General features: G+C 45.0%; 3 protein-coding genes across 3 annotated transcripts; all 3 read right to left on the bottom strand.

Moving 5' to 3' along the window:
* Window positions 1–13,241: 13,241 nt before the first annotated feature.
* Window positions 13,242–31,137, bottom strand: Spp2 (secreted phosphoprotein 2). Its single transcript, XM_051190756.1, has 7 exons — window positions 30,964–31,137; window positions 30,747–30,871; window positions 26,686–26,805; window positions 25,430–25,537; window positions 23,219–23,273; window positions 19,777–19,872; window positions 13,242–13,350 (listed from the first exon to the last, which is right to left on the bottom strand). The coding sequence occupies exons 1-6, from the start codon at window positions 31,028–31,030 to the stop codon at window positions 19,787–19,789; spliced, it is 561 nt and encodes a 186-aa protein (XP_051046713.1). The 5' UTR covers window positions 31,031–31,137; the 3' UTR covers window positions 13,242–13,350; window positions 19,777–19,786.
* Window positions 31,138–45,304: 14,167 nt separating this feature from the next.
* On the bottom strand, window positions 45,305–126,782 carry Trpm8 (transient receptor potential cation channel subfamily M member 8). Its single transcript, XM_051190755.1, has 26 exons — window positions 126,740–126,782; window positions 116,719–116,840; window positions 114,266–114,339; window positions 109,859–110,015; window positions 108,877–109,054; window positions 105,938–106,110; window positions 103,957–104,131; window positions 102,486–102,553; window positions 99,087–99,284; window positions 94,629–94,731; window positions 93,268–93,386; window positions 89,035–89,325; window positions 87,486–87,581; window positions 85,457–85,586; window positions 84,885–85,030; window positions 82,126–82,238; window positions 81,353–81,569; window positions 76,196–76,287; window positions 75,265–75,406; window positions 73,963–74,134; window positions 70,935–71,112; window positions 62,003–62,193; window positions 56,308–56,407; window positions 55,044–55,077; window positions 50,664–50,752; window positions 45,305–47,594 (listed from the first exon to the last, which is right to left on the bottom strand). Exons 2-25 carry the CDS (start codon window positions 116,833–116,835, stop codon window positions 50,702–50,704), a joined length of 3,315 nt encoding a protein of 1,104 aa, XP_051046712.1. The 5' UTR covers window positions 116,836–116,840; window positions 126,740–126,782; the 3' UTR covers window positions 45,305–47,594; window positions 50,664–50,701.
* Window positions 126,783–136,425: 9,643 nt separating this feature from the next.
* LOC127226670 (eukaryotic translation initiation factor 1) lies at window positions 136,426–136,997 on the bottom strand. Its single transcript, XM_051190754.1, has one exon. The coding sequence runs from the start codon at window positions 136,872–136,874 to the stop codon at window positions 136,533–136,535; it is 342 nt and encodes a 113-aa protein (XP_051046711.1). The 5' UTR covers window positions 136,875–136,997; the 3' UTR covers window positions 136,426–136,532.
* Window positions 136,998–144,179: the final 7,182 nt, after the last annotated feature.

Here is a 144,179-nt window from a genome sequence, read left to right as displayed (position 1 = left end):
GCTATGACCTGGAAGTGTAAGCCACGTAATTCCTTTCCTCACCTAAGTTGCTTTTGTTCAGAGTGTTTTATTAGAATAGTGAAGCTGAAACTAGAACTTAGGGGAGGCCGGGTCAGAGGAAGGACAAAACAAGCCACAAAGAGAAGAAATGGAAACAAAGAGTGGGTTATGGTATCCGAAAGTGGGTCATGTGTACAGGAGAGGTCTAGCATCCCCTGCTCCTTGAGGCTCCCTGAAAAACACAGCTAGATCAGGAAGGGGTGAGTGTAAGGGACCCGCACGAACCAGAAATTCTTTCTAGGCATGCCACAGCAATGAGAAAAATCATTTTGCTTAAAAGTTAACTAATGTGGGTACAGGAATCATGGCTCACACCAACTGTTAGTATCAGCCTCCTAAAATGTTACTGACCAGGCAAGCATCTTAGGGCTCCTTAAGCATCAAAGGGGAGCTTGATAAGAGAGGTCGTAAGATATGGTCATTCAAACACTGCTCATTGATTTCCTCACTTTCTCTGAACATTAAAGATGCTCAGAAGAAAGCATCTTGGAAGTGACTGGGGAGCATCTGCCTATGGTCACAAGGACCATGAGGTAGAAAGAATGCCACATTAGTCACCAGGAGTCAGGGCACTGGCTCCTGATCTTGTTCCACACACCCCAGGGTCTTGGGAAAGTAATTTCTACTTTGCTTTGGGCTTGTAGACTCTTTTTTGTTTGGTTAGTTTTGTTTTTGCTTGAGATTTGTTAGACATGAGATGACACTCATGCCATGAACAGCAGCCATCCCCAAATGATGGAAAGGATAAAGACTACAATGGCCCTAGAAGTACAGATGTCAGATAAACTGAGTCCAGGGCTCAGATCCCAGGTCTCATTCTCTCGGCTCTGCCCTCTGCCACAAATCAACTCCTTTTTCAACTTTGCAAGGAAGGCAATACCATGAAAATTATGGGAGTGTGGAATAATTCAATGGCCTCAAGCAAGCTCCCCTTGGCCATGGGGTGAGGTGGAGGTCTAGGTATCTATTTCTGATCTGGTGGGAGGAGCTTATCTTCCTACCATTGTTTCAACTGTGAGAGAGGCTGGAGAGGCCCCACATTCCACTGCAAGGATTCTCTAGAGCTTTACCTAACTCTAATGAGTCAACAGATTTTATGAAAAGAATAAATTAAAACTCAAAAACTTAAGGACATCCAGCTAAAAGCATTTAAAGAAAAATAAAAGCAATTCAGCTGAAGTATCCTTGAGTAACTTAATCTCTGCAAATGTGTAAAGGATGCTACGAATGGTCATCCATGCCTATGCCGCTTTTATTCTGACAAGGAAAGGCTTGCTCTGAGGAAAAAATTTCCCTCTTCCCAAAAAAGAGACATGGAGAGGCAGAGAGAGAAGGTGGAATGCTTATCTGCATCTGTCTCATGCTTGTCAATGTGTACGTGTGTGTAAGTGTGTACATGTGTGTGCATGTGTATTCCTGTGCATGCATGCATGGGTATGCCTGTGTGCACGCGCATGTGTGTGCCCAGTGTGTATCCTCTATGTGCATACATGTGTATGTACACATATGTTTTATGCATGTATATGCTGTTGCTCAAAGTAACAGCGAACCTCCTTTGTCACAATATTATTCACTTATTCCTAGACTAAGAATTTTAAGTCATTTTCAGACTCCATAATCAAAATCGCAAACTCTTATTATGAGTTTTTGTGTGGCCATGGAGGTTTTATAGGCTTTCCATTCAGATTTTGCACCTCTGTTCAATATCTAGTTCAGTATGAATGCTAAGATTTTATTTACTGCTTCTAATTATAATTTTATGCATGATAATAATAGTTCGTGTACCAACCAAAAATGACTTGTGTATAGAGTGTAAACATATGTATAACTGCTCATGTACATTTGGGAAGATCAGAGGTCTCCACTGGGTGTCCTCTATTTCCCACCTCACTGCATCTTTTGAGACAAGGTCTTTTACTGAAGCTGGAGCTCACTGATTGGCTAGCCAATTAGTTATAGGGATCTACCCCATGCTGAAACACAGACATGAATATCACCATGCCACACTGCCTTTTTATTACCCATAGGTGCTGGGGATCCAAACTCAGGTCCTCACACTTGGATGGCAAGCACTTTACACAGTAAGACACCTTTCTAACCCATCATTCAAAACTTTTATACAAATGAGGAAACAAAACAAAACAAAATGTTTCTGGAACAATTGCATGTGTTTTACATAATCGTGACCTTTTGGTTGCTCTTTATTAAAACCTTGACTCCAGATACCACCTTGGAATACCATGGTTAGAAAGGCTTGTTCAATGATGCAGTTGGGACACGTTGCTGAGGTCTTAGAAAGAGACATGCAAATGCCTTTAAAGGGGCCCTTTGACCATCAGCACGAGCAGCACATTGAGACATGCTTAGACTCTGCTTAGCCCACAATATGTCAGCAAGCTTAAGTGACACAAATATTCACAAGAAAAATATAATTAGATGTCAGCCAAGTACACATCAAAGCCCAGATCCTCAGACTCCAGAAGGACAGTGTCTTCAGGGTGTCTATTGCTGTGATGTAACACCATGACCACACAGCAAGTTGAGGAGGAAAGGGTTTTTTGGCTTCCACTTAAGCATTGCTGTTCACCACTGAAGGAAGTCAGGACAGGAACTCACACAGGGCAGGAACCTGGAGGCAGGAGCTGATACAGAAGCCACTAAGTGGTGCTGCTTACTGGCTTGTTTTCCATGGCTTGCTGAACCTCCTTTGTTATAGAATCTGAACCCACCAGCCCAGGGATGGCAGCACCCATGATGGGCTGGGTCCTCTCTTATTAATCGCTAATTAGGAAAACGCCTTACAGCTGAATCTCATAGAGACACTTCCACAACTGAAGCTCCTTCCTTTCTGATGATCCTAGATTATGTCAAATTTACACATAAAACTAGCTAGTACAGACAGTTTCCTGGTCTCTCTTGATTATTTCTTCAGGATGGAGATGATGGAAGCCCATGTAGGCTTTCAGAATGGCCAGCAGAGATCCTTTTACCTTACCACAGTGGTTCTCAACCTTCCTTCTACTGCTACCCTTTAATATAGTTCCTCATGTTGTGGTGACCCCAACCATAAATTGTTTTTGTTGCTGCTTCACAACTGTGATGTTGCTACTGCTGTGAATTGCATTGTAAATGTGGATATGCAGGATATCCGATATGTAACCTGCAAAGGGGTCATTTGACTCCAGGGGTCATGACCCAAGGTTGAGAACCACTGCTTTACAGATCTGTTAAAAGCTGAGGGTGAGGTCATCACAGCACCCCTGTCCTAAGTGTTTAGAAGTCATTTTCTGTGTTTCAATATTTGCTTTCAGAGCTCAGAAGAATAAAAGAAAAAAGTCACAAAGAAACACATTTTAAATTCACACCTGGCACCCAAACCAGATGTGACAGATGTGAGCTCATGATGACTAACACACATAGGAAGGGGAACCCAGACGGCCAAAGTACCAGGTTGTGCCTGGCTTACGGAAGGCCCATTTTTACACTCACAAGGATGGCTCTTGTCATCAATGCTGCAAGAATGAGTCACAGAGTTATTATGTCTTGTACCAACTAGTGTAAAATAATATTTACAGAAATTACAGGCTTTTTGAGTGCTAGGCTTCAAGCAAGAGTGGTATTCGTGGTGCCGAAGCGAAGGGTGTGGCCCTTGTTCCCAGAATTCCACTCTCAGAAGAGATTCTCAAAATGTGTGCCTAAGTGCATTTAATTCATATTTATCGTGGTTCCATTTGCAAACATTAAATAGTTTATGAGAGGAGGCTGGCTGGCTTTTTATACCACAGAGTAATATGCTGCTGCGAGGGAAAATAGGTATGACATAATTAGAGTTATTAGCCTCCTGTCGGAACAAATCACCCTGACCTGAGTGGCATAAAACAGTCAGGATGGAGCTGGGGTACACTCGCCGGCTAGAGCTGTGCTTAGAGGTAGTGTGCACTTGCCCGTTAACGGTGGCCTGCTTGACAGAACCCACTGTAAACAGCAAGCCCTACTCTTCATTGCCACACAGCAGGGAGGGCCCAGGCAGCAAACCCTGCCACCCAGAGCCTTAGGCTGAGCAGGGCCCAGGGTGGCCAGGGAGCAGCCCTTTGGTATCAGTCTTGTGGCCCCTTTTCCTAGGTGACTCACAGGGCTATTACCTCCATAGCACCCTGTTCAGAGACAAACAAGGCTCAGGTTTCCTACCTGTCTTAGTTTTGTTTGCCCTTCAGAGACAAGACTATTTGGCCTCTGGGGTGCCGGTTCTTTGTTGAGTGGGAGCCAAGGGAGTGTCTGTTTGGATAGCAGGAGAAAGAACGCCAGGGTCATGGGCAGAGGAAAACCCAGAGGTTTCCCAACTCCGTGTCTGATGAACCACGGGCCTTCCCACTAGAAGAAAGCACACATAGCTGTGAGGTTTAACAGGGACTTTGGGGGCTTAAGTCCCCACCCCTCCTGCAGGATGCCCCTATGGTGATCACAGAGGGCCAAGGGTGGCAGGGTTGGCTGAGGAAGCCTCTCAGTGGGCCTTCACTGGAGGAGTGTGCAGGGTGTCACGTGAGCCTACAAGGGCTTTGAAGGAACAGACACAGGAACCTGGTGGCCAGAGAGGCCCGTCCAGCCCTCAGAGAGGCTCTTGTCTCCTTTTCTTCATGTTTATCAGAGGACAGCAACCCCACTGCCACTAGCATTATTATTTTAGACTTTTGTTTTTGGTTTTTAGTTATGCGTATATATCTGTGTGTCTGTATGGGAACGTATGCATTGGATGGAGGCCATACCTTGCAGAGGCCAAAAGAAGGTGACAGATCCCCTAGAGCTGGAGTTAAAGGCAGTTGTGAGCCACCTAGCATGGGTCCTGGGAACCAGACTCTGCCTGAATAGTATATGCTCTTAACCACTAGGCTATAGCTCCTACCCACTTGCTCCCTACCTTTACTTTTTATTTTCTTGAGAAAAAGGAAGACATGATGTAGATGCCTGAGACATTGTCCCTGATGTCCCCTCTCACTGTAATGAAAGACGAGGGCTTCTCCAGGACATCCTCATTGGTGATACTTGCTGACTCATATGGCTATTTTAATAATGACATGATATGGCCAAGGATATAGATCGGTGGGTAGAGTGGTTGATTGCCCAGTGTGCTGGTTTGAAGAGAATGGTCCCCAAGGCTCGCGTGCTTGACTGTTCGGTTCCCTGTTGGCTCTTTGGGAAGGGTTAGGAGGTGTGGCCATGTTAGAGGAGGGTATGGCACTGAGGGTGCAATTTGCATTTCATGCAAAGGTCCAGTGTCCCTCTCTCTGCCTCCAACTTGTGGATCAGGATCTAAGTTCTTAGCTTCTGTTCCAGCACCATGCCTGCCTGCCTGCTGGCATGCTCCCTGCCATGATGGCCATATATTCACCCTCCAAAGCCGTAAACAAGTCCCCAATTAAATGTTTTCTGCTCAGTTGTCTTGTTCACGATGTCTCTTCACAGCAATAGAAACATAACTATGACACCCAGCAAACGTGACCCCATAGCACTGCATAAATCGTGCCTGGTGGTACATGCTCAAAACTCCAACCCGAAGGAGTGAGGTGAGGGGATCAGGAATCCAAGACTATGTTCAGCATCACAGTGAGTCAGAGGCCAGCCTAGGCTACATGAACCCCTGTCTCACAAAGGAAAAAAGAGAGAGAGAGAGTGGCTTGCTATAATAGCTATAAAGTGCTCCTGTGGCCTGCAGCTTTTAATAAACTGAGCTGTCTGGGTGGGTTCACTGTAGTTGTTGTGGTAGGCTAAATAACTGTCTCCCAGGCCTCCAAGACATCTGCGTGCTCAGCCCTGACACTGCAAACACATTACCACATTCATTCTTTAGGGCTGGCATAACAGAACACCACAGACTATGTGACTCAAACAATAGCCACCCATTTTATTATAGAGCGAGACTAGAAGTTCAGGGCCAGGGTGTCAGTAGGTTGGGGGTTTTTCTAAACCCTTTCTAGGCATGCAGCTGGCAGCCCTCTCCTTGTGACTTTGCAAGGTCCTCTATGTGTGCCTGTGCCTTAGCCTCCTTTTCTTAAGGACACTGGTCCCTCTGCCTCAAAGACCTACCTGCATGACGTCATTTTGACATCATTGTTCCTTCAAAGACCATGTCAAGTCCAGTCATAATCTGGGAAACTAAGATTTCCATGTAGAAATTTTAGCTGGAATAGAACCCAGTCCATGATAGTTGTCTTATGTGATAACTGGGATTCATGGTGTCATTAAAGACCTCAAGGTAGACTTATTCTGGATTATTCAGGTGTCCTGATACAATATTGAGGTTCTCATAACAGGAAGAGGAGATGGTTAGTGAGTGAGAGGAGACTGTGGGGGACAGAGACAGAGGCTGGAGCTGGCATTGCATAGGTAGCAGAAGGCCCATGGCATCCTGATTGCAGGTGCCCTAGAGACCCTGAAGGGACAAGGCACCTGAGTCTTCCCTGGAACATTCCATGTAGAAACCACCCTGCCAGCACTGAGATTTTTTTTTTCACACAGTGGGTCCCATTTCAGACCATTCTTATCCAGACATGTAAGCGGATAAGTTTGTGTTATCTCAATACATCATCTGCATTATTTAGCAGCAACAGAAAACTAATATAATTATAAATTCTCAAATTCTCTGGTTCAGTCATGCCATCTTACATTGCCTAATTTTTCTACTAAAGGCTTTGGTATATTAATATATGGTAAACTTTGAAATCTGTGGTTTGTTGTAGTTTGAATGCCCCATTTAAATTCAGATCAACATTTAATTCTCATTTTGATGGTGTCCACAGTCAGGTTATAGAAACACATTGCTCATGTGTGGAATAAGGCCACAGATGTGCGAACAAATCACTTAGCATGGGAGTTAGTTGCTATGAGCTCTTTGTCTCTTTCATGTGCATCCTTGCCATGGGATGTCATCTATTGTGTTATAATGTAGAGAGAGGACCCTCACCAGAAGAGCCCTGTAGTCTTAGACTGCCAGCCTTCCAGAAATACTAGTCAATGCAAATTCTATCGCTTATCCAGTCTCAGGTATTCTGTTAAGGAGATAGAAAACTAAAACACCCAGACACCAATGTAACAATTCATACATTCCTGCCATATTTAACTGTGGCTTAGATGCTTGTTTGGTCTCTTCATACTCTGTGTTTGTGCCTGTGTGTGTGTGTGTGTGTGTGTCTGTCTGTCTGTCTTTGTCTCTCTGTGTCTACCTCTGGCTCTTTATCTCTCTGACTTTCTTTCTGTGTCTCTGTCTCTCCCTATGTCTCTGTCTCTCTCTGATCTCTTTTATACTTAATAAATTGTGTTGTGAGTTAGACATGAGTACTGGCAAAGGTGTGTTCTTGTTGTGGACCTTGTAGAAGGTCTACAGGGAGGTATTTGAAGTGTGCTCATGCCTATGATGGGTCCCCACGGAGTTTTGGATTCTCAAACTTAACTACTTCAATCCTATAGAAATTTGCTGATTATAGTTCAGGTTTTTCTACCCCAAAATGGTTTCTTCCTGGATTTCTGTCTGCTTAAGTTCTGTATCTGTCTGCCGCTCCAACTTCAGAGGCATCCATTTGTTCCGTGTGGTCTTCTGACACAAATCTAAGGGGAGTTCTTGACTTGGGTTCTGTTTAGCTTTCCATTGTTTTTTTAAGGACAGGGTTGGGTTTTCTAAGACCTCTATATGCTTGACTAGAAACACAAAAGTTCCTTTTAAAACAAAGCATTTCCTCCTGGCCAGTGTAGACCCAGACCTTGGTTGCATAGCTGACCACTATCTGTGCGGGGATGTTCCACACTCAAATGCTAGTTAAGAAATGAGGAGCATGAGATACACCAACATAACAGAACAGGACAGCAAGGAGAAAGCCCGCATATCAACACCAACTTAAGAGAGAAGAGACTTTCTGTTGGTTGGCAGGGTTTGACTCTCTAGAGGACAATGCTATCACGGAAGTAAAGCATGGAATTCCAAACAGACATCAGGATGCACGCCACATTGCATGCTGGAAGGGCATGGAAGTAGGACAGAGAAAAACCAGCCTCAGGCAGGCAGGGGGAAGTCAGCTATTAGGGGCCCACTCAGGGTGGCTTGAAGAGGCTGGGTGTGGAGGGAGGAAATGAAAGTGGAGTTGAAAGAAGGAACTAGGACGGACATGGTTCTGTGGTGAATAGGTAACTCAGGTGCGTGCGTTTGGGAAGTCTGGCGATCCCAGAATGGTGGCTCATTCCACTGTCCCACTGTTCTGTACAGGTAATAGGAAGGTCAGCCAGAATGAACCGGTTTGAATGGCTGCTATATTTTCTATGGTGTTGTGGCATCTCCAGGAGGACAGAAGGGATTCATTCCTTTGCAGAGTGAGCTGAAGAGTCAAGTCAAGACTGTAGACACTGTGTCCTCTATTGTGGGGATGAGACCGCACAGGGCAGGGACACGGGGCAGAGTAGGTGGCGGTGGCGACTGCTCTCAAAGCTCCAGGGATCTGATTAGCATAATGCCTCGTGATGGTTGGTTTTTGTTGTTTTTGCTTTTCAATCTTGTTTTATTTTTTACAGGTATGGCTGTGCACCACAATGTGCCTTGTGCCACAGGAGCCAGAAGAAGGCACTGGATCTCTTGGAACTGCAGTAACAGAAGGTTGTGAACCAACAGCAGGTGCTGGGAATTGAACCTGAGTCTTCTTAAAGAGCAGCCAGTGCTCCTAGCCACCGAGCTGTCTTTCTAGTCCCATGATTGCCTCTTTTGAAATGAATCTTTGTTTTCCTCCCATGCACACACTGATTTCTGGTAAGATGGTATTTGGAAGATGAGCTGCCTTAAGTGATGTCATGAAGACCAGACTGGTGTCCTCTAGGAAGGAGAAGTGAAAGCAGGGCTTGCTCCCCACTGTGTGGAGCCCTCTGTAAGCCCTGAAGAGAGCACGCACAGGCATTGCGATCTTGGACTTCCCAGACCCAGACCCACAAGAACAAAATTTCTGCTATTTAAGCCTCTGTCTGTGGTATCTGGTTATAGCAGCCCAGACAAAGATATTTCTGGTTCTCCCCTATTCCTAAGTCATTCTATAAGCTCCTGGGATGCACTCCAACAAGAGATCATGTGCTACTTGGACTGGTGGCTGCAGCAGTTGCCATAGCAACCACAGCTGGGCCCTTGACCACACTGCACCTCTTGCAGACTGTGCTTAGACTTCAAAGGTCAGTGGGCTCTGCTCACACACCACTTCCTCACTGCAATTCTCCTGCCTCCTCTACAGCATCCAATGGAACAGGCATGTTGGGAAAAACAGAGGAAGGAGGGGAGGGGAGTGGAGGGGAAGGGAGGGGAGCACAGAAGTAGTTTTGAAAACTGAGAATCAATCACTCTGTTCAGATTTAAACCTAGCTTCACTTCGAAGGGCTAGACTAGAACTAGGCCCCATCTGCAGTAGGGAACACTGCAAAAATTATTCTCACCTTAAGACTTTTGCATTTCTCTTACATGTATTTTCTACAGCTACAGCCATAGCCCATAACCACTGAAGAAATGAGACCCCCCCTTATTATGAGACATGCACAAATTATCCTCATGATCAGAATTCCATCACTTATTGCAAATCTGGAAAGGAAAACAACATACAACAAAAAGTCTAAGGACAGATGTTCCCTCCAAATTTAAGACGTTGACTGATATCCAGGCTGAGGAAGCCCTCAAAAAGATGGGGTGCAACTAGCCAGCTTTTTCCCCCAGGAGGAACCATTGAGGGACAATACAGAACATAACATGTTGTCAACAGGCCATACATTCCAGGGATGGGACACAAAAAAAGCACTAATCATTTGAACCCTGAGTGGCGTTTAATTCCCAACTGTGAAATGACAAGAGAGTAAACACTGTCTACAAAGTGGTGTGCATATTCCCAGGACCTCCAAAGAAGGCAAAGTATCATGCCTGATGTGACTGTTGACTCTGTGATTTAAAAAAAAAAAAAAAAAAAAAAAAAAAAAAGTCACTTTTGGCAGGTGACTCTCGGCACACTTGAGAAGCCAAAATTTCTCTGCTGAAAGCCTTATAGTGGCACAATGACAATTTTGTGGAGAGGGCTGTCACTGTTTGTCTTGCACTGTGGTTTCGACTGAGGTCAGAGCCAAGAGAGAATCCTGTACTGACCACATTCCTCAACCCCTCCCTGGAGAGCAGCTAAAAGGCTGTTGCTTTTCATCAAAAATGCCTCCTATCATGCTGGTCTGAAGGGGAATGATCACATGAGTTAGCTCTTTAAAAAAGGCCAGGCTGAGCATTCTGAGCCTATGGATCTCACCTGCTCAGGTCATCTTCCTGATGTCTCCATTGTTGGCAGCAGCTGCCGAAGCCACCAACTGTGTTCATACTTTAGCTTGTGGCACATGCTCACCAAGGAAACTACCCTTTAAAAAGGCCTGAAATACTCGGCTGTGCATTTAGGCACAATCAGCGGGGGTGTTGGCTCCCACTTTCCCAAGGCACAGGCTCACATGGGTCAAACAGTTCTGCCTACAGCTATTACTCACGCCCACCTCCAGCTTTCTCCAGTGCCAATGACAATTGCTGAGCAAGGACCAGCCGTTTCACACATGTGTATTCATTGCTGTTTTCTCCAGAGGGATGTAGAAGAAATGTGTAGATAATTTAAAGATTGGTGAATTACCAAAATATATAAATTAATAACTAAATTGTGTGTAACTTTTATCCTACTTTGGCCATAAAGGAAACCACCGATGCCCAGCACAGGTGTTTATGGGTAAAGTGTTTGGCGAGTCCAGAGTGCAGTGGTTTACTGAGGCCAAGGAAGTCATTGGATTTATGTAGAGGCAGAACAGAGTTTATTATTTATGAATGTTGTGGTAGATATTCATAGTAAAGCAGGAGCGTGTTTATAATCTCTGCCTCCATTCTAAAAACATCCTCACACACCCAATTAATCATGGTTCCTCCCTCCCTTCATCAAGGAAATATCCTTGTGAAGCAGGTAGGGTCTATCACAGAAAGCCATAAATGATTAAAATGCCAAGAACAACAGACTGTGGAGTGTCCCGCCTGGACCCCTACACCTAAGGCTCAGGAGCATTGCTAACGAGGACTGGGACAATTGTAAAAGCCAGAGGACCAGGATGTCTGATGTGATATAGTGTCTTCCATATGGGACAGAGAAACTGCACTCAGGAAATCTTAACAAATGTTATCACCTGAACAGACCCGCACAATGACAGTATCAGTTGACAGTATCAGTGTGGACAGGGGAAATCTAACAGGGCACCCTCCCATGAAGAACCATAGGCAATTAATTAATGGTTTCAGAAAGAGACAGAGAGACAGAGAATTAGTTTCCTCCTGGGGTGAGCCCCCTGATAGGTTATTCAGTACCAACTACTCAGCCCTAAACACACACACATATGAGCAACACTTAAGTGGTTTATATAACAATAACAATTAAAGAGGAATAGGTCATGAACTTGAGAGGGAGTAGGGAGGATGTGGGAAGAGTTGAAGAGAGGACAGGGGAAGGAGGAACAGATGTGAATACAATATGAATGCAGGAAAATTTCCAAAAACATGTGTTTTAATTAGTAGAAGGGGTAAGTCCAGTTTTCCCTATTGGGGAGATGATGAAATCTAAACAAACAAATAAACAAAAATATATAAGCATTGCTCCAAGAACGCAAAGGCGTGAAATCTCTTTCCAGAAAGTAACTTCCTTTTGGTTGGTCCCAGGATTCAGCCTTTTCCATTTCCCAGTGTGATATTCCTAGAAGAAACACCAGTTCCCTGAAGTGCCTTGTTTCACACTTTGTTAGCCAAAGGGAGGGGCATGCATGCCTCTTTAGAATACCTTCATCCCTGCCTGACCAGTTCCATTCCCCCAACACCTTGTTTTAGTTCTTCTGTCTTGAAATACAGTATGTCTGTGTCTGGGCAAATACCATGAACAGAATACAAGTAGGAGCCAAGGTTAAAATGCCAGGTAGCTGTGCTTAAGAACTGTTCCTTTATAATGTCCCCGACTTTTAGTAGTTTTTGGAAGGTGGCACCAACAACTCTATCTTTGTTTGAGACAAGGTTTCACCATCAAGCCTAAGCTGGTTTCAAGCTTATGATTTACTTGTTTCAGCTTCTGAAGCATCACAGGCAAGCACTACTGTGCCCAGCATGCTAAATCCTTAATGGTGGAATGGGTGCCATGTCATGATCACGAATGCCTGTTCTGAAAGATATTTCATTCTGCAGCTGATTAATTAGATAAGAAATCCTAAGGAAAAGAGTAGTGGGGTGGGGTACATTTCTGTAGGGACAGTGGTTGACTACAATACCTATTACTCCTTAGCCACTGAATGGCTTTCTTTTATTAGTAAAATGTGTGTGCAGAAGCACACAGGAGGATGGCAGGTGTCGGGCCCCTTCATTCCCTGCCTCATTTCCTTGCGACATCATCTCTCATTGAACCCATAGCTCTCCATTTATGCAAGTGTGGCTGACCAATGACCGCCAAGGGTGTGTCTGTCCCTGTCCATCAACACAGTTACAGGCATGCATGGCCATAGCAGGGGTCTTGGTTTCTTTGTTTGTTTGCTTTGTTTGTTTGTTTGTAGATGGGATCTGAGGATTCAAACTCAGATCCTATGCTTAGGCATCGGACAATCTCACCCACTGAGGCATCTGCATAGCCCACTACACTTTATTCTTCCAGCAGTTTTAGGTCTGCAGAAACACCGGACACACATTACACAGTGGCCTGTTCTCACACCAAGGGATGCTCTCTGTTACTGGAAGCTGGTATCTCTGTCAGCATCTGCCCCTCCTGATGGCCCAGGCTGCTGTGATGTTGTCGACTACAACCCGCTGCAGCTGCCTGGGTGTTTGTTGCCTCCTACAGTCTCTGGGACTGAAAGAGCAAATGGTGCCATGTGCCACCTTGGCAGTTTATGTGGGATAGTTTTCCTACCCTAAAAGTCACCACGATGACTTAAAAGGAGAGTCAAGAGGCTGCTTGAGCCCCCTTGCTTAGAGTAACAAGGCATTTCAACTGTTGTATATTGGCCAAAAACACGTGAAACACAGCTACTTTGTGAGTCTCTATCCCTAACATCTTCCTTGTGACATTAGTTTCTCATCTAAAATTGGATACTAAATGATACTGTTCTCCGAACCAGACAATGAGAGTACTATGGGAAGAGAGAGACATTTATTGCATAGTGGAGCTTATCAGGGGGAAAATGGCATAATTTGCCACACGCCTTTCTTCATTGTCGCTTCTGCTTCTCTTCCTTTCACAGATTCTATTCAAGAGAGAAGGAGGGGCAAGTTAGACCATCATGGTGTGAATTAGCATCTCTGCATCGGAGGCCTGGCCTGGGATTCCTGAGAATTGCTCAGAATGTGATCCAAATGACAGAGGAGACCTCAACAGCTACAAAAAGCAGCCTGCTTAGAACCAAAGACAGAGTGAGAGATCCCACAGGAAGATGAGGTAGGCTGGTCAGGGGACAGAGACACAGCCTCAAAAAGGGAACTCATTTCTCAACAGGAAGGACCACAGAGACTCCTTGGAGAGGCTCTAGCCAGGTGCTGGCCTGTGATTGGTGGATGAAGGAGCCAAGGAAAGCAGTGGCTGGCCAGAGGTGGTAGTAATCTGAGATGGGGCTGGAGACCAAATTTTCACAAATCCACCCACTCACTCATTCGTTCATCCATCAGTAAATCTGTGTGGTAAGCAAGAATACAGGAAGCATACATGGAGGACTGTGAAGATAAAAAAGGACAGTATTGACATCCAGTAATATTTAAAGTCATAGACTAGTGGCGAAGATGGGTGTCACTGAGGTTTCACATGCCTGACTATGGAGACCCAGGACAATCAGCTCCCTAAGAGGGTGGTGAGTGAGGTGCTCTTGGGTGAACTGGACAGGGCCTGGGGCTGGAGGTGAAACCCAGGGTCTAGTGAGAAATACCCACTGTGTGAGACTTCTGTGTGAGGCAGGAGACAAAGGAAACCAGGATGCCAACAAGGTTTCAGTCAGGGAACACACTCCTAGGGGCATTGTCCAGAGGCCACAGCACTTGGGAGCTCAGACTGCATCCTTCAGGCTAGTAGAACTTGTTTTAAGTGGCCTTGGTGACTGAGCCTTCGAGAATAACAGGAAGAAACTGTCAGGAAGATTTAGTACACATTTGGCTAAAAAGGAAGAGGAGCAGAGAAAGAGGAGAGGGGCAGAGCCATGGAGCGCTGCGGAGGAAGGGCTGGCAGAACTCACCGCACCTCGGGTGAGGAAGGGGGGAGGCCTGAACTTCATGTCTCTGGTGTGCTAGCCTCAACGAGGAGAGAGAGGAGCCGGTCTCTAAGGAAGAATTTTGGTTTAAATTTGCAGTGGAATAATCAACACAAGTGGGCGGCATGCTGTTGCTCATGAAGCCCAGAGTTCGACCCAGAAGGATGGATCAACCCCAGACAAGCACATCAAAGCATAGAGGATGCGTGGAGCCACCAGACGGGAGGAAGGGCTGACGTCCAGGCCCTAGGGAACATGACCATTTGAGGAGTGGAAAGAAGAGCGTTCTGTGATGAACAGGGAGCTCTGGCCAGAGAGGGGAACCAGGGAAAGGAGGAAGTCTCGGCAGCAAGGGGGTCTCAGGACAGAAGCGGTCACCATTATCCAAACCAGCCATGGGGTTCAGTGAGGGAAGAGGTGGATGCCCAGGTGAGGAGGGAGATGGCAGGGCGAGGAGAGAGTGGATGAAGTCCATAGACAATATGGACTACAGTTTTAAGAGGATAGGATGGGCAGAGAGCAAGAGATGTTTAAGAGGAAGCAAGGATATACTAGAGATTTTGTTTATGTGTTCACTTGCTCACTAATAAATATTTGCTTGTACCTGAAAGTCAATTCTCATGGCTTCTTGTTCATTCGTGTACAAGCTTAGTGTGATCCAAACCATGGACATCCTATCCGTGTGTTCTCCACTGAGGTCCCTCGAGGAAACATCCTGTCTTTTGTCTCCATTTCATGTTCTAAACAGAGCATCCTTTTTGAAGTTTATTTGCTATTATGGATTTCCCCCCATATTTTGGCTTTGTGCTAATAAGTTACTGTTTAAAATTTCTTGCCAGTGCAGTATAGTATCCCTAAGTCCAAGAAGGCTGGGCCAGACTATATGGGCAAACCTATATGTGCTTTGTGAGTATGTGATGCGCTGTGTGTTTATGCCTGAATACTGGTCTCTCTCAGATGTGATGCAAGGACTCTACCACTGAGCTATAGCCATAGCCTTCCTGTGCAGGAGTCAAACTCGCCATTGGAAGACCCCAATGGCCCAGAGTCTATCATCTTAACCACTTGGCCATAATCATGAGTCAGCCATAGCCTTTCTGATTGTTATTTTTCATTCTGAGAAAAGGTCCCACTAAGTTGCACATGCTGGCTTTGAACATTCTTTGTAACCCAGAAGGTCTTGAACTTGTGATCCTCTGGCCTCAGCCTCTTGTGTAGCTGGGACCACTGCCCTGTACCACCAGGTTCGGATTGGATGTGTTGTTCTCTAGCCTGAGTTACATCACATTGGGTATGCATTTAAATATTATTTTTTAAATGAAGAATCAACAATTCTATACATTCTATAAGGCCTCTAATCAGAAGCATACTTGAAACAATGTTGCATGTCAGGAACACAGCTCTGAGTCACCTAACCTTATGCTTCTTCTAGATGCAGTGGTTTAGTAATTCCATGTCTTTATGTATATAGACCATAACTACTGCTGATCATGGGAGCTCACTTTACCTGGCAAGACAATTGTTAAGAGATGCAGTGTGCAGGAATGAAAGCCAGGGGAAAGTGGAAAATGGAGAGTGGTCAGGTTCTTGCCTCTTGGGCCCCAGTGCCCCCCCCCCCTTTCTTTTGAGTCCTGGCTTCCTTTGCTAGGTCTGAAACCTGAACAATGAAATCACTCCCCAAGAGGTCAGGTGTTAGGGAACAGTGCCCCCACCTGGTTGTTGTTGGTAGGTATGCTGCTCACATTTGAAAAGTTACTGCCAGTTGGCAAGAACACACACAGGGCCTCTCAGCACATGATGAATGGATCTCAAACACTGAAGTTTCATATAGCAATGTATCACAAGGGGGGAAAACAGAGGTATAGGAAGCAGACCTCAATCCCAACAGCATCTGTGCAAGCAGGGCCTCTCTGAACACCTTGCCCCCTCTCTAAGAAACAGGTGATCACTATATAATTGACGTAGGCAATGGGTGTGAAGGGAGTAAACACACTTGTGAGTGATGGTCTTCTTGGGTGCAGTGGCTGGGTGCAGAGAGGACACTTGATAACAGTGTCTGCAGGAATGAGTGGGAAAAACCATGGGGCTGATCTTTTCACTACTGACTTATGGAGAAAAACCATCAAACCTGCCTCTGCCACTGTTCTTGAGTACGAGTCAACAATCCTATGGACAGCCACAGGGCAGCATAAGGAAATATGCCCCAGCTCAGGTCCTGCTGGCCACTCCACAGCTCATAAGACAGAACTTTCCTGGCTACAAAGATTAAAAAAGTGTGGACTCTCAAGTAGACCCTTTTCAACATGAGAACTGGGCCCTGGTTTTCCAAACTTGCTATTATAGAGCCCCACTAACAAACAACATCATGGCTCTTGCATTAGATTGCACATTTCTCTCTCTACTCATGTATTAAATCATTTCTGGCAACCTTAAAGAAGCCAGGACAGTATTTACTAAATTATAGACACATTTTCTCAGCTTCTATTTTAATCCAGGGACTGGGGCAGGCTCGTGATAAAGTGAGAAAAAAAAAAAAAAACATGATTCACAATTTTAAAATAGTAATCTCACTAATGGTCAACGGTCCACTCATTCTATCCTGGTTATCTAATGAAGTTAACAAGGGATAATTTTCATAAATAATTTTATATGGACATTAGGGATATCTTCACTAGTCACCAAACTAAAATAATAAGGATGGCCGGGTAAGGCACCTGCAAAGAGCCCACCGTCTAATGGGCAGAAAAAGAAATGAAGCCTGACAAGCGGTGCTGAGGTGGAGCTTGGAGGTGCTGAGTCCTGCTCTCAAGGCTGGATGCCTGGTGGAGGCCACGCTGGAGGGTTAGAAAGAGGCCAGATTCCAGAGCACACTGGGGCTGCCTCCTCACTAGACCCAGTCTGTGGCCATTGCTAGCTTCATTTTATGAGTCTAGGCAACATGGTGGGCTGTTTCATAAGATGCCCAGCAAAAGGTCACACGAGGGCAGAGATTTAACTGGGACACTAGTAAGAATCAATGTACAGGCCAAGGCTTCTGCATTTGGTCTTCGGTCCACGCTGCACATAAAAACGCGTGTTTTGGGTGAATCATGTCTCTGCAGATGTTAGGTGATGCAACTGTATTGCGACACATGCGTGCATGCACACTTGAGGTAACCATATCATTAGTAAACAAATCATAGCCAACCCACTGAAAATTCGACCCTCACACCCTGCCCACACTCCAGATGTTCTATGGGGCGGGCAGTTTTGCATGTATGTAAAGAGTATGATGAGTCTCTTTCTTCATAATGAATAGTTTCTTGATCTCAGTAAGAAGATGGCTTTTATTTTTAGATTAAAAAGAAAATCTGCCACTCGCATCTTTCATCGATAGTGAATTTTCTCTCTATTTTAGTAAAATGTCAGTTGACTTCTTTCAAATTGTAAGTCATTAAAATTAATTGTGCCATGCTTAGCTGTCTTTTAGGCAAAAGTCTCTCAAGAGCCCGATGTGAAAGATCCCAGCACTAGCTCAAAAGACACTGACTGAGCGTGGATGTGCCCAGTGTCGTGGACTGATTACAGAACTCTGGGACAGCAACCCTGAGAGTGTTTGTCTGTGTGCATGGATGTGCACTGCATGTGTGCCTTGTTCCCTCAGAGCCCAGAAGAGGGAATTGGATCCCCTGGAACTGGAGTTACAGATTATTGTGAACTACCATTTTAGGGCTGATAACTGAACCTAGGTACCATGGGAGCTCAGGGGTGTGGTGGGTGTGGGCAGGAAAAAGCCAGAGGTGTGTGTAGAGCTGAAGCAGCAAGGCTGTTGTGATCCATTGGGGCATTCAGATCATGTTTGAAAGTATGCAGTCTTGCAGACACGATAAAGTGAGCAGAGAGCTGCAGAGGTGGCCCAGCAGTTAAGATCATTTGCTGCTCTTGCAGGAAACCCAGGTTCAGTGCCTGGCACTTGAGGGCACCAGGCACACACATGGTGTATATGCATACATGCAGGCAAGCATTCATCCACATAAGTTAGATGAATAATTTCCTTAAAAATTTAAAGTGCATGAATGCTAAGGTTTTGTTAGTAATTTGTGTTTGCACCTGTGAACGTGGCTGCCCTAGAATCCACACCTGGAATTCCAACTTTTCATTTGTTTTTAACTTTTAAGACCTATTTATTTTACTTGTATGAATACCTGCCTGCATGTATGTGTACCACATACATGCCTGGCCTCCACGGAGGTCAGAAGAGGGGGCTGGATCCCCTGGAACTGGAGTTACACATGGTTGAGAACCACCACGTAAGTTCTGGAAACCATGTCATCTGCAAGAGCAGCAAGCACTCTTAACCACTGAGCCATCTGTCCAGCCTCTGCATTGTAGTTTAAGCTTCCTTTCCACTGCATCCTTCCTGGAATCCCTGAGATACTTGTGAGTTTTCAGAATACTTATTCTATTTGCTCTCATGGCTGCTGATTGAGAATGTGTATAGTGGTGAGAAGACTCCACCACGCTGGGTGACAGGTTAGCAGACCAGAGCTCAGTCTACAGTTCCCCAAAGCACCAGGGAGAATGTAAAAGCCATTGTTGTGTTTTTCTCAATGTCTGGGTTTTGCATATCTCTGTTTTAGCCTGCAAGTGAAGTCAACATCAGAGGGCAGCTGTGGAGGATCAAGGTCTCCTTATCTTTTCAGGATAAACCCAAGGGCAACAGGCAAGGCAGGCAGTGTGAGATGAAGTCCTGGGCCTGGAATGCAATCAGTTCTTCAGTAGCAGAGGAAGGACAGGGCAGGCTGAAGTCAGACACATGTGCCTGTACAACAAGCAACCTTGCATCCCATAGATAACAGGAGAAGAGGAAGGACAGAAAAGAATGTTCAGTGATGCTCCCCAGAACTTTAAGTTGGGAAAATTAGGTGGGTAGCAATGGCATCACAAGAAAGGACTTCCTTCCGGACCCAAGGCCAGTGCCTCCTGCAGGCAGTGAACCTAAGGACCCGGATCTTGGGAGAGTGTGATGCATTTGATGATAGCCTACACATCAATGACACTAATGGACAAGTAAGAGGAAGAGATAGAAGAGACAGAGAGCTAGGCTGAGAGAGCACAAGTGGCCTGTAGGGCTGAAACTTGACAAAGAAAGAAAAGCCAAAAAGGATTCCATGAAAAATGGTATGGAAGGAAGGAAGTGTTGGGAGAGAGGCTGGGTAAAGCGGGGCTATTCTCTTTCTGGTTTGTAAAGTAGAGAGACTTGATCATGGCAGTAACAGAAGACGACATAGGGGAAAGATGGGGGTCCACAAGTGGAGGCACAGTTGTTGGAGGAGGCAGGCAACAGAAAGCCAGAGTGGGCATTAAGGAGCACGGGTAGGAAAGCTGGGGAGCCATGGCATTTACTCCAAGTTCCTTCTGCTTCTAAAGGGTCATAATGTGAGTGTTGACCCTTACCTCTAAGATGTCACTCTAAGCCAGAATTTATTCTTGCTCTGTGTTGGAGGTTCTGGAACCTTCTATGTGCAGGAGGATGTCCCCTTCTCACTTTCTCTAAAGATGGACAGGAGAAGCAGAAGCTCCGTCAGGCATAAATTATTGAGAACAAGCCAAGCATAACCAGAGCCCTCACTGCCCACAGAACACCCAAGGCACCATTTCTTGTTTTCCTCAACGGGCCCCAGGCCCACTCATGCCGCAGCCTCACCCACAGCTGACTTCTCACTCTGTAGCCCACGTGACGCCCTCGGCCGCAACTGCAAGTCCTCAAGGGCAGGAACTGTCACGTCTCTCTTTCAGTCCTCCATGGAAGGTCTCCCATGCTTGTCACACACATTTGTGGAATTAAATTAAATCATTATGTTCAAAGGCATCTCTGAGACAGCTGTACATCTGCATTAATGATGCTCCAAGGCCCAAATGTGTTTAAGTGTTGGCTTAGAGATGCCTTCTGACACACACAAGAGGACTGGTCACACGAATTTACATCTGAACCACATTTTTCACCTCTTGTTCTCTCTCTGCATCAACCCCCTTTGTGTGTGTGTGTGTGTGTGTGTGTGTGTGTGTGTGTGTGTGTGTGTGACTATGTCCCTGTCTCTGTCTCTGGGTCTTTCTGTCTCTGTTTCATTTTGTTCCTCCAGTGTTCTCTGTCTCTTTGTCTCTATATCTCTCTCTTTCTCTTTCTCATTACTGGGGAAATCTGGCATGTTTTAGGGGCACTCACACATCTCTCTCAAGATAGCCATGTAGTAAGAAACTAGTTTTCTATTCAAAGCCCATGGGGACCTAAGACCTTTCAACAACCAAGTCAGGACTTTGAATACCAATCCATTGGCCCCAGTCAATGTCAGCTGGAAAGCACCCATCAACAGCCTATCTGCCTAATGTAGAGACACCCTACTAAGCTGCTCCTGTGTTCTTAGCCCCAGAAACTCCAAGATAATTGCGGCTTGCTGGATATGGTAATGCATTGGTATGTAACAGTAGCAATTGGTAGTAAAGCCCCCACATAGATTATCCATCTGATTCATCAGATTTATTTCTTGCTTTCCACCATTTCCAGAACCAAATCCCAAGAGCTACCAGTTCCTACTGTGGTAGACATTCAAGGAATAGGCTGCAGATTCTGAAGGCAATTCTGCAGGAAATATCCAAAAGAACACTTGAGCAGTGGTCATGGCATGTCAACTCTGTGTGTGTGTGTGTGTGTGTGTGTTTGTGTGTGTGTTCCCCCAAAAAGACAAACCATGGGGAGGGGATTAAAAACTTAAGTTTCAGATTTAATTACTAGCACTTGGGATCAATTGGAGCATGAAGATGAGACCTGGAACTTCCTAATTTGTGATTATCAGTGCCACTTAATATAACAGGGCTCTGGACAGGGTGGATTTCCCAATGCTAGAAAGAAGTGTGGAACATGCACAGGCCTGGGAGATAGATAGGTTCAAAGTCCTGGCCTCTGTGCAAGTCACATGGCTGGGGACAACAGGGTGCATCCTGACTACATAGAAGAGGTTGAGTCCTGACTCTAAGGGGAACACTGCCACACACTGGACCCTATAACTCAGATAACGCATGCAGAGGGAATAAATGTGTACAAGTATGGGATCCTCTTATAGGGAAACTGCTCCTCCCGCCTACAGAGGTGTTGGGACCATTGAATGGAGAAAGAGCTGCAGACAGAGAGAAGTACCTTACCAAAGCCTCCAGGGAGGGTGAGAACACAGTGCAGCCAGAGTCTGGTGTGAGAGTCAAAGGGGGAAGCCCTGGTAAGCAATAAGTGTGGGGTATGTACTCTGTGTTTGCCAATAAACGCCACGTGCTTTCAATACTCAGCTCTTCTGGGTTTAAGTGGAGAGCACAGGGCTGACAGAGCCACCCAGAAACTGAATAAGGAAACTGTACAGGAAAGGACTATGGGTCCAGTCTCTTCCATTTGCTGAGAAGTCTGGTCAAGTCTGGCAAAGGAAGGAGATAGTCAGAGGGAAGGTGGCCCAGAAAATGCTCTGGCTGGATCAAGAAGAAAGGTCAGCAATGACTTCCCAAGTTGATTTAACATTTGATTTCTAGTAATTTTATGTGAGGTAGTGCCTCCAAGTTACCTTCTCCTGGTTTACAGAACAAGTTTATATATTAATATTCTTGTTTGTGGAAATGGTTTCCTATTTCAGGCTCTGTCCTTGGTGCAATGGCCCCATTGATGAGCAAAGTTTCTAGTGGCATTTCACAGAAGGAAACAGACCACTTACCAAGTGAGCGCTCCTGGAATCGTTCACTTCTGGATTCATCAGAAAGAAAACCTGTAACACATTAAGAACCATCAGGCCAGATCTCCCCACCCACTTCCAGAGTCATCTGTAATTGTAGAGCTGAACCTTAAAATATGTCTCTTAAACAGAGGAGCAGTGTATGATGGCAGAGAATTTTACTGACATTAACGCCAATAAGAAAACTCATCAGAAACATAAAGGAATGGCTTCTCAATATTAGAGCATGAATCTGATGCCATTTATAGTTAAACATGGCACAGGGAAGGGGAAATGAAGACCCTTCTACCACCCAACCAAGACACCTTGACAGACAGTGACATGAATGCCAGTCACATGACTGGAGATGACTGAATCTACCCTGATTAGACACATAACCAAACATTACACCCTACAGCATGGGTGGAGCATGAAGGGGGAACAAGCATGTCCATGTGGGAGGCACTCATAACGTTTGTGTGCTGGTTAGTTTTTTTGTCAACTTGGCCTAAACTAAGTCACCTGAGAAGAGAAAACCTTGACTGAGAAAATGCCCTTACCAGGTTTGCCTGTATGCATTTTCTCCAGTGATGTGGGAGGGCTCAGCCCACTGTGAGCAGTGCTACTCCTGGAGAGGTGGTCTTGGGTTGCATTAGAAACCAGGCTAAGCAAGTTACAGAGAGCAAGCCAGTGAGCAGCATTCTTCCATGGCCTCTGCTTCAGTCCCTGTCTCCAGGTCCCTGCCTCAAGTTCCTTTCATGATGGGCCAGTATTGAGATGTGTAGGCCAAATAAGCCCATTCTTCCCACAAGCTGCTTTTGGCTGTGGTGTTTTATCCCAGCAACAGAAACAGACTAGAACAAGAGGAGGCTGACATTGGCCCTACTGGCCCACAGTTGGGACCACTGAATGCAATCCTATATGGAGAACTCTGTAAAAATATTTAAACAAATGGTTGCATCATTGCCCAGTGAGATAAGAAAGGAGCAAAAGTAAAACCAAGTGTTTGCTTTTTGTAATGACTTTAATTGTTCAAAGGTTATCTGTAGAAAAACTAGTTATACCTAGCTTTAAGTGATTCCCAGAGAGCTGTAATTTGAAGTTCATGAAAGAAAAACAAATAATATTAAAGGCCATGAATCTCAACTTACCAAGCAGATAATTGTTTCTCCGTCTATAGGATCTTGGCATGTCCTCAAAAATCATCTAAAGAAGTTTAAATATCAGGATGAAAAACAAAACTGTAAATGCTGCATAGAGGACTCAGACATATAGTGCATTCAGAAAAATAAGAATAGCTCTCTGTGGTATCTAATGTGTAGTATATTCAAGAGAGCACAGTAAGAAGCTGGGGAGATGGCTCAGTGGTTAAGAGCACCGCTGGTCTTCCAGAGGACCTGGGTTCAAGTCCCAGCATCCACATGGCAGCTTAAAACCATCTGGAACTCCAATCCCAGTGGATCTGATGCCCTCTTCTGGCTTCCTCAAACTCCAGGCACACATGTTGTGCACAGACATACATGCAGACAAAATACTCATTTACATGAAATAAAATAAGCAAATAAATTAATTAAATTAGTTTGAAAGGAAGACAACACAGGAAAAACAGGTGGGATGATGCATACCTGGATCCAAGACAACCCTGGGCTATAAAGTGAGACTTTGCCCTCCCCACAAAGAAAAGAAAGGACAGAAGCAAGCAAGGAAGGAAGGAAGGCAAGAGGAAGGGAGGAAGGGGCAGGAAATCACATAGAGAAGAGTAAGTTCTATGAAGTTTAAGTCGAAGCCAAAGCTTTCACTGGCCCAGTATGTGCTTCTAAACACCGCAGAGCAGGAATGGAACTTTATAATTAGACCAAGTTTCAGTCAAAAGGTTCAGAAGAGAAGTCTCTATAGAATTCCAATTTACATCCATGAGATCAAAAGTGCCCCAAACTGTTTGTATAAAATGCCAAAGTCCACAAATAGTCAAGAAGGGAAGCCTCCCGCCTTTCTGCCTGCCAGCTCTATCCTCAGCAGCCACCATGAGGCTCTGGCTTCCAGTCCTGGCGACAGATCAAGGGGTGAGGACTTAGCAATGCAGTGCAGTGAGCAACACTAGAACAACCAGAAGCCACATGCAAAAGAATGGTATTGGACCATTTCTCCATACTGTGTATAAAAAACTGAATCAGAGTAGATCATCAATATAAGGCCTTAGTGTTTGTAAGTGTTCACAAACAATAAAAGAGACAGGAGTTGGATGTAATAAAAGGCATCACAGGGTAGGGGGACATGCAAATTGAGGGGAAATATTCACCAAGAAGTCCATGATAAAAAAAGATAACTAGAACACAGGAACTGACATTTTCCCCTAAGACATACAAATGAACAGTCATGAGAAAATGCAAATCAAGAAATAACAAAGTAGTTCTTTGCACATTATAACATGGCTAAAATATAGACAGGCAGGAATCAATGGAGAAGATGTAGCAACAGAAGCTCTCAGCCATCTAGGATGCTGCTAGACTGCAATCCCAACACTTGGGAGGCTGAGACAGGTGGATCAAGGATAATCTGGGCTACATACTAAGGCCATTCTGTGCTACATAGTAAGAGCCTATCGAGAGAGAGAGAGAGAGAGAGAGAGAGAGAGAGAGAGAGAGAGAGAGGGATATTACCTATTCTGTTTCTCTGGAGAATTCTGACTCAGAGACTCATAGATTGACTGGTTAAATTTTGGTGATTGTGGAGAGCTTGAAAGTTTCAGGTTTAATCAAATTCTCTTGGGCTATCATAGCCTCCAGTGGCCTTTTATTGTCCCCTTCTCTGTATGGCCTAACATTCTTGTGATCATCTAGTCAAATCCGTTGGGAACGTACAGATAGATCCCTAGATCCTAGCAACCCCAAAGCTGAAAGTGGCATCAGATATATGTGAGGCCTCTAGCCGTTACCCCTCTCTTTGCTGTAACCTACATGAAATTTGCACAATGGTATTTGAAAATCCCTTGGTTGTGTACTTTAATTGTTCTGCTCCTATAGAAACGTGAAATAAAAAGCAAACTATCATGCTGGGACATAGCATTTGGGGTCCACTGAATCTGTGCTCCCAGGCCATGGTCGCACATATTTAACTCCCAAAGGAACTACTTCTTATTTCCTTTGAGGTAAGAGTTGTGTTGCTGTATTTTGTGTTGGGGGAGTGGGGTGGGAAGAAGTAGGATTGTGGGGAATGAGCCAGTAGTTGTTCAAGGGAGAATCCAGCTGTGTGAGCAGAATTCCATCTACTGGCATCTGGACGATGACGCAACTATCCCATCAAATAGCTCAGCTTCCACAGACCATGCCCAGAACCAGCTGGAAGAGAGCCCTCCGTCATACCTCTTCACTGCTGTCGGACTCAGATGTGGAGGCCCAGCGGCAGTGAGCCCACACATCTTGTGCCTGTCCCTTGGACATCTGCACGGTGCTCCTGCAAGCAGCTGTTGGCTGGAAAAGATGGAGTTGTGAGTTGCTTCTTTAGCCCCCTGTGGGAGGAGTTAGCCTCTGGACAATAAACTAGGAAATACTGCAGGGTTTGCAAAATGAGGCAAAAAGGAGAAATTCACAGAGGCTGTTTAATTTTTCAGAGTGAACCCTCCGCAAGACCTCAACAGCAATAAGCGGAATGTTTAAATATCTCTATAGGCTTAATACCAGTCTCCAAGAAAAGTCTGCCCTCCCTCGTGAGTACGAAGGGCTGTCTGATATCTATTCTTGCTTTAACAGAAACAAGTGATAGAGATGCCATACATTTGCCATATAGGCATATACACACAAACATACATGTATATATCTCTATAGAGATATAGTCAAATGCCATATAGTCAAATTAAAATCTTAGGGCCAAGTCACACACACACACACACACACACACACACACACACACACGCACGCACGCACGCACGCACGCACGCACGCACGCACACATACACACACGGCCTTAAGATTTAATTAGAAGTGCATGCATGTGACAGTCCTCTGCAAGACACAATCCCACTGAAGTTTCAGGAGATAAATAATGAGGTCTCAGGAAGTTACTCATTTGGCTGAAAACATTCTGGGTCTGGACTGATGGTTCCATCCTGGTTAGAGAAGGTTCTGTCCCCCAACAGCTGACTATTCCGGGCCCAGGGAACACAGAACTAAACAGGCCATGCGACCTGAATGAGAAGGGGAGACACACGGTGGGCAACACTGTCGCGGGCAGTGCGCCCAAGTGAGGCTCACTCATGTGGGGCAGTTTCAAGTGTGCTGGGACCTCCCTTCGCTGTAGGCCCCTTTACATCCACTGTGCCTGGTAGAACCCTCCCCGCATGTGAGACTGGCATAATACCTACTGGAGATTTCATCTGTACTTTAGCGAACAGGACACTGGGTCAGTAAGGGTTAAAGAACTGACCAATAACACCAAAGACTTCAGATCCCAAGCTCAAGAGCCACTCCCTTATCACAGTCCATGGCAGAAAATGCTGCAGTGACCCAGTGTGTGGCTGAGTGCCAGACAGGTAGTGACCAAAGTCCTTTGGTGACCCCTGACCCACTCCAGTCATGGAAGTAGTGAGGGTCTCCCTTGTATTACTTCCTGGGTCACTTACCACGTAGTAGCCCCTTTGGAATGTACAGTCAGAGGTATCATCAGACTCTCTCAGGCATGTAGTTTCCTGAACACTGAACTCCAAGGTCATGACTAAGGTGTCTTCATCCAGGACATTGACCTTCACAAAAGCAAAGCATGGGTTTGCAATAGACATATTTCTGAGATTCATGGGGCTGGCATGATTCTTGCTGCCCAGTGAGAAAATGTTGGTAGAATCACCTACTCACTGGGAAAGCTATGTGTTGTCATAGCAGCATCCAGCAGCAGCATGCAGACATGCACTCACGCTGAAGCCCACAGAGAAAAGCCGTGCAACGTTGACAATCACGGAACTAAAGAAGCTGAGTGTGGTGAGCACCCCTTGAATGCCAGCACTCAGAAGGGCTGAGGCAGGAGGTTTCAAGCTTGAGGCCAACCTAGCCTATATATAGAGAGAGATCTTATCCCAAAACCATAGTAAATGGAAGGAATGGAAGGAGGAGGGAGGGAGGGAGGGAGGGAGGGAGGGAGGGAGGGAGGGAGAGAGAAAGTACAGAATGTATGCCTTCACACCAAGGCCAACATTGCTTGTAAATGTGTTGCCGAAGTGAGCACCAACATTGCTTCTAGAGAAGTACATTGACAATGCTTTCTATGTAGAGTCCATACTTGTGAATTCACCTAGTCACCAAATATTATTTGCAACTCCTAAATTAGTCACCTAGATTTTGCCATTGTTCATGAACACATGCAAAGTGGCCAAACTTCAAGTCACCCAGTGTGCGTGTCCCCAACTAAAGGGAAGGAGGAGGTAAGGTGCTCTGCCTTCTTCCAGCCTGTGCCCTGTGAACATGGTGCTTGTATTCCATTGGGAAACTTGTGATTGTCAGTTTGGGGCTTTCTTTGGGTTGTCTCAGTCCCCAAGCTAGTGCTAGGGGCTGTCTGGCATCAAGAATAAGAGACTGTGATGTGCCTTATGTAGAAAACACATATATTCAGTAAGACTTCTTTGGGTGGGAATCCTAGGTTGCTGGACAGTGAGTTCAATGTTAATGTATCTACACTGTATATTATGTTAGGTACCAATAAGCTAAAATAAATAAATAAATAGCCTCACAAAATAAGGCTATACATTGAATGTGTCAATGGAAGTATTGTGACCCAAAGCTCTTGGGAACCTCACTCTGACTCTTTCCTAGGAGCCATGATCTAGTCTTTGCCAGTCCAGTCTGGAAAATAGCAAGAATAGACTTATGGACTTGAAGTGACATTTTCTTAATGAAGGTACCATACATATTCACCAGTTCCTAAAATAAGTCAATGAGCCACAGACTGTCTCCTGGTTGACACTTTTGACCTATGACTAAATCTGCATTGTTTTCTAATTCTTTCCACCAACAGTGGCATACCAGGGAACCTTTCAAACCTCCTGAAGAACCTGTGTGATCTGAGGACAGGGGATGTTGTACTATACCAAGCTCCTCCTTTGCACTGGGCACATGAGGCAGGGCAGTAAAGATGTTAGGCAGATGTGATTTCAGAATGGGTACCATCCCACAAATGTTTGGGAAAAAAAAAATGAACAAGACCATTATGTAAGTTTGTGCTTGAAGAATGACAGTAAAAACGTGATAATGGGGGAGAAGGGAGGAAGTAGCTGTGATATTTAAAAAAGAAAAAGAAAGAAAGAAAGAAAGAAAGAAGGAAGGAAGGAAGGAAGGAAAGGAAGGAAAGGAAGGAAGGAAGGAAGGAAGGAAGAAAGAAAGAAAGAAAGAAAGAAAGAAGGAAGGAAGGAAGGAAGGAAGGAAAGGAAGGAAGGAAGGAAGGAAGGAAGGAAGAAAGAAAGAAAGAAAGAAAGAAAGAAAGAAAGAAAGAACCTTCCAGAAGAGGAAAGATGTAAGCAGAGTCTCTAAGGACAGGGCTTCTTGTCTAAGGAAAGAGCAGAGTCCAGTGTCCCTGGACAAAGTTTGACCCTTGCTGCCAGGGAAGTGATTACTGCAAGGTTGGGAGATAGGGAATGTGAAACAGTAGTCTGTCAGCCGTGGGAAGCCTTTACAGAGCAAAGAGGCGACCCAGGCTTCTCTGCCCACCCACAGTAATTTCTGTTGCCAACGTCCACTTAGGATTCTATCTGGAACACATCTTTTAATTCTTCCCACAAGCAGGCTAGAGGGCTTGGTTTCCAGGACCTTATTTTCTGCTTCTCTTCAAATTACATACTCTGTCTTTATACTAACCAGCTCTCCTCCCATTTGAATGCAAGTGGCCAAAAGAAGCCATTGGCACTTGGCTACATGCTGTTCCTTCGTCAGACACCTTAGTTTCCTGATGGTGTGTAAGGCCATCTGACTAGTGAGGAAGCCTGAGGAGGTCTTCCTCACAGATGAGGGACATGATACTGAGGAGTAGTGTAAAGGCCACTTCTGTCCCATCATTTTACAGGACCTCGAGTGGTCCCGTGTGTAATTCCTGTTACTCTGTACAATGCAGAGTCCAAGGAGAGATCAAAGGGAATGCTGACTGACCAATATATTCAAGTGATGGGAACAGCAAAGGAGTGGCGGGAACGGGCAGGTAAGCTCGAGGTGGGAGAGCAACACACTAACACAGCAAGTGTCAGACTAAGTTCTGTTGGAATCTCATAAGTCACCTGTAAATGGCTTATCTATAGGTAAGTGAGGCTGAAGTCAGGCCTACGTGGCTATAGGCCATGTATAGGCTATGTGGCCACCTTTCTGCATATTCTGGGTTAGCTGTGTCTCACGGGCTAACCTGTCCATGGTGTTATGCTCCTATTTAATGAACTGCTTTGTTCTGTAGTGAGCAGTAGCTAAATTACAAGTGAATTTAAACTGTTGATCTGCAAGTTTGGCAAGAGGATGTGGGTTCTACAGCACTCTAAGAGAATTGCATCCAGTGCCAATGGAACATGGCCTGGATGCCAACAAAAGCAGGGTTGGAGAAATAGGCAGTTTCATTTTGATGTAGCTCTCTTCCAGAAGCAGTTTGGCTGGCAGCTGCCTACACCCACCTCCAAGTTTCTCCCCACAATAGTGTTCAGTGCCAACCTTGACAGTCGGGTCCTGGGGCTGGCGCCTCACTATAGCTCAGCCCGCATCTTCATGACCATACCCAACTACAAGAGGCAACTGAAGCTGATCAATGAATTTGCTTTGCATTTGGAAAAGAAAACATGGAGCAAGTGTCTGAAAAGGGGCGGGGGCAAAGGGTCTTGTTCTACATGAAGGCAAGCTGGGAAAGCAAAGGGTGTACTCTGTTGAGTAGCAGAGGAGCATGAGAGGTAATGGGTCTAGAATAGGATGGAGAAGAGAGAAAGCCATAGAGACAGTGGTGGCAGTGTGGCCTCTACATGCTGGTAGTGGCTGCCTGACCACGTGGCTGTGTGGCCTCCACCCTTGTCTCTATGAGCCTGGCTGCCCTCATTTCAGCAGAACATCAATCGCTTGGAGGACATTTCTGTCCCTACCTCCCCTCGAACTCCATCAAGCATATAAGACAGTGAAATCCTTGTGGGGGAGGCAGGAATCAGAGAGTTTCCTCTGCCATATTGCTCCATTTCTGCCTCATCCTTGCTACTCCGAGTCACAGTGAGCCCATGTTAATGTCACCTCCCCCAGGTCTCCAGCGATCAGGAAAGAGCACTATGAAGTTGACAAAGATGGGTGGGTTTCTTCGGCTCCGAAGCCAGTGTCCCTTTCCTATAAACACTGAGTGGGAAGAGAGGCTCCTCATTACAGCAGCTCCTTCCAATCCAACAGCATCCTAGGAGCCAGGGGCCTTCAGGACTCTTCACCCCAAATCAGGACACACACACACACAGGGAAGCCAAGGTCACAGGGAAAACACAGAAGGAAGAATCAGATGTCCCAAGAAGCCTTGAGAACCTCGGGGCACAAACTATAATTAAAATCTCTCCTCTGAAACAGTCAGCATGGAAAAGGACTGGCTGTGATCTTTGTAAACAGAATTAAAAAAAAAAAAAAAAAAGATCTATTCAACAAAGGAAGCAAAGGCAAGACAGAGGTAGTAAAGGGTGGGGACGGATCCCCGATCACTCACTCTCTTCAGGGAGTTCCGGGTCGCCTGAAACAGGTAAGGACTCAGGGATTGTGCGTTCACCTTTGCCACTGAGGCCTTGAGGGCTTCCTGCAGGGACGAAGGGTCGAAGTCATACACCGGGAAACCTGGACAGCAAGAACATAGGCCACGGTGAGAGGCGATGAAACCCTGAAAGACCTGCGGTCACCTAGAGCAGGTGGCTAAGTGTGTCCTTTACCTGAGGCACACCGGTGGTGCATTCCCAGGGCCAACAGAACAAGCATCTGCAGCATTGCCTGATCCATCCTAAGAAATGGGACTCAGAGCTAGGAGAAGGCCTCTCTACAGCTTCGGGAGGACAATTCTTTCCGAGGGCAGCTGTCTTATCCTTGCCACCTGTGACCTGGCTGGAGCAGTCCGGAACTCAAAAGAGATGACTGCCTCTGGTGTCAATATTTACTGCTGACTTGTCCTATGGAAAAGTTCCAGGTTGAGGCCACTTTTGAAGTTTGGACCTTTCCAAGGGACTTTAGCCCACAGCAGGGGACATTAGAGAAGCTTGGGTCTCCCTGCATGATGTTTATTTTCTCTCTTTGCATTTCATTCTTGCGAGGAGATATAACTGTAGACTGAACAAATGAGGGAATTTAAAGACATTGTGTATTTATTCCTCACCTGGTCCTCAAAATCCTACACGCTCATCTTTCATCCTCTCATCCCCGCTGCTTCCTAGAGACTGTACACACGCAGAGTGATTTTGCCTGCCTGCTTAGCTCTTCCTGTCTCCAGTGCATGACTGGGGCCATGATTCAGAAACCGCAGTGGCCATGCTGGTGACACAGAGCATAATGAAGTATGTGTTGAATGAGCGAGCTTGTGAATACACCGGGTCTCACTGAACTGTATTCCAGGTCTTTCATTTGAAGCTAGCACTAACTTCTGGTGTCCAGCAAGTACCCCGAGCACGCTGCTGGGAGACAATGATCACTAAAATTTGTAATTCCATTACTTTTAACCTGGTTTGAACTCAATTCCATTAGAGTCTTCCAGATTGAACTAACGTCACCATCTGGCTCCAAACACCCTGGTCTCATTAAATGAACTGCAGTAATAAAAGCAATTGCAGATGAGCGAAGGAGATGAAGGAGGCAACAATAGCATCGTGCTGCCAGCACAGGGCTATTGATTTTTGCTTGACGCTTGCTGGGGTGAGGAGGGGACACTGGGTTTCTCAGATTCTCTTGGCTATAATTAAGTGTTAGCACCAGGCGTGCAGGGTGGGCTCTGATGAGAGCTAAAAAGCGATGATTTTTAAATGCCCCTGCAGAATCCCATCATGTCTTGTAAACCCAGAAGATTAAATGTAAGCCATCCAGACACGCTCATGCTATGGTGATTTCTTGTTCTTCCTCCAATCTGCAGAAATGTGGGCCACATTCATCTCTACAATTTTCTGCTGCTCTAACCCCAAATGCTTGGTCCAAGGTATTCCGAATTGGGTGGCAGCAAGTGAAGCAGTGAATAGCTTTTTGCACACAGTCCCTGGAAAAGCATATAAAGGGCATCACAGACCATTTAACAGGAGCACCTGGAAATGCACCGAGCAAGGACCAGTGGGCGGGTGGCTGCATCATAAACGAAGATGCATTACTCTCCGTTTTTTTTTTTCTCCCAAGGACATTTTCATTCTCTCATCTCTACTGTCATATTATTTGCATGGGGGATGGATCACTAAATTTAGAACAAATGTAAAAATGGAATCTTCCACTGATCCCCAAACCATGAACTTCACAGCTGCCTTCTAATTTCTTATGGCAACGTGATTTCTAAACTGAGCTCCATGGCCCAAGAGTCTGCTTGCTAGCCTCGTCTCAGTATTTCTGTGGTCTGGAAATGCCAGTGGTGCAGTCAGGATGGTGTTCACGCCGCTCTCCCTCCCTCTCCCTCCCTCTCCTTCTCCCCCCAACCCCACTTCCTGCCTCCTCAATGCCCTATCAGTTCTTAAGAAAATTAAGGATTTGAGAAAACTTCCTGCTGTTTGTTTACACGGCAGCCACAACATTTCTGCCTCCCTATTAAGCATGTCCCAGAGGGTCCAATGTCCCCAAATCTTAACCAACACTTGTTGTTTTCTCTTCTCCAGATAATGGCCATCCAAGAAATGTCAAGTGAAACTTCACTCTGCCTTCAATTTGCATTTTCCTTGTGACTGGTGGTTGTTGGGCATCTTTTCACATTCCTGTCAATCATCTATACATCCCCCCCCCCCCGTTTGATTCATTTGAAGTTTTTGGATCAGCTAGCTGAAGACTTAGCCTTTTGCTGCCTTCCAGTGGTGGCTTCCAGTGTGGCTAGTTCCCTTCTATTGTTTTTCTAGTCTCTAGTTTTGTTTAGGTCTACCCTGGTCTTTATCACTTCATTTCTTCAACTGATCTGGAACATAGTCTTTTTTGTTTTGTTTTATTTTCTAGTTCCTTGAACTCTAAATTTCAGCATTTAGAGAGGGATCGGCTTCATCAGAACCCCAAGGTGAGCAAAACCCCAACAATCCCCTGGTTAACCACTCAAGCAGCCACAGTGTATGCTGTTCTTTCCCACTCTGAATCCCCAGGTAGAAGCTGGCAGGTGGGTCTCTCCTCCCATCCGTTTGTTCCATGTTGTGTAGGGGACAGGACTAGGAATGAGGGTTTCCTACTACTTCCCTACTGAGGGGCCAGACCCCTTCACTAGCTCTTGACATCTTTATGTGAGGGACTCACTAGGAATGAAAACTGAAAAGGAGCTGTGTCTGCAGAGACAGACTGACTGATTGGGAGTTCAGTACTGTGGAGAGATGAGAGTATTATAGGTCTGGAAGCTAATGACCTTGTCTTAGGCTAGCTTTAGGCCCTGGGATGGCCATTCTTTGCCCACTGCTGTGTCTGAACTAACATCTTGTGACTAACAAATAGAGACTTTTTGAAATCTCTTGACTTAGCTGCCACCCAACCCATAAGCCAAGAATGCCATCAGATAACATCTTAGGCCTACAGAAAAGCTTCCCCCATCTTGCTGTAACCACCTCTCTGATGTTGCCACCAATGCATTTTAAACTCACCTTGATTTATGACTTTCTTTGTTCTGTAGAACTAAAAAAGCTTCATGAAAATGCTTCCACACTGGAACATGGAATTCAGGGTAACCTAAGTCTGTGTTCCTGAGCCATGGTTGCTGGAATGGCTCCGGAATAATCTCTTGTGGCTTTTGTGTTGATTCTGCCCTAAATTAGTATCTACTTTGTGGGACGATGACTCTGAGGCTTACTGTCCTATTGTGCGACATCACAGTCATCTTGTGCTCAGAGGTGAGAAAAGCCAGACAGAGAAGGCTCCGGAGGGTTTATACGCATGAAGAAACTGTCCTGCCTTTAACTCATTGTCTAGGGCTGGCTACGCGGCTCTGACTCACTCCAGTTTTGAAGCCCTCAGAGAAGCAAGCCCCATTTTATACTGTATTGATGGATGTGCTGGTCTGAATGAGAATGTCCCTCAGAGGCTCATGTATTCAAATGCTTGGTCACTAGGAAGTGGCACTACTTGAGAGGAACTAGGAGGTGTGACCTTGTTAGAGTAGTGGGACCTTATTGGAGGAAGTGTGTCACTGGGTCTGGGGGTGGCTTTGTTGTTTCAAAAGCCCAAGACAGTACCAGTCTCTCTCTCTCTCTCTCTCTCTCTCTCTCTCTCTCTCTCTCTCTCTCTCTCTCTCTCTCTCTTCCTGCTATCTGTATTCAGCATGTAGAACTTTCAAGTACTTCTCTAGCATCATGTCTGCCTGGATCTGGATGTAGCCATGCTCCCTGCCATGTTGAAAATGGACTAAAACCTCTGAAACTGTAAGCAAGCCCCAGTTAATTGTTTTCTTTGTAAGAGTTGCAGTGGCCATGGTGTCTCTTCACAGCAATAGAACACTGACTAAGACAGAAGCAAATGTGAGTCACCGGGCACTAGTGACAACCATGAAAAGCCAATATAGTTAAGGTCACAAACTGACCACACCTCATTGGCTGTGGAACACTAGGGGAAAACTGTGATGTAGCTTTCCTGGAAGGATGAAGAGTTGAATAAATTTAGTTGTACAGAAGTGAGGTTAGAGTTGGGACAGAAAAGAGCCAAGGGCCCACTCTGGACAACAAGGTACTGAATAGCTGAAGATTCAAGAAATAGCAAGAGAAGCCTGCCATTTTGAAGTATGGAAAAAAGAGCAGGAGGAAAATCAAGCAAAAGAAGTTTTTTTCTTTTCAAAAGTCATGAATGGCATCTTCAGTTCTCAGTTAACATGTGGTAGTCAAGGGTTACTACTTTTTAAGAAGCCCCATATTTGCCAGACACTGGGGCTGCACACCTTTAATCCCAGCACTTGGGAGGCAGAGGCTGAAGGATCTCTGAGCTTGAGGCCAGCCTGGTCTACAGAGCAAGTTCCAGGACAGCTAGGACTACACAGAGAAAAATCTGTCTCAAAAAACAAAACAAACAAACAAACAAAAAATAGCTCCATATTCTTGGTTTTCTAAAATAGGTCAAATGTTTTGTATGAAACAAAAGTTTTGCTTAAATATAGAATTTAAGCATCAGAATTAAGACATGGGGAGAGACATGGACAACAAAGACAATCGTGAACATGTGACAATGACCCATGGCTTCTCATGAGTCTGCCTCAAATACAGCTGTGAAAAAAGAAAAAAAAATAAGCTTGCTGTCTCAAGACTTAAGAAAAATACCCCAGATATTTAATATAGATGACCTATTTCTTTTTAAAATCCCCAATAGTACCATGTATCACCCTGTAACTGGCATGCAGAATCTGGTAGCTTTGCCATCACAAATGCCAATGAACAGAGACAGAAATTCAGTCCTTCAACTGTGTTTTATTTTGAGACCTGGCAATCCGAGAAGGCAGTGGATTAACACCCTAAAATAATTCTGCCTTGCAGCTCATCGGCCAGCAGATTATATAGGGAGAATCAGGAGGCTGGAGAAAAGGCAGTTAGGCATCCTGGAGCTCATTCTTGGCCTCCTAATCAAGTCATGTCTCTGAGACTTGTGATGTCTGGCTGTCTGGCTATCATTATCACCCCTTTCACTCCTCCCCAACTCTCTGGATGTGTGGGCTCAGGCACTTCTTAAATTGCCTAGTCTAGTTAATGTACGCTGATATCAATTTGTAGTCCTCCAGGGACATCTGGGATGGAGGTGGGTTAAATCAAAACAGACACACCATTAACGGTGTTGGTGCTGAGCTATTACTGTGCCCGTGCTGACTCCAGTCTCCAATAGGGAATCTATCCATCCCTCCATCCGCTATCAATACTTTGGGGGAGAAAGGGAGAGGATTTGGGGAGATGGCTCCCCGACCCTTCCATTCTGTGACATTTCACGAAGCATCAGACAGAAGGCCTAAAGTAAGTCCTGTGTCTGTTACATTTTCACTGTGGCCAGCACTCTGTCAGGGCAAGGGAAGGAGGAACTGCATGACTTCCACTGAAGAACTGAATGGCCTTCAACTGAAGATACTCTGCAGCCTTGCCACTTTCAGGGCCCCAGTCTGGTGACGGGTCAACCTCTCTGTGCACCATAAGGTCACGTGCCTTCATGCAAACACAGCTTTCATCTCAAAGGGAATAAGGAAGAGTTTACTCTGGAGACAAATGCAAATGACTATTCCCTAGGAACATCCATGCAAGTTGCCCAAGTAACACGTCCCAGATGCAGAGCCATTTCATGAAGTTTTTATAGTTATAGAACAAAAGAAAGACCCAAGTCAAAGGATTTTTAAAAAATACCTGAGTGGAGACGTCAGGTTGACAAGGTTCTAGGGAAACAGAGGAATGTGCATCTGGGCTTCAGATGCTATTTGAAAAGAAGCTTAGCTCTTGGGTTGGTGGAAGCTGGTAATCATAAAATGACTTACCTGGCAGTCACAGGGATGTTCGGTGAGACATGGAGGTAGGCAATCAATGACTATTCAGAGGGACACACACACACACACACACAGAGAGAGAGAGAGAGAGAGAGAGAGAGAGAGAGAGAGAGAGAGAGAATAAAGACAGATGGTCACAGTGAACATGCAGAAAACCTGGGGTCCAATTTTCTAGCACCACATTAACCAATCATGGCAGCAAACTCCAGGAATCCCAGGACTCAGGAGGTAGAGGCAGAAGGATGGGATTCAGTCACATTCAGTCACATTAGTATACGTGAGGCCTGGCCTACAGAGAAAAGAGAGAAGGAGGAGGGAGGGGAGGGGTGGGGAGGCTGTTGCTTGCTTCAGATTATCTCAGAGTGGTGGTCCAGGAGCGAGACTCTTGTCAGGCATGAAGAACACCAGCGCCTACACTCAACGTGCCCATATGGTTCACTCTGTGCACCTCGCTACTGAACTCCAAACACACAGAATAATCAAAGCCCATTCATTCATGTTGAGACCTGAGACCAGTTTGAGGTACAGATGCTGGAAGACACACACTTCAAGATGAAGGACAGGTTAGCCCTCAGTGCAGGTTTTGCACTGAACATGAATAACAGGCAAAATTCTACATTGTACCCATGTGTGCAGCCAATTGTGTTACAAAACACTGATCTCACAGAGCCCGAAGCATTTATACAGCACACTGGCCTTTCCTTCTGCAGAAGGTGTTGTCATTATTAAATGGGAAAACTCCTGTGTTCTTCCTTTGTTCTGAGGTATCACTTCTGTCTTCCAAAGCTATATTCATTACACAAAATCCTTGATTAATGAGACAGAAACGATGCAGTCATTGAGTCTTTCACATCAAGAACCAATGAATAACCATTTCCCAGAGATGATCTGATATTCTCATTGACTCAGGCACCAACTTTATGCTGGAGACAACATGTGAGCAAGGCCCAGCATAGTTCCTGACTGTTGAACCCTGTAATGGAGGGGAGTGAATATCAATCAGTGGGCTTCATAAATACAGGGGTAACCACAGCAGCAATGGAGACCCTCCAAGGAACAGTCAGTCACATTAGAGGAAGGCTTCATAGAAGATTCTAGAAAGGTATACCATGGGTGAACTTGAGATAGTTATGAAAAGCTCTTTGGAAAAACAAGTATTGATATATGAGCTAAAGGATGATTCAGAATGAATGAGAGAAAAAAAGCAGGGCCAGAGAGACCAGACAGACTAGAGGAAGAAGGAGTTCTGGGGAAGGAACAAATATGTCACCCCAGAGACAGTTTGCCCAAGATAATTCCTCTCTATTGCTCTAGACCTCTAGACTAATCATTAATAGCATCCTGAGCCCTGGATGGAGTCACACAGTTTGCCTAAGTTAGTTCTGATGTGTGTCTGCTGTTCTACAGTAATCATTAATAGCATCCCAAGCCCTCTGAATCCCAAGTGTCTCATGAGAAACTGAGAGACTCAGAGTTCAGGGTAAGACACAGAGCCCTGCATCAGATAAGGCTGGGAAGTGAGCAGGAACAAGCCAGGCTGAACCACACTGACTCTTAGCAGCATCCCTGCCCATGCATCCCATGGCAACAGGAAACCATTAAAGGGTCCTGAACACGAACACTATTCCGTCAGATTTTGGTTGGTCTCATCTATAGAGATGTTGGGGGCGGGGGATGAGCACCAGAGATGCTTCAGAGATTTCATGTTATTTCTGTAGATGAGGCAGGCATTAGATGAAAGAGACTGGGAGTCCTCCCACCTTCCCCCTGCTGTCTGAGCATGGCTCTTTGTTCTGTTATTCATCCGTCTTTGGGGATGGGGATGAAGTTGCTGTTTCTCAGTTCTAGCTAACAGTCCAAGGTGGACTAGAGTGGTGGCAGAGGAGGAAAAAGAGAGGTAGTACTTGGATTTTAAAAGCATTATCAGGTACAGCTTGGAGGGCAGAGAGGGAGAGAAAGAGAGACAGAGAGAGAGAGAGAGAGAGAGAGAGAGAGAGAGAGAGAGAACACTGAAGATGTCTCCATATAGCTGGCCGAAGCATTATAATCTAAAGATAGTTCAGATAACCATTTGGGTAAGCTCACCCAGAATTCACGTGGAGATCCAGGCTGGAGCTAAGGGTCTGAGAACACACACACACACACACACACACACACACACACACACAGAGAGAGAGAGAGAGAGAGGGGGGGGGCAGGTCCTTCCATGGCTCCACCTCTCATACCCATATATCCATCCAGATCCAGCTGGCCTGGCCTCCTTCCCCTTCTGCCCACCTGGTCTCAAACATCTACACATCCCATCATTTCCCCACCAACAGCAACTTCATCCCCACCCTCAAAGATGGCTGAATAGCAGGGCAACAGTCCCTGCTCTCTGACTGAAGGGGGACGGGTGGGAGGAGAAGGCTTCCCAGTCTCTCTCATCTAACATCTGCCTCGTTTACAAAACTAACTTAGAGAAACCCAGTGACCAAGAAGAAAGAAAGCATGGATGTTCCCACCAAAGGCTTTCCTCCTTTCCCTCTGTCCAGACATGAAACACCAGTGTCCCAGAGAGGGGACAGCCTGAGTAATTATTTCATTCACGGCCTCCATTTTCTAATGAGGCAGCTCAAACCCCAGGAGGTGTCACAGTCCAACCCACCAGAAGGGACCTTGCATCCTGGAGACCATGAACTACCAGGGAATTAATCTGCACTCATCTAAGCCTCGGGCACACAGTGCGTGCTGGATCAAATCGATGGAAATGAACTCACCTCCCTCTCCAAGTTCAAGCCATGTGCACTTCAGCTCTGCTAATGAAAGCCTCCTGGCTTCGAATAGGCTGTGGAACTGTGCCACTTAATTACAGAAGGATCAGAAGAGCAAGTCTTAAAAAAAAAAAAAAAAAGAAAGAAAAAGAAAAGAAAAGAAAAAAGAATCCAGGATTCAGAGCTGGAAGGCAGAGGCTCTCGGGAGCAGGAGAAAAATTCTTTCCTGACCTGAAAATGGCCCACACTTGGAGTGAGAGCTTTGCAACCTCCAGAGCTATCAAAGCACAGCAAGGGTCAGAGCCATGAGCCTAGCTGGGGTGGGGGGTGAAGGGCATGGGCTCGTTTTAGAGGATATAAGCTGTTGTTGTGTACTGTTTCCCTCGAGTTTTCTCTTAGGGTAAGCTTCTGGGGACACTGAAGTCCCCTTCCTCTCCTGTCCTCATGCCACAAACTCCAGAGTTTCATCATTTCCAGGTCAGTAAGGGTACACAGCTCAGAATAAAGCACGAAGACATTGCCTAATGCATCTGAAAACTTACAGCTGGCAGCCTAGGATGCCCATTTCCCAAAGAATACTGGAGAGCTGCAGTCTCAAAGTGTGTTAGTCAGGGTTCTCTAGAGTATATTCTATAAGTATGTATACTTATAGAATGAGTATGTATAAATATATGTATGTATATGTATATATATGTATGTGTATGTATATATGTGTGTGTATATGTATGATATACATATATATATATGTATGATGAACTTATAGGCTATGGTTCAGCTAATTCAATAATAACTGCCTATGAATGGGAGGTCCAAGAATCCAGTAGTTGTTCAGACCACAAGGCTGGATGTCTCAGCTAGTCTTCAGTATACACTGGAATCCTAAAGAAGTTGTCCCCAATGCCAGTGAAGGGATGAACTTTCCAGCAAGGCCAAGAGCAAGCAGGCAAAGAAAGCAAGCTTCTTTTTCCCAGTCCTTAAATTGGCTGCCAGCAGAAGGGGTGGCTCAGATTAGAGGTGGCTTTGCCCAGCTCAAAATCTGAATTAAATATATGTCTTCCCACCTCAAAGATCTGCATTAGAAGCAGATCTTCTCACTTGAAATGATTAAGCCAAAGTCCCTAGCAGGTGTGCCCAGCCACTGTTGGGTTTCCGTTCATTGCAGATGTAGTCAAATGGACAACCCAGAACAGCCATCACACACAGTAAAATCAAGAAAGCCCCAGGGATATTGCACTTGGCAGTGGCACATAAAGGGCATTACAGGCATTTGCCAGCATTGAAGTAAAAGGAGGAAAAGCAGAGGCTGGGAGAGGACCACAGCCAACAGGGACAGGAACATCTCACCACTGAGGGTCAAGCGATTGAGAAACATCAGTTAGTGGTGGTGGTGTGGTTATTAGTAGTCGTAGATTTTACTGGAAAGCAATAGGCCAGGTGAGCATGTGGAATATTTTTCTCTTTATTCTTCTGTCACATGGTACATTACAACTGCCGCTTCCCCTCCCCCACGCCTCCCTGCTTCCCCCATACTTTCTCTCTGCCCCAGACCCACTGCTCCTCCATTTTCCATGAGAAAGGTGCAGGTCTCCTAGTAACATCATCTGACTATGACATAATAAGACGCAGTAAGACTAGACACAAACCCTCATTTCTGGGCTGGAATAGGCAACTCAGTGGGAAGAAAAGGGTCCCAAGAACAGGCAAAAGAGTCAGAGACACCCCCTCCCACTGTTAGGGCTCCCACAAAACCCCAAGCTAAACAACCATAGCAAGTATACAGAGGACCTGGTGCAGGCCCAGAGCATGTGGAACACACTACTCCTGGTCTCCTAAGTTAGAAGTGGACTCTTTCTTAATGTAGAGGCCTGACGTTCTGTTATTTTTTAAATGCTAATGAAGCCTTCTGCTGCATGAAGAACACACTCCAAGCTGAGGGTTAGGAGATGGGCTTCAATACCCTCACACTTGGACAGTGCTCTGTGCCCCGTGGGACCCTCACACCCTATACAGTTCCTTGAGAAGTTGCTTTTATTTCTCCTGGAAAAACCACCCATGACAAGTGAAGGCTGATTGAACAGGCCCTCATCATGAAACATTTACCCAGAACACAGAAACTTCCAAGTCTGCCAGTGACCTGTAAGCTCTAATAGCTGACATAGTATGAGGGCGGCATTTGAGCCCAAGAGAAAGAATGAGGGCTTGCTTTCTCAACCACTGGCCACCCTGCATTCTTCGTTCTCCAACCCTTCCTCATCAGTAAATTTTATTCTGCCCATCATGGGTTCTGGATGTCTCCCTGCCTTCTTCCTCAGGGCTAGTGGGGAGCCTTCTCTTTGCTTCCAAGTCCCATTTACTAAGGCTTCATCCTATTTCATGACTGGGTGGCAGCTGTGGTAGACAGCTGTTCACTACGGATTCAGGGCTGTATCCAACCCAGTGATGTATACAACTTACATATCAAGTGCATGGATTAATATATAAATGAAAAAGTCCAGGTCTTTATCCTATAAAAACTCCCAATCCAGAGGAGAAAGAGACTGCAATAATGATTTTTTTTTCTGTTTATGGTTGACTGGGTATTATTTCTGGGTATTTGAGAGTTTGCAGGATAGGATTCATATACACATTGCTGTAATCAGTAAAGACATTCTTTCCCCAGGGTGGAAGGTATCATCTGTCCTCAGAAAATCTGGACATAGGAGGAACGGGGAGAGAGGTTGCACCCCCTCTCTGACTAGTGAGCTGCATCATAGACTTTTCCTGGCCCCTGGACTAGGAATTGAACCCTCTCAGTCCCACAAATGGTGGGTTGTGGGACTTCCAAGCCACCTAATAAACTCCATTCTTCAGACACCTTCCATTGACTCTAGAGAATCCTGCCATAGCTTCTCCACAGTGACCACAGTGCCTCACAGACAGGCTGCCAGGGTTGTCATCAAATCCATGGACTGACGTCTATCCTTGTGTGAGGAAGAACTAGTGGGCTGAGAACATGAGGAGATTGGGTGTGCTTAGCTAGGGCTGAGAAATATTTCAACCAGGCAAGAAAAGAGAGGGGCAGGAGCCTGGAGGGCACCTCGGGACATGGTGAAGAATTGAGCCATTCAACCACACAGCCCTCACTGGGCACCTGCAACGGCCACACAGAATGAACGAGATAAACCAGCTGGACTCTCCCTCAAGAACTCCAGGGCCCCATCAGCAACCATTCTAAGCAGAGGATGGCAGATAAGGAATGGGTTATAGGTCTAAAGAGGCACTGAAGTTTTCATCTAACATGAGTGACCCTGAGTGAAGGAGTCAGGGAGGCTCCACAGGACAGAAATGCCAGAGGCTTCTCTAGGAGCAGAGAGGTTCTCAAGGTAGGCTGTCCAGAGGCAGGGACTTTCAAGATGGGCTCTTACAGAAGCATGAGAGTTTGCCAGAGAGAAAAAGAGTGAAGAAGACACTTTAGGTGAGAGGAATAGTAGCGAAGGTGGAAGCTATGGATCCTGACAGAAGCTATAACAAAGTGCCATGCTAAGATCCCAGAACTTCCCAGCAACCTCATCAAATGCTCTTATCCCTCTGAGGAAAGGAGGCCATTCTATGAACAAGCAAATCGAGCTCTTGCATGGTCTCCTCAGGCACAGAAGCTCCGCGTGAAGGCATCTTGTCATCACTAAGAGAGCATCTAGTTTCATCTACAAGATCCACCAAGCTGTGAAACAAAGGATGGGGAAAATCCATGAGGAGTAAGCTCAACACTAGGTGTTTGATCTTCTTCCTGGGGGGATGGAGTGCTTGGGCAGCCGGACATCAGTTCCTGCTGGGAAGACATGCTGCTAAGCACAGGGGAAGAGGCCTCTTGGACCACTATCATGACATTTATGCCCAGACAGCTGCCTTGCCATGAGATAGCCAGGAGCTGTCACACAATGAGCCTACAGAGATAAGGCAGGGCTACTGAGTCCCCCAACACTCTGTATTAGGACACAGGGCAGGACAGTGAGGAGCCACTGAAGGCTGGAGAGAGAAGTGAGGCTCCACCCCGAATCCCAGCAATATGTCTCTCAGCATGATGGAGACATAGGACCTTGCATCATGGTAAATGTGCCCCATGTTCTAGAAGATTCTGTGTGACCTCCTGATCTGATCATATTGTGTGTGTTGTGAATATATGAACGTATAAATGCAGTGCTAGGGGTCAAACCCAGGACCTCGTGCATATTGGACAAGTGTTCTACTCCATGTTTTAGGTCATCCCAGATCTGCATACATCTTCAAAAAAAATATTTGTGCTGTCACACAAATGCGAGGCGCCCTAAACATACTCTCCTCAACACCTTCCTCTAACTTATTCTTTTCCAGCTGTTCTCTCTCCTCCCTGCACTCACAACAATCCCCAACATCAAATACCCTGCCACTGTCTGATGCCTGGCAGTCACTACCCATCACACACCCTGTCCACACCTCACCCTGTTTCTTGAAGCATTTCTACACGACAAACACCAGATGCTCTCCTTGAGGGGAATTTGGAGGAACCCAATCTCATTGCTACAGCCAGGCTGCCCCCTAGAGACCTCTTCATCCTCCCTCCCTCATTCTGGGTCCCCTGTGCTCGAGTACACCCCTGCATTTCATTAGTATTCTGCCCTTTGGTGTTGTTTACTCCGTCTTAGATTCACTTCCTCTGCCTGAGAAGGTTATAAAATGGTAGAGAGCAGAGCCTGCCAATTCCTCCCAATTATTTTAAGCCATTCTCTTCCCAAAGGTCTCATAGGAGACCTTTAAAAACACGTCTATGTATGAGGAGCAAGGGGAACTTGACAAACAAGACTTCTATGGGGAAAAATGCAAACTGATCAAATGCATGGGTGCTGTGTGGGTGTTCTGTGCATGGTCCAGCTGGGCCCAGCTGAACTTCGGGGGTGTCTGCTCAGAAAAATGGGGTAGGTCACCAACCACTGAAATTTTTGTCTTTAGGAGAGTAAAGGACCATGTCTCCTTGCTTGGAGCAGAGGATAAAGAAGAATGCCCAGTTCCCACACAGACCAAGGGCCTGACTTTCTGAGCAGCTTGTTTTTAAGACAGAGGCTATAGGCAGCAACTGTCTCCATGACAACCACATGCTCAGTCTCCCATGGACCACAAAGAAGCAGGTGGGAAAATATGCATTCCCTGATTCCTCTTGGAAAAAAACAGTTGTGTCTTTAGAGCAGAAGGACTCAGGAACACTAGCAGGGATATAACAATATCAAGCAACACTAGCCCCATACTGGCAGTGGTGGCTCTGTCGTGGATGAAAGACTCCATGTTAGCCCAGGGTACTCTGCCAGCCTCCTGACAAGCCTATATCTAAACTCCTGCACCTTCACAAGACATGGGTAGCACAATGTCGTCCCTCTGGCTCAGTAGCAGGAGACCCTTAGGATACAGATGGGTGCCTAAGCACAACCTACTGTGGTGGTTTCGAACAGCTGGTGATGTTGTTTGGGGAGATTCAGGAGGTGTGGCCCTGCTGAAGTAAGTACAAGCCAACCTTAAGATTAAAATTTCCTTGCCTGCTTTCTCTGATTTGTGTCTATGGTTCAAGATGTGAATTATCTGCTTTCTGCCCTTGTCACGATGCCCACAGCCCACTGCCTGCCACCATGATAGGCTCTTATCCCTCTAGAACCATGGGCCCAAACAGACTCTTCTACAAGTTACTGTTGATCATGGTGCTTTATCACAGCAATGGCAAAGTAGTTAATACACTTACCAAACAGTGGATTACGGAATCTAAATCCGATGCCAAATGCAGCCACAGTGCACTTGCTTCTGCTTGCAACCAGAGTGGTCCAGTTATCCACCCTGCCCAAATCCCTTCAGGAATGAGCATAACCCAGCTAATGACTTTTATTTCTCATTCTCACTAGGATGACACACACATAATCAAGACAATTCCGCCACAGTTTAAAGCTCTCACACACTGGTTGAAGCCACGTTGCAGTTGTGCACAAGTCTACAGACAGTACCAGACCAAGGGATGTAGCTAGCACCTTTGATTTGACAAACAGCAAACACATGTGATATTTATACAGTAGGAACAATGATGTCACATGAGCACAAAGCCTACAGAGTAACCATGTGGAGTAACCACTTGGAAAGCTTGACCATCCCATGTCCCATGCAGAATGAGAAAAAACTGAGCATTGTCTAATTCTTTAGGGTCAACTGGAGCAAGACTGTTTTCTTTCCTTAAGCCAGCTGAGACACAGCATGAACTACGAACACATGGACACATTCATTAAGTGGGGATTGGCAGGTAGACTAGGCTAACTCAGTCTTACAGGGAATTTTAAATTTCATTTACTTCTTTTATTCGGGTTCCTTATTTGAATTGAAGGCAAGGGCCTGGGACTTTGTCCACACAGTCTGTGTGCTGTCATGGATTTTAGTTTTTGCAGATCCCTAAGTAGAAGACAGACCCTTCCTCCTGATGGCATCAGCCATGGCAAGCACCTTGATCATCAGGTGAAATGGAAAGTGGAATGCTCTCTCTCCATCCATTGGCCACTTTCATTATGCATATTTGGCCCATCTACTCTCTGCTTCTGAAACCCTGATGAGAGAGCCCTGTGAGGCCAGGGTGGGTTTAAGTAACTGGCATCCTTTATTCCTCCAGTCTCTGCTAACATTACACAGGGTGTGAATAGCCAACCAGACCAAAATAAAAATAAATACATCTATCTGGGTTAATGCTTCAGTTATTCTGTCTAAATATTCATTTAATGACTTCCTGCTGAGGGTTCCTCCTTCAGCTGCTGAGTGTACGATCTATGAAAAAAGCTGAAAAGCTAATTACAAGTGCTCAAGTGCCTTCTGTCCTCCTTGTGTATCACTTTTGGGCATAGATACCACCAGCTCAAGAAGGCTAGGAGTGGAGTGCCCATCAAGATGGCCACTGGAAGTCTGTACTGATGCCCACACACTCCACAACGCCTAACCGAGAACACTAGCTTCTTCCTAAAGCGAGGGTTAAATATAATAGCATGTCTTAATTGAGAGAGCTCCACATAGCCTATGCCTTATGCATAAGTCAGTAATTCCTATTTTACTATACACTGATGAGAAAAAGCCTTGTAAGTGGTGTGATAAACAACAGATATTCCAAAGACTCTAGTGTCCTAGATAGGAGGCTTCTTGATGTTCTTAATGCAGAAAGAAGACAAGCTCAGAGATGTCCATTTTGATGGCCAGGTGGAGTCAGCTATCAGTGACCTACATTATGGAAATTTCTAGAGGATTGAATATTAATGAATTTCTGATAATGTTTGTGAAGACTGTGAAGAAAACTTCTTGGAAGAAATAGCTGATAAAAAAAAAGGCCTACACAAAATAGTATATGCAGGTGATGATGTTATATACGATTTTTAAAAGTGGAGTATACCATGCATAGGAAAAGCCAGACTTGAGCAAACACACAAAAGTGTGTTACACTAGGGAGATTGTTTATACAGGTTTTTGCTGTCTAATTCCCTATAATATCCATTCGCTATTTTCAATGGGGAGAGTAGAGGAGGGTTAAACCCAGTGACAACAAAATGAGCAAGAATGTCTCTCAAGGGTTCCTCCTGGGTGGCATTTTCACACTGGTAACAAGGGGAGTCGTGGTAACCCCAGGAGAAAATCACTGCCTCGGTGGCTCTCCTTTGACTGTGAGAAAGGAGAAGTTGCCTCTGGGTATTTTAGAATCTGGCCTGTTTGGGGGCAGGAGTAGGACTTTTTAACAATATGTCAATGAATTCATCCTACAGTGCAGAAAAGAGGAAAGCGGAAAATAATAACAGTACAGGTATAAAATCAGGGGTCATGTCGGGGGAGATGCATGGGACAAAGGTGGGAAAGGTCAAGGGACAAAGAAGGTGTGCGAACACTCCAACACTCCACTCAGAACAAGGCTCTGAGATGCAGACGTGCCGGCACCCTCACACAGGGACATGTGATCCCTTATAGTCCTCCCTTATAGTCCCCTTCATGTGCAAAGTCCTCCACACACTTTGCTCCCTGACGTCTGCCCTTGAGGGTGATCATCCGCTCTGTGTTTAGGGATCTGGAAAAGTCTCCTTCAGGCGTCAATGGCAGTTACCGTCCACCAGTGTCCCATGAGCCTCCCAATACAAATGGCTGATTTTACCTGTGAAAACAAAGAAGATGTGAACTCAGAATAAGTTTCTCACCTGCACTCTCTGATAGCAGAGGCTTGCTTCAAAACAGGCTGGAAAGAGGTGTGAGCATGCCACCATAACCAAGAGGTTAGCTTGTGACAGACACTAGCTGTGCTTGTCTGGGAATCAGCCTCTGTGGGCTCTGTGAGGTTCACCCAGCGAAGTCCAACACATCCCATCTAAGTTAAGTCTCAGAGAACCAATAAGGACTTTATTTGCTCAGCAATTGCTCCATAAAATCAAAAATACAGAATTAGGAAGTTGAAAACCAGAACATGTATTAAAATGCAGTTTCCAAATGACTCGCAAAGGATGTCAAAAGCTTTCCTTTTCAGAAAGAAAGTGAAACAATGCAGCCAGGAGCCAGCTCTCCAGAAAACAGGCCATCTCCAAGGACCCCCCCCTCTCCCACCCCCCCCCACCCTGCGGTGCTGGGAGAAGCTGCCTCCTCCTGAGGTACAAAAGCAGAGGAAACAAATGGTGAGCCTTTCTCTGCAGTCTTTCTTACTTCCTGCAATAGTGTAGGACAAAAACAGGGCACAAGGGATTGGACCAATCGGGACACAGGGATGAAGACGGGGGGGGGGGGGTGCTAAACACCTGTCTGCCTACCCAACCCCAACCTATCCCAGCTCTCAGCCCCCCCCCTCAGCCCCCCACCCCATCCCTGCAGACTTTCTCTGCCCTGTCACACCTTCCCAGGGGAAGATAATGACCTGAGCCCTCTGAAAAAGAAGCACCAAGAAGACACTTGAAGACTAGAGTCTGAGATGCTCAGGGCTGGCGGCCAGTAGAACTTTTTCTTAAGGGTATCAAGAAAGAACTCACCTAGAAGCAAAAAGTATGCAAAAATGCATTTGTTATTCTGTTAAGTGTGTATGTTACTGCACGTTAGCATGTGTGTTCGTGTGTTAGCATTTTGTCAGTGTTTGTTAGGGTATTATTGCGTGTGTTAGTATGTTAGTGTATCTGAGTACGTGTTAGTGTGTATGTTCATGCATATTTGTGTGTCTCAGTATGTGTATCAGTATATGTGTTAGTATGTGTGTCAGTGGATGTTACTGTACTAGTGTGCGTTAGTGTATCGGTATATGTGTTTTAGTGTGTATGTTAGTGTGTCTGTCAGTGTGCATATTTGTGTTAGTGTGTGGGGGCCTGTGAATGTGGACACCAGAGGACAGCCTCGGGTGCTGTTCCTCAGATGCTGTCCACATTCTTTTTGAGACAACGTCTCTGATACCCTACAGCTCTCTGATTGGGTGGGCCAGCAAACACGGAGATTCACCTGTTTCTGCCTCCCCAGTAATGAGATACAAGTGACGCTTGTTTTCTCTTTCCATTCTGTCTTTCTTTCTCATATGCACACACACTGTGCACACACACAAGCACATGGGGCACACATACAAGAGTAAATGTCACACCCTTGGAAGTAATTTTTATCCACCCTTCATTAACTCTGAGCATATTGACAAAGGCCAAAGCTAAGCACAGGGCAGGTGAGTCAGAGGTCAGTCTGTTTGCCCATCTCACGGTCAAACAGCTGAAAGGAAGAGATCAGAGCTTTCCTGGTAGGTAATACTAGTGTGGTTTTTAATCTTCTGTGGTTATTTCAGCTCTTTAATCACATTTAGATTTATTTGTATCCTTTGTTTTGTCTGTTCTTTCCTGGGTTTTTTTTTTTCCAGTTCGTGCATTAAGAAAAACCGTTTCAAAATCCAAAGTGCAGTTTATTTTAAACTTTAATTTTTAAAGTTAAACATCATTGTGAAGGTGTTGAAATGGATTCCTCCTGAGTACTCAAGGCCTGGGTTCTTTAGCACACTCAGGAAGTGGCACTCAGCGTTCAGACTCTATCAGGTGCAAGTCTTCCATAATGGAGGTCTGTAGATATGAGCTGTGATTGCCAGTACTCAAGGAACACAGACGACAGCAGGACTTCCCCGCAGCATAACCACTCTGCAGAGGGAAACTCTTTAGTCCAAGAACTTACTGCAGGTAAGGGTCAGGGCAAAGGGCAACACAGGAGACCAGTGCCAAAGAACAGCACAGGGCCAGCACGGTGGGTCAGTGCAAGGGGCCAGCATGAGAGACCAGCATAAGAGCTCAGTGTGAGGGACCCGTATGAGGGCAAGCTCAGTGTGAGGGACCCGTATGAGGGCGAGCTCAGTGTGAGGGACCCGTATGAGGGCGAGCTCAGTGTGAGGGACCCGTATGAGGGTGCCAGTGCTAGGCGTCAGTGTGAGAGGTCAGCATTAGGAACCAGCGGAAGAGGACAGTGCAAAAGGCCAGCACACCACAGCCCTAAACCTCTGTCACAGTCTGCCAAGAAGGGAATTCTTCACTGTTTCTATTCCTTACAGTTTGCTTGTAGACCAATGGAACACATAATTGTGTTCCTCTCTCCCTTCCTCTCCATGCTCCTAACATTTTCAACATTTGGCCTCAGGATTTGGACAGGTTCTAGGAAAACATGATTAAAGCAAATGGCAAGTTGCTGGAGCAAAGCCCTTGAGTTCAATTTTGCCAACTAATTGAATTGCACATTATTGTGCAAGTGAGCTGTTGCTAAAACCCTCCCGTCTCCTCACCGGAACCTTTTCAGTTAGCAAAAATCCACCTACCCCACAGCAACAGACATAAAAAACCATGGGAATAAGGAACATTCTAGGCATCCTTCCACAAAGAATATCTATGATAGAGTATTAAGAAAGAAAAAAAATAGGAAGTGTTAAGGAAGAAAAAGAGTATTAGGACAATATGACCTCATTTCACTATGTGAAAATGGCTATATGGCAAGCGTTACATGAACTCTGTAGGCTAAATGTGCCTTAGAGCCACCGTCAGGGAGCGACATACAGAGGGACTTCCACTCTTTGTATCTAGACCATGACTTATTTGGCTTTTATTAGAAGTACAATGCTTTATTGTCAAAGCTGATAACATATAAAGGTAAAATAAATAAGAAAACCACAATTTAAAAATATCCTTAAAACACGAAAATTTTCAGAATAAAGAAAAAAAGATGATAGCCAACTCACCTTGTAATTTGATTTCTCTCCATGAGCGTTCATCCACCTTATTTGATTTTATTAGCAATCTCCTTCAGAAGGCCTTTGAGATCATTAAGCTTAGGAAGGGGGAGAAAAAGAATTTGGTATTAACACAAATTTCCAACATTCCATTTTAAATGACAAGCACTTTAAACAGTAAATGTAACACAGGGACAGACCCTGCTTGTTGCTTACTTATGGCTAGCAGTTAGCAAACAAATCAACATCAGCTTCACGAAATGCAAGTCATAAAGGTTTCTTTCCTCCTAGACCCAGCAAATTATGATGGCACAGGAGTAATGTATACAAGTATACATAAGTTTTGCTATTTAAAAATATAAAATTAACAAAAATTATGATGATACTAGTAAGATATGATTGTATGCCTCCTAAACACACACACACACACACACACACACACACACACAAAGTGTAAACTCGAAAATGTAACTTACATAACTTATACATAAGATTATTCTGCATGTTACATGAGATCTGTAGCCTTGTAAGAACAAAGAGAAACCATGATGGCTGCCAGCTGCCTCAGTGAACACCACACAGTGAGAAGCTACTTCCAGGCTTCAGGTCAGCTGTGAATAACTTTGTTTTTGGTCATAAGGAGATGGAAAGGGGTTTTGTGCCCCTCCCCCCCCCCCCCCCCCCCCGCCTCACCAGGGGACTTGTTACTAGGAAAATGGTATTAATAAACCACTTCAAGGAAAGAAGAAGACTCCCAGGATAAAATAAGTGGCAAAAATAGAAAAAATAAGCAAAACTAAAGAGCTGGTTTTTGTGAAAAGATAAAACCAACAAACCTTTAGCTAGACTGCAATAAAAGCTGTTTCTGTTGTATTGGTGTGCTGACGTAGGAATCAGGTATTGCTCAGGCCTGGAATTTCCATGGATGTGATGAGAACAGAGTCTAACTGGTTCCTGCTACTAGAGTGATGACCAGGCAGATACAACCCACACCTGGATATGTTTCTTTTATTGGTTAATGAATAAAGCCCTGGTGGCCAATAGGAAAGCAAGATAGGCAGGACTAGGAAACAAGGAGGATTCTGGGAGATGTAGTAGGAGAAGAGTCAAGCTGTAGGACTTGAGAGAAGAGGTCTGGAACCTTTCTCCGGTAACATAAGACCACGTACAAACACTCAGATTAATAGAAATGGGTTAATATTTAAGACAGAGCTAGCCAATAAGAAACATTAGTAACAGGCCGACAGCTTTATATCTGATACAGCATCTCTGTGTGTTATTTGGGGCTGACAAGACTCTGGGACCAGGCTGGCGGGAAAACTGCTCATAACACAAAGACACCTGCCAGCACATACAAAACTCCTGCTCCAGGGACAGCCTTGTCACAGGTCATTAGGCCACATGCCAGATAAAACAAGTGCCTCGTGAAAGCACCTCCATCCTGTCCTCTTCACCTCCCACTGGGCAGGTTGCTAGCCACTGTGGTTCTGGAACCTTACTTAGCCAGAGCCCTCTCTACATACTACCTAATGAGACTGAATGAAGAATACAGAACCCAGGGCCTGTGAGATGGCTCAGCAGGTAAAGGTACCTGCCACTAAGCCTGGTGACTTGAGTTCAATCCCCCAGGCCTACACAGTTGAAAGAGAGAACCAGATCATAAGAGTTGTTCTCTGACCTCCACACCCACAGTGTAGCATGTGCACATGCACACACACACACACACCTAAAATGTAATAATTATTTTTAAAGAATACAAAGCTTAGACAAACTACGAGCAAACAAGGAGAAAGAATCAGCTTCAAAATGTTCCTAAGGAGGAAAAGCTCAGGAACAAAGAGGTGGCTTCATGAGTGAATACCATTCAATATTTAGACTTTTAACATCTTTTCTTTTTTTTTTTTTTTAAAGATTTATTTTTATTATGTATACAGAGACTGCAGGCCAGAAGAGGGCACCAGAAATCATTGCAGATGGTTGTGAGCCACCATGTGGTTGCTGGGAATTGAACTCAGGACCTCTGGAAGAGCAGTCACTGCTCTTAACCCCTAAGCCATCTCTCCAGCCTGACTTTTAACATCTTGTTTAGACTCTTCCACAAAATAGAAAAGAGACCACTTCTAGGCTTCTTGTATAAGGCCAAAATTACTGTTCCCCAAGGAGAACTACAGGCTAACATCCCAGTGAATAAAGATGCAAAAACATCAATAAAACAATAGGGAGTTCAATTCAAGGATATATTAAAATGAACATACCCTAAATAAGTGTAATTTATCCCTGGGATATAAGGATGGTTCTGCATGTAAATAGTGGTATCATGTGCCTTTAATCCAAGCATTCAGGAGGCAGAGGCAGATAGATCTCTGTGAGTTCAAGGCCAGCCTGGTCTACAAAGTGAGTTCTGAACACTCAGGGCTACACAGAGAAACCCTGTCTTGAAAAACAAAAAGGATAGTTTATCATATGAAAACCAATGAGTGTGGTAAACTAAATGAACAACTAACTTATCCACCATCATGGAGCCCTCATCTAGTACCTGTTGGAAGCAGAAGCAAACACCCACAACTAAACATTGAGCTGAACTAGAATCCAGATGCAGAGAGGGAGGACAAGACCAGGCTGCAGAAACACATACAGACAGCTGACCTGAACAAGGAGGAGCTAACGGCCCCCAGACTGATAGCTTGGAATCCAGAATGGGACTGACTCAGACCCCCTGAAAATGGGTCTCAGCTAGAAGGCCTGAGCAGTCTAAGGGACCTCAGACAGTGGAACCAGGATGTATTCCTGGTGCACAAAAGGACCTTGCGGGCACATCCCCCATGGAGGGATACTGCCTTAACCTATAGACAGGAGAGAAGTCCTAGTCCCTACTTCAAATGACTTGTCAGATTTAGATGACCCCCTCCTGGATGGCATCACCCTACATGTGGAGTGGGGGGGGAGGGAGGTCGGGGTGCATGTGAGGGGGGGAGAGAGGGAAAGATGAAGGGAGGGAGGGAGAGTGAACTGGAATCTATATATAAAATAAAAATAAATATATATAAAAAAAGAAAAGGCACAGATGGGTAAGCCCCTCCCACATGATATCACTCCCATGTACAGCCTAAAATAGTCAAAAGGGTTAAGGAAGGGAGGAATGTCAATGGATCTACTATACGTTGAGGTGAAAATGATTACTATTATAATGTATTCATATGTTAATATCAACCTAGACATTAATATGTCTATATACATGAGATGTACTGAGAATCTTAAATTGATCCTAGAACACATGCAGATTGTAACTATGTAAGTATGTAAAATAGCTGGGCTGGGTTGTGATGATAATTTTGCAGTGTATACATGAATCAAAATATCTAACTGTATGCCTCAAATATATTGAAATTGTGTCAACGATATCTCAATGGAGCTGCTTAAAAACAAAGTCAATTTAAAAAGAAGCAAAAATATGCTAAATGCTTTCTCTAGAAACCAAAATTCAGAACATGATCTCCAACATTCTATGAATGGAAAAGAAGGAATTTTGGTTGTTCAGAGTGGGAAGCGAGAGGGCAGAGAATGTGACAGAAAGGGAGGTGGAGGCAGAGAGATGGCTCATGGGATGTGGGAGGCGCTGTACTGCATGCCTAGGGCTTCCAATACTGGATTGTGGCAATCATTTTACAATGTATACATGCATCAAAATGTCCAACTATATACCTTAAATATATTCACAGAGGCAGAAGCTTGAGGGAGTTAGTTGTATCGCATCCACAATAAGAGCAGGGGAAATGAATACATGCATACCTAAACTATACTCTATGCTTATACACTGTAGGACCCAAACTCAGGGAATGGTGCCACCCACAGTGGACTGGGTCTTCCTTCATCCATTAATGTAATTAAGACAATCCCTTACAGACATGCCCACAGGACAAACTGATCTAGACAGTTACTCACTGAGACCCTCTTCCAAGGTGATTACAAATTGTGTCAAGTTGACAGTTAAATATAGTGGGAGTGGCACTTCTTGGCTATTCTACAGGAGGGCTGGGAGCTTAAGAAGTAATTCTGGCCAGGTGTTGGTGGCACATGCCTTTAATCCCAGCATTCAGGAGGCAGAGGCAGGTGGATCTCTATGAGTTTGAGGCCAGCATGGTCTCCAGAGCTAGTTCCAGGACAGGCTCCAAAGCAATACAGAGAAACCCTGTCTCAAAAAAAAAAAAAAAAAAAAAAAAAAAGTAATTCTGCTCTAGGTCCAAGGCCCCAGCTCATGCAGACAGTTGAACAGAACCATGTCTAATTTTTAACAATGCATGTCTTCTGTTTTCTGACCCTCCACACCAGCCTACAGCTGAAAACTCAAAAGACATTAAAAATAAATCATTCCGGAACTCTGAGCCATACCTTTGTATCCAGTTGTCTAAACCGATGCCTCATCCTGCAAAGGAAATTAGAAACTAAACTAAGAGAAAGAGTCTGAGGGAGGCTCTTTGGCCCTGTTTCCATCTCTCAAAGGACAGAAGGAAGATTATGTATGCCAAATGCATTGATCTCTCTGATTTCCTTTCTCATCCCCAAGCAAAGCAGAATTCCTTCCTCAACCCAATTAGAAAGACAGAAGTTATGCTATGTCTGCTGAAGGGTGGTGAGAGTTAACTCAGGAGATCTACCCTGCCCATTCAGAATATGGAATCTAGAATGCAGGCATCCATGCTGTCTCAGGAGAAAGCATGTTGTACCCTTTGGTAGCTGTGTTGATTCTAACAAAAATTAGTTGTACTCATATTTACTCCTACTGGCTAGAGTATATTTTGAGATGTGTTTAAGCTCTTAGGAAAAGTAACAGCTGTCACTGAGGAAGGTCAACCTTTACAACAGAAAGAGCAGGCTTTCAAAGACTCCATAATACACTACTTATATACCACTGTAGACTTGACTGACGTCCCTACTTCTTCAAGAAATTTGATGACTAGGGGGCTCACATAGAGATTTATAAAAGCCCCACACAATTTAAAAATAACAGTCATCACTTGATAGATAGCTTGTAACAAGCCACCTTCTACCTCTGCTGTTCAGCATTCCAGAGATCAATGTGCCAGTGGCCCCTGTAAGATAACGTGATTACCCGTGACCGTGACCTCTAAGTCTTCATGGAACTCCCTTCTGCAATTGTAGCTCTTGTTTCTTGGCTCTGTGGATGCCAATAGCTATCTTTCTTCCTCCTCATCTTCTGTTTGTTTGTTTGTCTGAGTTTCTCTGTGAAGCCCTGGCTGTCTTAGAACTCGCACTATAGACCAGGCTGGCTTTGAAATCTGCCTCCTGAGTGCTAGGATTAAGAGCATAGGCCACTGCCACCTGTCTTTCCTTCTACACTCAAGATCTCAGCACTTTGAACACAGGAGGTCTCACTATCCCAAGAGAAAGTATAGCCTCCAAGGACTTTCTATCCCATGTTCTTTAGGGGAACAATCATTTTAACTAAGGTGTGATCTCTCCCTGTGTTGAGGGGGTAGCATATGTCTAAGTATTCGTCATCTACAATTGCCTCAGTAGTATTTTTGAGGTACTGTCACTCTCCAATGAAAAGCATGCTCAGATAAGCTGCCTCTGTCCTTCCAGTTTACATATACAAAAGGCGCCTTGCCACAGAAGTGAGTGACTGACATACTCCTCTGAGCTGTCGTTGGCTTTCGTGTTGATCTTGACAAGGTAATTCTCCTTCATGACACCCTCCCACGCCAAAGTCTCGTTGTCCTCATTTCTGAAACCTGAAATAATGAGAAAAGGAAGGCGTTCAGGTTGCCTGTCTGCCTCCATTTCCAGAAGCAATGCCTGCCAGGCCTTGGAGAGACTCTGGAACTAAGACAATTAGATTTGTCTGCACCAGCAGATCTGACTACCGTTTCTTACTGGTGACAGGAGCAGGGTGATGGGTTATTAATGGATTTCTCAGAAGAATGAGGGTGGGAGCTGCCTGTGTGGACTGAGAACGCAATCCTTATTCTAAGCAGACTTAGATCACTAAATGATTAGGGTGCCCACATTTGGTGAGTCCTGCTCCTCTGTTGGATGACATGCTAAATCATTCACTTGGATACTCACCACAGGTTTCCTGACTTTCAATCTAACCAGGAGGTCTTTAGAGGAGGGTAACCTGATGACATTGCTTCTACTCTGAAACAGGTGGGCTGGGAGAGAGGATCATGAAGAGAGTCTTACTCTCTTTCTTCTAAGGCAGCACGAACTGTACAAACTGGCCTGGAACCTGTTTCAGGGAGATTCTTACTTCAATTTCTTATGGTGTTTGGGCCTTTCAGATGGAGGTCAAACAAAAAAAAAAATCACAGCATCAAGATCATTAATGTTTGCAGTGGACACCAAATCCCAGGAATTCATGGGAACAGGAAAGAGATGTTTGTGTAGGTAGCCACTTGAAATAGATTTGTGGCTTGTTTGGTTGGTTAGTATTTTGGGTTTTTGGTTTCTTTCCTTCCTTCCTTCCTTCCTTCCTTCCTTCCTTCCTTCCTTCCTTCCTTCCTTCCTTCCTTCCTTTCTTTGTTCAAGACAGGGTTTCTCTGTATCTGCCTTGGCTGTCCTGGAACTCACTTTGTAGAGTATACCAGGCTAGTCTTGAACTCACTGAGGTCAGCCAGCCTCTGTCTTCCAAGTACTGGGTTTAAAGGTGTACACCACCATGTCCAGTGATTTGTGTGGGTTTTACCCTAACTTATCATTTAAATGCGTGCACTCTCATGTTAGAGTCTATAAACTCTAATGCCTTACTGGATTGGAAAAAATTAATTGGGGATCAAAATAATATGTGAGTGACTGGATTTGAGAAAATTCCATACAGCAAACCTGCCTTTATCTTTAAATGGCTGTTATTACTTTTCAAAACAGTTCCTAACCTATTTCCTTTCAAGTGCATTTTGGAGTAGTTTCCAATGTTTTTCCTTCAAACTAAATCTTAGAACAAATCCTAGACACAGGCAGCCAGAACAAGAATGACAAACAGCCAAGAAGAATGGCCTGCTTCTTTAACAGCCAGGAAGAGGCTAGCTGAATTGGTGGCCTGGCATTTTCACCAACTGTACTGAAAAATTAGCAAGCTCTAAAGTACATATTTGTGCCAGCATAAATATGGAGAAGTGCCTACTCATCTTCTAGGAAAAGTCCATCCATTGTTACAGCTTAATAGAGGACAAGAGGATTATGGGAGACATTACCCAGTGAACTACAGATAATGCCTATTCTTTATCTACACTTTTCTCTTCTGGAATTGACATGAAAATGATTCACAAGCTCAAAATGCACATATATCACTTTTTATCAAGGCATCATATATTACTAAGAGTCAAACCAGGGTCTGGAGAGATGGCTCGGTGGTTGTGAAAGTTAGCTGCTCTGCCAGAAGATCTGAGTTCGGTTCCAAGTACCCATGTCAGGCAGCTCACACCTGCCTATCATTCCAGCTCCAGGGGGATCAAGTGCCTTGTTCTCTGCAGGAACCTGAGCTTTTATACACACACTCACATGGAGACACACACAAACACATAATATAATTAAGAATTAAAAATAAGTATTTTAGGAACCTAACCAAATTACATGCTTAACAATAAGGGCTTGGTTAAATTAACTATGGTACATCTATACACCAGAATATTTCATAGTTGAAATTCTTAGCATAGACATTATTTGTTTATAGTATTAAACATGTTTGTGGTGCATTGTCAGCTATATAAATGAACCAATTATTCTATGAATGTGTATGCCTACTACATTCCAGGCAATATGCATTCCCACAGAAATCAAATCAATGACAGCTGTTGACATTTATCTCTGGATGGTGGTCATATCTGCCCTCAATCCTTACTTGTGCTCTTCTGTATTTTTCAAATGTTCTATAAAGAGTATATATAGCTTTCCAAATCAGAAGAGAAACAATATATTTTCTAAAACTGCAATTACCAGGTAGCATATATATATATATATGAATGACTTGAAGATATTGCCAAATAAAGGAGAAAAAGAAAGAAATAAAGTTTGAAGCCTGACTTTCTGAGCATTATTTGGGGGAAAAAATCTTGTAGTTTTTCCTTCAAAGGAGGGCAATTTCAAAATTAATGACTCCCCATCATTTGAAGGCAAACACATACGCTTAGGGAATGAGCTGACAGCTGGAGTCCCGGGAAAAGGCAGAGAGAGTGCTGTGGTCTCTAGTGACTAATTCTAGTGAACACGGAGTGACTAAGCTGGCTACCAGACCCTCTGGTGAGGGATCTGGGCCCTGGCTCCCTCTCCATCATCACCACCACCACTGAGAAGAGGGGCCTGTCCTTCTGTTTCTTCATCTCCTCCTGAGAGTAAGATCTGTTGGAAGAGGGCAGGTACCATTACTTTTTCCAACTGTCTACAAAGCATCTCTCTCCCAGTGTCTCCCTGGGGAGATGAACAAAGAATAGACATTCTGACACACATGCTTGCTTCTTTTTTTTTTTTCAGGGTTTCTCTGTATAACAGCTCTGGCTGTCCTGAAACTAGCTTTTGTAGACCAGGCTGGTCTCAAACTCACAGAGATCCGCCTGCATCTGCCTCCCAAGTGCTGGGATTAAAGGCAAGTGCCACCAATGCCCAGCTACATGTTTGCTTCCTTAAGCTCAAACTCTTTCCTATTGGCTGTGTAGTCAAGGGGTCTCAGTCTCCAGCAGATGTTCTTCTCTTACCACGATGGGATGCAATTTGTTCTGTCCCTTAAGCTGAGCCTGAAGCCAGGAGCTGATGCCCCTTCCTGACACTGAGTTCCCTGGTTCTGCTGATCCCAGGCTGAGTGTGTTAGATCCTCACAGAATGGACCAGTACCCCATCCAGTCCTCATCAGTCCACACCCAACCCGAGTGGGTGTGATGGACAGTCCTCTAGAACATTCATTCCATTTCCGGAAAATATTGATTGTTAGACTCTGCTTTTGTCGTTATACTGAGTCAAAACCATCCTCATTGCCACAGGTACATGTGTGTATGTATGTATGTGCATGTGCATGTACATATGTGCATATATACATGTTCATGTGTGGGCTATGCATACATAGCCTGTATATCTGTGTGCATGCATAGGTGTATACATGTGTGTAGAGATCAAAGGGTAAACATTAGGTGTTTTCCTCAATTACTGCCCACCTTTTTCTTTGAGACAGTGTCCCTCAGTGAACCTGGGGTCCACTGATTGCTTATAACTGGCAAGTGCTATAGGAATCCTCCTGTCTCTGCCTCCAACAATGCAATTACAGGCATGTACCATCATGTCTGGTCTCTCACATATGTGCTGTAGATTTGAACTCAAGTGTTTATGCTTGGGAGGCAAGGCTCTTGTCAATGGAACCATCTCTCCAACTCCTATTCTCATTATGACTTTTATTTATTGTTCAAGGAAATGTGTAAGCCTTCCCAAAGCATTGATTGTGCGTGTGAGTCTTCTCCCAGATCCTGGAGACACCCTCATCTACATGATCTCAAGAAGGAACCAAATCTAGACCTGGGCATGTCAGCAAATGCCTTTGATGTTTGGATGTGGTTCTTGAGTGCATTCAGGTTCTGAATCTACACTTGCAGATCCCATCCTGAATCTGAAGACTTCCACCTTTTTAGTTAGTAATGGCTCAGTTTGTTTTCCAAGGCAAAACAATGAGGAGAAAGACAGCCACTTATCCAAACTGTCAAAATATTTTCATCAAGAAAAACACTAATACATGTGTAGTGGTAAATGACACCCCGAAAGTGTCATTTAATGTCTTGGGATGACACCACTAGAGTATGAAGATCCCCCCTGCTGCAGGCTGATTGAAAACTGGGGTGTGTTTATATTCTGAAAGCCAGGCTGTAGGTCAGGTCTCTGGATGGGACTGAAGGTCAGCCTTGAGTATGTTGACTCCAGTTTGATGTGAGGGGTCCCACAAAAATAATGGCTCTTTGCACTTAAAATTTGTCATATTGCCATCACTTATCGTATCTAGGAAAGTGATAGTTTTACGTTCAGAATTATAATATTTGGGATTCCATCAAAGAGAAGTGGTCAACCCAACATGCTCTGTAAATCTGGTAGTGGAAGTTCATGTCCATTTCATCACATACCACAGGGCAAATGATCAGAACACCACGCATAGTCAACCATTATCAAAGGACAGGCACCAGAAAGGCCCGAGCCATGAGAGAGGTGCTGTAATGGGACCTAGGAATACAGAGGTGCCAACAGCTTGTTGTAGGCAGCAGGCAGCAAACAAAACCTTCTCTGGAGAGTTGCACTGTGGATGGCAACCAGTGAAATGACAGGGGCAGAGCAGCCCTTTGGGAAGTCACTCTCTGCTTCACTGTTCCCCAGATGCTAGCCATGGAGCTTTAGGATTTGAGATTAGCCCTTCTGTGTTTTCATCTGCCTTGAGCTGCTGTCTCTTTCCTATTGCTTATCCTTCCTTCCTGGGGTAGAAATATTTATCTGTGTCTGCCACCATCGCTGGACCTTAGACGTATGTAACTTAGATACTTGCCTGAGTTTTCGAGGAATCTTAAATGAGATGTTGAGTTGAGCTGTTTGAACTGGAATAATAGTTAAGACTTCAGGGGCCATAAGAATGAAATAAATGTGTTTTGCATTGGAAGACAGACATGAAAATTTGAGAACCAGAATTAGAATGACACTGGCTGAGTGTGTGTTCCCCCCCCAAATTTCCATGTGTTAAAGGGTTGCCCTCCAAGATAGCACTGTGGGGTGGTGGTGACCAGCATGCTCTTAAAGGTGATATTGAGACCCATTTCTGAGTCACTCCCTGCTTCCTAGCTGGTGATATAAGTGATCTGCTCTGTCAAACATTCTCTGCCAGGCCCAAAGCAATGGAGCCACCCAGTCTTGAACCGAAATCTCTAGCACTGAGCCAAGTGGACCTTTGTTCTTTATAGCTAATTACCTGAGGTGTTTCATTATAGTGATAGAAAGCTGACTTAATAAAAGAACCCAAAAAGTCCTTCACTCTGTTGAAAGTCCGGCTAAACCTTTCCCAAAAATAATTTCACAGAAGTACTGGGAGGGGAAAAAGAGAGACCTAAAACCAAAGTCCTGGTTTCACACTCTCAGGAATCTTAGTGGGGAAATACCTTATTTATGTTGTTATTATGATGTTTGACCCAAAGTCACACCCACCAGGCCTGGAGAGCTTCCCAATATACCCTGTGCCTTGAAGCATTCATTGGCTGGCCTGACACCTAATCCTCAGAGCATATACTGAACTGATTGTAGTGACTCAGATCACACCCCCCCACACACACAATGAACCAGCACTCCAGAAGCTGATCCCCCACAAGTAACCCACTCACAGCAGGCCGACGACTCCATGTTCTTCTCTTTACAGCAGCATTTGAAACATTTCTTCACCACCATGTAGAAGTAAGCGAAGACAACGAAGGGGAAGGGAATGTTGAGGCGGTTACAGTACTCCTGCACCAGGAAGTACCGCTGGAACTTCCAGACCTGATCATTGTTCTCCTGCACAGTGCCCACTGTGTAGCTGGCAGGGGAGAGAGAAGACGCAGCTTAGAGATGTGCACCATCCATCACTCCATTCGCCTATGGTGGTATCACTGCTGGGCAGTGCTCGGCTCTCTCCACTACAGCTGGAGTTAATGGAGCTCACAACCAGGTGGCTAGTTATGAGTCCATCCACAGTTTAGAAATCTCATCCAAGTGTTTCATCTGAGCGGGTCAACTGAGATCCTGTTTCATTTGGGTAAAGTGCATATTACTTTGGCTGAGGTGCACTGTGGGAACTAACCAGGCAAGAGTTCACACCCCTCTTCTAACTCTTGGTAAAGCGTCAGAAAGCTGAATGGAAGTCTCTGCCAGATACCATAGATTTTCGAGGAACTGTGAGCACCCAGCACCCTGAAATAGACAACACTACAACCCAGGAGACTCTGAAAGTCACGGCTTCTAAGAAGAGAAAGAAAACATTCCCAAAGAAAAATTGTCCCTTAATGGAGACAGAGTCTCTCAATTTTCCAACCAGAAGTATGCTTTCCCATTTCTTTGAAACTCACTTTGATCTCTGCTTCTTCCCCCATTTGGATTCAGCAATAGCAGGACAATGGCAGGGAGAGGACTTGACAACTCATTACCAACCCGTAACATTCTTAGCTAAACTTCAAAGAAAGTTCCCTTTCCTCCTTCCTTCCTTCCTTCCTTGCTTCCTTCCTTCCTTCCTTTCTTTTAAGGAACCTTAAAAAGTTTCATCATTTTGGCCCAGTGAATTCAGTCCTGGGAGTTCAAGCTAGGGTTGAGGAGATAGTGATAAAACTATAAAGAAAGGGACACACGCACGTGGCTGACCATGAGAGACACCTGTGCTCCTCACCTAAGAGAAAAGAACAGTCTATGCCTTCGACATTGAGAGCATGCCTCTTGGTTATGGATGATGGGTGTGATTTCATTACACAGCCACTGAAGTCAGGTTTATAAATAATTTTTGTACTTTGGAAAAAAAATGTATGTGTTAAGTGGAAATAATGAGGCTCAAACTCATACTTTATGCACAGTCTCACCATGTAAATCATGACTCTGGGGACAAGTGGGTCTGTCACTGGCAATGACATCTCCAGTATCACAGCTGGGCTTGGCTCTGCTGCCCTAATACTTTCCAAACATCCCATAAAAAGTCTGAATGCTGCACGTAATTATCACAAGGTCGATTTTATGTTTTACATGTAACTCTTTATAGTAGTGACTTTGAAGTTACCAGAATACTAAAGGCTTAAAATGGAGAACACTTTCAATATGCAAGGCATCGATTTATTGATTTATTTGGGCTCTCCTATAGTTCAAGCACCTCCAGCTCACTAAGTAGCTGAGGATGATCTTGAACTATTCATTCTTCCGCCTCCATCTCTCAGGGCTGGATTGCTGGGATAAGCCACAAACACCTGGCTTATGTGGTGCTTCATGTCCAACACAGAACTTCAGACATGCTAGGCAAGCACTCTGCCACATTGGGCTACATCCCCAGTCCCTACAGGATGCTACTCTAGGCAGCCTATTTATATTGACTAATTTAATATGCAAATAACTCTGTAAGTCCTGTTATCATCTATGACAAGCAGGCTGGGAAACCGAAGCACAGAAAGGGCAGGCAAATTGAAGTGTTGAAGCTGGGATGTGGTCTAGCAATCTATCCCTGGGGCGATCTGACATCAGTAGAGCAAAATGTGGAAGGTTATGATGGTTCTACTGTTTCCAAAGGGTGTGATTGGATGACTTGTCATTTTGGGTTAACTACAAAGTATTTGACAATTTGGGTGGTATGCATTTTGAGCACAGTGATGTCTCTAAGGGTTAGAAACCCACTCTTATTGAATGACCACATGTGTAAGTGCCTAGAAGGCATGCCAGGTGGCTGTCCAACTGCTCCTTTCATCAACTGTTCATAGCAGAACCATTAGGTATAAATAAAACAGGATTGTGGGTCCAGAAAATGGATCTACTAGTTCGCCTGGCATTACTTCCTAATGTAGGTCAGGTTGCTGGGAGGCTAAGGCTGTGCCTGCCTTCATCATCCAGCCTGATCCTCAGCTGGTTTTGTTCTTTACAAAGAACACTGGCCTCATCAGCCACAGCAGTGGCTCAGATCTACAGAAGCACCCAGATTAGTGGCTAAGAACCTGCTCTCTGCCTTCTGGCAGAACAACCATCTTTATTCTAATCATCAACTCTAAGAGCGTCTTACAATTTCACATACCTATTCCAAAAATGGATACCAATTGCTCAAAACTCAAAATCCCAAACAAAAGCAACTGTATCCACTTTGATGTATCAAATGTTGTTTTCTGGTGTTTTATACAAAAGATGTTGCTATGTCTGGATGGAGGGAGGAGCATTTTAATGCTTGCAGCAAGTAGCTTAAGTGCCTTCCTCCCATCCTCTCTCTGGGAGCTCAGAGAGAAACTCTGATGAAAGGCCCTCTGGGGATGAGATTTGTGCCTTGGCTGAATTGGCCATTCAGAGTCGCTGAAACACATTATGTGTTGTCCACATCATATAGGGCAGGAACTGACATATGGAAGCCATTTGCAACCCTACATTTGTTTCTGCACAGGAAGAGTAGAGAAGTCCAGATCAGGACAAGGCCATGGGGCATCCCTTTTTTGGCATCCATTTGGCCAAAGCCCCTTCTGGGGAAGACCTGCAATCCCTACCTCTGAGGAATGTAGGTATGGCCTGCCAATCACAACTTTGCCTTTGTGCTATCGTTCTCCACCCCCAAGAGCCTGTGTGTCACTGTTTCATTTCTTCCTCTGGAGAACCAAACTCCAAGGACCTTCCTGTCAGAACAGCAATTTCCTCTGTACCTCATGGGCAAGATGGTCTAAGAGCAGTGTCCCTAATAAATGGTGAAAACCTACATTCACCTCCCATGAGGCTCGAGGGAGCTAAATGAGCACCCAAAGGCTGAGACCCACCCTCCCTACATGACAGCAGCTTCTAGGTTTTTCTTTTTCTCTTAAATCAGCTCCAGATTCAGTCAAACAGATGTGGGAGTCCTACATGAGAAACTGATAATTCAACATGGCATCAAATTGCTTTACCGAGATAATTTTATTTACATGTATTCATGAGTGTGTGTGTGTGTGTGTGTGTGTGTGTGTGTGTGTGTGTGTGTGTGTGTGTGTGTAAAACATAGGTCAAGGTCAGGTACTGTTCCTTGGGCACCATCAACCCTTCTCTTTTGTTAAGACAGTTACTTTTGACTGACCTACAATTCACAAGGTTGGCTGAGCAGCCAGGCTGGCCGGAGGATCTGCATGTCTCTGCCTCTCACGCCTGGCTTTTAATGTACGTCACGGGTCATGAATGCAGGGCTTCAGGCTTGTGTAACAGCACATTACCATATGAGCGAACACTACACCTCTCTGATTTTTTTTATAGTCTTTAGAAGTTAGTTTTAACTTCTGTAGAGATGAGACTAGATTCTGCAAAGAAAGGCCTTCTATGACTGATGTGTGAAAATGGCTCTGGGGGATGGGGGTGAGAGAGGGGGAGGTAGGTAGGAGAAAGAGGAGGGGAGAAGAAGAGAACGTGAAGGATCAGGAAGATTGAGCAAGAAAAGAGACACATCACTAGAGGAAGCCATTATAGGTTTAAAGAGAAATCTGGCATTAGGGAATTGTACAGAGATCCACAAGGATGACCCCAACTAGGAATCTAAGCAATAGTGGAGAGGCTACCTTAAATTCCCTCCCATGATAATGAGAATAATGACTACCTTAAATGTCATCCTAGAGCCTTCATCCAGTAGCTGATGAAAGCAGAAGCAGACACCCACAGCTAAGCACTGAGCCAAACTCCTGGAATCCAGGTGTAGAAAGGGAGGAGTGACAAATAATGGGAAAACCATGCTGGGAAAACCCACAGAAACAGCTGACCTGAGCAAGTGGGAGCTCATGGATCCCAGTCTGACAGCTGAGAACCAACATAGGACCAAACCAGGCCCCCTAAATGTGGGTGTCAGCTAGAAGGACCTCTGGCAACGGAACCAGGATGTATCCCTAGTGCATGAACAAACTTCAGGAACCCATTTCCCATGGAGGGATATTACCTTAGCCTAGGGACACAGGCAAGGGCCTAGACCCTACCCCAAATGACTTGACAGATTTTCATGATCCCTCATGGAAGGCCTCACCCTCCCTGGGGAATGGATGGGGGATGATATGGGGGGCAACTCAGTGGGGGGCATGTAAGGACAGGAGGGAGAGGGAACTGGGATTGATATGTAAAATAAGATTGCTTCTAATTTAAATAAAATTTATTTTTAAAGAAAGAGAAGAAAAGAAAATGGCTCTCAATGACACAAGCATCAGAGTGGCTTGGAGTTAGCCTCCCACCCCCCACCCCCCACACCCACACCCACTCAAGACAGTGCCCAACATCTTCCAGGTGACTACTGGCCATTTACATCTTGCCCAAGAAGTCCTAAAACCTGCCCATCCACAGCAGCTCTCCAATGCCCCGTTAGGAAGGTGCTGTCCCTGTCAATCTCTCAGTGGGCTGGAGGTGGGTAGTGGACCAGCTGAGTACCCTCTGTGCAGCAGGACAGGAGAGAGGAGGAAGCAGAAGGCCCTTGGAGAGAGAAACTTGCTGAGACTGTAGATGTTGCTAGCCTTCAGCAGATGTCTGGAATTCAGATAGCCTTATGCACAGATGAGATCCAGACGTTACATTAAAGGGATAAAATGCCATGACCACAGAGCAGCAGGGTAGTGGGACGCCAGCAACATTGCTAGAATCCAGCGTTTTTTTTGTGAGGCATCATAATGCTGGATCAACAGGGAAATGTTTCAGTACTTACGGGAGAGACATCTGGGACATAGGAAATCTTCCTCTGGTTAGAAAGCAAGACAGAGAAGAAGGAAGTGACATGATAAATATGGGCTGAAGGGCAGGCACACCATCCACAAGGTAATATAAAGGAGGCAGACAATCCATGAAGTCTTATTCATACACAATGAATAAGTGAATCTTTAGAAACCTTTTTATATAGCAAAAAGTGGTCAATGAAATAAAAATCATGGAAAAAGAAAGAAAGAAAGAAACCATTTGCTCACAGCCCTAAATGTCTGGAAATAACAAAACCCTGAGAGTCCCATACAAAAAGAGCCACAGAAGTTTGACAACAACTACAGATACTTGAACACTGTGAATATGACATTGTTTCTGGAGATGATGACACAGTTTCTCCTAAACAATTCCACAGAGTCACCAGATTTTTTTTTTCAAAAGAAGAAAGAAGAAAAGCTCTCAAGATGAGTGTTGGGCATTTTCATACCATTAAATATGCACGAAAAGCTAGGAGAGTTTTGAGTAAGAATAATGAGGAGAGGACTTGTACAACAGATGTTTTAATGACTTTAAAAAAAAATCTCAGTAAAGAAAACCATGTGGTAGTAAAAACCAAAATAGAAAGAGTGATCAAATCAGAATGCACAGTCTAAAAAAAATTTATAAAGAAAAAAATGGATGTGAAAACAACAGCAGGTTTTAGAATAAATTAAAATCCAAATAGACTTCTCAGCTAGATTCGTCTCTCAAAGATTTACTTGTTTTTATTTCAAGTGTATGTGTGTGAGCCTGCATGAGTTTATGTGTATCCACCTGTGTTCAGGAACCCACAGTGACCAGAAGAGGACGATAGAGTTCCCAGAACTGGCGCTAGAGATAGGTGTGAGCCACCATGTAGGGAATGGGAAATGAACCCTGGATCTCTGCAAGAGCGGTAAGCACCCTTCAGCGCACACACAATGCTCTCGGCTGGGAAAGCCCCATAAATTCTTGCTATTATCATTAGTTAACTGTTGTCTTTATAAACTTAAACTCCATTTCCACAGCTTCCCTCAGACAACTGATGTCACACCAAACTTTTAGTTTGTGCCTGGGGAGTACTCTTTTCTGTCTACCTTCCTCCATATTGGTAATAAACGTGCATTAATCCTAGGGTACAAGAAGATGGCTCTTAGAAGCTACACAAGTTCACATGGTTGGTGAATCCCTGTCAGAGCTGCCTGCCACCTTGGGCCCTGACCTGCACATGCCTGAGTCATTCCAACTCCAGGTTCCCTTCCAGCCTCCAGGATGGATGACTTCAGTGCAAACTAATTACAAATTTGTTAATGGCTCCTGCTTTTCTGTGGAATACCATCTAGTCGACCCCCAGTACCCCCAAACCATTCCCACAGACATATTTGCACAGACACATAGCTAATGAGGTCACCATTGTGGGTGTATAAGCTTTTTCCTAAATAGTATGATGTGGTTTTACACAGGGGTGGCATCCTGGGGCCATTTGCTCAGGGAACAATCTCCCGACAGCTTAGTTAGAAATGGCACGTGAGGAACTGGCTCACAGAACTGCTGTGTTTCAGCAGGGCCTCTGCCATTGGGGGTCACTGAGAAGTTCAGCCAGGGATGCTGGAAGAGGCACCCCAGGGGAAGGTAACAAGAACCATCACACTGAATCCCTGCGTGAGGTGACAGCTGGATGGGGTGCATGGGGTGTAATGCCTCCTCTAGAAAGACACTGAAGTAAGTTGAACATGCACCACCATGAACAGCAGTGCAGACCTGTTACCTGTATCTCTTTAGCAGGAAATTTCCAGCACAGCTCTGATTCCCTCATTTCCCGGCCACAGTGTAGTAAAGGCAGCTGCCATGACAGTTCATAGGACAAAGATTCTGGGACCTCCTACAACTCAATGCTATGGCACTGGCTGCTGTTGACCCTGGTTCTAACCACTATGATCTGACAGGAAGCAAGTTCCAGGAGGGAAGTGCGCTCTGACTCCTGGTAGGGAAGACAAAATAGTGTGAGCAGCTAGCAGCTGGAACATGCCAGGTGACTCGGTCACATCTCAGAGGACCAAAAAAAAGGGAAGGCGGGAATGAGGGTATGGGGCGGGGAGTTGGGGGGAGCTGGGTCCACAAGCAGAGCTGAGACCTGTCACCAAGCACTTCTTTTGGCCAGGCCTTGCTTACTAAATGTTCTGCAGCATCCCAAAACAGTGCCACCGCCTGGGGACCGAGTGTTCAAACACGTGTGCTTGTGGAGGACAGTTCACATTTAAACCACAACTTTTGCAGATTTACTTGGGGGTCAGTAGTTTCCCCTGAGCTGTCCAGTGTTCTGCTGGCATCTGCCCATGCTCACAGCAGTGGACTGTTGTGTGTAATATTGGAAACACTGCAGGTGACAGGTTAGTTTCTGAGACGAGGTTATCAAGTGTGGTGCCATTAACTCAGTGTTGGCTCTTCGGCTCTGGGTGTCATTTTTAGCGTGTGGTTGCTTAGGCAACATTACCTCAACATCTTCTAACCTCTGATTTTCTTTTCACAAGAAATCTGCGACTATGTTAGATGTCGTAGAGCTAAGTGTTCCTAATTTATCTGTCTCCTATATCACAATGATTTGGAAGCATTAGCAGACAGCGACTCAGCTACTTCCCACCTTTCAGATGCATTAAAATAGTTATGAAAACAGCTATGTCTTTTATCTAGGAGCTTCTGAAGATTCTTTACACTACGAGCCATAGGGAACATTGTTCTTGAAACAGATGAATCGACTCAGGTTGTGACAGAGGAACACTTGGTGTCCTTCACGGATCAGCTAGCCTCAGAACCAACATTCAAAAAGAAGCCACACTATAACTGGCCATCAGAACCAGGCCAACAATCTGGGTATCGGGGATTCATCCTGTCATTTATCAATGCTCTAAGGCAAACTTCAAATTACAGCAGCTATATGGGTCGTAACCAAATGTGCAAGTTGTGGAACAGTTAGGCAGATCACGTGTCAACCATTATGGCACAATGGAACCATCAGCAGGGGCTCCTCATAGTTAAAGACACTAAGATCATTCTGTCTGTCCCAGATGCCACTTCAAGAATCTATTGTGCCTCTAAGAAACCAAATGAAAGTGAGAAACAGCAGAAGCTAAGACCAAACTGTGCCAGAAGCAACCTCTGATGCCTATGCCTTCCAAGTTTAGGATGAATGGTGCTCCTGGGGGCTTTAACTTTGGGATTATACATCCGAGGTGTTACTGGTTGTTGTGTATTGTTTTTTTGTAAGTTTGTCTTACTTTAAAAATACACCCATGAGAAACCTTGGAGGTGACTTGCACTACAGCCATCATGCCAACACAGTCAGCTTGACTGGACTTGGAATCACCTAGGAGACACACGTCTACGGGTGTCCGTGAGAGTGCTCACAGGGAGATTTAATGGGAAGAAAACCCACTCTAGGTAGTACTAGTTCATGGGTGTTTGGCTGAATAAAAAAGGGAAAAGAAAAAAGGAAGATGAGCAGCAGAAATAACGTGAGCACCTGTCCCCCACCCCCACCCCCATGACTTCCCAGCACAATACACTGTACCCCCAAACCATGAGCCAACACAAACCCATCCTTCCTCCCTTTGTTATGCATTTTGTCACAGCAACAAGAAAAGCTGTTGGTTCAGTTGCTCTTTGGGGAACTATGATGTGATGCTGAGCATAGATTTAATGGAACTAGATACATTGCTTATCTGTGGTGTCAAATCAGTCAAAGAATGATGGCCTATAGAGAGAGAGTCCTGGGCTTTTGTTTTAATATGGTCCTTTTAAGGCCCCCAGCCACAGAAGGTAAATATCACCTCTGCCCACACCCTTCCTGCCTGCCTGGCATAGGCACAGCTCACAGTGGACGTCCACGAATGTGTGACACAGACATACCCAAACATGGCGACCAGGAGGTTGACCAGCAGGATGTTGGTAGACAGCATGTAGATGCACACCAGCGGGATGGTGATCCACTCGGGGAAGCGGGGCAGGTTGTTCTCATCCATCTCCACACACAGTGGCTTGGACTCATTTCCCGAGAAGGTGCAGTGGGAAAAATCATATGTGGTACCTGTGGGCACAGAACCAGGAGGCCAGTGAGGCCCCTCTGGAGAAGCGAGGACCGTGACTGGCCAGGGGATGTGAGATCAGAGTCATCTGGTGCCGTGGGTATAATCTTCAGATCCTCCTGCCCACCAGACAGCTTACTGGGCAGCCTGACATAACCTAGAGTCTTCTGAGGGGGTCTCGATAGAAGTGTTGCCAAGACCAGTACAGCAATGTCTGTGAGTGACTGTCTTGACTGATGATAGATGGGGAGGGCCCAGTCCACCACGGAAAGTGCCGTCTCTAGGCAGTTGGGAGGAAGGTAGGGGTGCAACCTACGATGGAGTAGAAGGCGAGCTAAGCATTATCCAGTGAGGTAGCTAGCAAGCAGCATTCCTCTGTGGGTCCTGCCTCCGGGTTCCTGCCTCAAGTTCCTGCCCTAACTGGAAGTATTGTCTTGATCAGCATGTCTTATCACAGCAACAGAAACTAGAGCAGGGTGTATGGCCATGTTCTGTGCCCCAAGAAGCATCCAATCTCCTTAGTCAGTTTAAAGATTCAACCTGCAAAGGAGGCAGGCAGGATGGAATGAGGCCATAATCCAAATTGGACTACCCAGACACAGCTTCCCTCAGAGAAACCATCTCTGAAATGAACAGAAAGATGAGTGAGTAGCAACTGTGTGAGCAAATGGGAAGGGACAGGAGCCCAAAGCAGTGGCGGCAGCATATACTAAGACGGAGGGCTGGGACAGTGAACTGGGCAGTGCTGCATTGCTGGGTCACTATGTTCATAACGAAAACCATGGGCAATGTTAGAGGCTTGAAACAGAAAGCAAGTCTTTACCAAAGGGCTGCCCTGGCTGCAGCACGCCTCTGAAAGATCTGAGGGGCACAAGGGGAGCTTGAGTAGATGCCAGAGCACTGGTTATAAGAACGCTCTGCTGGGGGTGAGGAGGGATTGAGATCAACTCAACGGGCTGGGCACTAGCATCTAGGGGCGGTGTCAGAGCAGGTGCTGCGAGGTAATCTCGATCACCACCTTGACAGGATTGGGAGTCACCTAGGAGATGTAACTCTGGGCATGTCCACAGATGTGTTTCCAGAGACTTCAATCCTCAGTATGGGCAGCTCCTTCCCACGCCCAACCCATGGACTGAATAAAGAGGAGGAAGTGAGCTGAGTGTCAATCTCCTCTCTCTCTCTCTCTCTCTCTCTCTCTCTCTCTCTCTCTCTCTCTCTCTCTCTCTCTCTCTCTGCCTGTGGATGTGGTAAGACAAGCCACCTCACTCTCCTAGCACCATGCTTTCCCTGCCATGATGCACGGACTGTGTACCCTCAAACTGTGAGACAAGAGAACCCTTTTCTTCCGTACATTATTTCTGTCAGATATTTTGTCACAGCAACAAGTGACACTAACACAGGTCTGTCAAGGACAGCAAAGGTCTGACATGTCGTGGGTAGGGGATATAGCTCAGCGGTGGAAGGCTTCCCTAGGTAGTACAAGGGCCCGTTTGGTCCCCAGTACAAGAGTGGAGTGTCATAGGGCTCTGATGTACACCTCTGTGAACTTGGTGGGAAGAGCCTGGCATGGCCCTTGGAGGAAGCTCCGGTCTGAAAGGGAAGTAGGGACATTTTATTTGAACTTGCCAAGATGGGTTTGTGTGAGTTCAGAGAAAGCCACAGACATAGATTCTCTGGGTCTGAGGAGGGACATCCAGCCAGAGCCCGTGTTGCCAGCCCTGACATGGGCACACTGTGTAGGAGGATGGGGCTGTCCCAGGTAACCCTGAAAGAACCCAAGGATGAGACGTGCACACAGCACACACGCCTGCCCTACCTGCCCCCTAAGTGATGCTCCTCTTTAGGACTCAAGCCAGCAGCATGAGGAGCTGTCCTTGAGACCAACTGTGTCACAGTGCCAACCAGAGGGTCCCAAGGACCTTTCCACCGCTGCATAGAAAAGACCTGTTTCTCAGGGTTGGAAGAGGCTTAGACTGAGGGGCAGAGACTGTTGCAGGGAAAACCAGAGGAACTGAGAAATGCCACCAGCCAGGTCTAGCCCTGGCCCAAGAAAACTGTCAGTGTAGTTCATGCGGGCAGGATGGGAGAAAACATGTTGGGGCTACTGTAAACATCACGAAGCCCACACATGCACACACACACACACACACACACGCACGCACGCACGCACGGGCACACACACAGTCCCCCCAAAACTCAGATTTGTGTATGCCCCATCTAGCTTTTACAGCTTGAGTGTGGGCACCATAGAGTACCATGCCACCACCAGCCTCACTCTCCCACCTGCTGGGCAGCGGGCTAATGATGGAAGCTTCGACGGAAGGTTCTAGTGTCCATCTTCCACGTGCTCTTTGGGAATAAATGGGAACCTGGACCTTGTGACATATAGGAAAGTACAGTTGACAACACCCATGTTGGAACCAACAAGGACTATCTCTGGTAACTGGGAAATGACATGAATTTTAAAAACTTGACATGTGGCTTAGTGGGTAGAGGACTTGCCTAGCAGCATGGAACCCTGGACTCAACCCCCAGCACCAACAATAACCAGGCATGGTGGTACATGCTTGCAATTTCATCAGAGATGGGAGGATCAGGGATTCAAGGTCATCCTTGGCTACACAGGAAATTCAAGGCTAGCCTGGGCTAAAGACCATGTCGCCCAAAAAAAAAAAAATACTGATAAAGAAATAAAAAGACTTAAAGATTGAAATGAGAACAAGGTAAGATCTTTTTTAGGAGGGAAAGAGGTGACTGGATCAGGGTTGGGTCCAGGATGTCAGAACAGTCACCGCCAGCTCCACCCCATAGGCGCAGAAGCTCTACCTCTGTCCATGCAGAGCCGGGCTTACCATCCACGTCACTGGGCACCTGGCCAAACATGGCCAGGTAGGGCTCGTAGATGACAGAGCGGAAGATCCACCTCCAGCGCTGTTCGTTTTGCCTGAGGATCCCCTGCCTGGCCACACCAAAGGCCACCATCCACACAGCAAAGAGGAACAGGAAGAAGAAAACGTCGATCAACTGTCGAGGGAGATGACAGCAGTTAGAACTACGCTCGCAGTGGCTGGCTACCAAGCCTGACCGTTCCCAGCCAGTCACAGAGATGGGCAGAGAGAGGGTTCCAGGGCCCACAAAACTTAAGTCATCAAGTTGCCTGGCCACTTACTTATCTCACACCAATTGATTAACTGTTGGGGTTAAAACCAGGCCCTTGCACGTCGGGCAAATGTTCTACCACTGAGCTACATCCCCAGCCCTTAACCACCAAATGGAGCTGAGCCCCTGCACTGTTGCTTACTGACCTCGGAAAGCTCAGATGCAGCACTTTTGTGAGCGAGGGCCCAGCTCAAAAACCAGAGGGCCTCACTTGGGGATGAGCCGGCTCCAGCCACACCTGGAAATGCTTGCATTCTTTCAACCCCCCAGATTATTTTTGCAGAATTACTTCTTGGGAAAACAAAAGCAGCCCTTGTGAGAGGAGAACAATTTCCTTTTTTTTTTTTTTTTTTTTTTTTTTTTTTTTCTGCTATGTTTTGCACACACAGCTTGGATGCTTTTAGTTAAAACCACACACTCAGCCTCAGCATTTGAAAGGGACGTCCCCATGAGCTCATCCAGTGGCCCATCTGATTTCCAGACATAGCCATCCCCCCCCCGGGGGGGAGGGCATGACACCCCCAGGCTCCGTGTTCTCCTGTCGCAAATGTAAAAAAAAAAGCCTGGTAGGGCCTTTCTTCCACATTGGTATTATAGGGTGTGGAATTTAGGATCCCTGCATCTCTAGGTATCTGACTCACCATTTATATCTAGCTCAACTTGAACTAGAACAATCCCATCTACAAAAATGGCATAACCCCCTCCCCCATATGCTCTGAGTGAGCTGTTCCGATTCAAATGGAAGCCCACTGCAAAGCGTGAACTTCCAGGAAATCCCAGAATCCCAGTGACTTGCTGGCAGCCCAAACGTCAACACTGTTGGATCTTTGGAGTCCTCTTTCCTATAAATCTCCCCTGGGGATGGCCTCTGATAAAGACGGATAAAAACAAATGCCCCTGTGAATGCAAGCTATGCCACGAACAAAACCCTCCCATCAACTGTGGACTCTGAGCAGGTTGAGAGAAGGCTGCCCGCTGGTGTTGCTGGCTCTCACCATTCGCTGTAGCATTATGATCTTGGGTCCTAAGTTCCTGCTCACGGTGAAAATGTGGATAAGCCGTAGAGTGAAGATAATGTAATCCAGACAGAAAATGACTCGCCCAGAGTACAGAGAGCTTCTATTGGACGAGTGGAGTCTACGGAGAGGAAAAGAGAATCTGTGGGACATGGAGCCACATCTGAAGGTTTACTGTGGGTGGGTGTGTGTGGGTGTGTGTGTGTGTGTGTGTGTGTGTGTGTGTGTGTGTGTGTGCATCCTGGTGTCTAACTCTATTGCTTCCTGCTGTGGTTTTTGACACAGGGCCTCCCATTGAGCCTGGAGCTCGCTGATTGAAACCATGAGCTCCCACACCTGCCGATGTTGCCCCAGCCTGGGTTCGGGTCACAGATGGGTGCGGTCAATCTCAGCTCTTACACGGGTTCTGTGGGACTGAGCACAGTCCTCACACTTGAATGGTGGGCCATGTCCCCAGCTCACTGTAGGGCCTTTGATCATCATTTGAGACTTAGTTGTCTTCTCGCACACTCTGGCTGTGAGGTTAGAGGGATATACTGATAGCTAGAAGGGTGACTGCAGGACTAGTATGCAGGCCAAAGGCCCATGCATCTTAAACTAAGTGGGCCCAAGTGAGTCAGCATTGGAAGACACTCAACATCCCCAGTACCTTCTCCTTGGATTCTAATTACACCCCCAAAGCCTATTTGAAAAACCAAAAGCGAAACTGTAGAGCCCAGGATAGGGAAGAAAGAGTAATTTATGTTGGCCAAGTAGTGTCTCCACAGGGCAGGGACAATGGCTTCTTGTGGTCATCTCTGGAGGGGCATGAAGTGACTGGCCCATCCATGGACTTGAGATATCCAAGATTTTTGTCCCCACGTTTTGTGCCAAAATGCCTGGAGGTGGGAAGGTGGGAGAAACCACTTACCGGAACACGATACCCGCTATGAAGTAGAAGAGCCCCAGTGTGTCCATAACGTTCCACAGGTCTGTGAAATAATTCACTCCATTCATGTACCACTGTGGCAAGAAAGGGGCACACAAGAGAATGGGAAACTTGGACACTTGGACAACTTGTACACAAAGTGTCCACAGGGCACTTTTGAGACTGTTTGTGTCAAGAACCCCACTACTAGGACCTCTGTTCCAAGGGCACCAGAAAGCTGGGTGCTCTCTTAACACATGTACAGCTACCAGAGTCAAGAAAAGGGTTGTGTTCTCCCATCCTCTCAAAATGAAGCCACAGAGAATGAGTGTGACCTGTGTGGAAAACCATGAAATAGCCGGGTGACCATGGACAGCAGTGTAGACCAAGTGCCGTCCTGACCGTCTTCACCATAGATTTGTGTATTTATTGTAAAAAAAAAAAAATAGAATACATACAGTAGAACAACTTGATTAGCGAAACCTTTAAAAAATGTATTCAAGGAGGAAAGATTATTAATTAGACTCCACAAACTAGGACTCCAACCTGGCTGTGTAACCCTCCCATTAGCCTACCTGTTCAGAATCTGGCTACTAGGAGCCTGAGGGTCAGATCTGGGGCAACACAGAATAGGGAACAATGCATTCAGTGAGGTATGGTATTCAGTTCCCTAAAAGATGGATGTCCGTGTCACAAACTCATCCACCTGAGTCTATCTGGGACTCTGCTTCCTACTTTATCCCTGAGCCCAAGGCCTAGCCATGATGGCTAACATATCCACCCTGGGACTGGTGGGCTTCTAGAGTCCACCATTATTCTGCAAGCTGGAATGCAGGAAGGAGGCAGGGACACACGGCTTGAGTGGGCAAAGGAGGAGAGCATGGTCAAATCACGATGGAACAGTGAACTCCCCCAGGCCTGGGCAACCTGGGTTAGATCATGTCCCCACTGTGGGGAGACTAGTTTAAGGTCAGGACTCTGGAGAGGACACAGGAGCATCCATTTATCTGGGCAGTGCTGACCCTCAGGACACCAACTGCCATTTGCTACTCTGTGCCTGCTAAGATTGAGAGTGGTTGGCACAGGTCCTGCCTAGCTGCTCTGCTTTTCACCTGCTGGGAGGTTGGTACACACGGTCCCATACTACTCCAGCCCATCCTCGCCTGAGGGACTCTGGAAGCCTGGTCTGTATTATAGGAATCATAGATAGATGAGCCCTGGGTCACTAAAATACCACTACAGGGAGAAAAGATTGGGGTTTTTAAATGTGTGTTTGGGGGGGGGTGCAAGACTAAACTGTGTTCATGAAACACCGGGTGTCTTCATCGTCACCTTCATGCTGTGACCGCCTCAGACCTAGAGGAACTTTCCGAGATGGTGGGGTGGAACTTACCACATTTTAAACAAACAGCCACCGTGTCTGCTTAGCTCCGCTAAGAGTGAGTTAACTGGGTCTGCACTGTTGACTGTCTAGGTTAGAAAACCTCAATTAGATGGGAACACTCTCCCCTGGGCAAGGGACATCACTCGTCACCAGAGAGTATTGGGTTTCTGAGTCCCAGATACAATCTAAAACAGACACTGTCATGATTAGGGGTTTTCTCTAGCAACTGTGAAATCTTGTCTGGTAAGACTGACTGCACAGGCCCGCAGAGCTCTTCCGTGAAGGAAACCAACCCTGTTTAGGAATCCTAAGACAAGGGTGTGCAGAAACTAAGAGAAACAGCGCCCTCTAGTGACAGATTCCTCAAGGAGAAAACTTGACAGCAGTGGTCTGCAGATTTGCTCATGTTTTATCAATCATTCCGAGAAAAGGCCACCTTGGTTTCTCTGCTCAAAAGGGAATGAGGATGTACCCTCTATCTACCTCCTCATCTCTGGCTTCAATAACCATGCCCATGGTGACCCTCGGGAGTGACTTATGAGCACCCTGCTCGTCACTTCCTGCATCACTACAACATTCTCAGCAACATGACAATACCAGCTATGGCTTCAGATATCGCAGCAAATCTAAGTCTAAAGTGGGTCCCCTCCCACCCTTGATGCTGTTCTGGGGACTGCCAGAGCATATGTCAGGACCTGGGGACACTCAGAGGACTCAGTACAAGAGGAGACAACCCAATCCATGTCTCTGTGTCTCTTGGGAGTTCCTGCAGTAGGAAATGGCACCCAGAGAAAGGGAAGAAGAAACAAAATGACCACTCCGGCTGTATTGTTCCTCCCTCTCCCCTCCCCTTTCCTGCTCTGGCCCCCCTTCCTCTCCCCACCCAGTCCTCATGACTTAACCCCCTATTGGCCGTGAGTCAATTGATGCTCTCACCCAGGCAGTTCTTCTCTGAATGTTGGGTGTCCCCCTGGTTATCACACAGAGTACCTCGGTCCCACTCTGCTGCTGACATATAAGCCAGAAGGAGACCCGAGGAGCAAAGGCTGCCCGGAAGTGCTATGGACTGCGCTGCACCTCCAGACTGAAGCCCTCAATTCTCTACCTGGGAATGTGACCGTGTTTGGAAAGCAGGTCACTGCAGATGGAACCGGACACGTCAAGATGGAGTCCTGGTCCAACATGACTGCTGTCCCCAGGGGATGAAGAAATTAGGACACACCTGCACATACGGAGGGCACCATATGGACATGAGGCCAGGGGTCAAAGTGTCCCATCCACAAGGCACAGAATAGTAAGGATGGCCAGAAAACTTCTAGAAGCCAGGGGATAGAATAGAACCATTTCCTTTATTGTGCTAAATAGGGCCAACCCAACCTACATCCTCATTTTGCTCTTTAGTCCTCCAGAAATATAGACAGTACACTGTAACTCAAGCCATCTTGTGTGTCTTGGGGTTGTCTTCCTGCACCCCCACTGACTCTCCACCCCCTTCCACACAGCTTACCTAGCAGTCAAGAAGAGAGGTACATATTGGCACTGGGGTCAGGACCCCGCCCAGCCTCCATATCCATAATCACTAATTGATCAAGACAGATGCATGCTGAGAATAGACAAACAAGCCTCGGAATCCCTCGAAACCCAAGAACCCTGGAGACTACACATAAAGATCTATCAGAGACAGTTAACATGGCAGTGTAAGCCATCATAGTGCTCTTAGACTAGTTGGAGCCTACAAGGGCAAGAGCAGCAATGTTGCCCCTTCAAATCTCTTCTACCACCGCCAGGCCTCTACTGTGTAAACTGTACATACCCCGTAAGTTGAGTACCTAGCACATACTTGCTAAATGATGTGTGTTTTAAGGTTCAGGTCCAGAAGCGACTATTGTAAAATGTTATTTTAAGATGTGTTACATTTGTTTATGCTGTGGAACATTTGATTAATCATACAAAGATGTATTGCATTCTTTTGTGGGGCCCTTGTTTAACTCTGTGACGATGTGTTAGTGTGCCTGTCTAAAATATCTGATTGGTCTAATAAAGAGCTGAGTGGCCAATAGTGAGGCAGGAGAAAGGATAGGTGGGGCTGGCAGGCAGAGGGAATAAATGGGAGGAGAAATCTGGGGATGGGGGAGAAGGAGGAAGTGAGGTCAAGAAGCAAGAAAAGAAGGGGCCAGCCAGCCAGCTACACAGCCAGCCATGGAGTAAGAGTGAAAGTAAGACATACAGAAGTAAGAAAAGGAAAAGGCCCAGAGGCAAAAGATAGATGGGATAATTTAAGTTAAGAAAAGCTGGCTAGAAACAAGCCAAGCTAAGGTTGGGCACTCATAAGAAAGAATACTCGGTGTAAAAACAACAACATTTTGGCATTTCAGCACGGGGCTAGAGTAAGAGAACAACCAACAACAAGCAGCAGAATCGGAAAGGAATTTCTGAGGCCAGTTTTCATCATGGGTCAGGACCGTGCCACCTTCCCCCTCAACATGGATTTCTTCAACATCTACTACCTCAGTAAGTACCTGCTCCATGAAGCCTTGGGCAGAGTTTGGGTTCAATGGTGGAGCAAAGATCCTCAAACATGCACATCCCAAGAAACTTCACACAAGGACCACAAAGAACCCATGGCGATTACTACATGACTTGATGTGCTAGGCATTAGTGTGCTCTAGATGGGCAGTCCCCCAGATCCCCGGTTGCTTGGCAGGCTGTCTCTGGTGATGATGAGGATGGGTACACAGAAGGTTCCCAATGATGGAGTGGCTCAGCCCATGGTCTCTCAAGCACTTTCCTCCTCTGACCTAGTTTGTTTCTGCTGCTGTGATAGGAACATCCTAACCAGAAGCAACTCAGAAAAAAAAAAAAAAAAAAAAGGATTTGTTTGACTTACACTTCCAGGTCATACTCCATTGCTGAGAGAATCTAGGGCAGGAACATGCTGGAACACTGCTTCTTTACACGTTCATGCTCAGGTTTCTCAAACAGCCCAGGACCTATGGATGGTGCTGCCCACAGTGGGCCGGTACCTCCTATACCAATCAACTATCAAGGCAATCCCGCACAGACATATTCACATGACAGTCTTATCTAGATGATTCCTCAGTCGAGGTTCTCTTCAGATTACTATAGGCTGTGTCAAGCTGGCTATTCAAGCTAAGAGAGGCACCTTCCCTGACTGAGCCATATCCATCAGTTACCGATAATTATGGGCCATGGCGTGAATTCAGTTCTAAGAGATCTCACTGGGGTGCTGCGAATTTTAAAATTACATTGAGATCCATAGACTATCATCTGGTAGGAATTTATTTGCAGCATAATGACTGCATTTGTAGTTCAGAAACAACTCCAATTGCTCTTGGTGCCAGGAAGCCGCTACCCACAGAGGACACCTTGAGGAAGTGCCCAGTGTTGTAACTGTTTCCTCCAAACTGAAGCAACCTCTCCTGGGAGGGGAAAGGAGGCACAGAGGACTCAGAAGTTATGGGCGCCTCCCTGTAAACAGCCACAGTTGCTGAGGCAGGAGACTCTGGGAGAGCAATTTCTCCACAGACTAGGCTTTGCCTTCCAGAGATGGAGCTTTCTCGAATGAGTTTTCTGGGTGAACTTTGATGATGTCACTGCCTTCAAGTCACCCACTCTCTTGTCAGTTACCCCAAGACTCACTGACTACATAACCCAGACTCACGGAATCATCTCTCTGCCATGTTGTCAATGTCCTGTCTGGGGTGAACAGGATTCATTCACGTCTCCCTGGGGAGAACAATACAACCCTTGCCTACCTGCCTCACTTCGTCACAGAAGAGGACGAAGACCAGGGCATAGAGGATGAGCTCGGGGGTGTGTGGCACTGAGTGGAAGTCCATGAGCAGCACGTAGGCAAACAGCAGGAGGAAGGCAATGTAGAAGACCACGTTCCAGGAGAAGACCACGAAGGGTGAGGTGAAGAAGGCCACGTAGTACCACAGCAGCTTCTTGTGCTTGTCAATGGGCTTCTTCCTGGACCAAGCCAGAGTGGGGCGGAGTCACCTTCCTCACACCCTCACACACAGATACACACTGACACAGTCACACACAGGCCAGGCACACACATTACTTCCAAACATGCTGATACAGGCACACACAATCACATGCACAAACACACATGTTTATATACACAAATACAAATGTACACATACTCAGACACACACACACACCTGGAGGGCCATAGCATACTTTCTACCACAGACAAGGAACAGACAGGCAAAACTGAATCCCAAGGTTGACCCAGCCAAAACTCAACCTTTGTTTTTGTTTTGTTGAACTTTTTTGTTTGTTGGTTGTTTTTTGTTGTTTTGTTTTGTTTGTGATCAGAGAATCCAAATTCAGCCTCAGGTACAGATGACAACCTCAGGCCCACCTGCTCAAAAACCATCCTAGAAAAAGCCAGGGAAGCTGCCAGACCACACACACAGATCCCACAGTGAGTGTTCCAAGCTCTAGGCTTTTATACAAATACTCTAACACACATACCACACAGATGTTCGCATGCATGATTAGATGCCCAAGTCCACACCTAAATGATACGAGGCCACAGCCCACCAGGGGAATGACAAATAGACACAGGATGATCTTCCAGTTCTTTGTGTCTCGGGAAATCTCTCCATACCATTGCTTAGAAAGAAAGTTCTAGAAGAAAGCAGAGATAGAGAACACAGAGGTTGTGGATGTAAGTATACAAGAGACAGGGCACAGTCAATTTGTCTCAGCCCTGCACACTACCAAAAAACTTAACCCCTATATTAATGTCTTTAATTTTTCAGATGTTGTCTGGATTATAAGGCATGAAGAAGCAACTTAAAATTTTGTTTGATTTTCTCTGGGTGGTGGTGGTGTATGCCTTTAATCCCAGTACTCAGGAGGCAGAAGCAGACAGATCTCTGTGAGTTCGAAACCAACCTGGTCTACAAGAACTAGTTCCAGAACAACTTCTAAAGCCACAGAGAAACCCTGTCTTGAAAACAACAACGACAAAAATTTGTTTGATTTTCAAGTCTTTTTCCTAAGTTCAGTTCTATGAGCTTTAAAAGAGAGTGTTACAAGAGTGAAAATTCACAAAGTCTATGAATTTTTAACTACTATGATTTAACTACTATTATTTGTGTAAGCTTAAACAGATAAGTGCTTGGCTGGAGAGGGACAAGCTGGGCCCCACAAAGAGCACCGGCAAGCAGCACACTGTAGTTGTAAACACTTGCAGCAGGCTCTACGGGGAATCCAGAGGCTCTCAAGAGCTCCAAGGGCCACCTTCCTTCTTAACACAACATGTCCACATCTTCCTTCCCAGCTCACTGCCTTCCAGCTCACTTCCAGAGCTAACTGCTTCCAAGGACAGTCTGTTTGTGTGTCTGTCTGTCTGTCTGCCTGCCTGTCTCTGTGTCTGCCTGTTTGTCTGTGTGTGTGTGTGTGTGTGTGTGTGTGTGTCTGTCTGTCTGTCTGTCTGTCTCTGTCTGTCTGTCTGTCCATTTACTGGCCACCTGGTATGGTGCAAAGTCTGAAGTAGGCAGCAATCCACAGAGGATTAAAACCCAGCTCTACTACCTCCTAGCAAGCAAGCATGAGAAATAGTCTAGAACCTATCTGAGCCCTGAGTCCTCAAAATGAAATTAATTTCGACCACCTCCACAAGCATGGTGCAGATGAAACATGTAACAAGCATGGTTCTCTCACCTATACCCTGATTAGACCTACAATGTTCCACTGCCGAGGTGGGCACAGCTAAGCCACTGCCTGCTAAACTGGCCTCAGGAGCACCTTCGTCCACCTCATGGCTCCTCCATCACTCATAATGGCCGAAGTGGCAGCAGCTGACACGGCCGACCTTCCCTTTCATACAGAATTCCATGGCATCACCATAGCGACTCTCTGACAAGCGCAGCCGCTGCTATTTGAATAAGAAGTCCTCCACAGGCTCATGGGCTTGAACACCTCGTTCCTAACTGGGAGTGCTGTTTGTGGAGATTCTTGGGTCTGGCTGGAGGAGTGGGTCACTGAGGTGCGCCTTGTAGAGTTATAGCCTAAGCCAGTCTCCAGCCCCATTCTTTGCTTTCTAACCCACCAAGAGTGAAGTGTCGGCACCAGGAACCCCGCTGCACTGGGTTATGACTGCAAGCCCAAATATGTCTGCCCTCATTTAAGTTGCCTCTGTCATGTATTTTGTCACAGAAAAATACCTAATATACACCACTGTGCCCATTTCACAGATTAAAAACTGAGGTCAGTCATCTCATATCTGCATTAGTGGACTGAGACCCTGGCAGGGAGATCCAGAGACCGAAAACTCATCATTATAATGTTTTGTGGAAGCCCAAAGAATCCTTCCTCCTTGCCATCGGTCTTACCTTCATTTCTGTTACTGTGATAAAAATACCCAGGGGGAAAGCACTTTTGGGGAGACAGGGTTTATTTTAGCTTATAGTCCCACATTACAGTCCATCATTTCGGGGAAGTTAAGGCAGGAACCTGAGGCACAATCACACCAGTAATCAAAAGCAGAGAGAAATTAATGTGTTTAATATTCATCTAGCTTTCTCTGTTCTTCTACAGTCCAGGATCCAAGACTAGGGAACAGTACCACACATGGTGGGCTGGACTTTCTCACATCAGTCAGTCAGTCAGTCAGTCAGTCAGTCAGTCAATCAATCAAACAAGTAAGGCAACATCCCCCAACCCCACCGCCACACACATACATATATACACAGATGCAGCCATTGACCAATCTCATCTAGACAATGCCCCCCTGAGACTCTTTCTGGATGATTCTACAGTATGTCAAGTTGACAATTAAAGCTAGGCATCACAATGTTTGGGGCTCTTAGATATTTTCCAAAGATCCATCCATAACAGCATAGTTTCCAGTGTAACACTTGGGTGGGTGGCACAATCTTTAAGAGGGTGGGACCTAGGGGAAGGCCATTGGGGGCCACACCCACGAAGGGATTTGGTTCCTCCCCCACCACCTTTTAGCTTCCTAGCTGTCATGAGGTGAGTGTCTACCTCTAGCACGTGTTCTGGCCACATCATGCACCCAGAAACAATGGGCACAACCCACCATGAACTAAAACCTCCAAGCACCGTGAGCCCACATAAGCCTCTCTCCTTTTAAGGCAATTACCTCAGGCATTTGGTTCCAGTGACGGAAAGCTGCCTGATGCACTCCTGTACCATCTCTTGAGGTGAGGTTTGCACGAAAGCACACGTGTCATCGCTTTCATATTGTTACCCCCCTACTGGGGCATCCCTGGGCACATTTCTCGGGGCCTCGCTTTTACTTACCTGGACCCCTGGCTGAGCAATGAAATGCTGGTCTGTAGCCTCCACCGCCAGCTCCAGACAGTTGCTCCCGCCCCAGGCTTCACAGGAGTAGACCAGTAGCTGCTCTGCCAAGTCCTCATCATTGCTGTAACACTCAGTGAACAGCTCTGCATCGTCATGGAGGGGAGGGCTGGGCTCAGCTTGTAGACATGGAACCTGGCCTGCCTATCCCCCGTGAAAACCTGAACAGATGGGGCGTAAGGATCCAGGCATACAGAAGGCGTAGGGAAAGCTGGCCAAATGTGTTCCTTACTACATACATGCTTTCTTTAAACACAGCATGGTCAGCAGGGCTCTTTAGTGCAGAGGGCATTGGCACATGCTTATGGACTGAGCTGCCTCCAACACCTAGGGACCCCTCTCACTGGTGGGAATCTGTATGGACACAGGCAGAAGGCCCTTTCTCTCTCTCTCTTTCTGAAAGACTCTGGATCCTCTACCCCTCCTTTCTTTCCTGAAGCAGCCCCTTCCCTTTCATTTCCCTCCCAAGCCATCTGAGTTCGATATCTTGGCAAGCACTATGGGACACTCACCCACTGCTCGGGTCTCATACTCATTGGCCAGTTCTTCTGATTCTCCAGCAGCGTTGATGTCATTCTTGACTTTAGCCAGGGTCTTCAGAAGCTTGCTGGCCCCCAAGGCTGCCAGAGTACAGCCTTTGGTCTTTTGTTGGGCAAAGATGGGGAAATGTTGGTTAATTCATAATCTCTGAAAGCAGTAACATCGATAGTAACTTTTGAAAAGTATGGACAGGCAGGAAATGGCAATAACCACTCAGTGCAATTCAAAGTCAGGTCTGTAATGAGCTTGGAACAGACTTGGACCTCAGTAAGCTATTCGTGGTCTTGTAGGTGGAATCATCATATTAAAAAAATATATCTGGCCATTGGAGGTGCACACCTTTAATTACAGCACTCTGGAGGCAGAGGCAGGCAGATCTCTGTGAGTTTGAGGCCAGCCTGGTCTATAGGGTGAGTTCTAGGACAGGCTCCAGAGCTCCCTCCCTCCCCTCCTTCCTCCCTTCCTCTTTCCCTTTCTCCCACCCTCTCATGCCCCCTGACCACCCTCCCATCCCATCCCCCCCTCAATCCACGTGTAGGGTGATGCCTTCCAGGAGGGGTCACCTAAATCTGCCAAGTCATTTGGAGTAGGGACTAGGACTTCTCTCCTGTCTCTAGGTTAAGGGAGTATGCCTCCATGAGGAATGTGCTCCCAAAGTCCTTTTGTGCACTAGGGATACATCCTGGTTCCACTGTCTGAGGTCCCTTAGACTGCTCAGGCCTTCTAACTGAGACCCATGTTCGGGGGCTCTGAGCAGTCCCATGCTGGATTCCCAGCTATCAGTCTGGGGAGCCATTAGTTCCTCCTTGTTCAGGTCAGCTGTCTCTATGTGTTTCTGTAACCTGGTCTTGTCTGCCCTCTCTGCATCTGGATTCCAGTTCAGCTCAGTGTTTAGCTGTGGGTGTTTGCTTCTGTTTCCATCAGCTACTAGAGCTGGACACCTGCTCTTTCATTTGCTCAGGCAGCAGCAGCAGAGTCGACCACGTGGAGCACTGGGAGAGTACCTGTATCAGTTGATGTGACCAACTGACAGGCTTACAGCTGGAAGAACAAGGCGGCTGCAGACAAGCCTGTGTGCAGGTCTGGCAAAAAAGAAGCCTACGTGGCAAAGGCTCAAAGTCCTCCAGGGTCTGGACATAACGGTGTCAGAAATGGTAACTGCAAATGAAAGCCTTAGTGTCTACCCCCAGGGTAATATAGACAAGAACTCTGTGCCTCATATTATAACCATCATGGCAGCTTTAATGTGCCCGCCGCTTCTAGGCTCAGTAGCCACAAAGACAAGGGGCCCTCTCTGTACAGATAAACAACTGTCCACAGGGAGCTCACTAGAAACCACTGTGTGCTAAGGAAGGCACAGCTCTCCCCACTTTGGAGGTCTGCATCATTAGCTTGCATCTGAAACTTGAAGACAAAATTCTGGATACTTCTCCAGTGTTTCCAGATGGCATTACACCCCACATGTCTGTTGTCTTGTCCTGTGGAGACAGGATCTCAGTTATGAGGCCCTGGCTGTCTTGGAACTCACTATGTAGGCCAGGCTGACCTCAAACTCAAAGATCTGCTAACCTCTGCTTTCTGAGTGCCTAAGTGAGTGTGCACCATCACTCCCTCATGTCTATTTTAATTGTAATTAGTTAACTGATTTGTTTCCTTTTTAAAGTGGTGCTGTACTTCCCAACCTTATTTTTAACTCATGTTATGTGCATTAGAACATATAAAGACAAAAGATAAAAGTTAAAAAATAAATTTCAAAGCCTCTTACACTTGGGGAAAAAATAATGGGCAGTCAGCAGAGGTGCCCTGGAGAACACCTCCCTGATTCCTTTCTGGGGACCACCCATCCTAGGCACACTTCCGAGGACATGCAAACAGGTACAGCCATGGTCCTGTGCACCAGATGCCCCAAATTCCAAACTAGGCATACGAGTGTAAGTCAGGCCAGACTCCTATAACACAGCATGTATTAGGCACCAATTCAGTGCGGGCCTGGACATTTACCTGCTCCCAAATGACCTTGGAGAGTTCCTTCTTGTTCTGAAGGATGGCCCAGATGAAGAGAGCTTGCAGCGGGTGCCGGGTGGTGAGAGATGCATCCTGAGAGGGGTCAGAACATTGGGTCACGACAAGCAAATGTAACCCACTTTAGGTACACTATTCTGACAATGAAATGGGATGGTCAGAAAGCCCGAGAAACAGGCCTTCTGTCTGGACGCCTGTGGGGCTGCATCTGTTTAGCGGCATTGTTCACTGCAGCTCGGCAGGGGTGTGATTTGACACAAAATCTTTCATCTAGCACAAAAGACAAAGTACAACTGTATGAGAAGGCATAAAAGGGGAAAAGTGCTGAGAGCAATTCAAAGACTAAATGCCTTGTGATGCGCCGTGGAGAAAGCAATTCTCCATTCTACAGAATCCGCTAGAGGGGGAAACGTGGTCAGACTAAATCTAGCTCTCCCGTGGCTCACATCCAATTGTCATCAGGGAAAAAAAAATGTGCTTATTTCTTTGGACAGTTATTCAAAGATTGGAGGTCTGGCTCGTATTTAAGATTCTGTATCTTCCAAGGAATATTTTCAGACGGAAAGTGGCTGTGTGTGTCCCCTCTGCAGTTCCCCTGTTGATGGACTAAACTCTAAACTGTACATATGAGGCCCCATTATGTGCTGTGTTTCAAAAATGTTAACATAGATAATGCCAAACAGAAGATCTACACTTTAATTCAACCACACACTGAGCTCTCTCTCTCTCTCTCTCTCTCTCTCTCTCTCTCTCTCTCTCTCTCACACACACACACACACACACACACACACACACACACACACACACACCAGATGTAAAGCTCTAGTTTGGATTTCCCCAGAAGCAATCCTGATATAAGAATTTGAGCCAAGTGCTTATTTAGAGAGTGAGGAAATGAAGTCAGAAAAGTAAGAGACCAAGCAGGCAGCCATGGTTGTGTTGCCGGAAGCTCATTCCCTATGGCCCTGGATCTCTCCTTATGATGAGGGGCAATTGGGGCATTCACTAGCACCAGATTCTGATCAGAGCAAAGGCTGGTAATAACTGATGATGTTGTTGAGTGGAACTGGACCTGTGCATACCCAAAAAGGAATCCCAGGACATTCGCTTGTGCTCTAATGGAAATATCCGCTACTCCATTTGTTCACAGAGCTCCTGGCAGCCCTTCATTCTTTTACCTGGGCAGCAGTGAACTATTTTTGTAAACAGGCTGAAACAGGAGCAGGAAGCCATCTGTTTGTCCCTGCTCCCCATCAAATAGCCTTAGAAAGTGTGCCACGCAAGTCTTGTGATCTAGAAATGATGTAACTGAACAGAGAGAGGGGCTAGAGCAAGACATCAGAAAACTTACCAGTGACTTTATTCTTTAGGAAAGATGGTAGAGAAAATGCATGTCACCCTTCTAGCTGCTTTATGGCAATCAGGAAGAGAACAGGAAAGATGGAGGCAGAGAACTGAATTCTGGGAATAGAAATATGGAAGCATGGGAGCAGAGAACTGAATTTCAGACAGCTCCACTATTACGTACATGGAGTTCCACATCCAAGTCCTCCCTGCTGCTTCTGTCTTCCTTCCAGAAGCTTCTACGGAAGTTTGCCACCAGCTTCCAGACAAAGGTGAGGAGTGCATCGTTGTAGGAGTTCTTGGCGATCTGCAGGTTCCGGTACACTAGGGTGCTGAAGTGTGTGGAGAAGAGCTCCGTGAGGACGTCATTGGTGAGAAACTTCTGCAGGTTCAGGCCGTTCTCCAGAAAGAGGCGGACAAACTTGGGCCTGTCCTTTATGAGGGCTGTGAACATGACTTCCTGAAGGTCAGCCGACTAAAGAGAAAGAGCAAGAAAGACCACATACCATAAGATCAATAAAGAAACCACAAGGAGTTTCTGTGCTTCCCTCTCCATCTTTGGCTATAAAATTCATCTTTTCAGCCTCTATGAGGCAGAACAGCAAGGTGTAACCTGGGCTCTGACTTGTGTGGAGATAGCGTGCCCATTTAAGCATGGCATGGGCCAGGAGAGGATGCTGGCACTTGGCGTAAAAACCATCAGGAGGCAGAAGCCAACAGCGGGAGTCTACAGTAGACACTAACTGTGAACCAACTGCCAGGGCTGCCTGTCACCCCGTGGGATCTGCTGCCCTCCCCAGGTGAATGCTGACCTTCCCCACAGTGACAAGTTCTCAGATGCAATTGTCAAAATGGAACCCAACAAGCCACATTCTGTCTAGTAACGGTCTGGGATGTGGCACAGCAGTGAGTCGCTGGTCCCCATGTCAACTCTTTCTGAGTGCCTAGTAAAAATTATCCTACAGAGTTTTTCCATGAATCCCTTTTTTCTTATTTATTTTTAGACAGGGTCTTAACTTGGCAGCCCAGGATGGCCTGAAACTCACTACGTAATCCATGCTAGCTTTGGATTGATAGTAATCCTCCCTCATCAGCCTTCCAAATGCTGAGATGACAGGCAGGAGCTGTCCTAAGAGTCTAAGAGCCTAAGAGTCTAAGAGCCTTCCTAAGAGTCTAAAGAAGGATCAATGTTCACTTCAGTCACAATCCAGTAGAGATGCACACTGTGTCAGCTCTTAGGTGTATTTTATGACTACATATCACAACATACTATTATTATGTGATATTTATTATGAGTTAGTTTCATTGCCAACACTCACAGATACAAAGGGCCATCAAGATCATATTTCTAGCATTAAAAGTGGAAGGTACAAAGTCTGACAACACGGAAACCTTCAGCAAAAGCATCTATTCCCAGGAACCCAGGTCCCCTGGTGACCATTAACTCCATGATTACGCCCTAATGGCAGCCTACTTCACTCCCTCGGTTCCTTGTTTGATGCTCATTTTAATGGCAGCATTGATGGTTTTTATGTCCGCCTGAGTTGTTTTCATGGACTCACATTTTACCCAGGTGAAGTCGTTTAGGGTTCCTTTAGAGCTCTCTGGGATCAGTAGGGTAGAGCTTACCTGGGGAGCATGCCATCTCCTCCACCATCCTCAAAGCAGGTGTCCATACACCCCTATCTTGCATTTGATTCTAAGTTTGTGTTCGCCTTCACATTGGTCCCACACTGGACAGCATGGACCAGTCGTTCACAAACATGGGAACTCAATACAATAGACTGCTGGCAGTCAACCTTGTTTCTAACTCAGCAAGCATAAATTAGAAACAATCCAGCAGTTTACTCCACTAATGAGTTTCTGGGTTATACCATCACTAGTCCTAGGACCACACTGAGAATCACTTGCATATAGGAAAGAAAAGGCTTTGCAGACAGACACATATCTGTTTACAAAGCTTGATCCCACTACTCTCTAGTTCCATGAGTCAGAACAAGATGTTTATCTCTGAGCCTCAATTTGTTCTGTTCTGCGTGGTAAAGAGGAAATGAGACAATCCAGGTCATACTCTTTCAGAAATCCAAGGTCAGAGCAGCCCCCAGACACCTCCAGGAACCCCCATCCTATAACATCCATGGTGCTCTGACTCATTTGTCAACAAAGTGAGATCATCTCTGCTGTGGGTTTATGTGAGTGGCCAGGAAAGTACTGTGTGTGTTGTAACGGGCTGTGTGATATCATTTTAAAATTTACTTTTAAGTGGATGCTAGTAGAGCTTAGAAAGAGTCCTTTAGAAACACCATCTAATTTAATCAGTGTAACAACACAACTGGGAAGGTACTACAGAAATTCCCTTCATTTGGGGGCAAGCCTGACAAATATTTAACTTTAGCAATCTAAGAGCAACACAGACCCTGACGTAGAATCTGCTGCTCCCAAAGATGCACATATTCCCACCATAGTGTACTTTCAGCTACTACTGTGCCGTTGCTGAATGTAGAACTGGGAACAGATTTAGAGGATCACACCACTATATAATAGTAGGTGGTAGCAACAGAAGTAACCGGAAACACAATTCCTAAGTGCAGCAAAATAACTAGAGTGTCGTGGTGAAGAAGCATTGCATACGTGTGGTACATGTGTGCATGTACAGGTGTGCATGCAAAGATCAGAGCAAGACATCACATCTCTTCCTCTATCACTGGCCTCCATATTATTCAGAGGTTGGACCTCTTACTGAACATGAAGCTTGTCTCTTCAACTAGCTTGCCTAACCAGAGAACTCTTAGGATCCACCAGTCTCCAACCCTCAGTGTTGGCAACACACACACACACACACGCACACACACACACACACACACACACACACACACCACAGCCATGCCCAGATTTTTGTGCCTGCTAGTGATTCAAACTCAGGGCTTCATGCTTGCAGAGTGAAATGTTCTAACCCACTGAGCTATCTCTACAGTACTCAAAGTTGTTCACTTTGATTATTTCTTACTTTTGGTTTTCAGAAGACTTATTCAAATTATGAAGTTACATAAACTGTTTTTTTTTAAAGTGACTATATTCAACAACCAACCCTCCAAAAATCTCTGAAAAAAAATTAGCTGCTAGTTTTTGCAAGCCAACATGGTACTGTAAAAGGGAATTGACCCAGTGCATAGATGAGAACCTTGCCCAAAGATGCACAGACTCCAGCACTCAGAGTCTTAACCACTGTGTCCTTCATCCTAACCACCTTCAGCTGAGTTAATAAAATTAAATGTATAATGCTAACACACGTCTGAGTTTGTTTATTTACCACCTGACCTTATTTAAATAAAATAATGTACACTGAGGGATTCATTTATGAATCAATTAATTAATGCACTTACAGTTCTACTTGCCCTCCATTAACTAAAGCCTTGTGATGTGTAATAGGGTTCATTACAGTGCAAAGACCAAACACTAGGCAATGTTTGCTAAAGGAGTGAATAACTCAAAAATTCATGAGCCATTACTACTTTCACTACTCTCATTAAAATTGATCATATGTTAATGTAAATCAAATCTTGGTCTTTGATGATACAGTGGTATGTATGAGAGTGTTTTCTGAAGCTGGCTGCAGAAGTTGAGTTATGTAAGCCTTCATATCCATTCATACACATGTCAAATGAAATATGACCTCCCTGCCCATAATGACTTCAATTAATTGAGGCTAGCTGAACACAAAGATGCACCCTTGAACATCTCTGTTTGACAGTTTATTGTTCCTTCTGAACAGAACTTCCAAGGCTGGTTGAACGTTAGATGAATGCAAGTGGTCTCCCATAAATGGGGCCTTGAAGCATTTATCTTACTGAAAATAAAGAAGAGTGATCTGCTGGAAAAGTATACATTATAACTATACTTTTTCTATGCAACTTTCATATTGGAGGCATTCATTTGGCCCAGGGAGTCCCTGGCACCTCACTCTAAAGCGCTGGTGGGTATCTTCAGCAAAGTTATTCAATCTTCCCCTCTGACCTCCCACCATTGACAAATTTCTTCTCAGAATTTGGCTGGGTGGGAAGGTGGCAAAAGAATGAGTTGTCTTGATCTTTTTAGTCAAGCCAGATCAATATCCCCATATCTCTAGTCCCCATACCTCCACTCATCTACTCCTGAAAGCAGACTTGTAGCTAGCAACAGGATTATACATTCAGGATAGCTTACATGAGAGTCTTTGATTATATTATCTGTTTGCAAGAAACCTACTAAGATGACGTCATTATCCCACCCTACAATCAAGGAAAGGACATCACTGATATGCTAGAACAAAGCAAACATTAACAATATACTAGGTTGATGATCTTGTTGGATACAGACCATTTATGGCTGAGACCATTGTCCATGCTAACCCAGGAATAACCCCAGAGGCTTCTGCTACCTCCCATCGGCGGTCGTTGGTGAAGATCTCATCACTGGCAAGGTCCAATTGGTTCCACTCCAGCAAAAGCTTCAGTTGACCATTCCAATTGTCCTTGTCTTGCTCATTAGTGCTGAAGGCTAGAAGTGGGCAGGAAGAAAACCATAGACCAACAGACCATGCATGAGGAAGTCAGGCTATTAATAGCCTCCAAATATCAGAGCCACCCATCAAAACAAGTCTCTTGGAATAAGAGGAAACTGTCATCTCCCTCTATTGTCACTCATTTTTATCTGAGTTGCATATATCCTGAAGTCTATAGTGATCAACAAAGATCATAATATCCTTCTGTTGCATATGAATGTAGTATAACTCAGATATATTGATATTTCTTTATTAGATTGAGGCTCCATAAGTATTATATTCCAAAGTTGTGTCTGACTTATCCTACATATAAATCTATAAAATAATTAGCTATATTTCAACAATGTATTTGTTATGATTTGAATGTAAAATGTTCCCCATAGGCTCTTGTGCTTGAACACTTTGTTTCTAGCTACTGGCACTGTTCTGAGAGACTGTGGAACTTTTAGGAGTCACTGCTTAATTTGAGAAAGTAGGTCAAGGGGAGACAAGTCTTAGAGACCCAACTTCCAACCAATACCTTTCTTTCCTCTTCTCTTCCCACCCTTATTCTTCTGTCTCTCTTTTCTGTATATTGTGAATTTATTGGTTAGGTATTTCAATCCAGAAGGCAAGGCTTTGCTAGTTACTACAGGTAATTCCATTTTGGTGGATTTTTTTTTTTTAGACAGGGTCTCACTATATAGCTCTGGATTTCCTGGAAGTCAGACCTGTGGTCCTATGTAGATCAGGCTGACCTCAAACTCACAGAGATCCACCTGCCTCTGCCTTCCAGATGGTGGAATTAAAGATGTTCACCAGCATCCCCAGTCACTTTGACACTTTGATGGAATTGTTCTTCCTAGAGGTCAGTTATAAGTTTCAGGAGATACGTGAACCCCTGAAGTTGAATGCTAAGGTGTTTGTGTGTGCGTGCGTGTGTGTGTGTGTGTGTGTGTGTGTGTGTGTGTGTGTGTGTGTGTGTGTGTCACATGTGCATGTGTACATGTAAAGTGTGTATGCACATACCTCTGTAGGTACAGTTTTTACAACATTTTAAAAGGGGTCTGACACTCCAAAACTTCTTTAAACCACTGCTAAAAACAACTGTTTATAGATTACTTTGGTTACACTTGATCAGCCTTTTAATGACATAAAACGTCTTATTTTTTGAAATACACCCATCTAAGGGAATTCACTATACACAGCAGTCATTTTATCCTCTAAGGATGTGCTCTCAGGGAACTGATTCCACTCACCTTTGTACAGTGCATAGGAAATGGCATTGCTCACTATCTCGTCTCCAGCCTCTTCCATCTTAATAACTGTGAGTAGGTGGGAACACTCAAGAATTTCTTTGAGCTGGTAAAATGTCAGGAAGAATATTATCAACCAACTGGTCTTGAGCATGGTGAATATGAACTTCTTTTTTAATGTAACTATTCTTTCACAATTTCATACATACATGTATATATATTATACTTTGATCCTAACCTCCTATTACCCTCTCTATATTCCCTCCCCATTCCTCTAAACCTGTTCCTCTTCCCAACAAGCCTCCCTTTTACTACTCTGAAATCTGTGTGTGTGTGTGTGAGAGAGAGAGAGAGAGAGAGAGAGAGAGAGAGAGAGAGAGAGAGAGAAATCCTGACACATTAAAGATATCAATTGTCTGGTAAGTAGATGAATAAATAACAGGTAACAGAAGACTGGAAACCTAAGTGTGGTCATAAAGTCTGAAACAGTAGGAAGGAATAGTTTAATGAACAAGAAACAGGAGAAGTTGTTAGAGAGATCAATAACTTACATTATCCTTTTAAAGAGTCAAATATATTATCCTTTGTGGATTTTCTGTAGTGTTTAAATTTGAAACAGATTCTTTGAAAAAGCATCTAATTTCTAGGCTCCAGGTACTGGCAAGGATGAACTTCTACCTGGAAGAACTTCTTCTTTTACAGGAGGATCATGTCTACTTTGGTTAGCTTCAGTTTTAGAAGATGGTGACTTCCCTAGCAAAATTTAGATCTGGACCTTCAGGCAAACGCCAGGGGACTCAGTGCCTTGCTATGGGAAGGTAGAAAGATGTGGACTGAGAAAGTTCTTGGACCTGGCTATTAGGAGGTGATCTGCTCCTTGGGAATGGTGATAAGGAAGATTTGGGTTCTAAAGGTGTGTACCCAATGGTGATGGGGGAGATAATCCAGAGCCTCGACAAAACACAAACCATGAGGATTTTGAGGGAGAGGAACATATGAGCACAGCAAGAAAGACCCTTCACCATAGGGGCAGGCTTTGTTCAAGCCAATGGAAAGGAGTTCAGAGAGAAATGATTGGCAAGGAGGCAGATATAGGGCCCAGGGTTATGGAGCACATGTGAAGTAGGACCACTGCATGGGGGTAAGACATCTTTGGTTTTGTAATGTAAAGGGAAGAAAAGAAAACAAACATGGATAAGGAGCACAACAGACTTATAGAGGGTTCCAAGGATTCTCTAACTGTATTCCTACCCACACACCTTATCTCCTCCTGTCCTGAGCCTCTCTCTCTCTCTCTCTCTCTCTCTCTCTCTCTGCTTTTGACTACAAAGGCAGCATAACCAGCTTTCTCATGCTCTTGCCACCTTGCTTTCCCTGCCATGATGGACTGTAGCCCCCAGAACCATAAGCTAAAATAGACCCTTCCTTCTTTTAAAGTTATTCTTTGTCAGGCATTTGTTCACAGCAAAGAGAACAGTAACTAATGCACACCCACTTCCGTTTGAAATAATACAGTGATCTTTATAATAACTTCACACGGAGTATTTTTTAACATATGTTCCCTATGTGGGGCTGTAGACTATCTCTGACATACACAAAATTCTTGGTGTGACCAAACCAAATGTAGCACATGAAATATGCCCAATAAGAATCAACCTAATGAGCAGAAGATGAAATAGCTTTAGCTGTCTGAATGAATGGTATATGACATGGTTAATATTCAGATACTATGGAAAGTCAAGCTTTGATGGGATCAGGGTAGTTGTGTGGAATCATGTGAAGGAGTTGTTGGGGGAAGATGGAAAAAAGGATGAGTTTAGCTTTGCTGGCCAGCCATTCACATGACCAGCGAGGTCACTCAAGACTACACAGGAAGGCTGCTTATATATTTCACTGATTTACATATTTATCAATTAATAATCCTACTCCAGTTTGGTCTTTTGGGAAATCTGTACCAATTACATAACCCCATATAAATACATAGCTAAAATGCCAGAGTAATTTCCATTTTTATGTATGTCTTCTGGTTGACATGATTAGAATAGATATATTTAATTAGATGTGAATATGAATTAGATATGAATCACAGAAACGATAATATAATCAAAGGCAGCAAAATTAGCCTGACATTTAGATCAAAATGAATTGCCTCTGATAGTTGTCTTGAAGTAGAAATCAAAATCCCTCATAAAGAATAGAGGGACCATTAGGGCCATTCTGTTTTTTGGATGTGACAATGAACCAGACTCCAAGTTTCAACTTGTAGAAGGGATAAAAAGGAAATCCACTGGAGTGGCCCCCAGCCCGTGTTAGGTAGACAAACTAATAGTTCTCTCTTCCTTCCTCTCTGGACATTCTTGCACTGGTCACTAAATTTTTCTACCCACCCCAGAAATTGGAGAGGCAATAAATATGCAACACCTGTAACTAATTGGTCTGGTCACCTGTTAGAATTAACTGAAACTCTCCAGGTATGGCATATTTCCACTTCAGAGAGCGAGCACCCTTCCCTGGATTTCCACATGGGAATAGTATCAAGGGATGAGTCACCTGGCCACTCTCCACCACTTCACTACCCTGGTAGACAGTGAGCTTGACCTTCCCTAGTGGGATCTTTGATGGTTATCTTCACTGATATCTATTGTTTGAAGAATGTGATGCTCTGTTAAGGAGGTCAGCATTTGTCACATACTGACTATGATGTGTGAGCTCAACCAGGCTGGGACTCTGGGACTCAGCACAAGGAAGAATGCCAAGGGCTGGATACCTCCCAGACTCTTTGTTCAACTTTGCATGTGCAACTTTCCCCCTTTTAAGCAAGTGTGCCTCTCTCTCTCTTGCTTGTTCTCTCTCTCTCTCTCTCTCTCTCTCTCTCTCTCTCTCTCTCTCTCTCTCTCTCTCTCTCTCCTGCTTTCAGTTGGCCACCAACTACCCCCTTTCTCTTCCCTCCACCATTAAACTCCACGTGGGCGCATTGAGTCTGGAGTTCATGTTTCATTAACAACAGCTGCACCAGAAGAACACCACCCTCTCAGGTAAAATTAAAGGAGGCCATCAAGGCCCCACTCTGTGGGAGTTAGTAAAGAGTGCCCAACAACAAAGAAGGTTGAGCTGACATGTGCCTTCTCTCAGTTGGTATTTGGCCAGCCCAGGCTTGCATTAAGTAATATTGTAAGGGGGGGGGAGATCCTTTATATGTTGAGGACTTGAGTTTGCTGCATTTGATATCTTGAGGGCCTCTACAGATACTGAACACTTCTAGAACTGCAATCTAGTGTGGCAGCATTCCCACTGGGCTACACCTGGTCTGGCTCTGGAGAGCTAGCACCTAGCCCTTGTTTTCCTTGTTGCTCTACGTATGAATCTTGCCTGAGAGTTTCCCAAGGATACAAGGCCTGTACAAAACTTAGTTAAGGGAAAACCCAAGAAACATGCAGTACCTCCTGAATCAAGAATTTGCACTCAGCATTGTCACTTTTGAAGCTTTGTTCAGGACGTTTTGAGGCTATGGAAATCAACTTGCTAAGGTATAAATTGGAGAATATTAAAAGGCCCTGGGAGAAGGGAATCGGTTCAGTCCTTAGAGGCTGGATCTACCCTGCAGCCAAGACAAGCAAAAGTCATTCTTAAGGTGCCTCTGAGTCTTATTTCCACAGACCTGTGTGAACCCAACACCCACACTATGACAATCTAGTTTTTGAAAATCTTATTGTTATTATCCGTTATATTAAACCCAACTTTCTATAGACTCTATGATAAAAGTAACCATTGTGCATAAGCCTGTTATTTCCTCGGGGAAAATTAAAAGGCGGCATATGCTCCTAAATGTATCCAAACACATATGGACATTTCTGAATGAGCTGGTGGGGATGAGCCTGCCGACATGAATGGATGTTTTCTCATGTGTTGAGCAGCCTGGACAATGAGTTGTTGCAAATGAACAGCAATCATGAAACAAAGAATAGGAAGGATGCACAACATTAATATGTCCAAAGGTTTTCTTAAGGCTAGCAACCGTAAGCTGAAGTGTTCCTGTATGTCAACTTTTCTCACAAGACTTCTAGAAAAGATGAGAGATTCCAAAGCCAGCATAGTCAGGCCCATGGCATGGCAGTTCTTCCACAGTGATGACTTCGGTAGATGTGGACTCTGGATAGCATCTGCATTTGTCAGATATTACCACCAGGGACTTCCCCTCTACCACATGGAAGCACGTGTGTTGGCACAAGAGAAAGACAAGCATTGCAAATCTCCTAAGAACAGATAACTGTAGTGTCACATAACTTATCTGAATTTCAATTTCCAGCCACACATCTGATATGGACTAGAGAGCAGCCTCAAAGTCAAGGAGAAAAACCAAACACCCGCCATTGCTGGTGGAATCGGGAATGAGAGACATTCTCCCATTCCAGGAACCTGCCTTCCCCATACCCAGCCTCCTGCATCTACCCCAAAACTCACCCATTTGATCCAGCTCTCAATCTCTTCTTCAGGCAGTCGGGACACAGTGCGAGGTAAAAATCGCACCAGCTTCTCTTTGACCATGGAAGAGGTCAGAACATCCTCCACCTCCACAAGGCTGGCAATCACGTCGGCAATCTGCCCCGAGCCCTCCACCACTACGCAGGGGATCTTACTCTTGATGGAGGTATTGATGGCCTGTGAGAGGGATAAAGAGTTGGATACATGGAAGGGGCTGCAGTGAGCCACACAATCCAATTCAGGACAGAGGTTCTAAATTAAGGGTGTGCACAAGATGCTTTGACACCTCTAACTGCTTTTCCCTCTGCAGCTTTTATTTCAAATCAAAACCAAGCAACTGAATGGGAAAAGTGAGCTGATTGCTTGACATCCCGAGAAAATGACAAATTTCACAAAAAGGACATGCTGTTTTACTTCCTCACAGAGGCTGCATTTTAAACTACTAGTGGCTGTCCCCAGACAACGGCTCTGTTGCTACTGCTAAAGTCTAACTTTGAATTCCTATCATTCTAATAAAGCTTGAGATTCAAAGACTAGGGTGAAAACTTGTGAGCTCAGAGAGTTGAGCAGTGACCGACTAACTTTTTCCTCTAAGCTGGCATCCCTGCAAGTTTCTCTCCTTCCATAGTTGCCCCAACTAAAACAAAAGGAAAAGAAAAGAAAACAACAACAAAGCCTATGAAACCCATACTGCAGTCTTCCCCGCTTCTTCCTGAAAATCAGTCGCTAACCCACCTCTCTGAGTCCAGGCCAATTTTATTTAATTAACACAAATGCAACATATCTTTACATCATTAAACAAATGCAGCATAAACAAACACAATATATCTTTGCCTAGCCAAAAAGGATTCCACAACATAAACACCTGTAATAGTTTATGTCTTCCATACAGAGGTACTTTGAAAATATGTTTTTTTATACAAAATTGTTCACTCCAAAAACTTAAGTGACAACTGTGAAGATTCCATTGAACACAACTGCACTGATAATTTCTCTAAAAGACACTATCAATGCCCTGGAAAGACTTTAAAAGCAGTTAGCCTTGTGTTTCCACGTTTCGTCTCCTTTGTCCCCCTCATCACTTATTGAAAGAGAGTGAAATAGACTTACTTTCTGGACAAACACCTCTCACACCTGTGTTTCCTGTGCAAGAACTTCAGAAGGTGGAAGAGGGGACTCGGACTTTTCATCACCTGACTTCAAGGTCAAGGGATTAATCTACACCCAGGCACAGAGACACCCAAGTCCCTGTCCTCAGAGGCTGAACACTCTCCATAGAGAAGATACTGCCCAAGGGGCCGTGGAGCTATGATGAGTCTGAGGGAGCAGGTTGGGAGTCCGTGCACATGCCTCAGAGTCTGCACTCAAGATGAATGTGACTACAGTGCTGGGTGGTACCTAACAGATGTGGAACTAAGGAGCGAGACCGCGTTCGGTGTTAGCCTCATGCTCTCCTGCCCTACTGCCAAGGAATGGCACAAGTTATGCAGATCTTCGGAGTTGATACTGTAGAGACACCCTCCATTAAGTTGCAGCAGGAAAAGAGACAGCTTTCCCTCTATTCTAGGATAAGAAATCTCTCCAAATCTTAAGTTTCAAGGGAGAATAGGCATGCGGCCATCTCCCAACTCATCTCTCTTATCTACCATCTCTCTCTCCCTCTTTAATCAGCCACCACTCTCTGTCTCCTCTTTTTCTTTTCTCGTTTATTTGCTCTTGGAGAATTTCATACAATACATTTTGATTATAGTCACTCCCTTCTTCCAGCTCCTCCCAGACCATTCCCTGTCTCTCTATCCAAACAATAAATGGGCAACAAAGCCCCTACAAGACACCACAGGCTAATAAATAAAAAGTCCAGGAAGAGGAATGGATCACCTTTTATGGAGTTGCTGGCCAGTGAGGTTCCATAGAGCCCCCCCCCCAAATAATACAGGGTATGGTACTTGACAGCAAGAGGCTATTTGTAAAGACACCACCCACATGAGTTACAGAACATGGAGAAATCAAGCTAATGCTGACCAGCAAATCTCATCTCTACTGAGTAGCATTCATAGTGTGGGAGAATGCTGTGCACCCTATCAGAACAGAAAAGTAATCATACAAAAGCATCTGGCCGGCAAGACATGCCCACTGGCAATAGAAGCACCAATGTCATGGGAGTTAACCACCACTTTCTGATTGGAGTTTAGACCTACTTCACAAGATGAAACCCACATCGAGAACTGTGATGAGCTACCCAGGCCCTTAGGGAAGGACCTATGACTGTCACACTGCTGAATGGGCACAGAATTAAACTGACTACTACTACTGATTATTGCTTTACCCATAGATTAGTTCATTGGTCAACCCTTACGGGAAAAGCATCTTTTTTTGCAGTAGATGATGATTAGCATGGAGACCCACCTACAACTGGGCAGAGTGCAGAGAATGAGAGCCTGCGCAATGCTCAGTCCTCAGTGGGACAACTATTTCACACCCCTGTCTCCACCTCCCCTTTATATGGCTGCTTTTCAACATTTGTCTGGTGACCGTTTCACAAGGAAATAAAATGGTCAGTTTTACTTGTTCCCTAAAGTTTCTTTTAAAACATGTTTCTTTGAAAGACTCCTGAATGCCTTGAGAGTCCATCTCACCACTGTCAGATGGACAAGCAGCCAGAAATGAAGCAGCAAAACACTAGTGGGTGTGCCAAGGAAAAGTAACCCTTATATTCATGGGGTTGGAATTGAAATTAGTGACACCACTATAGGAATAAATGTAGAGGAACCTCAAAATACAAATACATGTAGAACAACCATACCACTCATGAGTATACACCCAAAATCATTTAAGTCAGCAGACACTAGGGAACATGTTCATTGTGCTACTGTTCATGATAGCTAAGATATGTAATCAGACTAGCCACCCAAGAGATAGTTGGATAAAGTACTGGATCTACAGACACTGGAGTTTTAGCCATAAAGACTGAAGCCTTATCATTTGTAAAGAAATGGGTGGAACTGTGGGTAATAATAGACAATGTTGAATAAGAAAAGATAAACAGCATATTTCCTCTTGTATACAGAATCTAGATCACACTGTGTGTGTGTGTGTGTGTGTGTGTGTGTGTGTGTGTGTGTGTGTGTAGGCGTGCACGTGCGTACATGCCAGGGGAGGGGGGCTAAAGAAGTGAGGAGAGAGGGCAGTGTAATGAACATGAGGAAAGACAAGGGTAACCATGTATGAACAGGTCACAATGCGACCCAATTTGTACTGGAACTAGAACTTTAGTTTTAAAAGATTAGGCAAACCCAAAAGACTGGGCATGGGGGTGGGGGGATGCATCTATTGGGTAAGTCTGTAGACCCGCCTTTCAGAAAACCAACCAGAACTCACTTTCAAAGTCTCTCTTCCACCTCCTTGAGCAAAACACACGATAGGGATCTTACCACCATAGTTGGAATCTGTAAAACAAAAACAAAGTCTGTTTTGGACTCCACCTTGAGGCCTGGGTGTGGCAGCAAGTGGATTGCAGCAGAAAGAAGATGGGGGGGTGGCATCTGCTGTGAGAGCTCATGGCCTGGGTAATAACTGCTTGGATTTGACCTTGCCCCTGAACTGATAGATCACAATGAAGGAATCCCTATGGTCAGACCCTCCACAGGGTGTCATAAGTAGTACTGTCATTTGTCACTGCTTTTTAAAATGCTAATGTCGATGCTTCATTAACATTTGTGGATTTGATTAGACTGGGTTGAAGTTTGCCCTTATTCTCTCCCTCATTTGTATAATCCCATGCTTTCTTAAATGGATGACAAATTTGCATAATGAGGTATTCTCTCAATGGAGTTTAGTGCATGTATAAATAGCTTCCTAAACTTTATCTTTGTTGAAGGGGAAACAATTGAGACTATGTTCTGTGAGGCAGTCTGTCACAAAACCATAGGACAACCTAGCTCCAAAGCAGGACATCTTTCAGCACCCTGTCCACGGGAAAGGAAGACATGTGTAGCCTATTAGACAAAATCTTGCACTGTTTCTGCAAAACCAGTGTTTTAGGTGATTCTATTCTGGTAGTTCATGGAAGGAGACACACTTAAAATATTAACTAGCCTTCCAGTTATGACACTAGTAGGCTGGCTTCTTAACATCTCTACCCTACTGTTGAGTCTCAAACCCAGGTCAAATGGCTGAACTACCTATTTAACTTATCAGCATATCACTGGTTGCCAGGTTCTTCCAGCATCCCTCAGTCCCTGCATGTTACAGGGTATTGCTGGCATACCCAGTCCTCTACCCTGAACTCTCCAGCCCAGTGGCTGGCCTGCCCTTCCCCCAGAGGCTCTTCCCTATATAATCCAGACATTTTGGTTACCTACCCCCTTTTCTTAGCTGCTACACTTTGTTCCTCTCTCTCCACCATTCCCTTCTCCCTCTGCTTCTCCCAATTGGCCTAGCTCAGTCTGGCCATGTCCACGCTGAACTCTTCCAGATGTCTCTGCCTCTGGCTATGGTCTTCCTCCTCCACCATACCTAGAAGTAGTAGTATCCTTTTCCTTCCTTTTTATACCTTTTTTTTTTTTTCATTCATCTTCCTAACTGCATTGCTTCTTAAATACGTATTTTTCCATTAGGGGCTTCACTTGTTCCAAATGTCTACAGGGAAAAAGCCAGACTTCCTAAATGAATGACCAAGAGTGTAAGAAAGTATCTGTCACTGTCTTCAGCATGCTGAAGTACACGTCAGTGACCCTAGCAGAGGGCACTCCTGGAATGCTGGAGAAAGAGGAGTGAAGACTAGCCATGCAGCACCAGCTGTCACCATAACAGCCATGCAGAGCTGACATCTCAGTTCCTAATGGCTGACCTTGACTGGTCCTCTCGGAGATGTATTTCTCCAGCTGATTTCGAAGCTTGGCTTCCACCGTGGGGTGTCCATGGCATCCATTGTCCACAAGCAGCAAGTGGGTGTGATTGTTGTCTAAGATGTATAGAGGGTCTCTCTTGAAGTCATCCATGATGTACTGAGCTGAGAAATAGCCCTGAAAAGCACAGGGACACTTGTCTTTGAGATGCAGTGTGCCATTATTATGACCCTACTGAAGCTAGAGAACTTGTGTTTGTTATGTGCGTCCTCTTGTGATTTCACTGACGAGGAACACCAGAGTTTAGGTAGAAAAATTATGGTGACAAATGGCATAGGGTGGACTGAAAACCAAGAACGAAAGAGAACTTTGCTATCTTTTTCATATGTATATACTGCTCTCATGACTCAAAAGCAGAATACTGATCAACGAATTAAAAAACACAACAACAGATCATGAAAGCTAAGAAAACTAAAAGTCTCTGAAACAGATCTAAAATACAATATAACATAAATGTTTCAAACGGTGGCCTCCTTTCAGGTTGGCTGAGTCTCCATTCTGTTCCACCCATAGCACTGAATGCTACAATGAGCCCTTTGAGCCTGAATCAAAAGACGTAGCCACCAAGATTATTAGAAACGCTCTGTTTCATACAGAAGACCAAATGCTGTGACCCAGGTAAATACTAGAGGAACCAGGAAGCCAACCACAATATCCTAAGAGTTTGCTGCAAAACCATGCTGTCACTGAAGGTAGTCATCAGAAATAAAAAAGGAATAAAAACTAGCAATATAATTTAAGCCTCCAAAACCTATGTTTTCTACAGAAGTGAGTACTGTAGCATATAAATGAAAATATAAATGATCCCTAATTCTAGGAGCTTTGGTTTGTTGCCATCAAGACTTTATGTGCATTTAGTTATTCTAAATATCTGTGTGTTTCATAATTTCATACTTAGAAGCATTTCCATGCTGTCAAAATATCTCCAGAAGTAGTATTTTCCTACCTTCATGGTTATTCTTCATTTTGTGTATGGCAATCTGTCTGGACTTCCCTCTTTAGCAATAAATATTACTAGATTATAATATCTAATACAAATACAAACATTGGTGGATGTTTAGATTTATGTCAATTCTTCTTTGTTACTTCAGAGATTATTTTGATGAACATCTTTACCCTAATATTAAATTATCTAGGGAGGAATTTATTAATGTAATTGTTGGAACATCCGATAAACAGTTTTGTACTCCTGATATATTTCTAAATAGTGTTCTGGGAAGAGCACAAATTTGACTTTTGGGTTCCTGTGCCCCTTGTTAGTCTCAAAAATGGTGACAGAGACAAGAAAGTAAAATGACTTAAAAAAAAACACACATACACAGCCCTTAACATTTATCATTTAAATATCTAGTGAGTCACAGATGGAAGGAGATGTGTTTTAAATTTAGATTTCTGAACATCTAGCCTAATTCTTTTGAGTAGGACTTGGGTAGTTTCTCACTGTTTCCAAAACGTCACACTTGACACATATGGCAGCAGACATCATACATCCACAGTGAATTCTAGACATAATTTAAGGGTGGTCTGCTACTTTCTAAATCAGTTCTCAAGAAACATTTGGTGGTGTGGTTCTCAGCCTTCTCCACATTGGATTAAGGATGGAGAACAATAATGAATCTGAATTCCCAACAATCTGGCATGGCAGTGAGGGATTATTCACACAGGTGAACTCTTTCGAGATGGATTTGGATCGTAGCTATAAAAACAATGGGCCCAAATCTAATAAGAGCTTGCTGGGGACAGATTTTAATGACAAAATGCCTCCATTCTTAGCTCCTATTTTGGAGTCCCCTTAAGTATGCCCTTCCCCCTGCCCCCCTTGGTTTTTACATTTCTGAGGTCCATAGGCTGTTCTCATTAGACAGGGCCATTGCCCTGGTCTTTCTCCTACAGAACCTCCAGACCTCCCTGCCCAGCCCATACCTCATCATCGCAATTCCTGATGAGGGTGTCCCTGTTGGAGACCATGCCCCACGCCGCTATGCCAATGGCCACGATGTTCTCTTCCGAATTCCTGCTGATGGTGTTATCTCTCACCACTTCACCTATGTACTTCATCAGACCATAATGGGTGCCTCCCGTGAGAATCCAAGCACCTATAGATGAAGGCGGGGGACCAAGCTTAAACTGATGCTAAGTAAGGTTTTTGTCTTGTGGTCCAGACTCCTAAGGAAACCTTCCTGCCATGAGTCCCAAGATGCTGCACTGAGAGCCAGACTATGGGATAGGACCCATGGCAAACAAGAGGATGATCCCAGGTCAGCAAGGTCTCCTGAGAGGCACATACTAGAAAGCACAGGTTCTGGGCCCCATTCTAGACATGCATTCTCAACCTGTACAGAGGCTGTACTCATGAGTCTCCAGGGGAGTGCTGTCATGAATAGTGAATGCCTGGTGTGAGCTGGGCAGTGCATCCATAGCTGACAGTGTGCTCTCTCTCCAGACTTCCTGCTGGTCAGACCAGTGTAGACCTTCCTAGCCCCAGCAATTCTGCCTTGCTTTACATAACTTTGCACATTTTTATTCAAGGTTTATAGCCCATGATCTTTCTCAATGCCAAGCATTTTGAGTTTTAATGCAGAATATAAGAAACAAAAGACCTACAGGCTTGTGCTGTAGTTCAGAGACAGAGTGTTTTACTAGCACATGCCAGGCCATGGGTTCTATCCCCAGCAACAAACAACAGGAATATTATTTAGTATAGCAGAAATGTCTGTAGTGTGACTTGTTATCTGGGCAGTCCCACTCTAAAAGCAGACCCTACCTGGAAGACAACCATTTTTAGTGCAGTTCCCACTTTGAACACAGCCTCCATCGTTGGAGCGGTCCCTACCTGGAAGACACTCCCCATCTTTAGGGCAGTCCCCACCTTGACAGCCTCCATCCTTAGGACAGTCCCCACTTTGAGGACACTCTCTCTCCTTAGGGCAGACTCTGTTTTCTCTTTATTGGCTCTAGCAGTGAGTCTGTGGAGTCCTGACTCCTCTCTGGTTGTTACAAAATTCTTTCATTTGCTGTCTGTCTCCGTTGTCTAATTTCCCTGCCATCTTCCACAAGGAAGAACTAAGCCATGGGTCACCTCCCACATCAAAGACCTGATAATACTTAGGAGCGCTATGGCCCAATTCCTTAAACCAGTTCTCAGTGTTCCTTCTTAAAATAAGGTAACTGGCCATGACCAACACCAAGAACTCTGAGGGGATTGCCTTTTTTGTTCTGGCTAAACTAATAGAATCTACCATGTAAGGCCAGTTTGAAATGAGCCTGTCTTCCAGGCAAGGATATCCTGTTCACATTTGGTGTGTGTGTGTATGTATGTATGTATATATGTATGTGTGTATATGTATGTGTGTGTTCATATGTATATGTGTGTATGGGTGTATGTATGTATGTGTGTATGTGTGTGTCTATGTATGTGTGTGTACATGTGCTTGAATATCTCTGCTACAGCACATGTGTAGGTCAGAGTACAACTTTCAATCAGTTCTATCCCATCTTGTGGGTTCCAGGTATCAGAATCAGATTGTTAGGCTTGACACCTTTACCTGCTGAGACATTGTGCTGGTCCTAATGCCTATAACAACCTTGAACATACATTGGAAATTCATATCTCAGATAAAGTATGTTTCCTCAGTCCTGTCAGTCAATGTGTCTTTGCAAAAGAAGTTTTGAAAATGTGAAGTTTAAGTAAACTGAATCCACGTATGAGAAAACCATCAAGCAAACCTAAGTTGAGATACAATCCACAAAGCCATTGATGTGTGCTCATTGGAGTGTGACAATAGACAAAGGCTGAGAACTAGTGCTGATGTAAGAAAACCAGAAGGATATGAAAACTTACGGGAATTTGGAAGCCAGACAGAGAAAAAGTTTCTCATTTACAAAGGTCATTAAAGGGGCACAATAAACTATTAGTGTCAGTGTAAACTGTCCCTGCCTAGCTTGGAAAACTGCATTGGAACATGTGTAAGGGGATGTCCCTCTTCTTAGGAGATGCATGCCAGTGAGTCTGGGGGGGGGGGTAAGAGCCATGATGTCTGCAGCCTACTTTCAAATCATTTTGTGCCAAACCATAATACATGAATATTCATAAAACAATAGAAGACAAATGTAGGAAGTATCAGCCATCAGTAAATCTAGAGGCATGCACATATGTTCGTCATATTACTGTTGAAACCTTTCTATAATGCTTGAAAGCTTTTAAAATTAAAAAAAGTAAAAGAGAGAACATGCTAAGTTGAATATATGAAGTCAAAGCTACCTTTATCTGGCTCATACAACTACACAGTGCTAACAACTTATCCTGCAGCCTGTTTCCAAAAGGTCATCAATGGTCTCCAAGATTCAAGAGAAATTAGTTAAAATGCTCTGTTTGGTTTACTAGAATAGTCTGATCAAAATTTTATGTGTAAATAATGAACCTACTGGTAGGTATTCTTTTTTTTTTTAATCAAGGCAGCACCTTAACCCAGACTGAGAGTTACTCTGTAAATCTCTCAGCCAGAATATCTTATTTTTCCTTCCATCTGAGAGTTTTATTTGTAATAAAATGACAACGTCATTTCTCTGGGCTGGAGAGATGGCTCAGACTTTATGAATGCATACTGCTCTTGTAGAGGACCAGAGTTCAATATGCAGTACCCAAAGGACAGCTCCAACTGCCTGTATCTCCAGCTCCAAAGCCCTCTACTGGCCTCTGCAGTTACCTGCACTCAGGTGCACATACCCACAGAGACACCCATAGTTCTAGGAACATCTAGATTCTGTGAGATTGTGCCATGTGGAAATTTCATCCTCTGCACCCAAGATGCAATGTGGTCTAGGAATAATTACCCCTGGATATTCTCTCAATGCCTACATACCTTTGGACTGTGCAATGTAAATCAGTCGGCTGAAGATCTTGCGCATGCGTGGTTTCAAAGCAAAATTTTTGGCGCCACCAGTCACTGAAATGACCAGGTTGGGTGTTTTGAGGTGCCAGTGCTGAGTCAGCAGTTCGTACAGTGTTTCGGAATCCGTGTCACAGGACAAGCGTATATACTGTGAGGACAGGATAAAAACACCGTTTGTGTGCTCTGCCCCTGGGTATTGAATGGCTGCCTGCTCCTGGGGCATGAGACAGGGTGTGCTAGGCAGGGTTGCTGCCAGGGCCTCACTGGAAAGTAGAAAGAAGATTTGGGAGAAGACTGACCCTGAATGGTTCCACAAGCCAGATGGAGACCCTGAAACCCCACCTGGCCTTCGAGGTATTGGAAGCAGGGTCTTCAAACTACTATCCTGGCACACCTGGATCAGCCAAGGAGATAGGCAGCCTGTGGGGAGACTCACTGACCCATCATGAGGCAGAGCGGGAGGAGCTGAGTGTGCTCAGGGACTACCAAGACGGAGCTTGGAGACTCATAGGGTCAAGGTCCAGACATCTGGCCTGTGAACTGAGCTATCACTGAAACAGAGCTTTGGAACACTTGGGGGAAGACCAGTTTCTAATGGAAAGACCCTTGTAAAAGCATGGATATAAAGAAATGTTACCTTACTTGGAACACTGTCCCAAACTAAAGGGACTACACACAAAACTGTTCTCCCATGCTCTAACAGGCTCAGTAGATGTCAACGGGACCCATGACATGACTAGACTACAGTTCCAGTCATGACGCCATCCTTAACTCCTATGTTTTCTGACTGAGCACAATCTAATCACTGTTTTTTGTCTTTCACACCTTGTCTTTTTCCCACAATTATTGTTGGTAATTGCCCATCCTCCCACCTCCATGCTACAGGACAACTCAAGGCAACTAGGGTAGCCCAAGCTCTTAGCACATATATTAGCAGAACACAGGTGCTTACCTTGCCTTTCTTCCCCAGAGTCTCAAACTGAATGTCACCAAAGGCATCTGTCGGAAACTCCTTGGTATGTTTCTTATAGTTCCATTTCTCATTTTGGTTGATCTGGGTGCCTTCAATGTGCTGACTCTGGGCATAGCCACACTTGCATATGCTTTCCCTGAGTTGGCCATGGGGTTTGGGGGAAGCAACAGATTTTCATCTACTTAAATGGCTTGTCTTAGGATAAATTGTGCACTATAAATTTCAACCAACACAAAAAGAAATTCTACCACTGTCTCTTATTCCCAGACTATGTCCCCCATCTGGGTTGGCTGTGGAGAAACTGGTTTGGTGCTTTGTTCTCAATGCTAATTATCTGTTTGCACTGAGCTTGCCCTGTGATGGTTGCAGAGAGGCAGTGGGCAGAGCCCTGCCCTCATGGAGCCCATTAGGTGTGTGGGAAGCCACAAAGCTGGAAAGAGGTGGGACTCAGGGCTCTGGGAACCATTTACTCAGCTTCTCACATGGGTCTGAGCCAACTCACAGGAGCCCAGGAACATGCAGGTGTTGGTGATTTAGTGTCAACCTCACCAGATACCCAGCAAGTCATGCTATTCTGAGGAGAGGCAAGCTCTTCCAAAGAGCTATACTCATGGGAGAGACATTGTCTCCTGACAGGGGTCCAAAGTTCTCCAGAACTTAGAAACTACTTAGAACTTTCTCTACCAGATATTAACTGCTTTGATGACTTTGGGTCAGAAATAGTTTGGTCCACACAAGGGAAATTGCAATAGTGAGCAATAGCTCTTCCCACTGAGAGTACAACAGAATTCAGTATTAACAGTCCACTAGGTAACACACATGCATGACAGGAAGCTGAAAGAGGACAAGAAGCCATACGGTAAGTAGTACAGCCTCTCCTCTCCTTCTATAACACTCTGCAATCATTCAACACGAATCTGAGAAGACAGCTTATGATAAATTAACATCTGCAACCTCCCACACTGAGACCAATGTGGTTTCCTGCCCTCAGGTTGCCCAACATCTCTTAGAGTAGCTAAGTACAAATCTGGCAAAGGGCATGCAAGAACTAACCAAATGCTCCTGTTGCCCAGGCAAAGTCTGCCTCCTGACCTGCCTGCCTGCTGTGAGGGCTAGAAATAATGTGTGACATCAAGTGTTCCTGGTGCACAGAGAATCCTCTGCCAAGACACCTTCAGCTCAGGGTGGTGCAAGCATGTAAGTCAAGGAACAATGAAGGACTAGCAAACAAAAAGAAGTAAAAGTTGTGCAGTAAAAATATCTGCAAACACAGTCCATGTCTGACCAGTAAAACAGTTCAGAAGGACAGAACGAAGGACCAATGGAGCTAGACAATGTCATCCACCGTCATCATGGATGACCAAAAGCCCAATGTCCTATCTTATATCATTTGCCCAAAGCGAAAAGGATCAATGTCTCTCACTGTTACCAGTGTCTCCATCCTCACAATAAAGTGTATGACCAAAGATGTGGACCTACTCCAGAGTATGGGAACAGTGTAAAAGATCCACCCACTTCTAGCATCCTCACTCAGTCAACTGTACAAGGTGAGCCTGAAGCAAAGATTCCGACAACAGGCTGAGCCAGATAAAGATATGTCAATTGAGAAAAATCTTGTTAAGTTTATTTCTGGCTGAATTCTATACTTTATATTCTCTATCCAAAAATATAACAGCATTCAGAAAACACTGTGTGAATGGATGAGAAAATAGGAATGACATCAGTCTTCCTATAAATAATTTATATCTGCAACCATTCTCAATGATATGTGTAAAGCTGATATTTTGGGTTTTCTTCCAAGATACAAGGATGCATGCACACAACTCTCATAGACCGGAGAAGCTCTGTGTTTCAAGGTCTTCGTCACTGTTGGGTTTGTCTGGCATATAACAAAATGTAGGACAAGCCCTCAGACTGCTGTCTGGCAGTAGGTCACATTTTGATGTGTGAGGTGATGAGAGTGAGATGTGTTTCCGTGACTCCTTCTAAACATTCAACAGAAGAAGTGCACAGCTCGGTAGGCAAGTGTCATGACCACTCCAGAAGTAGATGACCTGTGGCCACACCAAACTGCCCGTCTCTACTGCCAGGAAGCAGTGATCTCAGACACATTCCAGGGGGCCCTGGCTTTTCTGGTAACAGCACTCCATGTAAAGTACTGAGGCCAGGCTACCACCAAGGCCACCCAAGGGATAGCCTATCATGAGGAGTGAAGGCATCTCATCAGGAATCCTCACCAGCAGCTGCTCTCACCCGGGAAACTGTTGCGGTTGCCTCCTCTTGCAGGCCCCTGCAGGGCAGCACACACTTGACTGCCACTGTCCCCTAGCACCATCTGTATAGTTACATCAGGGTGACCCTGTCAATACACCAAAAGCCTGAGCATCTGCCCACAGTCAACAGGCCCTGGGACAGTTTTGACATTCGTGTCCCTTTCTTGAAAAATTGGTAACAAAATCAGAATTAGGAACACACCTGTTCCCCTCTCCCTCCAGGTCGTACAAAAGTCCTGTGGGTACTAAGGAAGAAGGAGAAGTAGGTGCAGGGGGGAGTGGAGATGAGAAGGGGTAGAGAGGACTTCCTGAGCCCCCACAAACCTAGCTAGTCACCGCTTCTAACTACTCAAGAGCCTTAGCTGCTGCCTGCTATTAGGTGGCATTTCTGTCTCCTCAAATCCAATCCATCCCCTCTTTTCAAGTCAACTCTTTGAACTCTATAACTGGAACCCTTAATGACTGCAGAGTATGAGAACTGTCCTGACCGGAAGTATCTGTGAAAACATTAAATGTTTTTCTAAAATTAAAAAACCGAGCCACAGACTAGATCTTGTACCATCCCACTGGCTGGCTCCTTGCCTCTGCCCCCCAGGGAGCTTCACTATGCTTAGCCAAGAAAAAAAGAGTCTGCTGGGACTGAGCCATCTCTGTCACCCTCTCTTGCCAAGCCCTGGGGGACTCCCCTGGGCAAGGCCCCTTGCCATGTCACTCTCTGCTCTGTTACCGTGCCTGTCATCCCACTCCCCTTCGGCACACCCAAGCTCACAGTAGGGTGGCAGATGCTCCACTTGTCCTTGCTACTGCTGAAGATAGACTCCTGAGCCCTTTCCCCTGCCAAGAATAGGGGTACATATTAGATGACCTTTTGACCAACAAAGGTGTTGGGCTCCTCAATGGGCTGGGAGCCCTCCAAGAACCAATATGCATGAATTGTTTAGAAACAGGGAAAAGGGCTTACCCAAAAAGAATTGGTGGTGAGTGGGGGAGGGGCAGGGATAGCAGAGAGGAGAGCTGGGAAAGACTGAGGTAGGGCACCAGCATCCTAACTCACATCCTTGGAACCAAAGTTCCAAATCACACAGAGCTACACTCATCCTTATTGTGGCCATGAACTGAGCCCATGAACCGTGCATGGCTATTTGATTCTGTAGTTGAATGAAGAATAATTAAAGCTGGTAACTCAGTTCCTTGGTGACCTTAGCCACATTTCACAAGATCAGTAGTCATGTGGCACCACCACGTTGACAGCTCTGGCACACAAGAAGCTTTGTTGCGAAGAGCCACGATTGCAACCATCTACTTCCTGCTTGCACACAGGACTCAACATGGACAAGGAAGTGAGAGTAAGAGAACACACAGGATCCATGGGAATTCCACTTTGAAAGTGTTTGCAGGTGGCTGCTAACAATGTTTCAAGAATGCCCAGCACAGAGAAGTTCCAGTGTCCTCCTCCAAGGACCACTCCGGAACCATACATTCATTTAGCACATGTGTGGCAACCTCAGGATCTCAGCATTGATCTTTGGCCCGTGTCATCTAGTTCGTCAAATAACAACAAATTAGGGGCGTCAGTATTTCTTGCCACTTCGAGTCCCTTGCTTTGTAGCATATAGGATTGAACCGTTTGTTTTCTCACCTGTTCATTAACATTATGAAAGACCCCTCCCTGTGTATTGGGTGTGTGGGGCCTCTTTGGTAGCCAGCTGATCCCCCAAGCACAGGAGACTAGGAGCAGAGGAGTACCCATTTAGAAAAGAAGTCCCAGGGAGCACAGTGGTGAAGAAGGGATAGTCCAATAGTACGGGAATGTATGCGTAGAACTGACTACAAAGCGTTGTGTAATAGGGTAGACCCCCCCCCCAGGCTCATGGGAATACTGAAGGGAGTGACAGTCCCTCTCAGTGACTTTACTAACTGCGGTATTGCCAAAGCTAAAAGACAACAGGGGAGGACAAAACTGGGGAATACTACAGGCATGTTAAATCCATCTTAAGCGCAGGACATCAGGGACTTTTGTGATGCAACCGCCTCCAGTACTCAATGGTGTCTGTTCACTGTGCTAACAGGTGAGTGTGTACTCTGGGACACAGAAGCAAAAGATGTAGCTTACATGGCCTTGGAGTCTCTGGTAAAGAAGACACATTCTCGTTTTTTAAAATTTGCCTGAATAAAATCCACCAAATCCTGTGAAGAAAAAAATGTGGAGCAATACATTATTTGTTGGTTCTCAGCTGCTGATATTAACAAACACTATCTATACCCTAGACCTTCTTCAAAGATGTCATGACATCCTTTTTGTTTCTTTTAGTATACTCTGAGTTTATTTTTAATGACACATACATTTAAAGTGTTTAACTAAATTAAAATGTTTCCATTTGCTTAGAGTTGTCTTGTGTATAAATGGCAACACACACACACACACACACACACACACACACACACACAGAGAGAGAGAGAGAGAGAGAGAGAGAGAGAGAGAGAGAGAGAGAGAGAGTTTGTCTTTACAGTTACCAGGGAACAGAAGTGTTAGATGATAGTTTGGGATTAGAAAAACTACCAACCTCTTCTGCCTGGTTTTTAAGGGGGGGGGGGTTCACAAGGGCAATCTGAAGTACTCTGCATCTCAGGCTGGAGGTGGCTCCCAGATAGTCATAGTAATAACTTCTGGAAGCTTGGGCATTCCTTCTATGTGTATTCCTCAACAAAATTTAGGATAAACACCGTTTCTATGTTTCTCTGCATAAGGAGCGTTGGAAACTCTGTGCTACCCAGTTTTCCTCATAGGAATGTTTATCCACTTAGATGACTCTGAGTGTTCCTAACATGGAGGACAGAAACTCATCAGCTGTATGAGATATGGAATGATCCTAGAAAACAGGGTGATGGTTTTTTAAAAATAATTTATTGCTAAAAAAAAATCTCCCTCTGAGAGGCATGTGTGTGCTAAGGGGCAGGGAGGCAACGGGAACCCCTGGAAGCTAGAGATCTTAGCTTTCATCCCACTTCCAGGGACACCAGTGCCTGAGGCCAGAGGTTCTTTGGAGAGAACCTTCTAGTGGTGCCTCATTGCTTGGGGTCAAAGGAGAAGAAGGAAGAGGAGATCAAGACCTGAAAATTCTGGAGAGGTTCCCATTGCGTTTGTCCACTCTGTCATGGGGCAGTACTAAAGTGAGACATGGGGACAAACTCTAGATGGGGGGGAGCATTTAATCATAAGAGTGTAAAGATTAGGGTTGGCCCCTGAGGGGCCTAAGCACCTCTTCCCTTAATCCCAGCCATGGAAGGTTTCACTGCTCCCTTCTGTGAGTCCGTTGGCAGCACAGCGATCTACACAATTGGCCGGTCAGATGAAAATGATGGCATGGCTGGTACCTTGACTTTCCCTCCCCTGCCCCTGTTCCTTCTCCTTTGTAAATCCGACTTCCACGACAACACTTATGCTGTAGTCAGTGGAATCCAGACATCAGACTACAGTTCTGACAAATATGAGTGTGTGTCAAGCCCGACAGTATAGAGAGCTGGCAGGAGGGGACCGCGTGTGACAGGAGTAAAACTCAACAGAGATAGCCTCCTGATGTCCCACTAAACTGGTTCCAATAAGAAGCCGCCACCTGTGGGCAAGGTCGGTGCTGGCTCAGAATGAGGACAGATGGGCCAGAGGAAGCAACCAGGAGGCAAGATCACTACAAAAGGAACCAAATTGAGTCAAGGACATGGATGTCACAACTCAGTCCTGAACCCACAAGATGAGAGGGAAAGCATCAATTATGGGTAGTGAAATCAACACTAAAAGATGATGAAAATGAAGAGAATAAATGACTCCAGGCTGTCCAGCCCTAGATGGAGCACCTACAATACAATCCCTCAGCTAACACTTGGGGGACATCATAGAAGGGGCTGTGGAAAGATGGTAAGAACCAGAAGTCCAGGATGTCTACTGCATGACAATGTCTTCTGAACAGGGTAAAGACGATGCTCTCAGGAATCAACAATACGACTGTCTGCATAAGACTGCCTTCAAAGTCCACACTAATCGACATGCCAACATGGATGGAAGACATTTTGTAAAGCCCCACCCATAGATGAAGAGCTATAGGCAGTCAATGGCTGCTGGGAATAGGGCAATCCATGCAAATAATGTGTCAACACTAATTAGACTCAACGGGTTTCATGTACACACACACACACACACACACACATCAATACTGAAGAATTTATGAATTCAATAAGGGGTTGTGGAGAGGGACTAAGGAGTTGGAGGGGCAAGAGAGGGAATGGAGATGATATAAATATAGTGTACTCATATGAATTCCTCAAATTTTACCAGAAAACTATGATTTAAGAAACAGTGTTTAAAATTTTTTCCTAATGACTTACTAAAATGATTGTCATCTTAAAAGAAAATGGTTGAAATACAATACAGCAATGAACATGTTTCTATGTGCTACAAAAATAATTCACAAAACAAATACTAATCAAGGCACGAGAGATAATCTTTTTAAAGATGGCAAATTGGTCACTAAACAAGCTTAACTTCATCAGGTGGCCTCAGTATGGACTTACACTGTCACTGTAGGACACATCTGTGCTCCGAGACACAGTGGAGTACAGGGTCCGAGTGCTACCCAAAGTCCCATTCCTGCGGCTCCTCATGCTGAGCCTGGCTCTCTCGAAGGACATCTTGCCTGTGGAGATTGGAGGACAAGTGGGTTACAGACAGTAAAAGGGCTTCCCTGGAGCATGCACCCTGGTGGCTCATCCTGCCCATCCCCCTTCCATTGCCATGGGCAGTGTACCATGTTCCATCTGGCTCATCAGCATCATCTACCCTTCCCCTATTACTTTTCATCCTCGAGGACCCAGCCAGCATTTCTGCCCCTCAGCACTATGTCCTCCCCAACTCCTCATGCCTCAGTGCTGCCACAAGGCTCATTTATTGATCTTCCTGACCTCCATTGGCTCACTGAGGTCCAAACCATGCCTGTCCTGTTCACTACTATGTGTCAAGGACTGGGCAATGTGCATAAAGCATACCCACATACACGTTCATTGGATGAGTCAGTTGGGTGAATCGGTACAACCTTACAAATCCTGCAGGACAACTGCCATGCCACCTCTTGTAACCTCTGGGTGTAGAAACATCTAGCACACAAGAATTGACCCCTACAGTGCTTCTGGCCCCACAGCTCTGTGACCTTAACTCCCCCATCCAAGATCCATATTCCCAGGCCAGCCACAAACTCTCCTGAGCCACAGCTCTTGGGAACTCTCCTAGAACCCACTCAGAGTGTACAACCTAAACTGGTTAAAGCACTAAGCACCTCTTTTACTTCTCCCCCAAGGCATTTCAAAGAACTGCACAGAGTATTAATAGGTACTTCACATACATTACTGCAAAACCGCAAATCAATCCTGCAATATATTCGAGATGCCTCCCATATAGCAAATTGCTTCTGAGTGGGGCCCAGACAGTTGGGAAGCCATTTCATTTGCTCTGCAATGAGAAACTTCACTGCCCTGCAAAGGAAAGGGTGTTTTTCCCCCCATTGGAGACCACATCTCCACCAAACTGTGGAAGCCGTACAGCCGGCAAGCCTGTCCCACTTCTTTCGGGCATCGGTCTCTAACCCTTGCCTGAGGTCAGCTGACTATGGGAATCCGTGTGAATCCAGGCACCTTTTATGATGTCTCATGTAACACGTGGTACAGGTGCCCATGTTTATTGACCCTCTAGACACATTCTGGTGTGAAAATTAAAAACAGATTTTGGAAAAAGTCCCAAGAGAAAAGATTGTAAGAGAGCTCCCAGAGGCCTGGAGAGGGGCTGAGAAGGGAGTGTCGGAGGGGAGCCACAGGGAAGGAAAAGAGGCTTAGACTCATCCAAAGGAGAGGGAACTCAAAGGACTGACAAAAACCAGGAAGGCCAGAAGGAAAGAGAGCTGGGCCTTGAAGAGGGCAGCAACACATCCAATCAATGTCCATCCCCAAATACACACCCACATCCAATAACCCTGAACCTGCTAGAAAAATGGACGAAAGACTGAAATTGAAATCCATGACAGGGGATGTGCTCTCTAATCAACATAAACATTGTTCAGCATCCTTAGAATCAAACAGGAAGACTTCCTTAACAATAAGGCACCAACAAGGAGATTTGTGGGCAGCAGTGTTGTGTGTTGGGAAGATGGTGAGGGGCAGACACATTCAGACAGTGGGGGTGAGGGTCAGGGGTAGAAGATGCAATAAAAACTGCTTTCGTTCCTGCAAAGTCATTAGTTTTGACGTAGCAAGTTTAAGTCTTGCAAACAGCATAGCAAACTTTAAAAATGGTCATTATTGGCTTTAGGGAATCTGGATGAAAGAATCAGAAATACATTAAAAAGTTAGATTTAGTTTTCATCAGCAATGCATCCCATGGTAACTTGTCTACACTCCGGGGGATGGGTGGATGGCCCTACACCCATGAGCAAACATATGGGCAGCATGGCATAGACTTGTTGTGAGTTTTTCAAAGTACATAAAGTTGGGAAGGAACTGAGAGGGAAGGGTGTTGGAATAGTTGGAGAAGAGAGAGTTGGGGTGGATTCAATTAAAATATATCATTTGCATAAAATTCTCGAACAATAAAAAAGTTGGTATTCCAGAGTCTGAAGAGATGGCACAGATGGTAAAGTGTTAGCCTCCCAAGTGTGAGGACCGAAGTTTAGGTCCCAAGAAGGCACATTAAAAAGTTGGCTGTGGTGGTGTGCTCCAGGACTCACACCAAGAGCAAGATACCCATGGCAAAGACAAGCAAATCTTTGGTGATGTTCCAGGCCAATGAGACATTGTCCGAAATAGACAATGAAACATGCCTGGGGGTTGAAACCACAGACTGTCCTCTGACATCCTCATGTGTACACATCTGCACCCACATAAATATGAGTGTGAATTCATGTACACACCACACACACACACACACACACACACAGTCACACTTGGAAGATATTCAACAGTGAGTTACTTGCCATGGGAAAAACTGGAAACAATCTATATTTCCATCACTAGGAGAATGTTTCTCCCAGAGTAGACAAGATGATGGTACCATGACAGGAGTATACAGATGATCTGGGGAAATTGATAGAGCTTCTTGCAAGTAGGAAAAAATCAAGGTGAAAGAAGTAACAACAATAACAACAAAACTCTTATCTTGCGTTCGTGCTCAAATACTGCTTCCAGACACAGTTTCCCTACATAGGTAAGTCAGGCAGCATGCTTGCTGATAAGGCAACTATCAAATGCATCACACATAACACTCAAAAACATGTGGATCCAGATCCATCAAAGTGCTGGCCACTACTGTGTGGGCAGCAGGGGTGACTATGCGTGACTTTAATTTCATTCTCTAACTTGTTGTGTTTTCCCAAATTAAATATATCATTTATGTCACCCGGGAAAAGTCTTTAGTGAAAGGCAAAGCATCTTGGAGCTGGATAAGGTGAAGCTATCCCCTGACCTTAGCTTGAAGCCCTCTCCTCTAGGAGACAGGAGGAGAGAGAGAGTGAAGAGGGCAACACAAAGGTCTCTGTCTCCAGAGCACGTGGAGAGAACAGAGCTGGAAGAGAAAAGGGTGTGATGCATCTCTTTGCTCTAAAGAGGAACCTAACAGATAGGGGGGGACCTCTATCAGAATATAATAGTATTAACAATAACAGTACAGGGACCTCTATCAGAATATAATAGTATTAACAATAACAGTACAGGAACCAGAAGGCATTTCAAGGGTAGATGGGAGAGATGAGAAATTGAAAATAAAATGGCTAAAGAGAACAAGTCTGTCAAGGACACAAGGTCTTGGGGGCTCACTCAGCAGCCAGAGAGGCCACAGCCCCTCTCCATACTAATAGGAATAGAGCAGTCTTCATTGGTTTCTTTCGTCGGTGGTGGTGGTGGTGGTAGGGTGTGTATGTGTGTGTGTGTGTGTGTGTGTGTGTGTGTGTTTCTAAATGTCTCTTTTTGCATAAGGATACAGATGCAAACATCTGCTCTGGAGCTCTTGGTCCACTCTGCCCATTTGCTCTGGTCATATAGCTGGGCAGGTGGCCAGAGGAACTCCTGTAGCTCTTGTCTCTTGGAATGGAGAGGGAGTCACCACTTCACCCAAGGAAAAGTCGTGTATAGATGATAGCCTCTTCTGGCATCCATGGGCACTGTTCATATGGAGTGCATATGCACTCATTCAGACATACACACATAAACATAAATACAAGTAAGTATTTTTTTAAGTCATAAGGATAGGAATGAAACATGAAAGCTCTGGTGCCCTTCATTCCCAGGATTCAGAAGTTCGTAGAGAAATGCAAGGCACACTTTTCCATAGCAATGAAAATGAAAACCATACATCAAGAGGAAGTCAGACAAACACACCCAAGAAAGACCTACTGATGTAGTAGGAGGGAGAAGGAGCTACCACAATGCAGAAAAAAAGCCAAAGCAAAGGCTTGTAGGTCTGAATAAAAACCAGACTGACGCTGGGCTCGATGATGATCAGGAACTAACGTAGCCTCTCTGATCTATCTCCTTGCTACTGAGGCTGGGCCCAGCGCTGGGGTTACAGTGAGAATCAAAAACGATGTTTATGCATCAGACTTGGCACAGTGTTTGAATGGCATCAGTATTAGAGCTGTGTCATTCCTGCTAAACTAGTGTTGGGACCTTCTAAGAACAGTGAAAGAGATATATGATGGAAAGTAAGTTGTTGGGAAGGGTTGGTACTACATAAGTTGTTGGAAGAACCTAATTAGATGTGCTTCCTAAAGGACCAGAAGCAGAGGAGGCAAGGGCAGAAGAGCCAGTAAGAGAAGGGAGGGAGGGCTCCGGGAGTGGGGTAGAGGGTGTCCCCCCATTAGATTTAGCAGGAGAACTGTCCAGCTGAGGATCTCAGGCTCTTCTCAGCTGTGAGCCTAAGTACACCCTCAGGTTTCCACTACGTAGGCCTCTCCATCATGATGACTGTTGTATGTGGACCTCTCCACATAGAAACTGGTCTCTGTAGGCCTCTCTAACATGGAGACCACTCTGTGTAGGTCTTTCCAACATGGACACTGGCCTATGTGGGCTCCATCATGGTGACTTGACCATAAGGGCTTTTTAAACATGACAACTTGCTTTATTGAAACAAATGGCTAAGAAGGTAACAGAGAAAGCATGATAGCAAGACAAATCGCAATCTTGTATTACCCAATCATAAGTGTCAACCCATCACATTTCCTATATTCTTTTGATGGGCAGCAAAACTCTAGTTCCAACCTGCACTCAAGGAGAGGGGCTGTTAAGAATTGACTACTGGGAGGTGGGCATTCTTGGGGAATCCCAGAGGGCTGTCTACCACTGCACCCTTTAACACTCACTTCCAGAGCCTTTGATTTATCAGATATAATCATCTTCTTAATAATATGCCAAGAATGGCTATGAGACTACCAAACACCACTCAGGTTCTCCAGTGTAACCCCGGGCAAGGACCCCTATGGCACCCGACTCAGAGTTAACTATAGCAAAGGGGGATAGAACACAAGTTAACTACATTCTCACCATGTACCCTAATCAGCCTCTAAAATAATGGTTAGTACTTCTGTCTGCCAAGTACCCGACACTTTACTACAATGCCCAACTTCATCTGACTTTGACCCAACATATGATTTAGCCATTCCTTTTGTTATGTGTTTTACCTTTGAGAAGAAATATTATCTTCCTGTTATTGGTCATTTCTGCATCTTCCATTCTCACTGCTGTCCTTCTTGACTATACTGGTAGGTGTGACCCTTCCTTCCTGACTGATCCACCCTGGACTCATCCATCACCATCATAAAACACCATGGGAAAGATTTCAATGGATCATGATGGGAAACATGCATACTGGGAGGTTGGTATCAGCATGAGGGTTTTTACACAGAGTTCCCACATGGACAACTTGACCTGTACTTACCTCTAACGCTACAAGCTTGGTTCTGTTTTCATTATATTTTTGGACCCTGTAAAGTAAACTCTATGGGCAGCCTCATTACTGTTCCTTCTGTATCTTATTTATGCTCTTGTCCTTTATTCATCGGGGTTAATATTTTATTGATTCTGGCTAGAAATAGGTCTAAAATTTTCATATTGATCATAAAGTCTTCTATGTGCAAACTCAAGTTTGTTTTTGTTTCCTGGAAATCATATTGCTGTTTTCTGGTTACAGTGTCCCCTGGGCATGGGTGATCTCACACAAGATCATGTTTCTCCAGATCCATAATGGGTCACAAAGGCAACTGTGAAGGAAACAAAGAGGATATGGTAGCTCAGAGCTGAATACAAGATCTGCGAGTAAAATGCCTTTCAGATCTGCTTGTTCTTGCTCGTCATTTCTACATAAAGCTGGTTCCCTCATAGACATGGCAAAGACTGGCAGCATTGCATGGCCAATGTCAAGTCATAGTCATGTCAAGTCATAGTCAGGAGAGCACTTGAGATGGCAGTCAAACGCCATTCACAGTGTCCTGCATGACCCACACTGATTCCAGAAGGGAACCAGGAAGGCAGAACACAGGCAGCAATGGGTGTGGATTCCAATCCACCCAACAGGAATGGGGGAGCTCCTGTGTCTGTGTTTTTGGTGGCCCAGCTGTGGCAATCACTGGTGAAGCATGGGAAACATGGAAATTTACGTAAAAAAAACCATTATATTAGAAGCAAAAGTCCTATGTGCAGGAGATGTGGACAGGAGAAATCCCCACCGAGCTAAGTTAAATAAATGATTCTATAATGCAAAGACAGAAAGAAGAGAATAGGAAAAAACAAGAGAAAGGGACTTGGCTAAGAAGGAAGGCTTCCTCCAACCACAGAAGAACATGGCCAACTGCAAGCTGGGAAGAGCTGGGAAAGTGTACCAAGCCCACCTCACCCCCCCATGCTCAGGCTGGCATGAGAACCACAGCTGGGGCAGATGATGGGGAGGGAGGGTGTGACTATGAAGAGCAGCTTTCCCACAGATGGGACAATCCCAAAGCTTGGTACTCATCTGATAAAACTACACACACAAAGGAGTAATGAAAAAATGTGGACGCTTCAGTGATGCCTGTGGCTGGTACCTGCATCCGTTCCCTGGCCTGGGTCAGGTAAAACCCAGTAGTTATGTGCGATGCCATCAGTTGGAGGGAGGGGGTGAAAGACACGTGGCTCTCCTCTGCACTCTTTCTTCCAACACGATGGTAAATTAAAAGAAAAATGTCTCAACATCCTGAGTCTCGTGGTCAGAAGCATCCTTGGTATAAGTTTATAATTCCCACACTACAGCTCCTACCTACCGTGTTAACACCTGCAACTCCAATCAGGTAGTTCCTGGGGCACCAGACAAATGTGCCTGTTTCCTACAACATGCTGAATGAAGCTCAGGCTGTTTCACTGTGGCTACGTTTCAATGAGTGTACCTGAAAGGCAGACCCATGGGGGTTGGGGGTTCAGTTAATTCTAGGATTTATTTAACTCTGTGAAACTTTTGGCTCTGCATTATCCTCCATATCTCAATTATTTAGATTTACAGATATCTGAGGGATCTAGTGCATTTAATGGGTTCTTTGCACTCACCGGGAGGTTATCTCAGTAAAAAAAGAAAATTACAATCAAGGTAGGCTCTTAGAATATATTTCCCACAACTTCACAATATGCCATGAACATGCTCCCTCCCTTCCCGAGGAGGGGGAGGTCAACTTCCCACTCAGAGAGCAGAGGTTTACATCAGGGACTCACTCCACAAACAGACTAATCTGAGACTCCAGACCAGTGGCTCTCAACCTTCCTAAGACTGCGACCCTTTGGTATAATTCCACAACTATTTCATTGCAATTTCATGTCTGTAATTTTTCTACTATTAAGAATTGTAATGTAAATATCTGACATGCAGAGTACCTGATGTGTGGCTCCTAAAGGGGTTGAGACCCACAATTAAGAACCACTGCCCTAGACTCACCTTCCAGAGCTCTGGGAATGAGCTTGCAGGTACTGCTGTGTTCCAAACCACACTTATAGAACTCCCTGTCCACACTGGAACGCTACAGATTAGACAGTGAACACCTATCCACCCTTAGACTGCACTAATGAGTTCACAGAACCGTGTGGCAGGCCCAGTGCAGAGCTCTTGACAGCTTTCCCATGAAATCCCCAGATGAGGAAAACAAAACACAGAGAAGCCAACTTTTCCAAAGTCCTACAGTTGATACATAGAAAATGCAGGGGTCCAACCCAAGCTGGCTGTCCCACAAGCCCAGCCTTGAAACTGTCAGTAGCTTTGTGCCAGTTCAATGTCTCTTTGAGAAGGTAAGGGTCGCCATTATTGCTATGCTAATAGACTAGCAAATGTAAATATTAGGAAGTTTATGTTGTTAAATAAGAGGCTGGCCACTGTAGACTTTTAAAAGAGAGATGTGGTGAGAGGTGGGGGGATGTGTCTGGTGTGTGTGTGGTATGTGGACTGTGTGATGTGGTATGGAGTGTGTGGTGTGTGTATGTGGTGGTGTATGGTGTGTGTGTTGTGTGTGTGATGTGGTGTGATGTCTCTGTGTGTCGGGGGTGGGGTGGGGGTGTACAGTAGCATATGGAAGTCAGAGGACAACTTGCAGGAGTTGATTCTCTCCTTCCAACATGTGGGTTGTAGGGATTAAATTCACATCCCCAGGACCTCTGTGACTCGTAATGCTAATGCTTATGAATAACTTTTGTAATCTGTCATCATTAGAAGTGGAATATTCTTGCATTCTCTGAACCAGACATACATCAGTGATGCCATTGTCATCGTACAATAACGCTATTTGGCATGTTTTTAGAATTACCTCTTAGCTTGACTCTCACCATGACCAAACATGTCCTAAGATACCATTTTCAGGAAAGATGGACAGTTATATTCCTTTTATGGTAAACACAAATGAAAAAGATGCTCTCATATAGCTCCAAGTGGGAGGAGGCAGTTGTTCGTGCTCTGGGAATGTTCCACAGAGCCTAACACCAAACTCTAGCCTGTTCCTCTCTTCCTTTCCATCAATTATTCATTGTAATGGGGAGGGTGACACTTGCAGAGACTTCAGATACACATGATACCACCCGGGGACATATCCCCATCCTCATTCTGGCAATAACACTGTAGAGGTGTGGGCAGAGGTGTACAAGCCTGTAGGGGCTTACATCCGTCCATCTTGGCCCTCATCTGTCAATCACCATTGAGAAAGACTAAGACTTTTTAAAATTTCTTGTTATTGAAGACATTTTCTTGTTTTTCTAATTACAACATGTTCGAGGTTTGAACAGATGGATAAAAACTGACAAAATAAAAAATTTTGTGGAAGTTTTAGATTGTTGGTCCCAGCAGGCATAGTGTCTACACCGTGAATTCCAGCACTTGGGAGGCAGAGGCAGGAGGATCTCTGCAGGTTTGAGGTCATCCTTTTCTGCATATCAAGCTCCAGGGCAGGCCAGGACTACTACATAGAGACCCTGTCTCAACAAGCCAAAAAATAAAAGTAAGAAAAGATTATTGGTAACCCCCCCTCTGAGGAGCAGAGGTGAGCATTGGTGAGCTCAGCAGCAATGCTTAAAGGTGCTATTTTCCAAAAACCTTCTAGAACAAGATGGGCAGCAGGAACTCAGAAGGGGCTGGAACCTGCTGCCTTCATAGATGCCAAGTCAGACACAAGAAATACAGTCTGAGATGAGAGCAACTTCACCCCAAACTTCAGAGAAGGATAAATACAAAGCCACAGTCTGGAAAGGGCCTCCCTCCCACTCCCAAGACTGAGAAAGTAGAATTCCTGCCGCGGTGAGGACAACTGTGTTAATGTGGCTACGACACACACAAAGGGTACCCGACACTCTACAATCTTAACATCAAGAACCTCCGCATAAGACTTAACATGAACTAGAAATGAAATCTTTAATTATTCATCTAGCCCCTTTGCTTGCCCACTGACTTCTAAATAATACAAGTGATGCGATGCCCATTCCAATCAGCCGAGAAGTCCAGACAGCCACAGAAAGGAAAGGCAGAGGGACACTGTCTGCTTTCTTTGAGCAGGAATGTCATGACAGTTACTTACTTTTACCTGTGTAAGTTCCTCCCCAATAAAAACCTATTTATCATTCATCTTGGCATTGTGAACTCATTATAACTCCTCGCCTTCACCTGCTGTTTGGATTTTATCCCTTTGAATCTGAATGCATCCCTTTTTGAGTTCATTCCGTCTCATCACATTGCTGAATTAAGAAAACTTAGTTTATTCCAATTCCCAATAGATAGGTGGAGTTATTAATAATAGCTATTTTGAGGACTTTTTTATGGGTCACTCAGGAAAAGGAACATGGGTTCATATTTTAAAACCATGCCCCAGGAAATTCCTACATTTATAAAACCACTCAAATGGAGAGGTGATCATCCGTGAAGCAGCCCCTTGCCCCTGACTCTTGAAGGAACCTAAATTTCAGATCTCCACAGGAAAGGATGCTCGGACCAGAGGTACCAAACTCATCACATAGATTGCACAAGCCACAGGAAGCTGGGAGAAAGCAAAAGCTGAGAACATACCGTGGAGCTGCTCAGTCAGCCAAGAGTGTCTCTCTCCCCAGTGAGTCTGCTCCTCTCTTCTCCCACTGGAGGAGGGAGGACTTTATAGCCAGAGCCATCCCAGCCCCGCCTCCTCTGAGCTCCTTTGAAGAGAAGGAATACAAAAAGAAAAGAAAAAAAAATCACACCATACAGAAGCAGTTTTAGCAAGTGAATAGGGATGAACAATGCTTGAGTATATAGAAATGTTAAGAAGGTAATTACTAAACGCTAATAAGATAAGCATTCCTGATTTCCATTCTTGGCTTGCCACTAGTATTAATTCACACTAAAATCTAATTTCTACAGTTAGTGGCACTTTTTAAAAACCACAATTGAGATGGCAAATGCTCATTATGAAAAATGATGATGAGATTAATTAATGAGTTAAAAGCCTTAATTAAGATTAGGTAAACGCTCTTAAATGGCAGTGATTTAACTGGCATTGCTCTTTTGCATACCTTCCCAACTCTGTCTTTCAGCCTTGAGCTGCCTATGCAGAGCTTAGGAGTGTGCCGGGAACCTGAGCTGGACCAGATTTGCTCATTTACAGTGACTCTCACATTAAGTCCTCTTTACACTTCTTTGTCTTTGTAAAACCCGACAGTGGATAGCTCTCAGTCTTAAACGACTCACCATCAATGTGATACTGCCTTTGTTCTAACTGGGGCGGGGGGAGGGTCTTCTAGTATTGGCTATTATTTCCAGTTTATGTGGAATGCAGGCAATAGACACGTAGAAACAGGAGAGTGTAGTTTCCAATCTGATGATATGAGCTGAAGAGATAGATCAATGAACCTACTATTTGCCTGGAAAGCATAAGGGCCCAGCTTGGATCCCCAGTATCCACATAAAAGCCAGGTGTAGGGGGTGTGAATTGGTAATCCCAGCACTGAGTGGGGTAGAAGCAAAAGGACTCACTGGCCAGCCAGTCAGATTGAATCAGTGAGGTCCAGGTTCATTGAGAAACCCTATCTCAAGAAACAAGGTGGGTGGGGCTGGAGAGCTGGCTCAGTGGTTAACAGTGCTGGCTGCTCTTTCATAGGACAGGAGTTCAGTTCCCAACACCCATATCAGGCAGCTCACAAACACCTGTAACTCAAGCTCCAGGGGGTCCAACTCCCTCTTCTGGCCTTGGCAAGGACATGAGACACATATGCAAGTATGATAACAAATAAGGTAGAGATAAATTGAGAAGCATTGACCCCTGGCCTCCACATTCATACCTACACACATGAAGTTGATGGCAGGGGAGATACACATATGAAGGAGTTGGAGATTAGGCAGGATGGGTATCAAGGGATACTTCTATAGAGACAGATGTCTGGACAAGCCCTGGAAGCAGGGCTGGACTCTTGTGGCAATATACGGTACAGGTAACAAAGGTTAAAACATCGGTCAAATTCAAGGCACTGGTGAAGGGAGGGTGCATGGAAAATGGAAGCAATGGCTTCTTCATGTGAGTGAGGAAGCCATGAAAGGAGATCCTAGCAAAAAGTCAGGCAGGGCACCAGAAATCTCAATATCGCCCACAAGAACAGACCCAGGACCATGGCATCCTGGCCCCCTATGATCATCCCCTTTCCTATCCCACACCCTTGCACCCGTACCTGCAGACAGAGCCAGCAAATCCAGGCTTCTCATTCCCTGACCTGCACTGGAGGCAGCAAGAATCTTCAGAGAAACCAAGGAATCAGAATGCAAAACCTAAACCCTAATAGGAAAAAAAAAAAAAAAAAAAAAAAAAAAAAAAGTCAAGCAAATTAAAAAGAACTGGGAACAAAGAAAAGATACTGGGTACCAACTTCAGCTCCCACATGAGCAATGCCTGTGTCTGTCCAAATGCCATGAGGAAACCTGGAACGCCTTGACTTAGAGCTACATTTCCAAGGGTAGAATCAAAGCATGTGTTTCCAAGTGACTGGTACAGGTTACAGTGAAGATGTACAATGCCATCATGGGCTTAATGTGTACCTACAGAGAAAACCCCTAAGGGGACAAGACTGGGGGCTATGCGGGGAACTGTGAGCTGAGACTGGATGGCATCATGGCACTCAAGACTCGGGCCTGACCAGACTTTGAGTGTTGGGTAAGAGACTTGGATGTACTGTAACAGTGACCAATGTTGGTCCTAACTGAGAGGGAGAAAGGCAAGGCCAAATATCTGAGATGCTGAATATCACAGGCAGAATGATGGTTGACTTTAAGGGACAGGAGGGCCTGGGTAGATACCTTCCTTGAAGGATCTCAGATCCTAGAGAGCAAGTATCTATACTCCAGGCCTACAGCTGCTTCATTCTTCACGAAAGCAAGGCTCAACCTTGCTATCACCTCCAAAATACTGTGTTTAGTCCCTATTATGATCTGAATTGTGTCCTTCTAATACATTACATTGAAGACTTGACTCTTTGTACCCCTAGAGTGTGAGCCTGCTTGTAAATATGGTCTTTAAAGAGGCCATTAAAAGACTGAGGGTTAGCTGGTAAAGTACTTGGCATGCAAGAATGAGGACCTGAGTTTGGATCCCCAGCATCCACCTAAAAGGCTAAACTTGGCAGTGCATACTTATACTCCCAGTGCTGTGAAGTCAGAGACAAACAGATCTCTGGAACTCACTGTCCACCCAGTCTGGTAAATCAATAAACTCTGTGAGAGACTGTGTCTCAAAAAAGACAGCAGTGAGTGGTTAAAGAGGACACCCAGTGAAAATTCTGACCTTCATATATTCATGTCTACATACACACAGTCATATGAACACATGCACCTATCATACACACCACCACAACTAAAACAACACATAAGCAAAGAGATTATAAAGGCAAAACGAAGCTAGCTATTAGATAGAGTTTTGATCTATATTAATCAAACAACCATCATAGAAACACACAACAGGAAGTAGACCCGTGAAGATCCATGGAGAAGATGTCCATCCACAAGCCAGGAGGAGACATATCATCGGTGCCACTCTGCCACCTAGACCTCAAACTGCCAGTCTCTAAAAGTAAGAGAAAGAAATGACTGCTACAATCATAGATATCCAAGCAAAGCAAAGAAATCTGACGGTGGCTGTAGTACCAGCCTCCACCGCCTACTCAGTCCAACCCAGGAGAGCAGCCAAGCATCAGGGACCAAGGGAACTGTCTCAGTGTCCAAATGAGGACATTAAAGCTGGGAAGGACTTTCCCAATGGCTTTTCTGGTTACTAACATCAAGTTCTTTGTTTTATCTCATAAGTTTTCATCATTCATCCAAAACATGTTTTAGCAAAAACCAATGAACTATCATCTGGCCAAACCAACCAAGTTCCATTTAAATATCTTTAGCATGTCCCAAAAGATATCCATGAATGGATCCTCCCATAAACAAACGTCATCTAGAAATGGGCAAAAGAGTTGGAAAGTGGCTCAGACAGCCAATGTACTACAAGTACTAGGATCTCAGTCAGATCCCTGGGACCTAGATAATAGCCAGGCACAGTAGCATGTACTTATAATCTCACTGCTGGAAAAGTTGAAACACGCGCTCATCCGGGGCCTGCTGGCTGGCCAACTTAGCCTAGTCTGTGAGCTCAAGTCAAATGTCAGACCCTTTCTCAAAACACAAGGTGACAAAGAGCTCTGAGAAACTTGTTCCGGGTACCCAACCCCCATGGGCTCTGACAACAGTGAGCGGTGACATAAATGGGAGTCATGGCTGTACCAGATACTGAGAATGACTGATGGGTGAGTGCTCAGGATAGTCTTGCAATTGCTATGTAGCCCCACCAGCCTGGAACTCCCAAATCTATTGCTTCTACCCTTCAACTGCTGCAACTACAGGCATGCAACACCCTGCTTGGCTTGTCATGGACGTCATCTGCAAAGCTCTGGCTCAGCTGTCACACTGAGTATGGGATCGTAGTGTCTACACCACGTGGTGGCTCAGAGATGAAGACACAATACCTGAAGACCCCTGTGTTCTTATTTAGGCATTTGTACTGTCCTGTCTTTGGAGTCCTGACAGGGTCCCTCGGCTGCTGCCACTAAGAGCATCACCTGTGCCTATTCACTATGTTCCCTTCTAAAAGGGCCCTGCCCACCTCCCACCTCCTCTCTCTCTCTCTCTCTCTCTCTCTCTCTCTCTCTCTCTCTCTCTCTCTCTCTCTCCACCCCACCCCCTCTTTCTCTGCCTCTCTTTCCTCTCTCCCTCTGCTCCTGTCCCTGGAAGCTGGTCTTCCTCCTCCCCTTTTCCCTTTTTACCATCCTTTCCCTTTAATAAAAACCCTCTCTGCTTGAACTTTGTCGAATGGCGTCTTTTCTCTGTCGAGCTGCTTTTTTAAAAATTATAACACCTTGACCATCAGGCAGGTTTATGGATCCAAATCATTGATTTTGATGAGGCTACAGAGCCAAATGTGGTGGTACCGGCCTAAAATCCCAGCATTTGGGTTGCTGGGTCAGGACAGTGGTGAGTTCAAAGCTAGTCTGGGCTACATCATGAGATCCAGTCTTAAAAACCAACTAACCAACTGACAAACAAAAATGAGCCAAGCATAGTAGGACAGCCCTAAAAATCTCAGCAATTGGCTTGAGGCCAACCTGGGCTACATAACAAGACCCCATCTCAAAAGATGAATGAATGAATGAATGAATGAATGAATGAATGAATGAGTAGATTTTCTTAAAGAGCCAATGAGATGTAAAGGAAATCATTTCAAAGGGCCTGTAAGACTTTATTTAAACTGTGCCATTAAATGTCTGCCTTCAAGTAGAGGAAGCAAGAGGTGGGAGGGTAGGCTTTTGAAGAATGCATTCCCCCGCCTGAGTGTGTGCTTCAGTGCTGAGTGAGACAGAAGTTATTAAAAATTCAGTCTTCAATCTGGCCTATCTGACCTTGCCCTGTCCCACTTTAGAGCTCCAGGCAGTAAGAACCCATTTCTTTCCTTTTATCCAAATTAGTGAAACTTTGAGATCACAGAAAGAGTCCTGAGTGATTCCTGACCACTCTTATGTGGTAACAGCACAGCGAAGAAAACATACTCCAGCCCATGTGGCTTCTCAGAGCTGTTGCTGGGCTTCTGACCAGGGATGTGACGCCCCTCCCTTAAAAGCATGGTGGCCAAGAGTGATGGAGGTAATGGAGGAGATCGGGGTGGCCGTGTACCATTAGGGTCATTAGTAGCATCGCTATCCCACAGAGGTCCTTGAGGCCAGAAGGGTTCAAATGTCAGAGATGAAAATAGCCAAGCCATCACAGATGGGAATTAAATATTTGCCCCAAAAGTAACCTGATGGGAAATACATTTTCCAACAAGCGAGGGGATGCTGTCATGGTATGCTAGCCCCTGTAGCCTTGCTCCTACTCAGGCACTAGCTACCATAAGCTCTGTGATAGGGGCTACAAGCCCACACTCAAGGAAGTCTGTTCAGCAAAATCAAATTGGCAAGCAGGGAATAGATGGAAGTTATGAGATTCTGGTCTGTTTGAATAAGACATCCCATCCAAAAATTCATATAGGCTTTGTTAAGCAGGTAAAGATGTATATACATACATACATAATACATACTTATCACATAGCACATATATGATATATATATATATATATATATATATATATATATATATAGTGTGTGTGTGTGTGTGTTTGCACACACGCACCCGTACATGCACCTGCATGTATGTGTGTGAGCATTTGTGTAGGCCAGAGGTCAGCTGTTTACATTGGGTTTTTTGTTTTTGTTTTTGTTTTTTGTTTTGTTGGGGTCTTTTGTTTGTTTGTTTGTTTGGTTTGGTTTGGGTTTTTTTGGGTTTTTTTTTTTTTTTTTTTTTTTTTTTTTTTTTTTTTTTTTTTTTTTTTTTTTTTTTTTTTTTGCTTGCTTGCTTGTTTTTTGAGACAGGGTTTCTTGTTGGCACCCGGAGCTCCCTCGTTAGGCTGAGCATATTAGACAACAAGTTCCAGGATCCTCCTTGTCTCTGTCTCCCCAGCTCTGGGATTGTAAATACACGCTACCACCCCTGGATGTTTATATGGGTGCTGGGGATTGAACTCAGGTCTTCATGCTTGATTGGCAGGCACTTTACCAACTGAGCTATCTCACCAGATCCACAAATTCCTATTTTTAATAAGTCTTCAAACACAAACTCTCCATGTGACATATACTGTGACAGAGCAAGAGCTGAAGTCAGGCAAGCAAAGCAGAACTCAGAGTTCTTTGTGTCTGGACTGCTGCATACAGGTGTTAATACCCTGGATGAGGTTCATCTCTTTTAGTTAATTCTTCCTGGAAATAGCTCTTACAGGACACCTAACTGCCTGTCCCTTAGTTGACTCCAAAGCCTGTCAACTCAACAATCAAAGCCCTGTGGGGCTTCTGGCACAAACTGTTATGATGTTTTTATTGAATGGATCTCACAATTGTGGAATATGGCATCATTTAAAAAGTGTTTGCCAACTGCACTATTCTGGTTCTCGTTGCTACAGCAACGCACCTGAAGCAGCCTCTGTTGTGGGGTATCCACCAGAGAAGACTATCAGGAAACAAATTAAAGCCAATGGAAAGTCTTTATTAGCCAACCAGTGACTACATTGGGTGTTTGGGATCCCAGTGTAACCCTGAGCCTTTCTCAGGATGAGCTTTTGAGCACAAAAATCATATCCTGGGTTGACACACCTCAGTTAACAAGAATAGTTAGCCAGGAGAAGAACTACAGAAGCCAAAAACCCAGGTTAGTACATTTAGAGAATTTCTCCCAACTGTGGATGGATTAGGCCTTTGTTTTGGTTTTGGCAGGTGGTGCTGTCTATGTGCTGAGTCTTATGGCTTGAACGGTACTTCCATCCTGGAGTCAATTGTGCTGATGTCTGGGGGCTTACTACAGTCTCCTAAAGACAAAATTAGCTCACAAATTGGGAGGGCCAAGGCTGAAGTCAACTGGCCTCATTGCTTCGGGATCTGATGAAGAGAGTGAGTAGTCACACACAGATCAGGCCGTGCTGTCCTATCTGGATCTAGAAAACTGGAGGGGAAGAAGCCTTTTGAGGGTGTGTCCCCGGGGGCCTGGGACCTCCCTTAAAGCCCCATCTTCTGACCATCCACAGCAGCCACCAGCAGGCAAGCCTTTGCATCTGGACATTTCAGGAGCGCTGCTCACGTTCAGAAGAGCCCTGTCTTGTTTGCTTTTCATGATCTTGAAGACAGGTCACATGACTTTGTGGGGTGGAGGGGTGATAAAAACGAGGAAAACTCATGGGTCAGAACAGGTGCTGGACCTTTGGTCAGAACAGTGACTTTCTCAGCCCTGAGTTGCATTCTGTACTTTTCAGGGGTGTTGTCACTGAAGACCACAAAGCTAATAAATGCAACATGAAATTCTAGGGTCTAGATTTAAAGAGAAAAGATTGGCAGGGGCCCACTAATGACAAGAGGTCTTTCCCTCTGTCATTTTTATCCCTTTTCTTCCTTCCTTTATCCATTTTCTCTTCCATCCTTCCTTGCTTTCTTTCCACCTCTTCTTCCCTCTTTTCCTTCTCTCCCTCCCTTTCTCTCTCCCTCCTTCCTTCCTTCTCTCCCTCCCTTTCTCTCTCCCTCCCTCCATCCTTCCTTCTCTCCCTCCCTTTCTCTCTCCCTCCCTCCATCCTTCCTTCTCTCCCTCCCTTTCTCTCTCCCTCCTTCCTTCCTTCTCTCCCTCCCTTTCTCTCTCCCTCCATCCTTCCTTCTCTCCCTCCCTTTCTCTCTCCCTCCCTCCATCCTTCCTTCTCTCCCTCCCTTTCTCTCTCCCTCCCTCCATCCTTCCTTCTCTCCCTCCCCTTTCCTTCTCTCTTTTTCTCCCTCCCTTTCTCTCTCTCTCCTTCCTTCTCTTCCTCCCTTCCTCTCTCTCCCTCCCTTCCTCCCTTCCTCTCTTCCCTCCCTTCCTCCCTTACCTCCTTCACCTTCCCTTCCTTTCTTCTCTCTTCATCTCACAGGCGCACATCAAAAGGCTATTGCACCCATCAGATGATATTAGATATATGGAAATTACAAAATTAAATGGGACATTTCACTTAGGGATTTTGAGAGGAAATATTTGATAGCAAATAGACACATTAAGGTAGACTGCAATATGCTCCCCTACTACATTTGCTAGACCTCATGATGGCCTTTGTTTTTGTTTTGTTCTGTTGTTGTTGCTACTGTTTTTGATTTGCTTATTAATTTTCTGTCTCACACCAAAAGCAAGCTAGCTGGGAGTAGGAATTGGTCCCTTTTATTTTCTATTGCATTTTAAGTAACTAAAACAGAACCCGGACCAAGTTGGCGCTCAGAAAACAACAACTAAATAACAAGAGAAGGCAAGAAAGGTGTCAGGAATGTGACTCGGTAGGGGAAAGTGCTGGCCACACAAGCCTGACAATCTGGGTTTGTTCCTCAGAACTCACAGAGAAGAGCTGGATTTGGTAAATGGCATGCATCTGTAATCTGGGGACTCCTACAGCAAAATGGGAGGTAGAGACCAAGGAATCACCTGGAAGCTTGTGGTCCAACTTGCCTGCGGTATGCATCACAGCAGAAACAAGAGACCCCACTTCAACAGGGTGGAAGGAGAGAGCCAACTCCCAAAAGATGCTGTCTCACATTTGTGTGAGCACATGTGTGTTGTGCCTACCGGGTTTCCTCAACCTCCAAGGAAAGGTTTTTATTGCTAAGAACCAAACTGGCTGGGACCTCACTCCATCGGAAGAGCAAGGCACTTGCTTACAATGTTTTTAAAAGGGAAAGGGAGGCTTGAGACCACGAGTCTCAGGTCACAAAGTTTCCAAGGTTACAGAGATTTTACAGAGTACAAGTTTCTTTACAAGGTCAGCAGGCTCAGTGGCCTTGTTCTCAAGATAATGGGGCAGGGAGGATGCTGGTGGTGGGCTCTGGGGTTCTTCTTAATCTCAAGAAAACAGCATGTGGGCTCTGTACGCTATCGTCACAGAGTTATCTACTGTCAGAAATTCTAGTTCTCTCTAGTTTTCCCTTCTTGCCATAGGCCCTAATTTTATATCTTTTATTTAGTTATTAATTTTTTTCATCATATGTGCACCTCCCCCCCACACACACACATATTATAAGAGAGCAGAGGAGGAGGAGTCCCATGGTGTCGAACCATGTTTTTTTTTAACCTTCTCACATAAGCAGCAAGTTTTAATTCCTCCTTCATTTCCCTCTTCTTTGTGTAGGGTTTAATTGGTTTACAACTTCATGATATCAAACAAAAGTGACGGAAAGAAACACTGGAAACAGATATATCCTTTTCCCATTTTATTAGACCCTTTAAGTGGCTAGAGTTGAAATGCCTGCTGAAGGGTGGCTTTGTAGCAGCCCAAGTTTGGGTTGTCATGGGGCAGTCCCAGCACATACTATCACATATGATGACTCAGCTTAGAGGGAACCAATCGAGAACATCATCATCACTGCGTAATTAATTGACTCTGATGTCTCCTGTAGTGAGCCATCATCCCATGAATTGTTATAACTAAGAAAAGATGAGAAAGGCAGTAGGGATCCAGACATCACAGTTATTTTCTTTCTTTCTTTCTTTTTTTTTTTTTTTTTTTTTTTTTTTTTTTTTGGTTTTGTTTTGTTTTGTTTTGTTTTGCATGGCTCTTTTCAGTTTATTTCATGAAGGAGTTACACTAGTCCAAGTTAAAAGCGGACCCCAAATGGTTACATTATACAAGCTGTGAGGTTTTTAAACTTGTGACAAGGGACAGGAGGGAAATTCTACTCATTGCAAGGAAATCCTCACTTAAGCTTCAGAGAGTCACAAACACTTAAAACCCATGAACCTTCAGCTGATCGTCCTTAGCCAGTCCAATCTCTATCAGGAACTGGCATATGTTCTTGCGCTGGTCACCCTGTAGCTGAATTACTTCTCCATATTCTGGATGCTCAATTACAGTACCATTGCAGGCAAATTTCTTCTTAAATGCCTTCACTAGTTTCTTTTTATCGTAATCATCAGCGATCCCTTGGACAGTGGTAAGGGTCTTCCTGCCGTTTCTCTGTTGAATTCTTATATGGATATAATCCTCAGTGCCAGCAGGAAGCAGGTCATCACCCTTACTTGCATCAGCAAAGGGGTCGAAAGAGTGGAGGTTCTGGATAGCGGACATACGATACGATTCCTTTTCCTCGGTGGAAACGGCCTGCGGAGGACGGCTGCGGGAGAAGGCGGGCAGGGGGGACGGAGCGTCGGGAAGCGAGGGGGCTCAAGGGGGAGGCAGCTGAGTCCTCGGCGGCGGCTCAGTGACTGGGCGACATCACAGTTATTTATATTATGTTGTCAATGGAATGATTAAGTCAGTAAAGCAAGCAGAGCCCCAGCCCCAGACTGTGAACCAGAGCTCTCTCCTATAGCACAGAAACGGGACAGAATACTCCCTCCTGCCTGAAGGGAGGGCACCAAGTCAACCAGAAGTACCATACCCAGTTGGCATCTGTTGCCTTTGATCCCTGAGGTTGTAATTGCACCCCTATGAAATAACCCACCTAGGAAGTCCCAGCACAGCATCCAGCTCACAGTGTTCTGTCAGCTTAGCTGAAGCTCTAGAAGGGCCTTTCCCAGGATGCCCTAAAGGATACAAGAAAGAGAGCCAATGCTACTGACTTTCTATTTAACAAAATTATGACTCGGTGGAAAAACCACACCTGAACTATGACCAACATGGAGTCACGGGAACCAAAGCTGAATTTATGTGGATTTTCAAATTGTTTTTATACCCTCTCACTAACTCAAGGATGGAATCAATCATTTGGGTTCATATCTGTTCAATGTACTTCCTATGAATTTTTCCATACAAATTTGGTTCCTGTCCAAGACTAGACTTTGGGTATAAACCACCTTCACTTCTGGTACCCCATGGCTTTCAGAGGTAGGTTGTGACCAGTATAATGTCCCTGCAACTGCTCTGTGGTTCCCAAGACAGTCAGTACCTAGTACTCACTGATGTTTGGGTAAGTTGACTGAGTAATTCTGATGCCTACCACTGTAGAATATGATGGGAACCTATGACCAAACAGGCTCCTTGTCCATGCTTCAGTCAGGAAAGACGAAGAACTGTGGTATGAAATCATTATTTCCAAGGAGTAATACAAGACAGACAGACAGATAGATGATAGATACATACATTATGATGATAGATGATAGATAGATAGACAGATAGATAGACAGACAGACAGACAGACAGACAGATAGATAGATAGATAGATAGATAGAATTTGTTTCTCACTCATAACCAAGTTGAATGTCCTCACATGTTACTCACATGTGACATTTATAAGCCAAAGGGCACACACACACACCTGATAGTTCTTTCCCTTATCAGTGTAGGTTGTTGATTCATCTTAAAATTTGATTAACAATAGTACAAAAAGCTTCAGACTTCCCATTCATGTAACTCTCTGAATCACAGTAAGGAGTGGGTATCCTTTCATGTCATAGGTCAGGATACTGAGTCACAAGTACAAGGTGATAACTGTATGATTTGCTACCAATAACTTGTTTGCGTTCTGGCTTGCTAGTGAAGATCAGAACCAAAACTGAAGCCACAGCTTGCCTGATTCCCCAGACACCTCACTCTTGGTGGTGAGTCAGTCTACTGAGCAGAAAGAGCTGTCCTTGCTTGTTTGTCCCTCTTTGCTCTTTCTCTGAATGACTACTCCATTGATGATGTGAATTCGGTGTATGAGAAATCTCTGTCCTTGCTCAGAGGGCCCCTTTCATTGTGGAGTCATGTGAGCAAGTTTGACCCAGGTGGATCTATCTCTGCCAGGCTGTGAACTTGCTTTTAGGCCAGCTTGCATGTGGGATCTGGCTGTCAGCTCCCGCACGATGCTGAGGGGTTGGCACTATGTGGCTCTGCTCACGATGACAAGCTGTATCACTGTGGAGCATCCTGACCTTCACTATCACTCCCATTGATGTCATCATACAGGCCAGAAAGTCAAGCAGAATCAGAAGCAAGGAACAGCAGTTGAATCCTGTGCTTCTCAGCACCCACACTGACAGGGAAGCTACATGACTGAGAGCAGTTGAAAGCAATTATTGAAAGCCATTTAAATTCTAAATACACTGAATTTTAGGGAAAAAATGCAATGAAATGACACTTCCATGAAAAATGTATGAGGTTGTTTCCAGTAATTATAGATCAGTGCGGATGCTTCTTTCATTGGCCATTAATTTATATCAATTATTTATTGAGTCCTGTGAAGTTGTATGCTGAGAACCACTTAGCACTGGGTACCCAAATGGGCTCTTTAAAGGGACAGACTATAGCTTCTGTCTGGATTATTTTTCTCCTATGACTGACATGAACAAGAAAGAATCAGCAGTTGAGATGATTTCTTAGGGTTTCTATTGCTATGAAGAGACTCCATGACTATGGCAACTCTTACTAAGGAAAACATTTAAATGAGGTGGCAGCTTGCAGTTTCAGAGGTTCAGTCTATTATCATCATGGCGGGACATGGAGGCATGCAGGCAGACATTGGGCTGGAGAGGTAGCTGAGGGTTCTACAGCTTGCAGGCAACAGGAAGTGGTCTGTCTTACTGGATGAGGCTTGAGCATGTATTAGACCTCAAAGCCTGCCTCCATAGTGACACAACAAAACCATACCTACTCCAAGGCCACGCCTCCTAATAGTCCCTCCCCTTTGGGTGCCATTCTCTTTCAAATCACCACAAAAAGCAATTTTTAAAAAATCAAGATAGGGTCTTATGTCCAGGCATAGTGATGTACACCTTTAATCCTAACACATAGGAGGCAGAGCAGGTGGATCTCTATGAGTTTGAAGCCAGCCTGGTCTACAAAATGAATTCCAGGACAGCCGGGGCCACACGAGAAACTCTGTCTTAAAAAACCACAAAAATAAATGGTAAAAAAAAAAAATTAAGTAGGGTCTCATGGATCCCAGGATGGCTTTGAACTCACTATGTAACCAATGATGACCTTGAACTTCTGAGTCTTTTGCCTCTACCTCTCAGGTGTTACTAAAAAAAGATACTAACATTTATTTATTCATTTGTATTTTATATGTATGAGTACCTGCATATACATATATGTACCATGTGCATGCAATACCCAAAATAAGCCAGAAGAGAGCACTGAGCTCTCTGGCACTGGAGTTAGAGGCAGTTGTAAACCACAACATAGGGACTGAACCAGAGTTCTCTTGCAAGACCAGAAAATGCTCTTAACCACTAAGCCATCTCTCCACACCCATCAACTGCCACTCTTAACTTGTAGTTATCCCCAACAGCTGTCCCCTAAAGTTACATTGAGAACTTTTACAATTTTTTTATTTTCATTTTCTTCTCCAATCCCATAGAAGATTCCCTTTTGAAGAGAATCTATGGTGGTCTGAGTGGTGACACAATAGGAATTATCCTGATTCACTGGATGACCTGTCCACAACTATGAGATTGGACCCTTTTCAGGTTCTTTATGACATCTGGTCACAAAAACAAATGGAGACTGCTTAGTCCCTGGGTATTGAGCAAATTCAAAGTTCAGACCTAGCACTGAGTTCACATGCTGTACTGTAGTATTCCTGCCTTTGTGCTGTTTTCTTTTTTTGGTTTTCAGTGTTTAATGATAACAAAAGTGACCACTCTATACAGAACACAACTTCTTGCAAAAATGAAGATGTCTCAATGTGACTATAGCATCAGCATCATTAGGGATGGTGGTTATAATGTCAAGATGAGCTAACTGCATGGGCTCAGAGATTGGGAAAACTTTTTTGCGAGGCCGAGTCAACAAACTCAATTCCAAACCACCTTACAAAATCCTTTTAGCCTCCATGGTTGACCAGTTGCCCATCAATCTGATCCCCACAACAGGACTCTCTCCATCACTCCTGTGTCCCTCGTGTTTTCTACATTGCTGGCTTGATCTCATCTGGGCATTTTTCTCTCCCACTTTCTTGACCTGGCTAACCTTCATCAGCCTTGAAGGGCCCATTTCAAGCACTTCCTGTTTTGAAGAGCTTTCTTAGGTGGTTCCTGTCCCTTCTAATCCTCTACTTCTCTTGACCATGAATCACTAGGAAGGTAATTCCCGCAGCAAGCACCAGGCTCCCCAATATTAACTCCTAGTAAGACTGAAATGTCTTAGACAATCTGGGATTCCCAGGGCAGGCACAGAGAGAAGGCTTCCAATATATGTTATAATTAACAAATATTACCCAAGCCAGCAAAGAAACCTTGCTGTAGTACAGAAAACCTTGATGACAAACGTAGACATGTTTCATTGGTTCAAATCACAGGATATCATTTTTATCCAAATTCCTTCCTCAAACTTTCTAACAAGGGCAGTTTCATTTCAAGTTAATATAATTAGTAATGATAATGGTGATATTTGCCTAGAAAAATAACAGAATTAGGAATAGAGTATTACTCATGCTTGCCTAGCATGCATGCTGTTCTTGATCTCCAGCCCCTTAGAAACCAGGCATGGTGGTACATACACACACACACACACACACACACACACACACACACACACACACATATATATATATTCCCAGAACTCCAGAAATAGAGGCAAGAAAGGCTCAGTTCAATGTCATCCTTGGATACATAGCAAGTTTAAGGCTAGCCTGGGCTACATGACACCCTGCCTCCAAAAGAGAGAGAGAAAGAGAGAAAGAGAGAGAGAGAGAGAGAGAGAGAGAGAGAGAGAGAGAGAGCAGAATCGAAGGCCTGATTCTTTTTTAAAACGAACATAAAATTGATGAAGTCTCAGATTTCTTCCTTCGGTATAATAGATGCAAATGGAGTGTAGTAAAACTAGAAATAACAATTTATCATCTTTAAATAGTTCTTTGTTTGCAATAAAGTAGTGTTGAATATAAGATACCCTTTTATTGGCTCATATTTCCGTCAAATGGTACAATAAATAGCATTAAGCCCAGGCATCTGGCATTACATGTAGAGTGTATAAACAGACCAGCCTTAAAGCCAAACTGCCCCTGTTTTGATCAGGTTCATCCCAGTCTGTCTGTGTGAGCCTGGGCAAGGTGCTTGGCATCGGTCCCTGAACCCTGTACCCTCACCTGTACAATGAAGATAGTGCCTGCACTCTGCACTGTGAAATAGAAAATGAATTGATGCTGTGATTCTCAACCTGAACTGCACACTGCATGTACCAGTGATTTGTAAGATAAAAGCAAACAGGCCAGGGGGCTGGAGAAGTAGCTTGGCATTTAAGAACATGTACTGCTCTTGTAGAGGACCAGCGTTCAATTCTCAGTATTCACCTCTGGTGGCTCACAACTGGTGATCTCAATTAGGACTCCCCAGAGCGCCTGGGGAGATGTCTCAGTGGTTAAGAACACTTGTTGCTCTTCCAGAGGACCTGGACACACAGCAGCTCACAGCCATCTGTAACTGAGCCCTCTATTGGTGTCTATGGGAACTGCATGCTGCACAAAGAACACTCACATACATAAAAATAAATGATTTTTAAAGTAAAAATGAATAAAAAATGACCTAGAGAGTTGATTAAGCATTACTTCTTAACTTCTTATTCTGTATCTGTTGTGTTTTATTTCCAGATCTCTCTCTCTCTCTCTCTCTCTCTCTCTGTGTGTGTGTGTGTGTGTGTGTGTGTGTGTGTGTGTGTGTGTCTTGGAACACCCTTCTCTTCTTGTTCTGAGGCCAGAATCCTAAGCTCACTAGCTTTGACTCTAGGACTCCCACTCACCAGCCCTCTGGGCCACAAGCCTCTTCTGGTCTGAACTGAGAGTCCCACCATTGGCTTTCCCAGGTCTGCAGCCCTAGAACTCCTAGGCAGTGCTCAAGAACCTAGGATCTGCAGCTTAAAGATGGTCATGAACACATCTCAATAACTCAAATAAATTTTCCTCAAATAAATAGATAGGTAGGAAATAGGCAGACAGATGAATGGATGGAGGATGGGTGATGATCTATTGTTTCCATTTCTCTGTAGGACCCTGATACATCACCCTGTAGAACATCTAACTGTACTGAAGCCATCAGAGTATCATTGCCTGTCTCCCAGGTGAATCTAATCTGCAGACAGCAGGCACTGAAACCCATCAGCTCAGCATCTGTTGCATATCCAGAGTTCTCACTACAGGGTCCCCCCTCTATACACACCTTGTACAGAATGTGCCAAAGGGAAATTTGCTTGATTTGTCTGCATTGTCCTGGAATAGGGCTGCAAACAACTATAGAGTAATGAGGGTTCAGGCAGGAGGTTTACAGCAGGTGGGTTGAGGCTGACTAATAAGATCTGAGGGCCTCTGGGCAATGGCGGTGTGAGCCTTTAATCCCAGCACTTGGGAGGCAGAGGCAGGCGGATCTCTGTGAGTTCAAGACCAGCCTGATCTACAAGAGCAAGTTCTAGGACAGGCTCCAAAGCTACACAGAGAAACCCTGTCTCAAAAAAAAATTGCTCTGAGGCCAACAAATCCATTCATACACATAACATTCTCTCATGGCTCTTTATTCCTCAAAAAAAATGTTCTTCCCAAAAGTTCTCTCTCAAAAGCTCTCTTTAATATTTGTCCTTAAAAGTTCTGTCCTCAAAAGTTCTTTTTCTAAAAGCCTTAAAATTCTCTTTAGTTCTTCTTTAAAAATTTCCTCTTAAAAAATTCTCCTAGATCCCACAAGGTTTCCAGTTTATATACCCCCAGTCAATTAACAATTCTCTGACTATAGGGCTTGCATATCTCTCAGAGCCAGGAAAGAAGATAAGGCCTTGACAAAAACAGGGCACCTCATGTCTTGGAGGGGGGGGGGAACATGACTTGTAAAATGTTCTGTTAACTGATTAAAGGGGACTCCTCAGTGCAATATCAAAGGGGCAAACTAAGGCTATGTAATGTGAGATCCACAGGCTGATGCCTCCAGCCTCAGGGCAAGAAAGTAGGGTGCCCTGCAATGTCCTGGTGAGGAGGAATTTCCTTTTTCAGGGCCTATTTAAGAATATAAAGTACCCAGTATATATTCTATATATCAAGATTATACAGTCAAATTCACAGCAACAGATATTCTGGAGTCTGTTTTCCTTGTAGACTTTGTAAGGCAGGTTTTCTCCATCAGAAGTTAATTCTGGTGGGTTGATACCTAGAATATAATTGCTACTTCTATAATAAATGACAAAGACTCCCAGCAACAGAGTCCACTCTCCACCAGCCATGAGTTGCACCAAGTTCTCTCTAGCTCCTGTGTACCACCTTTGTGAGAAACCTCCCCACTTTAGGAGGACTCCACTTTATCCTTTAGGACTCAGCAAAATCTCCCACCATGTATCTCTCTCCCTCTTCTTCTAGAAGCACCCCCCACTTTCTTCTCCCATGGTGCTTGGCAACTTTCCTGCTGTAAAGGGGTACTGCTCATAGCAGCACCCAGCAGTCAGAGAGACATCGATGCACTGCTGGCCACCGGGACT

The sequence above is a fragment of the Phodopus roborovskii genome, unplaced genomic scaffold (genome assembly GCF_943737965.1).
Source record: "Phodopus roborovskii unplaced genomic scaffold, PHOROB, whole genome shotgun sequence".
In the NCBI taxonomy this organism is placed as follows: Eukaryota; Metazoa; Chordata; class Mammalia; order Rodentia; family Cricetidae; genus Phodopus; species Phodopus roborovskii.
The sequence above is the reverse complement of the archived record's forward strand: the minus strand, read 5'-3'. Positions and strand labels throughout refer to the sequence as shown.

What these genes read in the sequence shown, in the direction of transcription:
- Spp2 (XM_051190756.1), bottom strand. Translation starts at nt 31,030, where the DNA reads ATGGATCAGGCAATGCTGCAGATGCTTGTTCTGTTGGCCCTGGGAATG. An exon ending in CCCGGAACTCCCTGAAGAGA is followed by an intron (nt 26,806 to 30,746) that starts GTGAGTGATCGG and finishes GCTTTTGTGAAG; the next exon opens with GTCAATGTCCTGGATGAAGA. An exon ending in GAGAAACAATTATCTGCTTG is followed by an intron (nt 19,873 to 23,218) that starts GTAAGTTGAGAT and finishes GTCCATCTTTAG; the next exon opens with AGAAAGTGAGAAGGGGACAT.
- Trpm8 (XM_051190755.1), bottom strand. Translation starts at nt 116,835, where the DNA reads ATGTCCTTCGAGAGAGCCAGGCTCAGCATGAGGAGCCGCAGGAATGGG. An exon ending in ATGTGTCCTACAGTGACAGT is followed by an intron (nt 114,340 to 116,718) that starts GTAAGTCCATAC and finishes TTTTCTTCACAG; the next exon opens with GATTTGGTGGATTTTATTCA. An exon ending in CCAAGGTCATTTGGGAGCAG is followed by an intron (nt 85,587 to 87,485) that starts GTAAATGTCCAG and finishes GCCCAACAAAAG; the next exon opens with ACCAAAGGCTGTACTCTGGC.
- LOC127226670 (XM_051190754.1), bottom strand. Translation starts at nt 136,874, where the DNA reads ATGTCCGCTATCCAGAACCTCCACTCTTTCGACCCCTTTGCTGATGCA.